The sequence below is a fragment of the Mus caroli genome, unplaced genomic scaffold, assembly GCF_978045245.1.
Source record: "Mus caroli unplaced genomic scaffold, Mus_caroli_1 scaffold_3, whole genome shotgun sequence".
NCBI lineage: Eukaryota > Metazoa > Chordata > Mammalia > Rodentia > Muridae > Mus > Mus caroli.
Genome location: NW_028227258.1, coordinates 59,438,298 through 59,577,402, shown reverse-complemented (window position 1 = coordinate 59,577,402; position 139,105 = coordinate 59,438,298). Strand labels below are relative to the sequence as shown.

The 139,105-nt window shown below is 46.2% G+C and overlaps 1 protein-coding gene across 1 annotated transcript; it reads right to left on the bottom strand.

The window, feature by feature from the left end:
• Positions 1-23,568: 23,568 nt before the first annotated feature.
• On the bottom strand, positions 23,569-91,797 carry Ptgfrn (prostaglandin F2 receptor inhibitor). The gene is made up of 9 exons (XM_021158115.3): positions 91,572-91,797; positions 62,106-62,474; positions 59,036-59,449; positions 54,797-55,177; positions 42,519-42,944; positions 38,125-38,544; positions 31,477-31,584; positions 26,798-27,103; positions 23,569-24,534 (listed from the first exon to the last, which is right to left on the bottom strand). Exons 1-9 carry the CDS (start codon positions 91,618-91,620, stop codon positions 24,368-24,370), a joined length of 2,640 nt encoding a protein of 879 aa, XP_021013774.1. The 5' UTR covers positions 91,621-91,797; the 3' UTR covers positions 23,569-24,367.
• Between the last annotated feature and the right edge of the window lie 47,308 nt (positions 91,798-139,105).

The following is a 139,105-nucleotide window of genomic DNA, read 5'->3' as shown; positions in this document are numbered from 1 at the left end:
GACCACATTGTATCATTTAGCTGATGCATAAAGGTTAAAATCATCTTTAAAAATAGGTCAGGGAGTGGTTATCATGGGAGTCAGGAGGTGATTTGTGGGGAGGGATTATGTCCCGATGATGCTCAGGCAGGATGGGTGGGCACTTCTAGCGACCTGATCATGTTGTTTCTTGAATGTTGTAGTGATGACACAGGTTTTAGCTTCCGGCTTACTCATCAAACTGCATACTTGTTTTATTAGCCTTTTCTTACATACTATATTTCACCATGAGATTCTTTTTTTTTTTTTTTTTTTTTAGAACTGAGATGTTGCAGTCAGCAAAGTGCCTGTTGAGCAAGCATAAGGACCTGAGCTTGATCCCCAGTATCCGGATAAAAGCTGGGTATACCCGGTATCCAGGTGCTGAGGAGGCCTAGCAGGAGGAATCCTGGGGCTTGCAGGCAGGCTCATCTATCTGAAGTAGTGAGTGAGGTGAGTCCAAGGTAAAAGTGATAGATCCTATTTCTAAATATAAGGTGGCACACCCAGCTATGACCAATGTGGCAAAGTATTATTGGCCCTCATATCTTGGCGGTAACCAACAGCTATCTAATTAGACTTAAGGTCCACCCAACAGGAAAGAAATCATGCTTAGTACTAGAAACCTAGCCAACTGCCCAGGGCTAGCGAGGTCATGGATCTTCGAGAAGAATCTACTACTAACAGTTTACTAAGCCAGCATAATCCCTAACTACACACTAAGTATTTATCCTTACACCCACAGGTAAGTGTGACTCTTACGACTCAGCCAGTAAACCTTTCTTTGCAACAAAGGAGAACATTACAGAAAGGACACAGTCAGTCAACATGCAGAGAACAAGTCACCACAGGAAGCCCAGCCCCACCTGATACATTTACAGTACAACTCCTGCAGCGAAGGCTCAGGGAACATCACAGAAGAGGGGGCAGAAAGACTGTCAATGCAAGGGGACCAGGAAACCCGCTGTGGGAATGTGTCTTCTAGAAATGACAAGGAAGCTTCACCCATACCCCAACAACATGAGTGCAGAAAAAAATACCTGGGAAAGTACCACACTCGTAGACATGCTCACATGGAAGAAGGAACTCTCACTGGGCTCCTCTCACTGACCAAGAACGGGCAATGAAGCATTGTTGAGAGCAGGAGAAATATTCATCCCCATGGTTGATACCCTAATTGTTTACCCAACACCAAGTGGTCAGCCATAAAAATCATATACGTGCAAGTAACACCAAATGGACTGAGCAGGTTGCACTTATATATTTATGCAGATGTACATACATGTATACATACATGTTAACAATAACAAAGAAAAGATGCCATGAGTTTGAGAAGAGGTCAGGGATAGAGGTTGGAAGGACAAAAGAAAAGGAGGAAATAACATAATTATATATATAATTTCATAACATAATAACATAAATATATATTTCAACTTATAACCCACTTTCTATATATGTATATATATAAACAATATATATATGTATATATAAAACTATATATATATGTATATATAAAACTATATATATATATATATATATATATATATATATAATGGGTTTTTTTTCGAGACAGAGTTTCTCTGTATAGCACTGGCTGTCCTGGAACTCACTTTGTAGACCAGGCTGGCCTTGAACTCAGGAATCCGCCTGCCTCTGCCTCCCAAGTGCTGGGATTAAAGGCGTGCACCACCATGCCTGGCACATAATTATATTTTAATTTCCAAAAAACTTACAAGAAAAGAGAAAGGAAGAAAGGAAGAAAGGAAGAGAGAGAGAAGAGAGAGAGAGAGAGAGAGAGATTGAGAGAGAGAGAGGAAGGAAGGAAGGAAGGAAGGAAGGAAGGAAGAAAGAAAGAAAGAAAGAAAGAAAGAAAGAAAGAAAGAAAGAAAGAAAGAAAGAGAGAAAGAAAGAAAGAAAAAAAGACAGACAGACAGACAGACAGAGAGAAAGAGAGAAACAAAGAAAGAAGGGGTAAGTGTGAGGTTGAGAAAGGTACCTGATACTGGTCTTCACACACACACACACACACGGACACAGACACGGACACACATGGACACAGACACGGACACACACACACACACACACACACACACACACACACACACGGACATACACATATACAAATAAACTTTTTTTTAAAGTATAGTTTGGAGGCACCATTCATCTTTTCCTTCCAGGGCACGCTATATTGTTATTTGTAGTGTGGACAGCTTGGCCATGCATCCTCAACACTTTTCATCACTTCCCAGTGAAATAAGTGCTCATTAGAAAGTTTCTATTGTGGAAACTAGCACTTCATTCTTCCCTGCTTTATTTGCCAAGTCAATAAATATTTATTCAGCCACTTACAGTCTTTCTGGTACTTGAGAGATTAAGACATAAAGATGAGTTTAGAATCATCTCTGTCCTTGAGCCTTATTAAGCTCGACAGTTAGAATGGCAATCATCTCTATGAGAAAGATATAACTGAAAGCCCCTGAAGGAATCTGGAGAGATCAGAGAGCTCATAGCTTGTGGGTACAAACAGGTGAGACTTGTAAAAGGGATGCTATCTCAGTTTTCTTATATTTCCATGTCCAATATCAACTTGGGGAGAAAGGGACATGCTTAATTCAACTTACAACCCACTGTCCATCATTGAGGGAAGCCAGGGTGGGCTCTAAAGGTAGGAATCAGAAAAGAGGAGCTGAAGCAGAGACTGTGGAGAAATGCAGCTTAATGGCTTTGTCCCAGGCTCATCTGCTGCCTTTTTACGTAGCCCAGGTCTACCTGTGTAGAGATGGTACTGCCCATAGTGGGCTGGCCTTTTACATCAATTAGCAATGATGTCCCAACAGATATCCCTACAGGACAATCTGATGGGGGCATCTCCTGAGTTGTGAGTCCCTCTTCCCAGGTATGTCCAGGTTTGTGTCAAGGTGACAAAAACCAACTAGCACAAATGGCACTAGGATTGGACTTTAGGGCATCGGGAAGATTACAGGCCAAGTGGAGACAGCCTTTTAGATGAAAGAAACTTTATGACAAGATGATCTGAGTGAAAATGAAAAGAGCTGTGCAGAAACAGGAAGCAGTTACCTGGTGGGAAAGAGGTTCAAGATGGATGGGTGCCTGAAACTGGCTAGGAGCATCAAGGACGTGACTCTCACGGCTGTCAGCTCGGAGTTAATTGGGCACTAGGGAATCCACTCAGAGTGCCGGAAAGATCTTAGGAAAAGCAACTGATGGCTATTTGAAGAATGGTGGAAGTTGGAAAGAGACATCAGGTAACTTCTAGCTCAGGACAGAGTTGATGAAAGGGCAGGAGTAGAAAGAAAAGGGCTGTAACTCAGGAGCTGTTGTGGAGATGGTATCTGCAGAGGTTAGTGCTCTGCACACTTCAGTGCAGCAGGGATGATCCAGGACAAGAGGTTGGAGGAAAGCAGATACCCAGCAGGAAAAATAGCCGTACTTAGCAGGAAAGGGCGTATCAGTGAGAGTTGTTACCACTGTATATTCAAGGGTGGGCAAGAAGATAACGCATTTAACTTTAGAGATGGAATTTGAGTGCTTTGGAATAAACAGGAAAGACATCCAAAAGCAAAACAAACAAACTCAAAAAACAAAACAACAAAAACCATTTGGGAGATATTTAAATATGCATGCATCACCTTAAAAACCCTTAAAGACTTCAAAAACATTTGTAACTTAACCCTTTCAAAAATTCTGTTATTTCTGTGTTTGGTAATGTCAAAATTCACAGTGATTCAGTCAGACCTGAACCTAGGCCTTCGGGTACCAGGTTGTTCTACAGCTTTGCCCGATGTTTTCTCACTTCCTGGCAAGTCTCCGAGCCTGGGCTGTAGGTGTAGACTAGGTTCATTACACGTAAGTACTCAGCAGTGTTATGGAGTCTAAAGATGGCCAATGAGAACCTCTGTTATATGGGCGGGGATGGAACCTAGTGAAAACCCTGGGAAGTCGGGAGGGCAACCACTCCATAGTAGCTTGGGAACCAAAGGAAGTAGAATGTTTCAAGGGAGAAGGGCTTGGTCAGCACTGCCGAGGGCTGCTGTGGGGTTGGGGGCAGGGACCAGGAGAGGGCTTTGAGTCAGCTGAGTTGACTGCTGTGCAGAGCTTTGGAAGACATTCCAGTCGAGCAGAAACAGCAGTGGGTTTGAGCTAAGAGACTGCAGAACATGTAAACCACTTCATGTAGGGGACAGAACAAGGATGGTACCTAGAAAGGGTAGCAAGTGATGCGTGGTGAGCTGTGGGAGGAAGAAGGGTACCTTTGCAGAGTCAGCAGCGAATGAAGAGAGAGACATGGAGCCAGAGAGGGCTCATGGAGGAAGAGGTTGGACCACAAGAAAGCAAGCCACTGTGCACAAAGCCCAATTGTCATCCACTAAGAGAGAAAGCAGTGGCCAGTCTACTGCAGGATCATCCTCTCTAGGAGGAAGTGAGAAGCCCCTGCACAGCCCATAGAGATGGCCATGACAGACATGCCATTATGTGATCCCTGCGAATTGGCTTCTGGATGTCATTTCTTTCCATCTCAAAGATACTGGTCTGGAGGTGGCTCAGTGGGAGAGCGCTTGCCTAGTACACACTAGACCCTGGATTTATCCCCAGAATTGCAAAAATAAATAGGTAAATAAATATCCTGTAAACAGCAATACTTTTCCTTTCACTTCTGAAAAGATCTATGTCTTAGCCTGTTGATAGCAATAAAGACAAAAAAAATGGTAAATGGTGTCGTGTCATAGAAACACAGGCCTGGAGACTAGGCATTGCAAGATTAAGGCACTAGTAGATTTGGTGTCCAGCTGTGTCCTCACACATGGAAGAGACTAGCTGGGACTTTCCAATCTCTTGTAAGAGCACTAACCCATTATGCCAACGAGCTTTCAAAGGCTCTATATCCTAATGCCATCACCTGCAGGTTTAAGTTCTTTTTTTTTTTAATTTTTAATATTTTTATTACATATTTTCCTCAATTACATTTCCAATGTTATCCCAAAAGTCCCCCATAGCGCCCCCCACTTCCCTACCCACCCATTCCCATTCTTTTGGCCCTGGCATTCCCCTATATTGGGGCATATAAAGTTTGCAAGTCCAATGGGCCTCTCTTTCCATTGGTGGCCGACTAGGCCATCTTTCGATACATATGCAGCTAGAGACAAGAGCTCCGGGGTTCTGGTTAGTACATCATGTTGTTCCAACTATAGGGTTGCAGATCCCTTTAGCTCCTTGGGTACTTTCTCTAGCTTCTCCATTGGGAGCCCTGTGATACATCCAATAGCTGACTGTGAACATCCACTCCTGTGTTTGCTAGGCCCCGGCATCGTCTCACAAGAGACAGCTATATTTGGGTCCTTTCAGCAAAATCTTGCTAGTGTATGCAATGGTGTCAGCGTTTAGAAGCTGCTTATGGGATGGATCCCTGGATACGGCAGTCTCTAAATGGTCCATCCTTTCATCACAGCTACGAACTTTGTCTCTGTAACTCCTTCCCTGGGTGTTTTGTTCCCAATTCTAAGAAGGGGCACAGTGTCCACACTTTGGTCTTCATTCTTCTTGAGTTTCATGCGTTTAGCAAATTGTATCTCATATCTTGGGTATCCTAAGTTTTGGGCTAATATCCACTTATCAGTGAATACATATTGTGTGAGTTCTTTTGTGATTGTGTTACTTCACTCAAGATGATGCCCTCCAGGTCCATCCATTTGGCTAGGAATTTCATAAATTCATTCTTTTTAATAGCTGAGTAGTACTCCATTGTGTAAATGTACCATAATTTCTGTATCCATTCCTCTGTTGAGGGACATCTGGGTTCTTTCCAGCTTCTGGCTATTATAAATAGGGCTGCTATGAACATAGTGGAGCATGTGTCCTTTTTACCGGTTGGGACATCTTCTGGATATATGCCCAGGAGAGGTATTGCTGGATCCTCCGGTAGTACTATGTCCAATTTTCTGAGGAACCGCCAAACTGATTTCCAGAGTGGTTGTACAAGCTTGCAATCCCACCAACAATGGAGGAGTGTTCCTCTTTCTCCACATCCTCGCCAGCATCTGCTGTCACCTGAATTTTTGATCTTAGCCATTCTGACTGGTGTGAGGTGGAATCTCAGGGTTGTTTTGATTTGCATTTCCCTGATGATTAAGGATGTTGAACATTTTTTCAGGTGCTTCTCTGCCATTCGGTATTCCTCAGGTGAGAATTCTTTGTTCAGTTCTGAGCCCCATTTTTTAATGGGGTTATTTGACTTTCTGGAGTCCACCTTCTTGAGTTCTTTATATATATTGGATATTAGTCCCTTATCTGATTTAGGATAGGTGAAGATCCTTTCCCAATCTGTTGGTGGTTTTTTTGTCTTATTGATGGTGTCTTTAGCCTTGCAGAAGCTTTGCAGTTTCATGAGGTTCCACTTGTCAATTCTCGATCTTACAGCACAAGCCATTACTGTTCTATTCAGGAATTTTTCCCCTGTGCCCATATCTTCAAGGCTTTTCCCCACTTTCTCCTCTATAAGTTTCAGTGTCTCTGGTTTTATGTGTAGTTCCTTGATCCACTTAGACTTGACCTTAGTACAAGGAGATAGGAATGGATCGATTCGCATTCTTCTACATGTTAACAACCAGTTGTGCCAGCACCATTTGTTGCAAATGCTGTCTTTCTTCCACTGGATGTTTTTAGCTCCCTTGTCGAAGATCAAGTGACCGTAGGTGTGTGGGTTCATTTCTGGGTCTTCAATTCTATTCCATTGGTCTATTTGTCTGTCACTATACCAGTACCACGCAGTTTTTATCACAATTGCTCTGTAGTAAAGCTTTAGGTCCGGCATGGTGATTCCACCAGAGGTTCTTTTATCCTTGAGAAGAGTTTTTGCTATCCTAGGTTTTTTGTTATTCCAGATGAATTTGCAGATTGCACTTTCTAATTCATTGAAGAATTGATTTGGAATTTTGATGGGGATTGCATTGAATCTGTAGATTGCTTTTGGCAAGATAGCCATTTTTACAATGTTGATCCTGCCAATCCATGAGCATGGGAGATCTTTCCATCTTCTGAGATCTTCTATAATTTCTTTCTTCAGAGACTTGAAGTTTTTATTATACAGATCTTTCACTTCCTTAGTTAGAGTCACGCCAAGATATTTTATATTGTTTGTGACTATTGAAAAGGGTGTTGTTTCCCTAATTTCTTTCTCAGCCTGTTTATTCTTTGTGTAGAGAAAGGCCATTGATTTGTTTGAGTTAATTTTATATCCAGCTACTTCACCGAAGCTGTTTATCAGGCTTAGGAGTTCTCTGGTGGAATTTTTAGGGTCACTTATATATACTATCATATCATCTGCAAAAAGTGGTATTTTGACTTCATCTTTTCCAATTTGTATCCCTTTGATCTCCTTTTGTTGTCGAATTGCTCTGGCTAGGACTTCAAGTACAATGTTGAATAGGTATGGAGAAAGTAGACAGCCTTGTCTAGTCCCTGATTTTAGAGGGATTGCTTCAAGCTTCTCATCATTTACTTTGATGTTGGCTACTGGTTTGCTGTAGATTGCTTTTATCATGTTTAGGTATGGGCCTTGATTTCCTGATCTTTCCAAGACTTTTATCATGAATGGGTGTTGGATCTTGTCAAATGCTTTTTCCGCATCTAACGAGATGACCATGTGGTTTTTGTCTTTGAGTTTGTTTATATACTGGATTACGTTGATGGATTTCCGTATATTGAACCATCCCTGCATCCCTGGGATGAAACCTACTTGGTCAGGATGGATGATTGTTTTGATGTGTTCTTGGATTCGGTTAGCAAGAACTTTATTGAGGATCAGGTTTAAGTTCTAACAGGTAAAATCCAAGAAGACACAAACATTCAGGCTACAACATCGCAAAAGAATTTGAAGTAATTCCACCTTATGCAAAACGTACCTAGGGAACATTCAACACACCAAACTATTGCTTGCTGTACACATTAGAAGCAATGTGGGCTCTCTCTCTCTCTCTCTCTCTGTGGTGGGGGCGGGGCTGGGGGGGGTGGAGGTTGAGACATCATACATCCAGAGCGAAGTGGAATACTTTTCTGTTTTTCCATGGATACAATCTCAGTAACACAAAAATAGCCCCTCTCCAAAGACCTCTTGTGTTAATAGCCCCTTAATTATTTGGCAGTTGGTCAGGGTGAGAGGTGATATAAGCAGGCTAAGTCCACAAGAGCATTTACCTATGGCATTAGCTTCTAAGAGTCACATTCTAATTGGTTACTTAGTGTTCCTGTTTAATAGGGAAAATAAAAATAAAACAGGCCTGGTAAGATGGCTAATCGGGTAAAGGCATGTATTAAGCAAATCCTGATGATCTGTGTTCAATTGTGAGAGCCCACAAAAAGGTAGAAAAAAAAAAAGTATGGAATCCAAAGGGCCGTCCTCTGACACCACGAACAACACAGAACACACACAATAGTAAGTAATCTAAAGAAATAATAGATTGAGGCATTGAGTGTGGCTCAGTGGTAGAGTGTTTGGTGAGGGAGCAGGAGCTGGGTCCTGGAGACTTAGTCCCTGCATTCCAAAACAACACTACCAAGTTGGGACAAAGAATAGATTTGCCAAACAATGTGATTGATCTCTTTATCATCATTAATTTCCTGCATTTCCTCTCTATAATTAAAATGAAATGCAGCAGGCTTCAAGTTACTTCCTGATTTATGCATGTCTCATGTAAGACCTGAGATTCCATGCAAAACTGGAACTTAATGTGGGTCAAAGACTAGAAGGAACAAATACAGAATCCAAGTCAGGCAACCATGGAAGTGGGTGGGGAAAAGCGACCATCTTCTCCTTTTTGAATTTTTGACTGTTATGATGCTTCCTCTAGACCTTTGAACCTGCTTATCAAAAACAAATGGACAACTGAAAACTAGTAATATAATAATAATAATAATTGGAACAAGAATGTGTAACTTTCTGTATCCTTATGCAATATAAATGCAGTTCACTCCCATACAAAGCAAATGCACAGTGCCCACATATGATGCATGGACACTCAGTCAGATGACTCAGCAGGATCACAGACACAGCAATCCATGCAGGGCTCCACCAAGGTGCTGTCCATCAATGCTTGACCTGGCAGGGTGCTGGCAGGTGCCAGTCACTGGCATGTGGTCCTAATACATCCCCCCTGCAGGCTTCCTGTCTTCTTCTCAGGTCCCAGGTCTGATCCTTACCCATAAGCTCACTGAGATGTGATCCTGGTTCAACTCCCCCAGAGCTTGCTGGTCTACCTTAGTATCGGATGGTACGTGCCCTTCATTTTTCTTATAAAGCTACAGCCTTAGCCACACCGATTGTAGCTCAGTCCAGTTCCTCCCTCAGCCCAGCTACCACAGTCTCTTCACAAACTCCACCCAGTCTCTGGGAACCAAGACTTTTAAACTTGAACCAACCTACAGTTAGGATTCAAGGGTCCTTAAAACAGGGTGAAAAAGCCCTTTAATCTTTATTCTCATTAATCTCCAATGGAAATGTCCTATTTCCCTTCAGTGATGGATGCAGACGTGTAACCATAGCTACTTGCATATTATATGGCAATTTTTGTAGACATATTAGAATATTCTCTTCATACCCACCACTTCTCTGAGCTTGGTGATTAAAAAATAGTCCTCCAGATCTTGTTGTATAGCACATAAACAAGAATGGAAATGAACACATTATGATTTATTTTTAAATATTGTTTATTCACTATAAAATTCAGGTAGGCCTCCTACTTTAGGCTTCTACTAGTGCTGTGATTACAGATGCCATCACATTGGTACTGAAAATATTTTGATAACTTTATTTCAATATGGCCAGTTTATACTACAGTCCTATGCATTTTATAATATGCATTTATAGGTTACACTGAGATGATCTTTGTATGTGGCACACAGCCTGCCTGTTAACTGCTCTACATGGTAAGGAACTATTTTGTTCCCTGCTAAATTCACCTGCTTCTTCCCTTTATCTCCAAGTTTTTCTTCTTCCATCCTCTTCAAATATGCAAAAGTATCCCTGGGCCAGATAAAGGCCCTATAGGGGCTGTAGTAGAGCCAAGTAATTGTTCTGATCCTTCTCTGTCTCTCTCTTTAGCTCTCAGAAAAAGTCTAGAACCTTCTTGTAGCTTGACCTAAACTTCATGGTACTCTTATTGCTTTTCCTTCTACCTAGTCACATCCACAAGGCACACACATCTAGTTACACCCTAACATCAGGCAAACCTTGAGGCCTCTTCGAGTGGCAGTGAAACCTCTTCATCTCCCACGGGATGGTCAGCCCAGGAAGGTAAAGTAAAGCCAGGGACATGCAAAGCTCAAAGACAAGCTTGAAATAAAATACAATAGGTACCCAGGATATAACAAAGTCTTCCATTGCCCCCTGTCACAAGGATGCATAAGGAAGCCTTAAAACTGTCATCAATAAGTAAAAGATTGGCACAAAGTCAGAAATCTATAACCTAGTCTTTCCTGTGAAGACCAACTTGGCCTGCTCCCTCACCCAGCAGCCACTGGATGGCAAGCCCCAGTGATGGTAGAAACATCAAAATTATAAGACTTACTTAGAGAGAGAAAGAGAGATGCCACATACAGGATGCATGCCATCTGGACCGGCACAGCTTTTTCGGGCAGCGTCACTGAACTTGCTCAGAGGCTGAGTGACAAAATTCAGTGCTGTCACAGCAAAGGTAAAGAGGAAGCGATGGTGTGGTTTTCAGCCCACTGAGAGAGAGACCTTTGCAGAAAGCAAAGGTGGCTGCATTTACAGTCACTTAGACTTGGGCATGAAGTAATGAGTTGTCTTCATGGTGAAGGAAACCCATGCAGACAGAGGAGAACCTGGGGCTCCTCCTGCCTAAACAGGAAGGAATTTCAGAAATCTGAGTGAATGAAAAAAATTGAGAAATGTTCTGCTCCCTTCTTGAGGGAGGAAGCATGAGAGGAGCCCCTGGAATCCATGAACTCAGGGGCCACATGAGGTATAAAAATGGGAGGTGCCAGAGGCAGGCTGTCTGAAGTTTGGGGTGGAGTCTGTTATCAGCTGTGTGCTACCACCACCCCCAAGATTGCAAAAAAAAATGTCAATGGTTTAAGCACTTAGAACAGTATTTGGTCCACAGTAGTGTTCAATGGCTATCACCTCCCATCATCACCATCAGCAGACTCTTGAGTTGATGTTTATCTTCCCAGGGTGGGTCTGGAGATCAAGGATAGCAGAAGTGTGCCTACATGCAGCTACTGGCACTGAACCCGGGGTAACTGAGTGGTCGAGACCTAGAAGACAAAATCACATCCCTGAGGACACTAGCCTCAGACTCTGAGATCTGGTACAGCACAGATCTAGGCAGATTAGTAATAATTTAGTCTGTTTCAGGGCACAGTAACAGGCAGATTCTTCCTTGTTCTGTCCACCCATCTATCCATCTACCATTCATCCATTCATCCATGCATTCATCCATTCACCCACCCACTCCATCCATTCAAATATCCTTCCATCCATTCACCCAGCCACCCCAGCCATCTATCCATCCATCCATCCGTCCATCCCATTCATACATACATACATACATACATACAGTCATTTTTTTTGTCTTCCCATGCTCTGGTGTTGTGGTACAACTTGCACATATACAAAGATATTCATAACCTTTCCTTTATCCTCAGGAAATGCCTTTTTAATCAGATGACCATCAATACAATGTGTTCACATACTATGGGACACATAAAGGCAGAGAAGGAAGTTGGTGCACAGGAGGGGAGGTCAGGATGGATTGTACTGGGCCAAAGAGACAACTAGAGGGAAAAAAAAAAGTGCATCAGGCACAGTTGGGAAATACTCTAGCCTAGTAGATAGGGGTGGCTGGCTGTCTCTTCCTGTTGATGACACTTGGGGCTGGTATGAAGAAAGAGAGTCTATAGCTTGTCTGGAACTGATCTTAGTGGGCTGTAAAAGCCAGCCTGGCTTTAATTTTGAAGAACAGAGGAACTATCAGGGGAGTTTTAGCAGAAACACAGCATGCCTCCCCCCCTTTGGAAACAAAGTTTCATATGATTAACTGGATTCATATTATTATTGGAAAGTGGGGGAGGTAGTCAAGGCTGTAAAGAAAAGGTCACAGGCTTTTGCAGCTGTTTGTTTCACCAATGATGAGTTCCTGAATTAGGCCATCTAAAAGAATGGCAGGACGGAGAGATGAAACATCAGGTCCTCGCAGGCACCTCTGCAAGACAAGATACCAAATGTCGGAGAGCCTCGTGGTAAAGTGCAGTCTCTCCTCTCTGCTCAAGACAGTGGGGCCTGATGGAAGTGAGCAGGCGAGAACATGACACACTGTCATGCTGGGAAAGCAGGGGAGGTCCCCTAGGAGATGGCCACAGTTGCAGGAGGTAGAGGACATGTCTTGTTTGGGAGAGTGAGTGGTTAAAGAAAACCTTCAGGACAAAGGTATTTTAAGGTAAACTTTATTTCCTTAGTGGGATGATCACGGATTGGGGGCACATCTGCAAAGGAGGAAATGGTATTTAATCCAACCATCTATTCTTTATCTATTTACACACCTACTCGCCTGAGCCATCCTGCCCTCTGGTTAAATTCACTAGCTGTTGTCTCTTAAAAATTCGCTCTCTGAAGCCAGTTAACTGCAAGTGCGTTTGCAAAACCTTCTGGACTTCCCTCTTCAAAGTTTTGTGTGCGATCTGGAGGGTAAAGGAAGGGCAAGGAAGCTCCACCCCTCGGGAGCCTGGAATCCACATTAGCAAACAACTGAAGCCACAGGAGGAAGCAGGTGGGGTGGGGTGTCCATTGCTTGGCAGGGCAAGAAAAACCCTAGGAATGAATGGACAGAGAGGCAGGGATGGCCACCAACATCATGGAGAAAACACTTGCTTTGGAGTAGATCCTTGCAGATCCAGTGTGACTTCAGTAGGTAAGACAGCATAAGAAGGGAGATTCCAGTAAGTAGTAAAATCCCAAAGACAGGCAGGGGCATGCTGGCTGTGTGGGAGAGCACTAATGGGCAGGCCACCTATGGCTTAGATTTCAAACTCATCCTCCAAGTCTGTAATTATAGTATTAGCACAAGTTAAAATGCAGAAATCTGTTCGCTATTTTGGCTAGAGCTGTCATAAGGCCACCTTCTGGTATTAATATTTTAGGCAAGTACACTGTATCATCTAGTTGCTACTGTGTAACAAACAGCCATAAGACTTGGTGACTTCAGTGACAAAATATTTTTTTTACCGATGGGTTATCTGGGTGGCTCCACTAATGTGTCAGGTGATGGGAAGACTAATGGCCTAGGATGACCTTGGGTTGGACAATTCAATGCTTTGCTACATGTCTTAGTATTTTCACATAAAGGGTCCCATAGACCTAGTAGAAATATTCCATCCTAGAGGGAGGCTCCTTAAGACTCTGGAAGTAAACCACTCCCAAGTCTCAGAAAGTCCCTAAAACTTGCCACATTCACAAGTCTTCTCCTCTTCCTCAAGATTATATAAGCAGCAAGGATGCTAAGGAGAGGAGAATCTCTGATCTGTTAAGCTTCCTGTAGGTTTTTCAGAGAACCCCAGGTTTCTAGTGCTCACGGGCTGTCACCATGTTGGGGTGTGTTTTCAGTGACACAGCTGCCTTTGAATCATCTCTGCACCTGAACATAACCCCTTACCTAAGAAGCCTCAGTAAACTCACTGGTTCACTGCATGGACTTTGGTGGTTTTTTGTTTGTTTGTTTTTTGTCCTTTTTTCGAGACAGGGTTTCTCTGTATAGCCCTGACTGTCCTGGAACTCACTTTGTAGACCAGGCTGGCCTCGAACTCAGAAATCCGCCTGCCTCTGCCTCCCGAGTGCTGGGACTAAATGCTTGTGCCATCACGCCTGGCGACTTTGGTGGTATTGTTGCTTTGGTCTGTCAATGGTTCCCTATCTGGGGCGAATGGATCATTGCTCCAGAAATTGGGTAAATCCAAACGTAAGCGATGAGTTAACAGGCTCTCTTTGTTGAAGGGAGCAGCAAAGTGACCCAGCAAAAGGGGAAGATTTAAAATTCAGTGTCAGTGCCTCTGTCAGGTGCAGTAAAGAGAGAATTGGCTTAGAAACAAGAAGCATGGACCATGCTGCCAATAGCACAGAGTTTCTGCAGCCCTGCAATATATCTGACCCAGTAAATGCTGCGCAACTTCATATTCCTGGCTCTTGCCAAAATATTTTTTTTTCTCTATCTATTTTAGTTGCCTCCACTTCTGCCAGAATTGAGCACTGATGGGGTGAAGTTGCTTCTTTTCTGGAGGGAGGGGGGAAGCTTTCTGTTGTCAAGGAAAAGAAAAAAAAAAGAAAAGAGAGAGAGAAGGAGACAAAAAGACAGCTATTCTGTTGCCTTGGGAATCATTGTATGGCAGCTGTTGAAAGAATGTAAGATGTAGTTTCTCCCAAAGCACGGAAGGGAGAGGACAGGGATGCTCAGAATGCACTAGAGGAAACACCTGTCTCCGTCCCTGCAAGGCAGATAAAAGAGCTCGATAGTTCCTCAGGCCGACACACCTCACTATTAGCTCCACAGAGGCACAGAAAGGGAGCATTATGGTCTCGGATCATACACACCTAGGGCCCAGAAACAAACGGGGACCTTTCCTTAACTTAAAGCAAGGCAGCTTCACAGACTAAAGTGGCAGTGAAGCAGGCATTGCTGGTCCCACTTTACAGCCAAGCGAATTGAGGCTCCAGTCCTTGGCTGATCTAGAGAAACCCACAAGGTTAGAAAGTGGCTGGTGTGTTAGAAGGTTATATCAACTGGACACATGCTAGAGTCATTCTGGAAGCAGGAGCCTTGACTGGGAAAATGCTTGTCTAGACAGGCCTGTGGTGCATTTTCCTAACTGATGATTGATGTGGGAAGGCCCCACCCTTTGTGGGGAAGAAGCAGATCAGTCAGCGGTACTCCTCCGTGGCCTCTGCATCAGTTCCGGCCTCTGGGTTCCTGTCCTGATTTCTCTCAGTAATGGAGTGTGACCTGAGAGTTGTAAGCTGATAGAAAGTTTTTCCTACCCAAATGGTTTCTGATCACGGTGTTTTATCACAGCAAAAGAAACCCTTAGACAAGTGTCTTCTCAGTTCCACACACTTACCTTTGTTGCTACAGAAGGCCAAGTGTAGAACAGTGAGTGGCTTTTAGAATCTAAAAAACAACCAGCCCAACAGGCTAGGAGTAAGCTGATAACCACTGTGGCCCCTTCTCCACTGGAAGGGGTCTTCCCCTAGGCCCTGACTCACTGATGTCAGGCAAACTGAGGCTACCTGTTCAGAACAGCAGTCACCCCACAAGAATGGACTACAGTGACCTCAGTGAACCCTTCCCTGACTCCAAGGAAGAGACCAAGGCTCGAGTGACCCCATTGCATCCTGGGCCTGTTGTAGGGGATGCCATCCGGTCTTGCTCCCAGCCACTTTGCCCTGCCTGACTGCTTGCTGCCCTGACCCCATCCGTAAGTTTACTAAGGCTAAAGAAGTTCTCAATGTGAGGAAAAGTATGAATTGAATTTCTGTGGGCAAAGCACAGGGCTTGGCACAGAAGAATGGGGACAGGGATGCAAGAAGAAAGGAAGGAGCCACAGCAGGGATTCCTGGGTCGTTTCTTGCTAAGTGAACATTTGCCAGGAAAGGGCGACTCCATAAACTTCCTGATTGACAAGCAACTTTGATGCACAGTTTAGAGAAGACTCAGAATAGGCCCTAAATAGGGAGGAAGGGATGGGGCCAGGAAGCTCCGGTACCCACCCTTAGGGAAAAACACCCATCTGTTGTGACTTAGTCTGCAAAGTTAAAGCGTCTTTTGTACTGACTGCATAGGCAGCTTTAGAGATTATTTTAATATAATTGTGTGTATGTGGGTGGGATGCACACGCGCTGCAGCACACGTGTAGCTGTTTGCTGCTTGCACTGTGGGTTCTGTGGACTGAATTTGGCAGTCAGGCTTGGCAGCAAGTGCTTTTAACCTCCTAAGCCACCTTGCCAACCCTAAGCACCCTGCTTTCCCCCCTAGTTCCAAGCTACACTGGGGGTGGCACAGCACAGGCCAGCCTTAAACTCACTATGTAGCACAGGCTTGACCTTGAACTAACCCATAGCAACACTTCTGCCTCAGCCTCCCAAGTTCCATGATTACAAGGGTATGTCCCCCAATCCAACTTGTCTAGAATCTACTGTCTTGTATAATAAAGGCCAGTAATGCCTTTTTTTTTTTTAAATGGAAGACACTGATAACATCTGTGGTGCCATGGGAACACTGAGCCCTTCCATGCTTTTACATCCACCTAACTCTTCTACAGTCGTCTGCCTGTCACTAAATTCTGGTGGCATGCACTGTGCTTACGCAGCCTCTACAGTGTAAGATACACAACTTCAGTTTTGGTTTAGCAGTAGTCAATCAGCTGAGCTTGAACCTTTTTACCCTGTGACTCTGGAATTCTTCGGTTTCTCTCTCCTGGCTCTTAGCCATCACCTTTCTACCTTTCGGGACCCTGCTTTCTGCTTTAGAGGCTCTGTAGGTATGACATCACTAAGTTTCATTCATGTTGCAGCATGCTCAAGGGTATCTATCTATGCTCAAGAATACCTATCACCTATTAGTCATCTATCACGTCTATCATCAATCTATCTCCTAATCGATCTATCATTTATCATCTATGTCTATCATCTATTGATCTATTACCTATCTGTCTGTCTGTCTATCTATCTATCTATCTATCATCTTCCTATCTTTGTATTTTAGTATATGTGTGGGGGAGGAGTCTTCATGTACCTGTCTTTGAATAAACATGAACATGGAAACAAGAGGCAGACATTAGGGCCTTCCTTGTTTACTTTCTGCCTTGTTTTTGTGAGGCAAAGTCTCTCACTTACATGGGGTCAGTTGCTTCAGCCCCAGTACTGGGATTACAACACAAGGGCGTTGGGGATCAGGACTTCATGCTTGCATGGTATACACTTCCCCCTACTAAGCCATCTCCCCAGCCTAGAATTTTCTTTGTAAAGGTTAAACAATTTTCCACTGTATGTACATATATTTTGTTTACACATCCATCTGCTGATGGAAATTTAACTTGCTATTGGCTATTGTGAATATATTGAGCATATGTGTCTCTTGGAGGTACTGCTTTAAGGACAGATTTTCTTTAGGACATATTCCCAGAAGTAGGATTGCCAACTCATCTGGCAGGTCTATTTTTAACCTCTTGAAGAACCTCCATACTATTTTGCATAATGGCTCTACATTATATCTACAGCAGCATGGCTTATTCCAATTTTTCTTGCATTTTTAAAATTTTCACGTGTGTGTGTGTGTGTGTGTGTGTGTGTGCGCACATGTGCCAAACACGTGTGCTCTTGGAGGTCAGAAAAGGGAGTTGGATCTCTTGAGCTCTAGATTCAGGTGGTTGTGAGCCATCCAATGTGGGTGTTGGAAACCGGGTCCTCTGCAAGAACAGCAAGTGCCCTTAACCCCTGACCCACTCCGTTAGCCTCTTGCCTGCATTCTTGCACATGGATAGCACCGGGCACAGCCTTCTCGAGTGAACATCCTAATGCATATCAGATGACATCTCCTGGTGGCTCTGACTCGTATTTCTCTTATGGGCCGCAGTGATACCAGGCATCTTTTTATTTGTATGTATCCTTTATATTTTTCTATGCAAGTCCTTTCCCTTTTTTTCTTTTTTGTTTTATAATCAAGTTTCTTACGGTCTGGATATTAGCCTGTATCACGTATATGATTTGTAAATATTTTCTCCCTTTCACTGTCACTTTGTTTGACACAAGAACATTTTAACGTTTGATATGGCTCTATTTGCCTATTCTCGATCTTGCTACTTAAGTTTTTGGTGTCACACTCAATAAATAATTACCAAATCCTAAGTTCTGAACATCCCCCACCCCCACACACACATTTTCTCCTTCCTTTCTTTTTAAAAATAGCTTTCATCTTACCTTTTTTGGGTTTTTACCTGTTTGGTACAATGTTTGTATATGATGTGAGGTCCAACTTTATTCTCTTGCATATGGATATCCAGTTTTATCAACATGCTTTGAAAACACTCAAGACTTCCACATTCCATTGCTTCACCAACCATCAAAGGACTCTAGGTAGCCATAGTAACCCATGCTTTTGGTCCAGTAGGTTGGAGAATGCACAGGACAGGGGGACTCAGATGAGCAGGTGGAGCAAGGCCTCCCCTGGCCCCACACTCCATGCAGTGAGTGTGTTCACAATGCTGTTTTCCTTTCAGATGATGTTTTAACATTTGAAGTCTTGCTAATTTCTCTGAGTTGACCAGAGAAGCAAAGAACACAGTATTGAGAGCATGTCACCAGCTCGGGGCTATCCCATTTCTAGTATTGTGCACTCAGGACCACCCTCCTCCTGCCCTATACCAAAGTTAGAGCCAGACATTTTGCACACTTTCTCCTCACTGATGTGGGTGTCATCCACATGGCCTCTAAGGCGATGCAAGTGTGTGTCGTCTGGATGCCATCTGTGAGTACAATCATCTTCCCAGGGCCAGCCACTGCTCTGTGGTGGCCCTGCCACATCGAGATCATTACACAGCTTTTACTCCAGAGTCAGATGAACGCTGGCCTGTAGTTACAGGAAGCAGAGTGTCTGCCATTCAGGACCCTGGCTGGAGCTCCTTGGGGGAATTCAAAGTCTCATTGAGAGCACACTGTTCCAGTGTAGGGACTATCCCTACAATTCAAAAGCGAGACTGCGTCAGGGGCCATGACAGTGAATGCCCCAATCCTTATGGCTCTATTAGACTTTCAGAACATTTGTCAGGCAGCCTCTTAGACCCAATCAATGGTCAATCCCTGGAACCCGGAGAAATCAGTCAACCGGTTAGCAAGACTTCTGCAGCATCCAGGGTGAGGAAAAGCCCAGGAGCAGGTCTGTAGCAGGTGGCCAGCCTCAGCAGTGCCTGAACACACCGAACGTGTGTGAAGACATTCGTTTTGCTTTGACATCAAGAAAGGAACCATTTCAGTAACAGTAGAGGGTCTCCCAAGCCAGGTGCTGCCTGCATCAGTGTTTGGACTGAAGGGAAGGGAATGGCAGGCCATTTTGACAGCCGAGCATTAAACCATAGGATGTAAGTGGCTGGGATACACACTCCATCTGGATAACTCACATGAGGCGGTTGTAAAATGGGACACAGAAATACAGGCAGAAAGCAAGGCTAAGAGGAGTGTCTGCCAGTCTTGGGGGGTGGGCTACAGGAGCCTGCTGAGCTGGAACAATGTGGGAGGAGCTGTTGGCACTTGCTCCCACCCAGGTCTGTAGTGTGGTTTTTATGTCGCTGGGGCTGGTGGCTTCCAGAGTTGGACTCTGAACTGCAGCATGAGTCAGAAAAACCACCTGTTCCGGTCCCAATCTGGTCACTGAGCTTGGGTGTGTGTTTCCTCCTCTGCAGAAAGGGATGGTTTCTAACTTCTCTTTCCAGAAAGGAGACCTCTACAGGTCATGGGAATTCAACAGGGGACCAAGAGGACCCTGAGCAACAGGATGCCAGCCCCTACCTTTCTGCTTGCTGGGAAACTCATCTCGGATATGCTGGTTGCTCTTGGTTGTCAACCTGACTGCACCTGGAACTAAGGAAAACTAAGCAGGTGGGTGCATCCATGAGGGCTGGGTGCATCCATGAGGGATGGCTGTCATAATTAAATCATTTGAGACGGGAATACCCACTTTTAACATGGGTCTTCTGAGTTGGGCTACAACTTCTGGTGGCAGCCTATACAAAGGACAAGGAGGAAAGAAGTCTGGTGTTGCTGCTAATTTCATTCCTTCCCTGGCATTAGAGCCTACTTCTTTGGGATTCCATCATATACTGTAGTAACAGCTGAGACATCCAGCCTTGTGCACTGAACAACTACCAGATCCTTAGATCTACTGTTTGTAGACAGCTGTTGTTGGAATAGCTGAACCGCAACCTGTAAGCCACTCTAATAAATTCCATATGTATGTATGTATGTATGTATATGTATGTATGTATGTATGTTTCATTCTGTAAGTTCTGTTCCTCTAGAGAACCCCAATGGACTTTACAAAATGCAGCTGTTTCATTGTAGGTCAAAAATCTATAATGTTGTCTGCGTGTGTATGCGTGTATGCATGTGTGTATGCGTGTGTGTGTAGGCAAGAACCAACTCTACTGTTGTCCACCTTTTTTTTTTTTTTTTTTTTTTGACAGTGTCTCTCAATGGACTGGATGGAAACCACCTGTTTGTCCCCACTACTTCCTTAGTACTGGAACTGTAAGTGTGTGCCACTATGCCCCACCCAGTCTCTATCTATCTACACACACATATATATGTATATATACATGCATACACATATACATGTATATACATATATGTATGTATACACACATGTATACTTAGTCAGGGTTTCTATTCCTGCACAAACATCACGTCCAAGAAGCAGTTGGGGAGGAAAGGGTTTATTCAGCTTACACTTCCACATTGCTGTTCATCACCAAAGGAAGTCAGGACTGGAACTCAAGCAGGTCAGGAAGCAGGAGCTGAAGTAGAAGCCATGGAGGGATGTTACTTACTGGCTTGCTTCCCCTGACTTGCTCAGCCTGCTCTACCAGCCCAGAGATGGTCCCACCCATAAGGGGCCTTTCCCCCTTGATCACTAATTGAGAAAATGCCCCACAGCTGGATCTCATGGAGGCACTTCCCCAACTGAAGCTCCTTTCTCTGTGATAACTCCAGCTGTGTCAAGTTGACACCCAAAACCAGCCAGTACATATACTGAATGATTTGCCTGCATGTCTGTATGTGTGCCACATGCATACCTCATGTCTAAACAGGTCTGAAGAAGGCATCAGCTCCCCGAGAACTGGAGTTACAGATGGTTATAAGCCACCATGGAGATACGAGGACTTGAACTAGGGTCCTCTGCAAGAGCAGCTAGAGCTTTTGTCCACTGAGTTGTTTCTCCAGCTCCCCTACCTTCCCTCATAAACACCCCATGGTTCAGACGATTGTGTTCAGGTTTCTGGACTTGCAAGGCAGGGACTTTACTGACTGGATCACTCTGTAGCCTGAGAGTGTTTTTACAGGATTCAAAGAGATCAGAAGGTACTGACATTGCAACTGGAATCAGCCACACTCCCTCCTCCTGGTGAGAGGAGGCCCACAGAAGCTGCTATCAACTTCCTCACACAAGTCTGATTTAAATTAAACTTCCTTTAATAAAATAAAGACAAAAACAAATGGTGCATTGCATAATATTTGTGGGCACAGTATAAAACAACACAATTAGTTTGTATAACCTTGGATAGGGACAAAAATACACAAGACCTTCTCTTTGTCTATGGGAAATTCTGCAGATCCTCGTGTTACACACTAGAAAAGAAACCCAACCTCCTTCTCCTAGTGATCTGCACAATTGTGTGTCACCGAGAATCTGGTCACACAGTGGAAGAGAACTTACCTAAACCTCAATTCCTTTCTTCCTCTGTTGTCATGAGTGAAGTTAAAAAAAAAATTCCCCCCCAAAGTAGCAAGTTGTGTAGTATTGCTTACAGTTCCTGCTCCGAAGCGCAGTCTTTGGCTCATGGATGCCGTAACAAAATCATGGCTGCAGGCGGTCTGCAAAGCAGGAGGCAAAAGCCACCAGAGAAACAGACAGAGGTCTGGGCAGGAGGGAGCCATGTGGCTGGGAGGGGGAAGACACACATATCCACATCTCGGGACATTTCTAAATGAGGATTAATCCAGCTGGTGAGTCAGGGGCCAGCGTATCCCATGCATGAAAAAAATCTGAAAAGTTGTTAAAAAGCCAGAGTTTGCAGTTTTCTTATTTTTCTAAAAAAGTGAGCCGTGTGTGTAAACATCGTAAAGTAAACAATTTAAAGTAATTTTCGAGGCTTCGATCTGAATGTAGCTTAGGTTCTTTCAGTGGGAGATTTTTGTGATTAGGAAAAATACCCAACCTTCTATAAAGTTTTCTCTTTAGGAAGTGCAATTTCATGTGCCAAGGCCTGGTTCGGCCTCTCCCTCCCCCAGAGCAGTGTTGCAGGGTGGGGGCCTCAGGAAGAGCGCTTCATGGGGAACACTATTTGGTACATCAAGAGTGTTTGACCACACTTAAGACACACACCCCAGCATGGTAAGATTCCCAAAAGGAACTAGGTCCTGAGGTTTCTGGCCCCCCTCCCAGCCCTAAGCAACATGGGGGGGTTGGGCATGGCCTCCACAACTCAGGTTCAAATCTCAACATCAGACGAAAGGGAAAGGTAGGTCCGATCACTCATCTCATCATCCAGTACCCGCGTGGACCACTGTGGCTTTATGTACATCTAGGGCTCGTCTCATCCCAGGCTAAGTCTCTCTCATCCTCCTAAGGAGGGCTATACTGCCAAGACCCTGAATCTTCTTCAGTAATGGCACAGGCTCAAAGGCTGCTCCTAACACCTGGTTCTCTCCCCTAATTCCTGTTTGTACAGTTACCTGTGCCTCACGTCTGAGCTAGCAATAAGAAAGCGACATGTAGACTCACCATGTCTGCCAAAGCCTCCCCTCTTTCTCTGGCCTCTCTTGCTTGTGTGGGGTGCATCTGCTACTGACTCTAAACCTGGACCCTACCTGGGCTAGAGCTACCTTCTCAAAATCTCATCACACGAGCAGCCCCCAAGGTGGGCTCAAAACAAGCAGAGGAAATTGGGTGGAAAATACAAAAGCCACCATGGGCCACATGGAGAGAAGGCGGGGGTGGGGGGCTCAGTGCATCCTGGCCCGTGTTGACTAGAGCTGCACGTGAATGGCCATCTTTTCGTATTACTTTATTGCTTAAGAGAAAGGAATCTTCTCCCCCATCCCCCCTTGGAAGACAACAATGTTAAATCCTTCAGAGGCAGAAGGCAGGGCGAGGGTACCAGCTGGGTGCTGAGCCTCAGTACCCAGGGGAGGCTCGTGGAAGGCTATGCTGAGGTGAGAGACTCTGTGTGGCTGAGGCCCTGATGGAGCAGGCACTGGTGACCTGGAAGATGTCCCGTTCCTGCTGGGCCCAGCCAGGCAGAGGCAGCTACTCTCAACCCTATTTTACAGGCCATTCACATAACACTAAATTGCTGGGTTCCCTTCGAGTTTCTAATAGGAAAGCAAACGTCCACAAAGTATACCCCTCTTCACTACCCCCTGCGGGGAGCTTAGAAAGACTTCAAGGACTGAAAAGGTCATGGAGAACACACGCTTGCTCTAGGCAATTTCTGATTCCTTGAAGTCAGTCAGTCTTGCAGGCAGCAATCTGCCTTCCTGTGAAGGAGCTCAATGTGGCACTTTTGTGGCTCCCATGGCGGTCCCGTGGCACCAGGGTCAGTGCCTCTCATGAAGGGACAGGGCATCTGGCTCGGCGGCACGGCTGCCCTCTGCTCCCACTCACCCTGGGGTTCCTGGAGCACAGTGGCCTAAGAACTACCAGAGCGAGCACGTGGGTGGGCAAGCATCAGTTCCTTTCCTCCCCCCCCCCCCCAGTGTCCTCCTCCTCCTCCTCCTCACAGACCTTCTGCCCTGGACAGAGGTGGTGCTGGATTTTTTTCATACTCATTCTTAAGGCTAAGGTGGCAAGATAAGGTGCTTGGTGGAAAGCCAAATTCTAGACTCCAGGGCTGCCGTATCCTCACTCTCACAGAAACAAACCCGAAAAACGGAAGAGGGTAGAGAAGGAGGGGAAACACAAGGCTTACGGGTCAAGAAGTTATAGAGTTTAGGTTCCGATAGAGTTTAAACCCCTGACAATGGGGGATGGGCAGGGCAGTCAAAGCCACAGCTTGCCTTGGCACAGGTCTATATCAGCTCTGAGCCAGGGTGGAGGGCAGCAGGTAGCAGCTCTCCTGATGCTGGCTGCTCGTGGATGCTGGCTTTCAGGTGGGCAGGTACCCTCTTACCCACAATGACCAACTCTGAATGCCTTCGCCCTTCCTCACCGAGATCCCTAAATCAAAAGTGATCAACACACACAAATCAGAGGATTGATAAACCGCTAGGAGAAAACTAATTAGACAGGGGTGGGGGGTTAACCATTAAAAAGCTGCAGCTGGGGGAAACACACACTCGATTGTTACATATCAGAAAGTGCCGTGGGAAGAAGAGCTGTGTGCTGGTAAACATGTCCTCGCTCAGAACTTGACATGCAGAAAAGAGAGAGCGCCGAGTCCCACCTGAGATTAGAGAGGACTGGTTTTAGTGTAACACACTCGGTTGTAAAAATATCAGAATCCTCTTCTCACCCCCACCACTTCTACAATGTTCCTCTGTCCCTCCATCTCCAACCGCTTAATCCATCTCCATGGACATGAGCCTGCGGCGCTCCCGACGCGTCTCCCGCACCTCCTTCTTACAGCACCAATGGGAACTGCAGTACCCAATGAGGCAGGACAGGAGCCCGATGACTGTGGACAGGCCCACTCCGATCAGCAGCGGGTACTTGAAGGCGTTCAGCACTGGGCAGAAGACAGAAAGTGGAAGCATTAGTGTGGTACAGGGCTGGAGGGTAGAGAGCACCGGCTCACTCCTTAGTTCACCCCGCTTCCCCACCCCCAACTCCTGCAGCGGATCTCTGAGAGATCCCAGCTCATAAACCCCATACCCTGCACCTGGCATGTGATTCAGACAGGATCAGCTCAGCTTTGTTGAAGAAATGAACAAATGTCCCCCACTCAGTTCTGCGGAGCTGAGTACGGTGGCGGGTAGGGGGGTGGCACGCAATAAAGAGATTTTACTTGATGCCTTTGAATGTCAACTTCTTTTTAGGGTTTTGGCAGGAGATTGATTTTTAAAAGTCAGTATAAGGGCACCGCACATTGAACGGCAGATGCATCCTTTAGAGAAAAAAAAAAAGACTGAATAAATCAATTTCTATGCATCAAATAACTGAAGTGTACTAAAGGCGCTATTTTAAGAAACACTATAGTAAATTATCGAGCAAAGTGAATAATCACTCCCCGACTTGTTTGGTGAATCTGGGTTTTCATATGGAGTTACTTCAAGCAGAGTTTAAGATGCAAATGGGGCAGAGATGACAGAACTTTAGATCCCACCCCGGGAGGGCCACCTTCCCTCTCCCAGTGCTCTGGGTAGGTGCCTGCCTCTGCCAGGTCCTTAATGTTTGGAAAGATCTAAGTTTCCTAACAGCGGGATGGGAGACTACTGTCACGTTTTTGTTTTTGTTTTTGTTTTTTTCTTCCAGGAGGTGGACCAGAAAGTATGTGGAGCTCTGTCCTCCAAGCAGGGCATGGCTGTCACCATCTCTGGCCAGACTGGCTGTACTTCCATGCACAAGACCCCTTTCAAGAGCAGATGTACTAATGTTTCCATTTGGGGAGGGTAGAGAAGTGGCTCACGAGGCCTCTTCCCTCCACTGGGATATATATGTGGTTAGTAATTACTGGTGAGTATGGCGGAGTGGGGTGGGGGCTGGGGAGTCTTCTCGATGCCTGGATTCTACCCATACACCTGTCATGCTATACACTCACTGGATTCTACCCATACGCCTGTCATGCTATACACTCACTGTATTCTACCCATACGCCTGTCATGCTATACACTCACTGGATTCTACCCATACGCCTGTCATGCTATACACTCACTGTATTCTACCCATACGCCTGTCATGCTATACACTCACTGGATTCTACCCATACGCCTGTCATGCTATACACTCACTGGATTCTACCCATACGCCTGTCATGCTATACACTCACTGTATTCTACCCATACGCCTATCATGCTATACACTCACTGTATTCTACCCATACACCTGTCATGCTATACACTCACTGTATTCTACCCATACGCCTATCATGCTATACACTCACGGGCTCACCAAGCTGGACTTGGGTGGAACTGTTTTTCTGGTCAGTCACAGTCCTCCTCATCCGGGGCAACTATAAGTAGACGCCTCAGAAAAAGTCACCCAACAGAAAAGAGAAGTGAGGAGGAGCTGGAGTTCAAAGGTCCTTCTCCTCAGACTGAATGGCCACTAGGGAAACACTCTCCGTCAATGCTTCTCACCCTTAAGCATCTGGAGTTCATTCTCTCCACACAGTCGTTCTGAGTCGCCGAGCACTCGGAAGCTTTCACGGGGCAGACTCACTTCTTAGGGACAAATGCCCAGCTCAGGGAGGCGGTGGTGGGGGTAGGGGACAGAGGTCTGACTAGTTAGGCTGGTCTGGGAGGGGTGAGTTTGGTATGGGTCAGTAGAGACACTCTACTACACTACTGTAGGGTTCCAAGAGGTCTCCACTCTGCTAGAGGCTCCGGGAAGCCTTCCTTTTCCAAGAAATAAAACAATAGGTGATTGGAGGTAGAGGTGAGAATATCAGGAGTTCAAGGGTAGCCTTGGGCTAGACAGTGGATTTGAGGCAAGCCTGGGACTTATGAGACCACATCTCAGAAACAGCAGGTAAGCAAGAACTGTCAGTCTTTAATCCATAGCCTCACCTGGAGACCTCTCTGCCCCCACATCGCAGAAGCCATGCCCACCTTAGGATATGGGGAAGTGGGTTTCCACTGAATCACAGAGGAGCCAAGGCTCCTAAAAGTCCTTCCCCAGTGGTGTTACCAGGCCAGGACTGCAAAGGCAGCAACTTGCAAAACCGCTTTGGCCTGAGCCAGGCCCTAGAGGAAACACAAGGTGGACCAAACTATAGAAGCCTGAATGTATGTGCTGCGGTACTTAGATACCCAGAGCGGGAGGGAGCTCACCGTCCATCTTCACAGTTATAAAGATGGGCCTGGAGTGGATCTCGGCTTCCCTCTGCCAGGAACCTGTCGGTGACCTCACCCAGGGAGTCACAGAACAGTAGTAGTTGCCAAAGTCCTGGTCCTCAGAGCCATGCACTTGCAGCAAGAATTCGAGCACGCTCACTCGCTCCAGGCTGACAGTACTCTTCCAGTCCCTCTGGCCTGTCGTCACGACTCCCTTCCGGTCCAAGGAGGAGAGGAGGATGGGAGCCTTGTCCAAGCCAAAAGAGTGTACCGCAAACCAGGATACATCGAAGGCCATGTCATCTGTGGATTACGGAGCCAAATGCTGAAGTCAGAGTGTGAGCAGAAACGATGTACACATTCCTGTGTGTGCAACCCTTACACGCTCCTGTGTGTGCAAGCCTTACTCCTGGCCAGGTCTGTCCTGTATGAACCTCCAGGCAGCCTGTGATGATATCACAGCCTCTCCTGTGCCAAGGTCACACAGCCACAGATGGTACAGGATTAATTTACACAATGTGGAAACTGAGGCCACATAGTAGCTTGACCACTCCCACCCTAAGGAACCACAGGAAGAAGATCTGGGGCCACAGACAGCCCTGTGTGTGAAGGCTGGGCACGGCATGCAGGGTCCCCGGGCACTTCATGCAGAAGAACCAAAGACCGCACATAAAATAAATTGTACCAGATTTGAAGTTGTAGACAGTTTGGATTTTATTGTTCACTGTGGTTTGTGCTGTTTTATTTTTTTCTTCCCCCTTGCAGAAGTATTTAAGTTCAAAACAAGAGGGGGAAAAAAATCAAGCTGAGAAAATTGAACACAGTTAATAGTCCCAGAGAGTAAAGCTAGTGAATCATGAAGTACTCTGTAAAACTGAGGTTCTAACAGCCTCAAATAAATTACAACGGGCAGAAGAGAAAGAGGATGGTATAGGATTAATTTACACAATGTGGAAACTGAGGCCACATGCTAAACCCAGACCCTCATCCCCACCCTGACTGGACAACCCAAGCCAGCTGTTGAGCTTCAGAATTCATCCAGAAGGCATGTGGGGATTGTGGACCAGAAACACAGTCGCATCTTAAACCTGCTTGGCAAAATTCCTTTTTCTAAAAAAATACTAAGGACTGAACCCAGCGCTGTGCTGGGCAAGTGTTCTATTGGAGCTACAACCCTGGCCCGGGACCTTTTATATGTCAGCTTTTGCTGGACAACAAAAAAACAATAGCTATTCATTCAGGGAAAGTACATTAATAACTTCAAAAACACATTCTAAGGCAAACAGATGTCATCCAGACCAGGTAAGACAGAAGGGAGCTCAACTCAAAGTGGGCATTTCCAAACAGGTCCCAGTGATAACTCCACTGCTAAGGCAGCTCCTCTCTCTCCTCCACCCGCCCCAGGGGCACCTCAGCATAAACAATTCTCAGCAGGCAAGTCTCTGAGACCAGCGTGGTGGGGATGCATTAAGTGCTGCGGACTGCCTAAGTCCCCCTCAGCGCCAGGGCAGAGTGGGCTCTGCTACCCAGGGAAACTCTGCGAGTCTAGAGTGGCTACCAATGATAAAGCATAGAGGTGTTCCCATTACGTCATTCTCTTGTGCATCATAGGATGCTAAGGTGGCTAGCCTGGGCCAGAACTCCAGTACCTTCTGGCCACATGACCTGAACAAGCCATATTAGTTTATTGCACAATGCAAATTAGCAGGGCTCTGGAGAGACAGCTCAGTGGTTAAGAGCATTCACTGCTCTTGCAGGGAACCTGGGTTCAGTTCTCAGCACTCATGTCAGGTAGCTCACAACTGCTTACAGCTCCAATTCCAAGGGATCTCTTATCCTGTTCTGGCCTCCACAGTCAGACAGACAGATAGACAGTGTACAGACACACATAGACAAACACACATACACTTTAAAAACTTAAAAAAAAAATCCAATTAACAGCGTGGGCAAACACTGACTGGCAAGAACCACTCCCAGCCCACGTGTTTCTGTGTGTGGCCCCTGGAAGCCCGGCCCGGGGGACAGGCAGGCAGGTTTTGTTCTGTGTGAAGGGGCAGTGCTAGTAACCAGAGACCCTGCAGGCCTCACCAGCATCTGGGCACAAAGTACTGGGTAGCCATTACATTGGGGTGGGTGCCTGGCTCCTTTAGGACTTCCGTTCAAAGGTTCATGTGGCTACAAGCTCAGCATGGACGTGTTTCCCAGAGAAGGACCCAGCGGGAACTAGTGATAATAAAAGTGACAGTGATAAAGGGACACACCCTCACCTCCACATGTGGCTGACAGGTAGATGCCACTAGAAGGAAGTGCATGAGGTACTTGTCAAGGATGTGGGCCCCTCCTGTGGGCATCTGCTGTACTGAGCCACCCATCTCACCACATACCCTGGCTAAGTACTAGACGCTGATGTGCTCCGACTGGACCATTTCCAGAACATGGAAGTCACCTCACCTGGGTGAAATGCCTCACAGAGGCTACAGAACACCCTTAACACTCAGCCACTCAGCCTCTGAGCAATGGCTGAGCAGCAAGGACAGGAAAGTCCAGCTCCTTAGCTGCCCTCAGCACCAAGTACTATGAGCATAGTGACTGGGCCCCATTCCCTTGCACCCCCACAGCACACTCTGGAGACCCCCCACCCCCCCCATGACTCACACTGCCTCTGCTCTGCTTCAGACCGTGGTGCCACCCACGCTTGGCCGCTCCCACCCTGCTGTGACACAACAGTGCCTTGGCTCTCAGCCCACTTATGCAACTTTCCCACTGAGAATTCCTTCTCAGAGCCATGGGATGAATGAAAAGAGAGAAAAAAAAAAGAAAGAAAAAAGAAAAAGAAAGAAATTACGATTTGTGTTTAATTATTCAGAATCTTCCACCCACACAGAGCAAGAGTGCAAAGTTCTGGAAAATTGTGATTTGCAAGATACCAGCTACCTATAGCTTTTGCAATTACATCGGAGAAAAGAGGTTTACATGAAAGGCACAACTGGCGACCTATTAATTTGCTGAGAAAGAGCATTTGGGGGGTTTAATGTCTGTATATCACAAATGAACTTTCAAACAGCATTGCGCTATGCAAACTTTTAAGGAGTTTTTGCTTGCCTTTCCCTGGCAGTCTTTCCTACCTTTTCCTTCATTTCCATGTTCAAAGATACCTTTGTGCCTCTGCGCCTCGCAGCTTTGGTACAGCAGCAGTTGCTCTCTTCAGAGCTCGACTTCTCATGCTTGACATGATGTCTCATGCCTCACATGCTGTACAGAAGCCCTAAAGGAACCAGGGAGCCACTCCCATCATAATGGCTACCCCGTAGCTTACTCCCAGATGCTGGTGAGGCCTGCAGGGTCCCCCATCTTTGGTTATTAGCACTGTCCCTTCATACAGAACAAAACCTGCTGCCTGCTTCTGGGGCCATGCTTCCAGAGGTCTACACACAGAAACACATGAGAACTCACAGAATTTGGCTAGCTTTGTGCATGACTTTGCTAGGAATGGGGTGGGGTTGGGCAGTGTCAGGGTCACAGTGGGTGGTGGAAGGGAGAAGGGCAGGCCTCAGCAAGCTAGGCTCTTCACAGAATCTTTGGGGAAAGGCAAAGGTGGGTATAGTCCTGCTCAGCAACAGGGACAACACCCTAAGGCCTTTAAGACCAGAGGAGCCAATAAGAGAGGGATGTCATCTGGTTGCTTAAGGCACCAAGTAGAAAATGCATGAGGGATGGGCCCAGGATTCTGAGGCATCTGTTGGCAAGGTTAATCTTTTCTGTAAAGAGAAGATTCACAGAACTGGGGACATGGCTTGGGACAGACCGGGTGTGCACAAGGTTCCCTCTTCAGTAGAATGGGAAAAGCTTTACAAAGATATCCTAAAAGTTATAAATGACATCACTTCTCCTCTATTCTGTATTCTGCCTCGGGTGCAAGCTCTCGGGGGTAGATCTTGAGCATGTTCATAGCTCTACCCCCAACATCTTTAGCTGCTCTGTGTACTGAAGGGATGAATGACATGGAGCAGGAAGAGGAATCTGTGAGTGGGTTTCTAACCAGGCCACAACAAGCCAGGAAGAGATCTACTGACTGTCCTGAAAAGTGTTTCAAATCTCCCAAAAGATACACAGCCTCACAGAGCCAAGCCAGCAATGAGTCAGGGAAAGTGATGGGCTGGTTAGTCTTTTGTCAACTGGACACAAGCTACAGTTATCTGAAAGGAGGGCACCTCAATTGAGAACATGTCTCCAGAAGATCAGGCTGTAAGGCATATCCTTAAATTAGTGACTGATGGGAGAGGGCCCAGCCCATTGCGGCTGTTGCCATTCCTGTTTATAGAACCCAGGATGGGTTCTACAAGAAAGCAGGCTGAGCAAGCCATAGGGAACAAGCCAGTAAGCAGGGACCCTCCAAGACCTTTGTCTCAGCTCTGCATCCAGGTTCCTGCCCTGTTTTGAGTTCCTGTCCTGACTTCCTTCAATGATGAGCTACAATGTAGATATGAAGCCAAATAAACCCTTTCCTCCCCAATATGCTTTTGGGTCATGGTACTTCATTGAAGCAACAGAAACCTTGACTAAGACAAGTGAAGATCAACAGACAGTTCAAACTCCAAGTGACAGTGACAGGCGACAGGAGAAACATTTACAGAAGGCAACGGGGGTGGGGGAGGAAGAAGGATGGAGGGAGGTACCTGGGTCCAGCACAGCTCCTTCCACAGTGACGATACAGAACAATTTGATGAGATCTCCCCGGGTGACGGATGGTGTGTCTGAATGCACAGAGGCATTAAATATGGGACCTGGAAGACAGTAATGTGTAAGATGCATAATCTTCTTTCACACAAGTTCAAAATTCATTCCTAAAGCTCCAAGAGCATCTAAATGTGGTTCTCTTTTCTGGGAATTGGTCTAGAAAAAAACAAAAAACCATGAAATAGGCCTTCTAAGATCTCCTTTCTGTATGCAGAGACAGTCGAATCAGGGACATCTACCTGAATTCACTCTTGACTAACTCTGAATGGAACGTTCTCTGCTTGACAACCACAGCTTTGCTTGAAGAATATGCTTACTTCGCGCCCCCCTCCCCACCCCCAAGCTGGTAAGCTTGGGCTGCTGTCACATTCAGTGTAGTTCAAACTAGCCAGGGTGGTGTAGAGATCAGAGGGTCAGGAGCTGACTGCATGTGCTTTGGGCAAGTGGCCTCTGTATGTTCTGCAATACTGATGGGGACAGAACCCTGAGACCCCAGTGTTAAAGGGCTGCAATCCAGTTAGGAGAAAGACCCACCAATACTGGACATGTTTAGATAAAGTATGGTGGGGAGCTGAGAAAATGGCAGGATTTCAGGGGAAACTGAGGCAGCTTGGAGCATCCTTTAAAAGACCACCCAGGGTGGGGAAGGCAGGGTGCATATGGGAGTGCTCTATACTTCTGAGTCAATTTTGCTAAAATTGAAGCTAAAGCCTTGATATATAGATATACATATCATACACACCATGTACATGTATATGCATGTGTGTGTATATATGTATGTACACATCTAGTATAAATTAGCATCAAACAAAACAGAACAACATCCTCCACTGAGACAGGCTTTGCCTTGCATCCCCCTGAGAATATCAGTGACTTAACAATCACTTTAAACCCACCTCTGATGCCTCGTAGAAAAGGGCATTTCATAGCTCAAGACAAACTGATCCCAATAGCTCAATGCCTAACTTTATATCTCAACGTCTAAAATCCAAGAACAGGAAAATGGGAAAGAGAGTTCTAGGACATCAGTGCTATGAGATTCTACTTGGATTTTCAGGAAAGCATAGATAGGTGGCCAGCTCTATAAAGAGAATGCTACCAGATTCATCACCAGCTCTACTAATCTAGCTCATAGAAGCTGAGCAAAAGCTTACTTGAGGAATAGGGACATCACTGCTTTCTTGTTCAGATTACCAGAAAGGGAAAGTACCCCAAAGTGTGTTTAAAAGCATCCATAAAAAGCTACTCACTCCATCAGGAGTGTGTGTGATAGGTCACACCGTCATAAGGCAATGGGCTGAAATGACTTTGTCTCTGTTCTCACTTCAATCTGATGACTAATAATAAGTCATTAAATGGCTTTCCTAGCACTAAGGATATGAATAACTTGAATGGTGAAGAAAGGCTGGTTATGGAGGTAGGGGCGTTACAAGACCTGGGGACTTAACTCCAGGGGCTGCGAACACGACAGGATGGCAGTCCCAGGAACAGGGGATGAACGAGGCACAGACAAACACACCATCTCCTTCAGATGCCTTAGCTCTGGCCCTAGCTCCCTTAGTATCTCATACTCTGGGCCTGCTCTGCCCAAAACTGTTCTGGAGAGTCAGGGCCAGCCTTACGGCTCTGAGCCAGTTCTGTGAAAATGGCTGCCAAGGCTATTTCTGTCGGCTCAGGGTGGCAGTGGCCATGTTCAACAGTGGATTAAGATTTTCCCTTAGATTAGAGACTCTGTAATAAACACATCTGCTCGGGACTTTCTTTGAAAGTTTGAAAGCATTCAGGTTCCTTCTGAGAGAACCCAAGTGACCAAATACTGACATGATTTATGTATTTTTCTTATTTAAAACAATGAAGAAAGACTTACATATCTGAACAAATGTCACTTTTCTTTATATTTCCAAAGAAAACCCTTCTGGGTCACAAGTCATAACTCCCAGTTCCCTACTGGTGGCTGCCGTGGGAACCAAGGCAGGGCTTGTGAGAGGGTCTGTGCTCTGTCTCACTATGCAGACAGGGCTGGAGAAGAAGGCCTTCATTGTAGCAAACAATTCACAGTAGTGGATTTCCTTCTAATGAAATCAATAGCTCGATGTTAAGATGGTCATTATTATAGAAGAATGGAATATTTAGAAATATTTTCATTATGGTCTATTTCTGTGGCAATTCTGTTTTGTGAAGGGATTTGTCTGGTTCACTTTGCAGACCACAGAGTATGACTTGGAATATTCAGAGAGCAGTCAGAGTCACTAGGGATCCCCGGGTTCCTAGTCTGCAGAAAGCATAGGGACCACTTGACTTGTAAGTACAAACATTGACACAACCGTATTCCAAACCCCATCCCCACCCTAGGAAAAGGCTTCTAAGAGCAGCGCTTTCCTGTAAGCAAACTCTGCATCCCATCTGCATCTCCAGCCAAGGGTCACGGCTAAGTGATGCTGCTCTATGCAGTCACTGGGCTGGTGTCTACCTAGCATTTATTGTAACAGGAGAAGCGATTATCTCACACTATGCGGGGAGGAAGTGGGTCATAAAAGCACATGTATAGCCAAGATGTCAAAGTCATGAAGATAACACTGAAGGAAAAGTTCTAGAAAGATGAGCATCTTAAATTAGTCTTTCATAGGGCAAGGAGGGGGGTGTGGTGTGATTGCTCTACTTTCTACTACTTGGCTCTATTTCAATTTTTTTATTAATTATTTTTTATATTAAGTGTGTGTCCATTTTGCCTGCATGCATGTCTGAGCACTACATGTGTCCCATGGAGGCCAGAAAGGGCGTCAAACCCCATGAGATTGGAGTTATAAACAGCATGAGCTGTGGTGTGGGTACTAGGAATCGATGGCAGGTCCTCTGGAAGAGTGCCCAGTGCTCTTAACCTCTGAGCCCTTTCACTCTATTCACACATTTTTATATTAAAAAGAAAAAAGGCTATTCTTTTTAAAGGCTGAATCTTACATCATCGGGTTTAAATTTCATGCTAGCCCTGATACCTGGGTCAGTGAAAGCCATGATCTAGTGGATCCCCTGGGAAACTTAGACCTCACTAACAAGAGGCCTAGGCTCGAGATTAGATGATAGCATGGTAGACCTGGGGAGGACTTCTTTGTCTTGGATCTTAAAGAGGACTACTGATGTACAGGAGGCAAAGACTCTTGGGGTTCAAACCAGTTTTTTACTGGGGGACAATCTGGGGCTCTAGTGTTGGGCTGGTCAATCAGGTGGCAGTTTCTAATTAAGGAGGGAAGAGATTACGACAATTCCACAGAGGGTACAGGTTTTAGGCAATTCATTCAACCCAGAAGTAAAGAGCTGCCATCGTGGGATTCAAAGAATTAAGAAATAGACCCAATATCTACCCCTAACCCAGAAATGCAAAGGATTTTATATTTTCCCTCTTCCACAAAACTGAAAGAATGATCGAATACTATGTAAATGTAAAATAAGGTGGAATTGACCATAGATACATAAGAAAAAGGACAAAATCCTGTGATCATCTCAATAAACACAGATGCAAGGGGAAAGAAATCATTTGGTAAGTCAAGAAGTCCCCACATGTGTCCATGACAGAAACACCCAACAAGGGCCAAGTGTGGTGGCACAGGCCTCTAATCCCAGCACTCCGGAGACAGAGGCAGTGGTTTCTGATTTACGTACAAACAGCTGTGACTGGTTTAAGGATTCCTTCATTTATAATTATGTGCCTGGCTGTGTGCACATGATGGTAACTGCCCAGAAAACCGATTCCCCGGGGACTGGAGTTAGAGTGGGCGCTGGGTGCTGAGAGCCACTCTTGGCTTCTCTGCAACCCCGGGGACTGGAGTTAGAGTGGGCACTGGGTGCTGAGAGCCACTCTTGGCTTCTCTGCAACCCCGGGGACTGGAGTTAGAGTGGGCACTGGGTGCTGAGAGCCACTCTTGGCTTCTCTGCAACCCCGGGGACTGGAGTTAGAGTGGGTGTTGGGTGCTGAGAACCACTCTTGGGTTCTTTGCAAAAGCAGCAAGTGCTTCTAACCACTGAGCCATCGCTCTACCCCAGAATGTGAATAATCTAATTAATGCACCTTGGTTTTGCTATATTAATTCAATCAATGACAGGATTTTTATAGATAAGTATAAATGTATGCATTCAAATCCCTAACTGGCATGCAGGACAGACTACTTAGGACTGTTGGTTGAATATTCACAGATGAAAATTCTTCATATGGACTGTCTGAATGAAATTGGAGATTTGAAGCTCTGAAAGCATCTTTCCACTGAAACACACAGACATGTATGTCAGAGCCTAGTGACACACACAGATGGGTGTGCCAGAGCCTAGGAACACACACAGATGGGTGTGCCAGAGCCTAGGGACACACACAGATGGGTGTGCCAGAGCCTAGGAACACACACAGATGGGTGTGCCAGAGCCTAGGAACACACACAGATGGGTGTGCCAGAGCCTAGAGACACACACAGATGGGTGTGCCAGAGCCTAGGGACACACATAGGTGGGTGTGCCAGAGCCTAGGGACACACACAGGTGGGTGTGCCAGAGCCTAGTGACACACACAGGTGGGTGTGCCAGAGCCTAGTGACACACACAGGTGGGTGTGCCAGAGCCTAGTGACATGCACAGATGGGTGTGCCAGAGCCTAGGAACACACACAGATGGGTGTGCCAGAGCCTAGGGACACACACAGGTGGGTGTGCCAGAGCCTAGGGACACACACAGGTGGGTGTGCCAGAGCCTAGGGACACACACAGGTGGGTGTGCCAGAGCCTAGGGACACACACAGGTGGGTGTGCCAGAGCCTAGTGACACACACAGATGGGTGTGCCAGAGCCTAGGGAGAAACACAGATGGGTGTGTCAGAGCCTAGTGACACACACAGATGGATGTGCCAGAGCCTAGGGACATACACAGATGGGTGTCAGAGCCTAGTGACATACAAACAGATGAGTGTCAGAGCCTAGTGACACATACACAGGCAGGTGTGTTAGATCCTAGTGACACACACAGGCATGTGTGTCTAGGTATCAAAACCTAGTGACATACACACAGACAGATGTGTAAGAGCCCAGTGACACACATACATAGACTGGTGTGTTAGAGCCTAGGGACACACACTGACAGGTATACCCTGATGTGTCAGAGCTTAGTAGCATACAGAAAGACAGGTGTGTCCAGGTGCATCAGAGCCTAGTGAGGCATCCCTAAAAGCAAAATATTTCACTTGAGAATATATACCTTATAGCTATGCTGTCTATAATGTGGGCTTTTCTGCCTTATAGCATGGTAATATTCCAGTTGCTAAAGATAAATTAATTTCTTAGTGAACATAGTAAACACCAAAGATAAATATTATGAATAATGATTCTTAAGAAACCAAACTGACAAGTGCATCAATACCCCAGCTCTGCAGCAACTCTGGTGATGCCCAATTATTTATGCAATCCAACACTGAGGAGCAGAGCAAGGCTGAGAGCCATCCCGTGTGGAGATGCTCCTGAGTAGGACCAAAGCTACAGTCACACCTGCATCCTGGAGTAGAAAGCCAGACCTGGCCTGGGCTCCAGCTCCAAACCATCCAAGCTATGTTTGTTTCTCTCCATGAAGTTCCTTGAAGTCTGAACTATGAGTTCCAGTCATTTTTTTACTTTTTAAATCCATTTACAAATAAACCAACCAAACAAACCCCAAAACCCAACCAAACAAAAACATTTGTAAGAGTGCTCATGACAGAATCAAAACAGTGGGGAAGTGGACACGCCCTGTCATCCGTCAGCTGATGAAATGATAACGTGTGACCTAAGCATGTCACAGGATAGGACTCAGTCATAAAAATGAATGGGAAGCATAGGGCAACATGGGTGATGTTAAGTCAGCCAGACACCAAGGTGACATACGCATGATGTATGTGTGTGACATATACAGGGAGGGAAAGCCCACGTACAGAAAGCAGCATGGGGCTGGACACTGCTGGTTAAGGGGTCGTTTCACTTTGATGCTACAGAATTGTTCTAAAATTGACATTGGGGATTGATGGTGGCACAATTCTGCGAATATATGAAAAGCCACAGAATTGTGGACCTTAAATGATAAACTACATGGTATATGAATTCTACTTCACAAACTCTTTGAAACAGTAAGGACAGGAGTTTGGGAGACAGCATGGTATGTAAGAGTGACTGCTGCCTAATAATGAATACCTGGGTTCAAATCCCTAGCACCCACATAAAAAGCTGGGTGGGGCCACATATGCCTATGACCCAGATCTGTGTGGGGAGACAGACAGAAGGATCCCTGGACTTTCTGGCCCTCAGCCTAGCTCCAGGCTCAGTGGGAAACTTTCTCAAGGGAATAAGGCAGTGACAGAGCAAGACACCTGACATCACCTTCTGGCAAAAGCACACAATGTGCACATAAGCCAGACTCATATACCACATACATACACCACTCAAATACACACACACACACACACACACACACACACACACACACACACACACACACACAAAATGAACAAATTATAAGGACCCTTGATTAAAATGTCAAGCTTATCTCCCGGGCCAATCTATGACTTCACAGAGCTCTCTGCTCACCTGAGGTTTGAAAGTCGATCTCAATAGGATTGGAGAGACTGGTCGCTGCTTCTCGCCACAAGCTGCCCCCAATAGGAGACCAGGCTGTCACCATGCAGCGGTACAGGCCCGCGTCGGAGACCTGAGTCTGGTACATTCTGTATCGGAACTCATCTTCCTGAACCTTCTCCAACACGACGCCGTCCACCCGAGACGCATCGGTCCAATTCTCCAGCTTCACCACGGAGTCCTGGTCCAGGGAGATAATGTACTTGGTCTCGTTGGGACTGGAGAGGTCCCCAACGGGCTTCTCAGCTGTGATGAGAACTGAGTATCGTGGCGACTTAATATTCTTGGAAGACACTTTGCAAGTCATCTCAAATGTATTCCCTGCAGCAAAGAAAGGCTTTGGCTGCCGTGCCTTCACCACGAGCACAGAATCTGGAATAAAGAATCAGAAGTGGGCCATTTTCAACAGTTAGAATGGATATGCATCTAAAAATCTAAGCATCCAGGAAATAGGGATTTACTTGCAATCTGCCACATGATAACACTAAGGAAATGTGGCAACTCTAAAAGAAACCAACATGTCTGTGAACAGGCTGAAAACTGCCCCAGGGGAAACAGCTTCGGTCAGAAGGAATCTGACGGGGCGATGGGCGGTTAAAGTGTGAACTGGAGGGATTTCAAACCCTCCTATGTGTCACTGAGGGAACTCAGAGAGCTAAGATGGTGCCTCTCAAGTCCAGAGAGCCAGAGAAGGAAGACAAGCTAGGCTAGCCACACCACAGCCTTCTCTACTTACTGCCGGCATAGTAGTCCTCCTTGGGCTAGCCTGTGTGGAAGTTTGGCTCTTCTCTGCCTAACCCTGTATCAATTATAATAGATATGATATATCATATAATAAATACAATTGCATTTGCAGACATGGCCACTTCCAAGTAGTTTACAGGTTTAGCCACAGAGATGTGGTTTTCAGAATGTTGAGTTGGTGTCTGTAAGGACACTACCAGTGGGTTTGCATGTCCTTTTAGTTTCTCTGTCAAATACCAATCCCTAAGCGTGTACATATTAGGTTTCATCAATCACAATGGCACAAAGTCATATGGAAGGAACTCAAATAGCTATTAAAAGATAAAATGAATTATGCCTACTCCTTAAAAAGAACTTTTAATACAGTAATTAACCCCCAAATCTATTCAGTTATAAATTTTATGCTGGGATTTGGGGAGCAATTTGTCCTGTCAAACCCAGCAGCACAACATGTGTGATACAGCATCTTTAGAGAGAGGACGACTTCTGAGGTTCTACCGAGCCAGACACATTCGTTCCCAATTCTCCTGTGAGTTTGGTCATACACTCATGACTTAAACATAATTACTAACAGCCTTCTTATCATAGACACTGGGAATAAAACAGTAGAGGTCCAGGACCTTCATTTTTATATACTAGTAGAGGAAGACAAGTAGATAAAACACATAGTGTGTTTAGGTGGTAAAAATGTAAGAACAACCACAGAAGAACAACAGACAAAAAAAGAGAAAGTGTGAGACCGCATGAGAGAAAGGGCGCAGCGTTATAGACAGAGTGGCCCAGGATGGTCCCACCAGAATGCTAACATTTGACTCAGCACCTGAGGGAGGTGGGAAAGCTGTCTAGGCAGAGGAGACAGCAAATGGTGAGCTACAGAGCTTGTCAGGTAGTGAGGGGAGCTATGGGAAGGGCAGAGGCGCTCAGTAGAGTAGGCAGCAGGGAGAGCTGTGGGGGAGGGTGATCAGTCTTCAGGACACTCAAGGACACTGAGAGGACTCTGGGTTTTGCTCCGAGATAGAGAATCTATAAAGGTATGGGGGTAAGCATGTCACCATCTGATTAGATGTTAAGGGCGTGGTTAAGGGTGGAGGCAAGGAGACCAGACAGGAGGCTGGTGATGTAAATATAGATGAGAGATTAACACTGGCTCATAAGTCTGAAGCATGAGAGGCCATTAGACTCTAAACCGGTCTCAAGAAGTTAGAATTGGGCATGGTGGTGTCTGCAGTTCCAGAACTTGGGAGGTAGCGGCAGGAGGGTCGGAGCTCAAAGTCATCTTTGACAACACAGTGAATCTGAAGATGCCTGGGCTACAGGAGACCTTGCCTCTCAAAACAAGACAGGCCTCCAATAAATCAAACAACAACCAAAAAGGGAAGTTAGGGGTCAGGATGCGGCTGGCTTGCATAACACTTGTAAGGTTCTGCTTCAATCCCTAGCAGGTTAAACAAAGCAAAACAAAGCAAAGCAAAACAAAACAAAAGTGAGGAGTCAGAGGTAAAGGTTTAGGTCAACAACTAAAGGTGGAAGAAGATGGGTGGCAGAGGCTAGAGGCTCCATTTTGGACAGCAACTTAAGAGCTGCTTGCTAGGCAGGAAGGCACCATATCAGTGAAGGTGAAGTTCTGGGGCATTCGGGCACACACAGGCACAGTTGGGAATCAGCCACTGCTATGTGTCCTGTGAAGCTAATGCTGAGCAAGTTAAGCAGGAATGCAGGGACTGTGTCCTGATGTGTCCTGAGTGGGAACTGAGTAGGAAGCAGTAGGGAGGGAGGCTGAGGTGCAGCAGCCAGTGAGGAGGGAAACAGGGCCGGGAAAGGCTTTCCACAAACCGTGGGAAAAGCCAGAGCATTCCTGCAAGGGAGAAACTGTCCCAGCCCAGGAAGGAAACCGACAAACAGAGTTCTGTAGTGTGTTGATCTTTGGCAATATCAATATGTGACTAAGGGGTTGGGGAGCAGGTACCACAGAGAACTGGAGGAGAAACGAGAGATATTAAATATAGATAAATCGAATCCACCGCTATAAAAGGGCAGAGTAGTGGGCAAGGTTGTAAGAAACAGAAATGGACCAAAAGTGGTTTCTCTAAAGCAGTGTTAGCAGGCTGATGGGAAAGGACCAGAGGAGAGAGAATATTGAAGATATAAGTGGGAGGGGGGGTGCGTATGTCTAAGCTGTGAGAGGGGCTAACCTTTGCTAAGACATAAGGGCAAGTGACAGGCTCAATGCTGAACATGGCAGATACAAGTTCTCCTTTGATGATCTTTTTATAGGGAATGGAGCCGACAGAGGCTGGGGGAGGAGGTTTTCAGAGAGCAGGTGGTGTGCAATTATCACTTAGGAGAGTGGGGAAGTAAACACACAAAGGAAACCAGAATGACTCTCAATGTTGAGAGCCCACGTGACAGAAGGGATTGGAGATCTGAAGTGAGACCTTCACTGTTGGAAAGCTATTTCCTTCAACTGCATCTAACTCTGCATATGCAGCCAAAGCGACAGCAAAGTTGGCGTTGAATCAGGTTGTGTTTTAAGCAGAATCTAAGGTAGACCAAGCCAGGGAAAGAGAGTTAAGAAAAAGAAGGGACATGATTGGTTGGGAACTTAGGCTGGATATCCGTAGATGATCAACCAACTCTCCTTACCCCCAGGCCTGGACGTGTATCAGGAAGGGCTCCAGGTCCATGTTGGGCTTTCTGGTAAGAGAGAAGTAAAGGCCCAGGAAGAAGGAAGGACAATGGTAGAAAACAGAACCACTAGGGCTGAAGCACTAAAGGGAATGATCTGGGGAGCCTGTGATCTTAGAGAACCAGACAGTGACACTGAGCTATCTATGGAGGGCTGGATTTCAGAAGTGAACGGGTCAGATGAAAAGAACTGGGAGTGAAAGACCAAAAGGGACAGAGGACGTGATACTTAGGAGACAAAGGCAGGGGCCTGAGAATGAAAACGTTGTCTACACAAGGGTCCTCTACAGTGGCCCCTCTAGAGGATTCAATTCCAGTGTCCAGACCGCACACACCTCAGACCAATTTAAATACAATTTCTACTGGGATCCTTTCTTTTTTGAAAGCTCCCAGGAAGATTTCAACACAGCTAGCCAGATAGGAGTAGTAACAAAAGTGGCCATGAAACCAAGGTGAGCAGCTCCAGCAGATGAGCAGAAGAACAAGGAGTCAATCAGGATGAGTGACAGGTGGAAGAGGTGTGGCCCTGGGCAGAGAGGGGTCTTTCAGGACTGGTTGGGAATGGTAGAAACTGTAGAGGAACAAGGGGGTGCCTGACTCCTCTATTCCCAGCTATTCAAGGAATGTAGGAAGAAAACACAGCCACTGAAGTGGATTCTGGGACAACTGTCCTCAGAGAGGAGGCTGGCATCCAAAAGAAAGAAAAAGGAAACTGACTGGGGTTCAGGAAATGCAAGGCTTTGCTAAGGACAGTGAGTGGCAGAGGCCCATGTCCCCAAAGGGCCATGTGGTTCCAGTTCCCTAGTGTATGAGCACATATTTCTAGTGTGAACGGAGAGTGAGGGTGCCTACACAAACATGGACAGATGACTTAAGAAACTAAACCAAACTGAGCAGTGACAGGATGATGTCCCCACCTTCTGAGGCCCAGAATATGTTGACAGGCTTGGAGAAGACATCTTTGCTCTTCACCCAGCTGTTGTTCCTCTGCCTGGTCCAGGCAGACACAACACAGTAATAATTGCCCCTGTCTTCCTCCGTAGTCCTTTGGATCCGGAAATTGAATGTGTCTGTGTGCTCCTTAGAAAAAATAAACTCTCCGTCCTGGGCCCGCTGCTTGCTCCTCTCTCCATATCTCAAAGTCCAGTCCCCATCCATGACTGCGAGAAGCTCACTGGCCACCATGTCGTCATTGCGACGGGTCATTCTATAGTACCACGACACGGTAAGTCGGACACCGGCCTCCAGACGCTTTGTGTCTATCACCCGGCACTGCAGTTCTGTGGGGTCGTCAGAAAACCCGGGGACCTTAGAAGCGTTCAGGTAGACCTGGTATTCTGGTTCTGAAGGGGGGAAGAGAAAACACAGCGACATAAGAATTGTCCAAGGAACAAGTCAAGGACCACTTGCGTTCCAACAAACCGTCCATCCTGCTAGCTTCTGAAATAAAAATCAAGTCTTGGCGTTGAGCAGAAAGGACCCTGTAAGAGTATTTCTCAAAGCGTGTAAACCACGTCTTCAAGTATCTGCCTGAAGAAAACTGCCAAGGTGTCTCAGAACTTAAGAGCCCTGCCTGCTTACCGAGGACCTAGGTTCAATTCCCAAAACCCACATGGCGATCACAACCATCTCTCCGTCCAGTTCCAGGGGATCCAATGCCCTCTTATAGCCTCTGAGGACACTGCACGCCTGTGGTGCAGACATACATGCAGGTAAGAGATCCCTACACATTAAAACATAAGATGAAATTAAGGAAGGAAGGAAGGGAGGGAGGGAGGGAGGAGGAGGAAAGGAGGGTGGGAGGGAGGAAGGGAGGAAAGGAGGGAGGGAGGGAAGGGAGGAGGAAGGAAGCTGCCAAGGCCAGATGCCACACATCCTGGGTCAGAACCCTTACTTTTACACAGGACAAGGGGACCATAACAGGTGATCCAGGAGGTTGGCGTCTTTGAGAAAGATCTCAGCGTTCCCCTTCTATCAGGATTGTCTCTGGGATACCAAGCAAGCTTCAGACCTTCAAAGCTCCCACTGAGTCAGTAACGCAAAGTTCTAACCTAAAGAACGATGTACAATCTAAGGCCCACCAGTCCCACCAGGACTCGGGTTCCTGCCACCCCTGGCTATGCCCCAAATGCAAGGCCCCTAGGACTCATTCTCAGATATTTTAAAGCCTCATTTGCTATTTTCCACTGAATCTGTATCCAGTCAGCCAACACCCCCTCGCTTAAAACTCTGCAAAAGGATGTTCTTTCCAAAGCCACAAATAACTCACCCTGTATCTCTGCCAACCACGGAACCGTCACATAGTGAACCTGGCCCTGGTAAGTCTGCTCAGTACCACCACCCACCTCCCTACTGTATTTCCACATTTGTGTCTTCACTGGCTGCAGGCCTCTTCTACACTTGCCTCCTTAAGGAACCTGTACTAGAAGAACCTGTACTAGAACCCCTTGGTAGCCTTCCTTCCTCTCCCCTCCCCCCCCCCCGTCACCTCTATTCCTGAGGCTCTTCACCCACCATATAGGCTGGCGCCATTGTTACAGCAGTGCTTGGGATGCTCTGAAAGCCTCCCGTGGCTGGGGATGGTGCTCTTTCTCTGAGCTCTCCTATGTCTTTCCTACACCAGTTGTCCTCTCCAGATATCCTCTCTGAAACTATTTTTTGCTTAAGAGTTTCAACCTCAAAATTCTGGGACCCAGTAGGTACTCGACACCTGCTCTGTATTAATGGTAAGGTCACTAGAAAAGTCTCCAGTTTTTGTTCCAAGCACTTTGCTTGGATGAGAAGTCAGTCTACTTGAACGGAGGCCTCCACTTTCCAGTGTTCTCTTTCTCTCCATCACCACTAGCAGTTTTGTTTGATTTCTCGCTGCTTTTATTTATGACTCACACAGATTATAAACTGCTGAGGTCAAGGAACTGCTCTTTTGTGATTTACACTTCTAATGAAATTTATACCATCGTGACTTCTCCAAGAATGATTCACAGGGCTAGGAAATGGAAAGGACTCTAACCTTCACTCTCTCCAATGTTGCTCTTCATGAGGATTTAACTGAGGGCAACACTGTAGCTGCACCACAGAGGTCAACTTCATGGGCGGGCCCTTGACAAATGGTCACTGTGAAATGGGCAACTGGCATATTAGAGAACATAAGGGGAGCTTGGAAGTAAAGTGTCACCACTTGGGACTCGGAAGCTTCAGAGCGTCCCAAATATCAGGGCACCATGGTGGCAGGAGAGTATGTGGTGACCGGAGAACCTCAGGTAATGTGGAATGGGCAGACAGAGGAAGGAAAGCTGGCAAGGGCTTCTTAATATGGGTTTCTTGGCAAGTGTGGAGGAGGCTTGGAGCCAATGAAAGAGAAATATGATGCACAGCTACCCTGGACCCTGCACTTAACCTTTGACCTAATGATGGCCACCATTAACAGACCTCTGTGTACCTTGAGTTTGTTATGGGTAACACTCCCTGGTGCTACAGCCTCAACCTGCACACTACTTCATGAGGCCATGAAGAGCAATGAAGAAGATGTACAGTGCTGACATGCCAGGGCTCATCAAGCAGACCATGTACTAGTCCTGCTTCTGCCACTGACCTGCAGGCAATCTTTAACACATGGCTTAAGCTCTCTGGTGCCTCATTTGTAATGATGCAAGCAATGACCACAACCACACGTTCCTACCCTCACTGCAAGGACTGAGAATTAGAATCAACATAGAGGGGGCTCAATGACCTGAGTTCAATCTCTAGAGCCCATGTGAAAAGCCTAGTGTGGTCACTTATAATTCCAGCACTTATAAGCCAAGCTGGGAGGCAGAGACAGGAGAATTACCTGGAAGCTCACAGGCCTACTAGCCTGGAGTACACAACTTGGCAGAAACAGCAGAGAGCCTGCCTCAACAAGGCGGGAACAGAAAACTCCACAGCTGCTCTCTAACCTCCACACGAATATTGGTGCACAACTGTGCTTGCACCCTCCCTCAACACACGCAATACAGTAACAAAGGTGCTTAATCTGGTGTCAGGAGCACACTGGGGGAGGTGGACGGATACACACACCAACATGTGTAAGAACATGCATACACTACTTATCACGATTCCCACTTCATGCCCAGAAGTAAGACCTTTAAAAGGTAAGTAACTCCCACACTTGGCTCACGGGTGGGAGGTCTGGTCCCAGGGCTGAAAGGGTTCCTACCTTTCAAGACAAGCATCTCTCTGGAGCCACACCCATTCTCCAAACTGTACAGTTTCTCAGCTCTGCTGTTCAATGGGACGATTTTCAGGACACTGAAGATGTGGTTGTGCTGGCAGTGACACTGCCAATTACTGCCACAGGGGCTGTGACCAGAGGACAGCTTCCTGTGGGCCTGAAGCTGAGCTCACCTGATCCATGAAACTGGGATGCCTAGACTCTATTCCCGGGTCTTGTGTTCTGTAACAGACCATGTCCTTTCTAATAACAAACCCTTCTGTCTTTCATGGTTTACTTCCACCCACAGGCACTTTCTTCCAAAGTGACACCTTGTAAAGGCTGTTAAAATGACGATGAGTGACAGGCAGGACATGCTCATCCCTGCACTGCTCACAGGAGCCGAGCAGGAGGGAGTCAACCTAAGCGTCTGTCAACAGATGAATGGGGAAAGACAACATAGGACACACACGTACATGCATGTATGCACGCATGCACGCACACATGCTCGCATGCACGAGCCTGAAAGACACTGTACAAATCAAAACAAGACAGACAGAAAGACAAAAGCCTCGTAGAACTTAAAACAGTCAAACTCAGGTAAAATGATAGCTCTCAGAGCCTGGGGCAGGGGTCAAAGGATGTCAAAGGATGTCAGATTTCTGCTGAGCAATTGGTAAGACCAGAAAGTCCATTTACAACGTGGTGACTGCTCTTATAGGTGCTTGAGTACTGCTGAGAGAGAGAATTTTAAATGTTCTTACTACGAAAGGAATAAGCCTACTCATTGGTAACAGATATGTTCATTAGCTTAATTTAGCCATTCCACTCTCCACACAGATCAAGCACCATGATGTATACCATGCCCGCACAATAGTAAGCCAGATGTGGTGTGTATACCTTTAATCCCAGAACTCCAGAAGCAAAGGTGAATGAATCCCTCTGAGTTCAAGGTCAGCCAAGTCTACATAGCGAGTTCTAGGCCAGACAGAGTTAAATGGTGAGTCTCTGTTTCAAAAAATAATGACAAAGCCAAAACCACATACACACCGAGACATATATATATACATATACATACATACATACATATATATATATATGTAATATATATATATAACAGATACACATGTATAATATATGTGTACAGTTTTAATTGGTCAACTGGTTAAATAAAACACAATGATAAAGAAGTGACAACATGACTGACCTTTTTAGTGGCCAGAGAAAAGCTCCCCTGGGGGCCTCTGCCCTACCGTCCTCTCCTCCCTCTCTCTACCTGCTATGACCCAAAACTCACTCACTCAGCGTCTTAGACCACTATTGGTGCCCTGCTCTGCCCTAATTCTTTCTCAGATCTCACAGGCCACGTCAGGTGTAGAGCCGTGTCAGCATATGGCCTAGGGCTCCACATCATTTTAAGTGTAGCCAGGTCACAAGATAACTCACCTCAGCTCCACCTTCCCTGACCAGCAGGCACACAGAGGAAAACACAGCTGGCACCACTCCAAAGTAACACAGCCAACACTCCCAACTCTCCACTGACTTCCCAGGATGGCATTCCTGGCTACCCCAGCATGAGATGTACCCCCCCCCATCTTGCCCTCATACCCCGAGAGTAAGCCACATGCCTTCTGTGTCCTTGGTGTCCCTGAAGTCACTCTTCCATTCCCAGCCTGATGCAGGCAGTTAAGATGAAATCTCGGGGAACGCCATTCTCACTGTGGCCCTCGCTGCTTCCAGCAACACTAGCATGGCTTCCCCGTGCCCTCTAAACTGGCTTGGCAAGTCACAGTCTGTTCACCTCCAGGCCCTCATCCCCACATGTTCAGTTCAGAGCACACACTCCAGCCTTCAACACTTGAACCCAACCCAAACCCAATACTACCACCTCTCCATGCTCTCAGCTCCCGTTTCTGCCATTACCCCTGTCACATCCTCTACCTCATCACCTAGGCACACACTCAGCACGCTGTTGAGGAAAAGAGCTGAAGAGACTCTCTCCCACTCTACTCCACTCTCTACCCTAAAAGTGCTCTGTCTCCCTCCTGTGAATCCAGGAGATGGGGAGGGAACAACACACAGTAGGGCTGCAGAACATTCACATCTAAGATGCTCCCATTGGCACTATAGGAAAATGATTCTGCGGACTTCTTGTGGCTGCTCTCCTGCTCGTGGCTGCCCCCTGCTCCTGTTACAGCTAGCCTTAGCTTCACCTCCACCACAAACAGCCCCAGACCAAATGCACAGGCAGTGGGTTCTTGGCTTGTGAAAGGTCAGAGTGCGGGTTCCTTTGAGTAGTCAGCCACACCTCTGCGAGTCAATTTCAGATAAACACTCCCAGAGAAGACAGGGCGCTGCTTATGACATCAGAGGGAAGGGAGTCAGGACTCGGAGCTCTGTTTTGTTTTGTGCATGGGCAGAGATGACTTTTTATGTTGCTTTATAATTTTAAGCGTGGTTTGTAGAGGGTGTGTCTTTCTCTAGGCTTCTGGTACACACCCTTTTCTTTGTCACCTTACCTTGGCAACACAGATTGCCTCCTCTGAACTCCCTGGGCACACTGTCAAATATCCTCACTTCTCAATCACAAAGTGTTCAGCAGAGATCCTTCCACCTGCCAGGCCCCTCAATCTCTGGAGATTTTACGAGAGCACTGCCTTGAACTTCTGTTATTTGTATGTACAGCTCATGGAATCTTCTAGGACTTTTTTCAAGGCTACTCAGAGCATCTCTCTGCACACGCTATGCATAAAGCACCTTCTATATCAAAGATATTAGCATACTGGCTGAATTGGACTAAATTTAATATTTTGCATAAAAATGCTCATTTCGGGCGTAGTATTTCAGCACTGATTACTGCTACATTCTGCCTGGTCTCATCAAGAAATCAGCTAAGGACGCAAGGAGGGTTATGTCTGAAAATGCTCATCAGTTAAGATGCATCCTCAAGTACTCAGTGGTAAGTGGTATCTGGAGGCTGCGTGAGGTACGACCTGCCTGCAGTTCCAGCATGTGAGAGGCAGAGGCCAGAGGGTGCTGAGTTCAAGGCCAGCTGGGCTACAGAGGGAAAGAGCTCCTGTCTCGCAGAAGAAAAGACATGGCCTCTCGAGCATGCTTTATGCTCGTGCAGATTAAAAAGTGTACGTGAGGCATGTGAGCGAGCGAGCGAGCGAGCGAGAGAGAGAGAGAGAGAGAGAGAGAGAGAGAAAGAGAGAGAGAGTTGAAATCAGATAAGTAAGATACTTGCAGTTAAAGCTGGTGATTATTTCTTCTACTGCAAATGTTTGTAAATTTGTTTTGAGAAGCTGAAAACAAACACCCACCCATGCTATCTATCAGCTCTCTCGGAACACAGAGCTGCTGTGTCAAGCCAAGCGCCAGGAACATGTGAGAACTCGGGCCTGCTTTCTAATCTGGGTACCAGGTCCACACCTGCTCCGACACTCTCTCTCCAAAGCTATAGACTCGCAGGTGACCCTCCTCCGAAGAGAGGCTCCACTACAAACAGGGATCACTAAATGCCTTTCTCCAAGTTTCCAAACAATGAAAACCTTGAGAATGACTGGCTACGTTACAGACCACAGTATTTCCTGCCTACTGTTTCCAGAGGCGCCTGCTTTTCCTCGTGTGTAGGCAAGGTATGCGGATGCCCTTCACTTACTCTGACAAGTCTATAAGGAAGGTATATAGCTTATCCCATTCTGCAGTAACAAGAGTGACAACCAGCATTTTCAGAGGGCTTTCTAGATGCCAGGCAGCAGGCCATAATACTTTCTTGGAATTTGGCTTAACTCTCCTATGTTATAGGATTAGTATTATCTTTGTGTATGTTTCAAATGACAAACAGAAATGAAGCTCGGGGAGCTAAGTTAGAGAATTTCTGCATAGAGTGTGAGTAGAATTGCATGGGAGACCTTTTTATCTAGGTGATCTGGCTCCCAACGCAGACTACCTGGACAGGCTCATCCCACCCCTGGGGTACCAAGGCTTTCTTGGCCTGCTCCCTCCCAGAAGTTCAGAGTGATGCTATCCGAGAAGCTCTGACCCTGCTCCCCAGGCACACATGCTGCATTCCAGGAGGGAATGTTTTAACCCCCTCTCTCCAACCATAACCTTGTATAGATAATGTGGGAAGGGCAGGGTTAGAAAGACCAGAAGGAGCACTCCACTTTCCAGGCTCTTGAAGTGGACAGGTACTCCAAGAGTTAGCACAGTCATCTGGATAATAAAGACTCTCTAATATTTAAACAGAGATGGCTACAAATTAAGTCCTGTGATGGGGGGATGGGTGGGATAGCTCTGCAGAGTCCAAGAGGAACAATTATCATGACAGAAGTCAGCATTAGCCATCTCAGAGCAATACGCAGTTCAGATGGACTGCCTCCGCTCCCTTCATCCTCATTCACTCCTCTCAGAGAGGGCCAGGAATATCCAGAGCACAGGAGGAAGGGCTGGCTCTAACCCCTGCACCTCTTGGGAATTCAACATCCCTTTTCCTACACACATTTTCCTGATTCCTCCATGCTAGTTTGGTACCTGAATGCATGAGTACTCCTACGTCCTAGCTGGCTAACAACTTGGTGAGGGAGACCCTTAAGCACTAATACATCACCATCAACACCAAGGATTGTACCAGGGATGTAACTGGGAGGTGCTGGACCAGGTTTATGTACTGTCCCATTAAACCAAGAGTGCCAAAACTGACAAAGCAGACTCCACTACTCCACTGGTTTTCGGGAATAATCCCAGACAGATACAGGCAATAGCCATGCTAAAAAAAACCCACCATATATCTAACTGGGATGTCCTAGAGACGGCCCAGAACACCGGAGTGTCTACCAAGTACTTAGCAGATTAACAGCTCCTTTTAAAGAAGAAAGTAATTACCTTCCTTGCTGGCACACTGCTGAAGAGGTGCCAGCTCTCCAGTGGTGAAGAATGCAAATCCACTCTCAGGACTGACCAGCAGAGCTCAGCCCTGCCCCCTCCTGCTCTTGCACCTCCTCCTGCATCCTGAGCCTTAGGAACCCTCTCTAATTAACACAAGTCTGGTACTTCGGGCAGAGAGCTCAACCATAAACTGATTAGTATCCAACTCCTGCCAAGGGCTCGTTTAAGACATTTGATAGCACAGAGAGATGGCTTAAAATGTGCAGATTAACTGGCCATTCCGCTTGGCTCTCTGTTTCAGCCATACACTAAATTGGATCAACACAAAGCAACATTTGTTTCCTGAAGCAATTCAAGTTCTTTCGAGAGAGAAAACTCCTTTCCACACTTACAATTCACACCCTCATCTCTTAGAGAGCATGGGTATAAGAAACATACATTTGAACAATCACTGAAGGCCTTTGGTAAAAGAACAGTTGTGGGCACTAGCCATTAAATCATCCACTGCCCCCACCCCCACCCCAAAATGAAAAACCATGGGATAAATTCAGTGCCAAGAAAAAGTTTGCCTCTCCAAAAGTTTATGTTTTCTTTCTCAGACAACTGGATAAGAACATCTCTTTTTGTCTCGACTTCAAAACTCTACAAATTTGGTGCTCAAATGCAACAAATTCATGCCAACCACTCAACGAACTCATCCCAAGCAATAACTGCTCTTGGATTCTCTTTGCCTCTTTTGATCTTGATTATTTCTTTATGTCTGTTGCTTTGTTCTTCATTTTGCAAACCAACTAGAGCTTTTCCTTCTTCAAAGAGGAATACAAATCTTAGCAAAAGGCCTTTCTCTCACCTTCTTACAAAAAAAAATCACCAGATCCCCCCCACCCTGCTGCAAAGGATCGTTCATTTCTCAGACCATCTGTAGTAGGCCCACATAACACAACGGACTAAGGCGACCCCACCAGTTCCCACCCCGTCATCAACTGGGACAGCAGCTCTGAAGATGAGAACAGGTAGCAGGAACAGCCCATCTTTAGGACTTGGGACTGGTTGTCTCAGGAGGTAGAGCTGACTTCCAAGGCCAAAGACATTCCCCACACACGGAGACAATGCCTAGGACAGATTCAACCAAGGCCACAATTCTAAGCCATCCCAGACAAGAAGCAAGAATTAGCCAATGGGGGAGAGTCTCCTTTCCAAAGGTGATCATAAGCACTTCCCACCTGACCATTTAATACATACAAAGTTCTCAGTCAGGGCCTGGAAAAGGTGTTCAATAAATGCTAATTAGAATTCTCAATGTGTCACGTGCAAAACCAAGTGCTGCATCGTATCAGCACTGGGATCCCACTCTCTAAGAGACAACAGTCCACATCACCTAACCTAGGATGATCTATATACTTAGCAGGTGAGCTGTGTTCCTGGCTTTGTGTGTGTGTGTCTGTGAGAGTGTGTGTGTCACATCTTCATTATCTTATATAGGCCCGAGTTGTATTTGATGGAATGCGCAAATTATATTTCTAGAGAAAACATGTAGGGTCAGCCAGTTGCCTCAGTTTCTGGGCAGAGAATGCAGTCTGCAGACTGTGACTAAAGGCCTGTGGCTGTACTCAGGCCCGACTCGTCTCCTGACAAGCGTCCAAGCAGCTGCAAACCATGAGTCACAGAGAACGGGGTGAAGGCTTAAGAGGAAGACAGCGAAGAACACAGTTGTTTTTATAATATTTACACTCCTGGTGAGCTCACAATTATGCAAGGGCCTCTGAATACTCTAAGCCACGGCCATGCCTGCATACAGTTCTGGGTTTTGGATGCATGGGTTTTATGCTATCTGTATGTTGGGGCAGGCCTAGTCTGTGTAAAGCACACAGAAGCTCTGGGGCTCCACGCATGCACTGGAGATGCGCACTCGTGTCTTTCACAATGGCACCGGCACTCCGCAGGAAAACGAGTGGCAGGACCCTTAGGATAATCAGGGAGTCTTTCCCACAGTTTAGCCTCTTTATTTCCCCTCAGTCTCTGGAGAACACGTCACCAACAAATCCCTTCAGTTACAAAGCCCATTCCCTCCCAGAGCTTGCCCCTGATGTCTGACAGTGCCTGTACTTCCCCCAGGGTATGTGCGATCAATACACCAGGACTTCAAAGCAGCCCTCAGAATTGGAGCGCAGGCAGAATTTTCACACACACACACACACACAAAAAAAAAAAAAAAAAAAAAAAAATCCCAGAGCTAGGATTCAGAAGTTGGAGGGGAAAGGGGGGCGGGGGAGGGGAGAAAGCCAGAGTGGGGATTTGACAGCACCACACAATGCACTAGGATCAGAGCTGTGAGACAGATTCAACTCCAGAGATGAAAACTCTTCTCTTGGTGCTGACAACATCTGTTTTATTTTGAAGGTTGCTAAGGAGAGTCCTGGCTGGGCCAACATTGTTCCAGCCCAGGACTTCACAGAGCGCCTCGAGCGCAGGCTCCTGACTGCAGGAATGAAAGCAGATAAGCCTGCTCCTTTCGCTCTTTAGATATCAAAGCCCCACTTTGCTCACAGGGCTACCACCTCCACACCCCGCTCACCCCCGTCTCAGTCCCAACTAGCCTTTCCCTACCGCTTACTCTCTAAGGACACTTTCCCTTGCACCACACTACCACTCGCAAGTTCCCATCCATTTCTTAGGGACAGACAGACAGACAGGGAGTGCACCTTGAGCCAGCATAGGACCTCTATATAAGACAGAGAAGAATTCCATAGGAGCTGGAGACATGCACATGTAAGAGAAGGATTAGCATCAGACAGACGATGAAGTCTTTTACCGCCCTTTAAAGATCAGTGTTGCCTCCTTAATCAAAGAAAAATCAAGTGTCTTTGTCAGGGCCCAAAGCCCTGTGAGGGCAGTGAAGAGCTGACCATAGGCTGACCACTGTGGAAATGAAGCAGGTGGGGAGCCAGCCACACCCCGCCAGCCCCTCCCACCTAAGCTGAATTGAATGATCAAGGCCATTACCACCCTTGAACAAAAGGAGCTACTACACATTCCTCCCCGTGGTCAGATGCATAGGAAAAAAGACAAGGGGCACTACAGGAAAGAGATCAGGTCAAAGCCAGCAATCTCATGTAAGACATGGTAGGATCACATAGATGACAAAGCAGGGATACCAAAGAGCAAGAAGGGTAAAGTTGGGCACAGCAGGGAGAACACAAATGACAAAGTGAACACAGCAGGAAGGACACAGATGACAAAGTGAGGACACCAGGGAGCACATATGACAAAAAGAAGACTTACCAGGGAGCACACATGAAAATGTGAGGCATATACCAGGGAGCACATACATAACGAAGGAGGGCTTACCTGGCAGCACACAGCACATACATTACAAAATGAGCACTCTCCAGGGAGCACACATGATAATGAGATGACAATCTATCAGTGGACATAGGACAAGTAGAACACAGCCACAATCACATATATGATAAGGAAGGGCGCTCCAGGGATCACATACATGACAAGCGGGATGACACAGTGAGGACACCAGCCATGTTCCCATGTTACAAGCTGCTATAAAACATGGGGTGAGGTGACACCTCCACCCCTCCACCTGGGGCAGCTCCAGGACTGGGAGCCTGAAGAGAGACAGGGAGGAAGATGGCCCCTACTGTAAATGATATTTGCAGTTAAAACTACCAGGGGCTACCAGCGCATCAAGGGTAGAAAACATTCGCCATTAGCTGGAGGAGTGGCTGCTCTTTCTCAATGAGCTTCAGGGAGCCCTAGCCCAGGGCAGAAATACCCAGGAGTCTAAGTAAAGAGAAGAGAGTGGATGTCTCTGTAACAAAGCCACTGCAAAGAGCCATTCACCTCAGCTCTCTCAGGCAGACACTCTCAACAACAAAGAAGCCACTTCCTCCAGCAGGGGCATGGAGGCAAACGCCACCCATGCTTGCCCTTGCTGGCCACACTGCTACAACCCATCCGGCTTCCTTGTAACTGGGAGCTCAAGGACACTTGTCTGAGCTACACATCTACATGGGGCAGAATGCCCAGCACACCACACACTTCCTGAGTGCAGGAAGGATTAAGCAGAGAGGCTAAAAGGCATTCCTCAAGCTACTTACTCACCTAGCCAGGTCACGCTTACACCAGACGGGGCAGACATGGCCTCTGCCACCTTATGCCAGCTCCTGTTGTGTCCAGGAGCCCAGAGGGCCACAAGGCAAAGATAGTAGCCCGAGTTTTCTTTGCTAACATCTCGCACCAGTAGATGGTAAGAACGGGTATCCACGTGGCTGAGAGCAACGTGTGGTGAGCTGTGGAGCAGGGAATCACGGTCCAGCCGCGCCAGCATGTGGGAGGCAAGCAAAGAGGTATCGGGTGTCTTTTTGAAGTACCATGTCACCTCAGGCCGGACATCATCCACACGGTCTGTTGTGATATTGCAAGAAAGATCCAGGTCCTTTCCTTCAGTCACAGACACTGTCCTGGGCACGGCCAGTTGCAGAGCTGGAAGAGGTAAAACAAGCCCATCGAGTGATTGCGTGACGTGTGTCCCCTCTCCTCCCTTCTCCTTACCTCCCTCATGATCGCCCCTTTAGGTTGATTTATGGTGTTAAAATTAGAAGGCTTTGTGCAGTTGAAAGTGCTTGAGGAATAGTTAATGAATAAATTCATGACACACACTAAATTGGTGTTGGAAAAGAGCAACAAAGAACACCAGTAAAACACGCCTATGGCTTTACTTATTGTACTTATTGTAAGTAGATTCTGAGAATAACAACAGGGGTGGGTACTATTATGGTCATTTACTGAAGCGGAGGCGGAAGCACACAGTAGCTCCAGGTAGAGCCCTCCCTAGCATCACTGGCTCCAGCATCCTGGGGGCGGGGTGAAAACTCCTACGCAGATGAGCCAGGAAAGTGAAACCAGACAATTTTCCTAGTGATTCAGCCCTTCACAATGTGATGTATGTAGACTACGGTTCCTTCACAGTGCGACTTATATAGACTATCGTTTTCTTAGACACACCTGGCTAAACCTCAAGCAGGAGACACACACTGAACCCCAAACCCAATGAGTTCTGGATTCTCCATGCTACTGTTCTCTCATGACTGGGGACAATTAAAGTAAGCTATATTTAGGTAAATCCTTGAAGTATTTAGTGTCCCTGACTCAAGAGAGGTCTTGTTCAGCATTCCATTGCCAAAGCTTTTAAATGGAAACATTTTACTCTATTCAGGGACTTTTTTTTTTTTTTTTTTTTTTTTTTTTTTTTTTTAAAGATGTGAAACATCTGTAATCAGAGTGGAAAATTTCAAGTTACAATGATGCTCTGGGAACTGTCACTAAATGACAGACAGCTAACTTCTCCCTGTGGAGGCAAATGAGGCACAGTCCCCGTCTTCCAGCAAAACCAATTCAGCAGCCACAGCTCTTCCCAGGAAGCTCAGGGACAAAGACTGGTGCCCAGTTCAGAAAACACCCATCCTAAGAGCCTATGGCCTCTGGAAGATATTGCTTCCATATGAATATTTACAAATCTTGACATATATTTCAAATAATTATTTTAAGCCAAGTCCAACATCCATCCCAACACATGACAGAAAATGAGGTGGGCATAGTATTAGGAAAAAGGGGTTGAAAGTTGTTTGTTCTTCTGTCTCTTTACAGATCAAATGCATTCCTAGGGCCCAGAAACACTGGCAGCAAGGTCTTTGCAGCTGTGTAGTCTACTTTGCCATTTTCTCAGTGAACATGGCTAAATATCTGTCCTATCACTAACCATGGGTTTTACATATATGGAGAATAACAATATATTTTAGATTCGTGGGTCTGACATTGGAAGATGATATAGAGCAAGCTGCGGGGAGGAGTTCTAAGGATTCGGAATGCAAGAGGAGATGTGGGCAAAGCCTGTGGCAATCCAGGCTTTCTCCAGGAGAATATGGCTAAATCTTCTTAAGTATGAGTAGTATCGCCACAGGAGGACTTACCACAGAGGTGACACAGCTTTTCTATAAATGGCTCTGTGTCACTTACAATGCCACGGTGGTCAGTGAGCATGACCAGTCACCTGTGACCAGTACAGAGATTGATTAAAAGCAAAAGACCACCCCACAGTTGGGTATGGTGGGACATGTCCTAGCATTTGGAAGGCAGAGGCAGGCAGATCTCTGTGAGTTCAAGATAAGCCTGTGAGTTTTAGGCCAGTAAAACTGTCTAAAAACATAAATAAAGATATAGAGAGGTTACAAGGACAGAGGGAGAGGAATGAGGAGGGAGAGAGGGCGCACACAAGTGAGCTCATATCCCTTGAGCAATGATTCTTAACTTACGATCCACAGAGAATTTAGGGAGCCTGTGCACGTGGATGGGACATTTGTTCCTATTTCTATTTTCATTAACCTGCACTGAGCTGAGACATCGCATCTCCTGCCTTGGTGAAAATAAGTAACAAGGTGGTATAGTATGGCCTATACCCAGGGCTTGGTCACCGACAGAAATAAGAGGTCTTCTTCATACATGACTTTATAGTAGTAGACATCTGAACATCATCTTAATTCACTGCTCCCTAGAAATTCAGATGGTTGTGAGGCCTGCAATATGGCTTATTATTCACGTGTTAATAATGAAGCAAAGTACTAGTATAAAACAAATTTGTCTTAGAGATATTTTCCTAACTACTTCAGTTATAATTCTTCCTCTGTCACCTTGTGTATTATGTTTCATGAATTTAGAAGGTTACAGGCTTCAAAAGACAGCCAAAGAGGCCCATCACACACAAAAAGATCACAAGGCCAAGTGTGTTGGTACAAGCCTGTAGTCCCAGCTATTCTGGAAGCTAAGGCTGGAAGAATAGAAGTTCAAGGCCAACTGAAGCAACTCAGCAAGGTCCTACCCCCAAATAAAAAGGGCAACATACCTAACCAATAGGTGCTTGTCAAGCAAATGGGAGGCGCTGGGCTCAACACCAGAAGGGATGGAAAGGCTGCTACCTCAGGTTGGAGCTAGCTGCTACAATCTGCCTGACTGAGAGAGCACCAGTCATGTAACCAGATGCTGTAGGGTTTGAGGGACCATGTTTACAACTGAAATTCCTTCATCCAACGGTGAACCTGCTGCAAAGCTAAGCTCTTGACCCTGCCCTGCCACATTAGACTAGTTGTTTGATGTACACTGAATAGCTACAGGCTTCCCGTGGAAGGAGACCTTAGTCCATGGGGAAAGTCATTTCGGCAGCCAATGGAGCAAAGGCCCACAGTGATGGCCATGCCTTAGCTGCCACAAGCCACTCATGGAGATGTTCACCCCCTCTTTCAGATCCCAGAAATGCTGCCCAAAACCATGGACGTTGCAAAAAACGATCCCTGGTTATAACTTCCTGCTTTCCTTTCCAGCAAACACAACTGGCCACACACTCACATTCCTGAGCAGGGAATCAGTCAGCCAAGGTCTCCCAGGAGGCAGGAGCCTCCAATATCAAAAGATATTAGACTCCTAGACAACCAAGCACACCCAGGCTATCCCTAGCAGTGACATTAGCCTGCAATGGCTTCTCTGTGCTGTCCTTGTGGAAGCTGCAGGCTCCAGTGACCTGGGTTTGAGCCTGCAGTACCTCTGAGCCCAAGGCCCAGCGCAGTACTGAGCACAGTATCAATGCTTCCTATCAATGCTTGCTGAACAGTAAAGTCAATAATGGTTTCTTCTCTTGTTTCTCTTCTGTTTTTGTAGACTTCCTAATGTGCCTTTTCTGTCTGTCTTATTTCTGCAGTTGGGATTTTTTTTTTAAAGGTATTTTTGCAAAGTATAGGACAAAAATTAATTTATGTGGGCCTCTGGCTGGACTCTCTGGAATATGTAGACATAGAAAACCTGAAGAGGCCTGGACCTTGGGGAGTCTGTCACCTGGCAGGGGACGGTGCATCTTGGGGTGGAAAGGCAGGTCCAGAGGTGGCCTTAAGCAAGTTTGGCATCAGCCACATATACAACTCAATAGCTATCAGGGAAGGCAGACCCAAGGTCTCAAGGACTCAACAGGTAAACAAACAAACAAACAAACTAAAGCCATAGGTGTGACCAGATCCACCCACAGCTCCAAGGAATACCAGGTGGCCTCTAACAGGCCATCATTCTTAACCTCTGAGTCAGACAGGAACCTTCCTATGCAAGATGAGCAGTAGCCCAGGTTCCCAAAGCAGAGAGCAGGAAGGCAAACCTCAGCTCAAAGCAGAAGCACTCTTCAAGCTACCAACATCACTCTGGTCCCTTCCCCCAGAAGGGGAGGCTGGGGTAGCCCTTTTATGGTCTAGTCCCACATACAGTCATTAGTCTCAATCAGGGGTGACACCATTTTCAAAAGCTCACCTGTCGGCTGGATCACCACAGTGGCCACTTCCACGGCTTTTTCTTGGATTTCTTGCCAGCTGCCCTGCTCTGTGATCCACTCACTGACCACACATCTGTAAGAACCCTGGTCCGCAGAGAGCGCCCGGGCTACGGAGAGGCGGTAGGCGTCACTGCCTACTGTGTCCAGGCGTACGTCCCCACTGTGGTAGCGCTGCTCATAGCCAGGGCCTGGGTGAAACCTGCCCTCGTGGCTTAGGGCTAGGATGCTTCGGTGCACTGGGCCACGGTGCAGTTCCCACCGAAGTGCCAGGTGTGTGTGCAACGGTGACGTGGTAGATGCGATACATCGCAGCTCAAAGGGCTCCCCCTCACGCAGGCTCAGGCCTGGAGGAGGCCGGGAGCTGGGGCCCACCACCAGGGCATCTGCCAGCACTGTGGGGGGCAGAGAGAAGATGTCAGTCAATAGTCACCAAAGGTCCTTCCCCATAAGGAAAGAACAGGCTACCTTCCATGACTTTGGCCTTCAGCCATGGAAGCTATCCAAGTTCCACACTAAAGTGATCCACCCACAATCTCAACTGACTTTCTGACTTGAAAACAAAACAAAACAAAACAAAAACCAGTAAGAAAAATGAGACAATAAACCGACTCCTGCTAGAATGGGTTTGTGGGTGCTTCTGTCATCACCATGATGAGCGTAATGTGCCCTCTGTGCCTCAGTTTCCTAGAAAGGGGGATAATGACTGTACCCACTTCATAGAGTCAACAGGGGAGCCCAGCAGGTGCCAGGTCAGTGCTTGGCATCAGGACAAAATAGCCCAGTATGACTGCCAAACAATCCTCTGGTTAGAACACGGAGCTGGAGGAGGGAGCCTTCAATTTAGAGACACGGGAGCTGCCAAGAGTCAAGATCCCCAGGGAGAGATGATGGATGGCAGGAGGTGCCTGTGGCTCATGAGACGATGGATGGCAAGAGGTGCCTGTGGCTCACGTCCTGGGTAGTGCATAGCCACAGCACAGGAAGGGGACAAGAATTACTGGGGTTTCTGCTTCTAACTCTTAGCACCTACTGGAAAAAGCCACCACTTCAATAGTCTAGGAAAGGGGTGAGCTCAGAAGGGACAGTGACAGATGCTGGTGATCTGGTAGTCAGGCTGTCTACCAAAAGCTGGGAAAACCTGCCAAGCTTATCAGGAGCTACATACGTGGATCTTCAAGCAACACAATCCATCATCTTCCTTGGTGGTTCCCTTGATCACACACTCAGAAAGGGGTTACTCCAGATAACAGAAACCGGTTCTCCTCTAGAAGAACACCTCCCATGGGCCCATCTCTTCTACAAAATGAATATAGTGGCCCTTCTAGGACACACCTCAGTCTGTGAGGACAGCTAGCATGGCTTCATTCTCAAGGCCAGCTCCTCACTGAGGAGAAAAGGATGGACAGATTTAAGAGCCATGAAGGTGAAGGCCAGACAGATGCTGGACCACCTCTAGCTCCTGCCAGAGACTCCACCTGGGCAGCCAGCCAGCCTCTCTCATGCACCCTGCTCTCCTGAGCCAAGAAAAGCTTCCCTGCTTCTCTTGCCTTCAAAGACTAGTCAAGAAGCAGAGAGATGGGGGGAGGGCTGGGGACTCTTGTGTCATCCTTTGCCTTCTCACAGTAAATCACTAGAGTGTATTTGACCTGAAAGGGGGGGGGGGTGTCTGTTGTACTGTTTAACTTAGTGCAAAAGTGTCTTATGGGAAATCTTTTCAAAAGTCAGGATTTCTTCGTCCCCAGCTCTACAAGTCAACTAGGACTATGCATATAGAGGTGATCACTCTACCCCCCATGCCCCAGTCTCCCAACCCCAGATAGAGTGGCACTATGTAGCTCAGGCTGGCTTTGAACTCCCTCTACAGTTCAGCCTAGGTTAGCCTCAAGCTTTGAATCCTCTTGCCTCAGCTTCCTGAGCACTGGGGATCACCGGTGTGTACCACCTTAGCCAGCTACATTCTAAACCTTTAATCAGAAGATGGGGGAGGTAGGTTTGATGGCTGGTGCTTTGGTACCTACTTTATGGCATGGCTGATATTTCACCCCCTCAGGGTTTGGTAAAGGATCAGCGATAGTGAGCCACAGCAGTTTCTTCCAGCCACAACAAAGAGTGGATTTGCCTCTCCTTTCCTATTATCATTTTCTACTTTCCACATAATTGTAAACACTCCTGCCCTGATACAAATATTTCCAGAAACAAGCCAGGGCACAAATAAATGGACAATTAATAATAATGATGATGTTTCTGTTTTGTTAACCTCAAATTAAAATGGCTCCTTCTAGCTCATTTACTAATGAGCTATGTCATTTTAAGCAAGTAATTAACCTATGCTCTTCCATCTCATGTGTAAAGTAGGGAAATAGCCTATTCCTATATTCTTCATGGGATGCAGATAATTGAATGTGTGAGCAAATCCAACAGCACTTGGAAGGCAGGGAAAACTCAAACTCAGGATATTCCAGATGCTATGATGTCAGCTTTGCACAGCTGGGTTCGTGAAAGAGCAGTAACCACATGGTTTTCCGTCTATAAACAGCAAGTACAACTTCTGTTGCAGACAGGTATTACCTCATAAAGATCACGGAGAAAAAGACATGAACTTGGAAGTATCTATTCCTACCATAAAGCTAAACCTCATAATGAGTGTCTACCAGCGAGTCTCTAAGCTGAATATTTGCTATGACATGGCTGGAGAGGCCTGGCTTGGGTTAACTCTCCTGTGGCAGGCTGTGTTGTACAGAGGAAGCTGAGGCACAGACTGAGCCAGGAGCCACTTAGCAGACAAATGGCAGAGCCCGAAGCCAACTGCATAGGCAAGCTGTCTGTAGAGCTGTAATCTCACAGGTGGCCACACCGGACTGCCTTCAACTCACTGGCCATAAGATGCATCAGGATTACACTGGGAAAGGAGACGGGGCTCTCAGCGGTCACCTGGCCCACCCTCTGCCCATCATCAGGTAAGACACCAACACTGCAACAGACAGGGGACTGAGCCTCTTTGCAGCAGCAGAATGGCAGAGGAAGGTTGGCCCCTTGTAAGGACTGTACCTTTAACCTGCACTGTGTCCTCATAGTTGCCCTGGACAGTAGCGTCCGTGCTCGGGGTGGAGCACTTATAGTGGCCTTGGTCTGAGGGCTGGACATTCTTTATGTGCAGTTCCACAGCATCGTTGGCAGTTCTCCTCAACAGGATATCGCCCCGCTGCAGCCGCTCCCGGTACAGCTGCGCCGGGAAGCCCACCTCCCAGGTGCTAGCAAGCTCCACGAAACTGCTCCCTGAAGACGAGAAGCTCCAGTCGAAGTTCTGCTCGCTGGGGCCATCATAGTCGCTGACATTGCAGGGGATCACCAGCTCAGTGCCCACCACGCGAACCAGGGTGCCCGCAGGGACTCTCACCACGCGCCCGCGGCAGACAGCTGCAATGACAGGGAACGAAAGAAAGTGACACCTGAAGGATGCTTCTGCTCTGGGACCTACACGCATCAGAATCTCGAAGAAAATGGACCCTGCAGAAGGGGATTAAGCCATTGCTGAAATTATGGGTTGGAAGTAGCACCTTAAAATGAATGCCTTCCACACAACCAGTTTCCCTGGGCTGACAGGCAGACTAAATATGAAAAGTGGGCCAACCATGGCCTCGCATAGTTTTGTCTCTTCTCTTAGGATTTAACAGATCGTTATATGCAACGAGATATGGAGAGGTTCTGTATTTAAGAAAAAGGACATGGCTAAGCATTTATTTATATTTCTGCCCACCCCACATTAACCTTCATCCCTAGAGACCATTCCCCAGACCTGATTTATAATGATCGATGCCAATTTTCAAATCCTAGAACAGCCTGCTGATAAAATGATTTAACTCCTATTATCTGACATTGGTTATAAATTATTTTTAAAATATGACAATTCCACCAAGTATTAATTTTCTATTTTCTGGCTCATTTCCTTCTCTCTACTCTTCACCCTGATCTAAACTCAGAAGGCGATGGGGAAGCTCCGAGGGAGGAGGCTGGCTGGTGCTGTTAGGAATACAGCGGCTTGTGGTGGAAGAGAAGCGCAGTGGACAGGGGCCAGTCGACTGGCACTGCCTGCCAGGAGAGCCTTGATCCACAGACCCTTAGGGATAGGTATTTGCAAGTCCCTTTAGAAGGTCTCACTGCAATGAACTTCATTCAGCACAATTCTGGGGTGTTTATGATGTGAATTTGCATTTCCATTTTTTTTTTGATTTTTAATATTTTTATTACATATTTTCCTCAATTACATTTCTAATGCTATCCCAAAAGTCCCCCATAGCGCCCCCCACTTCCCTACCCACCCATTCCCATTCTTTTGGCCCTGGCATTCCCCTATACAAAAAAAATGATGCATTTCCATTTATAACAGCTAACTGTACCTTTCTTGATATTCTACAAATAGGTACAGCAGTGAGTCATACAGGAGATATCATGGGCTCTGTATCAAGGAACTAGGAGTTAAACCTCTCCTAGCTTGCCTTCCTTGATAATAAAGTGAGATAAGATGGTATCAGTGAATTACTAACAATGTTCAGCTGAGAGCCCTCTATGTAATATGGGTTCAATATGACGGCTTCCTACTGTCACTATTGTATTTCTGTGTGACTCACGCAAAATTCTTATGCTGAATTCTGAAACCCATATGTCAGAACACAGCCTTAATTGGGAATGTGGTCGCAGAAGATGTCGTCAGGCAAACTATGATGTGGTCCTATGGCATAGGGTAGGCCTCTGAGCCAGTATGACTGGCAACCTTAAAAGGGAGCGAATTTGAACGCACCAGGAGAATACTGTACATAGATGAAGGGAGAGATCAAGGTGATGCATCTAAGAACTGAGAACACCAAAGACTGGCAGCCAGCCAGCACAAGCTCGGGAGAGACAGGTCCGACCCTCCCTCCCAGCCTTAGAAGGCACAGACTCTGTGGCCACCTTGCTTTGACCTCTAGCTTGTAGAGAAAAAGCTGTGGTTAAAGCCACCTGGTCTGCAGCATCACTCCTAAGAACGAACTCAACAGGACTGCTTGTTTATTGCTGGTGTGATTCATGGTTTTCAAACCCTGTGGCCGCCTATTAGTGGATTCCAAAATGAATTTATAGTGGTTGTGTGTGCTTTTAAAGATGGAATTTTAAATGAACAGAAGCGATTAGAGTGCAAAGCTCTTGGTAAGGGATAAATATTGCCATTTGCAGCACTGTGTTAGGTAAACAAAGGTGTGTGTGTGTGAATCAGATCACGATGCAAACCTAACATAAATTTGGGTCAGGGTTGAAAAAAAAGAAGTTGAGGGACATTTTTTAAAAACTATATCTTGTTTCCTCTAACCTCAAACACATTATCAATTATCACCTCCTTTGGGAAAGGAGAAAGGAAGCAATCATACTAGAGAAATATTGACAGAGACAGTGTGAGACACTGTTCAAGGAAGGGGACCGACTGTCTTCCTGTCCTAGCTGTGCTGGGGTCAGACCCAAAACAACTTCCTGTCCTAAGAAAGGGGGTCAAACTCCAAATCACACCACTGTCCTTAAAAATCAAATAATGTAGGGCTGGGGATGGCACACAGAGTACCTGCCTCGTATGTGTGAGGCCCAGGGAAAATAAAGCATTGAAAATAAAGATGATAGATAGATAGATAGATAGATAGATAGATAGATAGATAGATAGATAGAAAGAAATAGATGATAGATATATGATGCATATACACATAGACTGATTGATGAATTAAATGAAATATTATATGCTTATAACCAACCCCGGCTACTCAAGAAGTCGAAGACCACTTGAGTCTAAGAGTTGGCAGCTCCTTCACATAACAAGACCCTATCTCAAAAAGCGGAACCTGGAGGAACAAGAAGTGGGGAGTAGGGGGCACACGCATGCTCTAACTACATCTGTATACACATATGAGATTACTGAAGAACGTTTTTCTTAAGAATTATTTATTATATGTGAGTACACTGTAGCTATCTTCAGACACACCAGAATAGGACATTGGATCCCTTTAACAGATGGTCAGAAGCCACCATGTGGTTGCTGGGAATTGAACTCAGGACCTCTTGAAGAGCAGTCAGTGCTCTTAACCTCTGAGCCATCTCTCCAGCCCCAATGAAGAACTTTTTAAAGATCAGGAGGAAAAATGTAAAAGTTATTAAAGTCAGAAGTATGGGGTGGTTGCATATTCTAGCATACAGCATGGGAGAATAATGCCAGGCTCTGCTGACCGGTGCTATAAAACAGACTGTCTTCTTCCCACAGCAACTCAGTGCCTACAGACACTGCCCATGGCCTCAGTCAGTACTTGGAGCAGACTCCGGCTGACCCTGAATCTCAGATCCTAGGAATGGGGACCTGGACAAAGGTCAGGGAGATCATAATTTCCTCTGGATATTTTCAGCTTCTCCCAAAGATACCTTTGCTCCTGGTAGACCCAGGTCCTATACAGAGGACTCACTGTACAGTTGCCACTGGGCAGCAGTCCTGCCCATATAAGGAACAAGGTCTGGGTGAACACTCAGACCACAGAGGCAAAGATCAGCCTGTGACTCAAGCCTTCCATGCCATTCCCTGCACGCTCCACCATGTACACCCATGTACACACATGCCTTTCTTCTGCTGGACGTGGCAGTTTTCTTGCAGTTGGCCCTCATGTTTTTAAAGCTAATTTCCATCTCTGGTAACTCAAGAGTTTTGACATAAAATATTTATCTACCCACAGTGACCAACTTTCAACAGCCGTGATCACCACTGCTCAGAAAGGAAACAAGCGATCAATTCTTTGCTTAGTTTTAGAGATGAGCAGACAATTCGGGATCTCCTATGCCAACTTTCATACGGTGGCAGCACAGCAGTGACCTTCAAAGGACAACCACTGAGCCCTCTGCCCAAGTTTCCATCTCTATAAAGTGGGAGCCAGGGCACTCAGGAAGATGGCTCAGTCAATGAAGTACTTGTCACTCAAGCACAGGGACCTGAATTCAGGTACCCAGTGCCCACATAAAACGTCTTGAATGGTGTTGTACAAGTGTAACCTAGTGTGGTGGGATGGGGCAGACAGACAGAGGTGGATTCCAGAGGTTTGCTGGTCAGCTTCAGTCTAGCTAGTTAAAGGTGGAAAGCCATTGAGGAGGACACTCAATGTATACCTATAGCCTCCAAGCTTACACACACACACACACATGCAGGCACACCTGAACACATGCAAACTCCTACACATGAACATGTATACATATATACACCGCATACACAGAGAGAAAAGAGAAAAGAAAAAAAATGTGACCATGATCACCGCTCCATCCCACCCCTTACCCCTGGGCTGTGGTAAGGCTCAGATGAACCAGTGCATAGTACTTACAAAAGTGCCTGGCGTGTGGTGAGGGTCTCAGAGAATGTTTGAGGTGGAAAACTCTAGAAGAAACTTGACCATAACCACTCACCTTGCAAGGCTCACAAGAGAATTTCCAAATGTGTAAATATTTCGTATTTCTACCCCTTGGCAAAATGTCTCCCAGGGCCTCCAGGTCTGAGTCTACTTTCCTTCCAAGGTTTCTGTCTTTATTTCTGGCGACTGGAGTTTTGGAAATAAATCCAGCTTATTATCTCAATTCTCCCAGCTTTTTCCCACATGGCTACCAGAATCCTCTCTTTTCCTTTTTAGTTTTTTTTTTTTTTAAAACACACAAATTCTGTCATCCCATGGATCAGACTTTTTAAAAGATTTATTTAATTTTTATTTTTGTGTGTTAGCATTTATCTATCTACAAATATATCTATATGCTATGTGCATGCCTGGTGCCTTTAGAGGCCAAAAGTGGGTGCTGGACCCCCTGGAACTGGAGTTACACAGTTGTAAAATGACACGCAGTTGCTGGGAATCAACCCCAGGTCCTCCAGTAGAACAGCCACTGCTCGTAACCCCCGAGCAATCTCCCCAGTCCTATGGATCAGAATTCTTCAGTGGATGCTTATCATAGATAGCAAGCACTTCTCTCAGTAAGCTCCCTCATACTGCAGCCACCCTGGTCCAAGCTCCCATTTCTTACCGCCATTACTGCAATAACTCCCTCACTGGTTTCTTGGCTTTCTATCCACTACAATGCATCCTTTCAAAACCACACAGTAGATTATACTTCCCTCCACCCCAAACTCTCCAGTCACTTCACCTCCAAATCCTTACTTAGTTTTCTAGACTCTATATTCTAATCCTCTCCCTCCGTGATACTCAGACACACTTAACTCTTAAGATTTCCTTAGACAGGCAAGAGCCAGTCTAACTTTAGGGAATTATGCATGTATATGTATGAGTACACATGTGTGTGTGTGCATGTATGTGCATGTGCACATGAATGCAGGTACCCATGGAGGATAGACACTTCAAATGCCCTTGGATGTGACCTAACATGGTTGCTGAGACCTGAACACCTCCAGAGACTTTGCAAGAGCAATATATGTTGAACACTTAACCACTGAGCTGTCTCTCCAGCTCAATCCTCAGGTCATTTGCATATCGCTTCAGGCCTGAACACTGGAGGTCATTCACCCTACTGGTTCTTCAACCAACCTTTCCTGGTCCCCTAAAATGGTCCCATTTTTATTGACCTCAAAACTTCCTCTTACCACTGGTCATTATACTGTAGCTTATATGCACTCATAGGATATTATTATTATTATTAATCATCTATCCCTTCCCATTAAGAGCAGTGACCATTATGTGTCTATAGCAGTACCCGGTTCACAAGCTATCCAATAAGTATCTGCCAAATGGAAGACATGCAAGGTTCTCCACCACCTGGCCCATGGATACCACTCTGGCTTCATTTCCTAACATCCTTCCCCACTAATGCTTATACTTCAACAAAAAACAACCTACCTTCCTTTCTGGAAGTGCCACCATGCCTGAGTTGCCTAGGGCCTCTGCTTCATTGTCTCCTTTAGCCAGCATCCCTTCCCAGCAAGCCTCCTGCTCATTCACTGTCTCCTTTGGCCAGCATCCCTTCCCAGCCACCCTCCTGCTCAGAGGAGGCTTCAGCACCATCTCCCCTCCGTGAAGCATCTCTTTCCCCCAGATCACTCAAGTACTCCTTCCTCAAATTCTACTGCAACCTGTGCAAGTACCTGGATGGAAGCTAAGTTACAGTGTCACTGGGGAACCAAGCCGGTGGAAGCAGATGCTTGAAAGAGCAAATTCTAATCTGAAAGCCCACGAGCCTAAGCAATGTCTTGCACCCAAGAACCTGGGTTGTCCTCTCATCCGAGTAAATGGAGATTTAAGATTTGGGTAGCAGAGTTTCAACTTGCCAGCAGCAATCTGGTATTTAGTACAGATTCCCCTTAATATTGTTAAATAGCGGCAAACGATACTTAAAAATAAATATAACATGTAACAGGGAGAGCATATGGCAACTCTCAAATCAAGAAGAGTGTCTGCAGAGCCACACTTGCCAATTTTTGTCACAACCTTTGGTAACAGCTGATGACTGAGGGAAAGAAGGGGAAGACAAACTCCCTCTGAGTTTCCAAGCGCTACCAGTGCTTCAAATTAAGAGTCCTAATCGTTTCTGAGCCTAGACAATGTTACCATAGCTCTGCACAAAAATGTTTTTTATAAGGAACAACTCATGGCCAGTGAGGTGACTCAGTGGGTAAGGGGTGCTCGCTGTGCCAGCCCGGCCACCCCAGCTCCATCTCCAAAAGGCATGTAAAGGTGGAAAGGGAAGTCGCTCTACGAGTTGTCCTCTGACCTCCACCCACATGCTGAGGCATGCATGCCCTTACACAGGCAGGAAGACACACTGGAGTAATAAATAAAATGGTTAAAAAAAAAAAAACTTTTTTAAAAATGAAGGTTTTATTTGTTCCCAGGGGGCCAATAAAAGAAACCTTTATATGAAAGCCCTTTAGTTTAAAGTTTTGTTTCGTCTGTTTTATAGTCCAGGCTGGCCTCAAACTCAATGTCTTGAACGCTGGGAATATGTGCTTGTGTTACCGGGCCTGCTGGAAACCATTCCTCCGCTAACTTTAAAGTACTACTGGGAGTCAGCTGGGAGAGCACTTGCTTAAGGTGCATGAAGTACTGGGCTCACCCGTCCGTCCGCACTGCATAAAATGAGCCTGGAGGCAGGGGGATGGGTGAGAAGCCCAAGAACCTCTGCAGCTACACAGCCAAGGTAGCCTCGTTTACACAGGAGCCTGCCTCAAATAAATAAATAAATAAATAAATAAATAAATAAATAAATAACTTACTATTGAGGACATTATCATGTTGCATTACAAAAATCCACCTGAAAAAAGCTACTATTTAAAAAAAAAAAAAAGACCAACACTGTGGAACAAGTGTACTATCCTACTCCAGAAAACACAACCTACACAGAACACTTTAAATCTTCAAGACAGAAGAAGGGCACACAGGAGGGGATGAAGAAGGCTTCTACACCAAATACGCTAGTGCCCACTGCTAAGCATCACCATTGCTAAGAGTCCTGCACTTGCTGTGACAGCCCGCTCGGCTTGGGTCCCTTTAGAGACACCCCAAAACCATCCAGCCTCGGCACCCATTGACTTGGATTCTTGGTGGAACACAGCCCAAGGACGGAGTCATGGGAGGGGAAATCTGAGTGCTTGTGAGAAAACTCCAAGAAAACATGTCTCGGGACCTCAGTTTCTTCAAACCACAGGGTTGCTCTTGGAATGCGTCTCTGTGCTCGTCCCAGCTATCAGAAGGAGTGGGTTTGTTTCAGATTACTTGGTGTTGCTTGCCGCTATGAATCATAGGCCTACAGGAAAACATGTTTTTGTCACATGCAGCCTGCCCTGTGCATTTTACCAGGAAATGGTGATTGTACATTTTACTCACGTGACTCTTCTTAACCCTCAGAGTATAAATTGTCTGATGCTCTAAATAAAGTTAGCAATTGCACGAGACTTTAGTCCGCCTCATTTTTTTAGGATCCATTCTACCAGGTCCCCAATTAGAGCAGTAAACAGATTCTCATTTAATTTTCTTCTTAAGTCCACAGGGGGGTAAAAATATTTAGTACAACTGCAGCTAACTTCATCTATCATTATTCCAACCTGTAAGTCCTCCCCTCCTCTCAAAATATAAAATTCAGATTTCTTTTTGTACCCTGGCTTGAAGGAGCATCAGTATTAAATATGACATTCAACTATGAAAATCATGTAGCATACATTGCAAATGTTATCTTCTTCCTTTTCTACTTTCCATGCTGCCTTGTGAGTTTAGCCTTTTATCTTATTTTAAGGTTCTCTTTGCGCTTGTATGTGTATTTCATTGTAAGTTCTCTCGAACATCTGGGGGAGGAGGTAAATAAGTCAGAGATCTAAACAGTGGGTAACTCAGATCCCCCTTGTGGGGACTGATTCTCGTATGATAAACTGGTGTGGATCAGACAGCTACCTTTGAGAATCAGCACGTGGTCAGGTTGAAACAGCCTAGATCAATGCCTCCCTGAGGGGTAAGTCACAGTCATGTGAACCCAATGGTGTCCCATGTCTCTGCTCTAGAGAAATCTATCAGTTCTCAAGTGGTTTAAGTCCAAACACAGAGCTTCGAACACCTCACAGGGCCAAGAAATAACTCTCAAGTTCAGCAACACAATGAGGGCTAATCTGTAGAGAAAAAAAAAAAAATCAACTTTTGGGAGGTGGGGAGTCCAGCTGAGAAGTGACCCTGGCAAGTGATGCTGGGCTTTTTTTCACACAATGGTTCTCTCAAAGAGACATTGGAGGGCAGGGCAAATTGCTGGGATGCTAAGCACAAAAGAAAAACCAACAGGTTAACCCATGAGTATATCCCAGCACTTAGGAGGCTCAAGTAGGAGGATCCCAGAGAGTGTGAGGCCAGCGCTGTGAATCGCAGGTCGGCCTGGGCGACAGAGTAAGATCCTGCTTCACACAGCAAATCCCTTAACAAGTGCCTGGCATTTTAAAAACATCCTCGCAGGAGGGGACACCAAAACTGGAACTCTGAATTCACAAAGCAAGGCAGGTAAAGCTTTTGACTTCTCAGCTACAAGCCTGGAAGGGCCATGCTCCTGGATCAAAAGCAAAGCTGGAAACGGAACTAGAGCCAGCAAGACGGAGCGACCGAGTTACTCATCCGAGAGGGTGAAGTCTCTTGACTCCAGGTGCACAGGTGCACCAGGAAAAAGCCTATCTTCTTGGTCAGAAGATGAGGTCATCCAGGGAGAGAACAGCTCCTCCATGGTCAACTACTTCTTATGGGACAGTCACAATACTAGACCTTGGGCCAGAGAGACTGCTCCATGGAAGACCTGGTAAGTGCAAGGCCCCTGGGATCAATTCCTACTACCACAAAGATTGAGTTAAAACAATGAGCTGGAGAGATGGCTTGGTGGTCAGGAGTGTGCACTGGTCTTGGGAAGGAGTTTAGTTCCCAGCATCCACTTTGGGAAGCTCATAATCTCCTGTGACTCCAGCTCTGGGGGATCTGACACCTTCTTCTGGCCCTGGAGGGCACTTGTACATACATGTGTATACACATGAACACACATATGCATGGATGGAGGTAGTAAAAAAAATGTTAAAAAATGAGATGCTAGAACCAAATCGCTAAATTAAAAAGGAGAAAGCACACACCAGAGACAGAGCCAAAGGGATGGAGATACTGATATTCCCAGAAATGGATATTAAAACAACCATGACTTATTAAAGAACTAGCAAACAGGATTTTAACCTACTAAACTGGAATCTATTAAAATGGAAATTTAAACTCTAGAAATAAAAAATACAATAACTAATATTAAGGAGTCACTAAGTGGTTGTGTTAGCAGATTAGCCGTAGCATAAAAGCATCCAGTAAGTGGATCAAAAACACACAAAGAAGGAGGAGAAATATGAGGGGCACAATAAAAAGGTTACAAATGTGTGTGATAGAGTCCCAGAAGGTGTGAGAGAGAAACGAAATTCTTAAAGAGATAATGGCTGAGATTTTTCTTAAACCGAACGATACTATGTTGCAAAAACAAGCTACATTATATATCACAACCAGGATAAATCTGGGAGTGCAGCTCAGTAAAATTGCTGAGAGGCAGAGAAGGGAGCCATTGCACAACCGATAACTGACATTCAACAGAAACAATGCTCATAAAACCACGGAATGGCAGGCTTAAAGTGATTTTTCAAAAAGTAACTGCCAGCCTAGGGAAGGGGGATGGGGTACTTTTAAGTGGAAAGCAAAATAAATATGCTTTCAACCAATTCACCACAAGGAAAAGATAATTAATTGGCATCAAGAAGAAACACTAAGTGGAGTTCTTCAGACACAGAGCTGGTTCATCTTGAAAGCATGAAAACACAAGCAGGTGAAAAGGTAACAGAAATGGCTATGTGGGTAGCACTACAGAAACTGACCAAATAATAGCAGGGACATCTTTTGGGTTCAAAAAAAAATATATATATGCGTATATATGCATTCTATATACATAGTGGAAACATATGAATAGCAGGAAGAGTGCACTCAGTGGGCAAAGACACTTGCCACCGATTCTGACAGCCTGGGTCAGCAGGGGAACTGACTTCTATAAGATGTCCTCTGACTCTGTGTGCTCACATACACAACACCATGCAAAATAAATGAAAATGCGATCTTTTTTTTAAAACTCAGTAGTAGACACTGAGACGTCAACAATGGACAGGGTCTGTTGTTTTCAGCAACTTTAATTAAACTTAAATAATTAAATAAAGGGTACATTTAATTAAATAGCTTATAAAAATTCAAGCAAAATTAAAAACTTAGGCAAATTTCAACTTTTCTCCATTAATTCAGCTAAAAGTAAATTTGGCTGCAACAGTTACTGGTTAAATGTGTAACAAGGTGTGTCTTAATCTCTAGGGTAACCACAAAGATGAAAGGGCGGGGGTACATCTGAAATCACAGCACTTAAGAGGTAAAGGCAGGAAGATTAGAAGCCAGCCTGGTCTGCATGAGATTCTATTGCAAACAACCACCAAACAAAATAACGGAGCTGGGAAGGGAGAGAATAACACGTTGGGGAAGACATAGAAACACATCTTCTACCTAAAGTCACCAGAGTACCTCCCAGGGATTTAGTTTGTAATACATTCTGTCTGCTTTATTCATAGTGTACCATGTGTCTCTGACAGCCATGCTCTGAGCTGGGCACTATTCAGAGGACTAACACACCAGCAGGTAGGAGTCCCTAGCTTACCTCAAATTAAGAGGAAGCCCAACAGACAGCCTGAAGAGGGTCAGGCCAGCTTAAGTGAAAGACTGAGTCCCCAGCCTGGTGCCTTATGTGTTGAGCTATCATAGAACCCCAAGCTAGATCCGTTCTGCCTCTGTGGATTCTGTCTGCTCTGAGAGAAGGAAAAAAACAAATGGAAATTTCTTCTGAAATATTTCATATTCCCCAATGGCAATACAAAGAGTAGGCAAGAAAGCAATAGAAAAAGGAGTCACGAAGAAACAGAGTTCTAATAAGTAGACAGGTAAGAGATGGTAAAAAGAGGCTTGTTAAAATAATTTCATAGGGGTCAGAGACTCGGCTCACTGGTTATCTACTGTTCATTCAGGATTGGAGTTTGGTTCCCAATACTCACAGTAGCTCACAAGCACCTGTAACTCTAGCTCCAGAGCATCTGACTCCCTCTTCTGGATTCCAAGGGCACCCACATAAACACACACACACACACACACACACACACACACACACACACACACACTCACACACACATACACACACACACACTCACACACACACACACACACACACACACACACACACACGCGCGCGCGCACGCACGCACCCACGCACGCACCCACAAACACGAAAAGTAATGTTATCGATGTTATTGGCAGATGGTTAACAATGGAGAGCTGACTCCAGATTACCATCTCCCCTCTTTAGAATATGCAAGAATGTAATTAGATGCCTTCAGGATCCCTGCCTCTATCTGGAGCAGCTGAGGAAAGGCAGGGAAAGCCAGGCAGGCAAGGCTTTCAAGGTAAACGACTCCACAAGCAATGTGCTCCACAGTAAGTTCTACCGGCAACCGCTAGAATCATTAAGAGAAACGAGACAATAAAGACCAAACTTTATTTATTGATCCTTTTCCACCTCCCCCTGATAGCCACGGGAAATAATTTTATTTCTCAGGTTATCATGAACATTATTCTAAATCAAGACCTGCAGAGTGTGGCCTAGCTACAAAGCATTCTTGCAATCTGTTCCTATTATTGCCCAAATTTTTATCATCTAGCTTTCAGATTGGAGCCATTTGTAAGATATGTATCGGCTGCTATGTTGACAGCGGTATAGGCAAAGCTGAGCCCTGAAATAAAGACTTGGTGATGCTTCGGTTATCAAAGACACTGAAACGGCCAGGCCCGTACAGGAGACCAGGTGCCTGCGGAGTCCTAGAAAGATCCCCCTGTCCTCATGTGAGCTGGAGACGACCACACACACAAGCAAACTCGCAAATCTTAATAGTGAATGCCTCTACTGGAGTTCCTGCCTCAACAAATGAAAACCCTTTGTCTGCCTAAGTCTGCCTCTGAGAGATTTGGCATCAGGGGAGCATGCCAATGTTCACCCAGACAGTCCCTTGGTGATGGGAATGCTGTGTGTACACATTAAACAAGTTACAGCCAACAGAGAATATGAAATAAAGTCACACATGGCAGTACTTCAAAAATGCCATCCCAAAGCAAATATGGTTCTACTAGAATTGGGCTTTAAAAAAAAAAAAAAAAAAAAGTTCAGTGAAGTGCCACCGAGTGGTGGCAGCGGTAGCGACTGTGCACACCTAAAATCTCAGCACTCGGAAGGCAGAGGCAGGCAGATCTGTGAGTTTGAGGCCACAATAGCCAGGGTTACACAGAGGAAACCCTGTCTCAAAAATTCCTAAAAAGCAGTTCAGTCAAGAGCTCACTACTGTGCTTAGAACATACAATGTCTCCTATAAGCTCATGTGTTTAAACACCTAAGTCTCCATGGTTTTGGAATCTTTTAAGAGGTTAGGGTCTAGCTGGAAGTATACTCTGGCTTCACCTCCTGGTTGCTCTCTATTTCCTGTTCTACCAAGAAGTGAGATGGAGAAGAACACCAGATACACACTCTTGCCAACATGGAACAACCTGCCTGCCACCCTCTCTATCAAGGACCAAGCAGACCGAATCCACAAGCGCAAATAATCCCATCCTCTCTTTCAATTGCTTCTTGTTGGGCATCTGCTCATGACAAGAAAATGGCCAGTGTATTAAGATACGCTGGACAAATATGAATTATTAATTCAATAAACAACTGCAGTGTAAGAAACACCAAGCTAGGCCACAGGCACATGAGGGGTGTGTCAGGCATCCTGAGGGATAACAGTATTACACTATGCTAACAAGAGCTGTGAGCCTACAAGAAGCAAGCACTCCCTTCCATGGGGTGAAGGAGGCTTCATGCAGGGTCACTATGCCAACTGCATCTTTGAGAAATGGTGAGGTAACGGGGCGGCTGAACACAGACACAGAAGGTGAGTGGCTTCAACAATGATCTCCACGCAGAGTGGGTACCCAGAGCACATGTGAAAGCCATGGGATACCCTGGGGTCCTCTCCTCTACTGAACAACAGGGAAGGGAAATGAGAGTCAAAGCTGGAGGTGGCAGCTGCGCTGAAGGGTTTGGGAAGCTAATAGCCAGTGAAAACCATTTTCCAAAGGAAACAGTAGGGCAGTAGTCTCCAACCTTCTTTACGCTGCAACCCTTTAATACAGTGCTTCACGTTGTGGTGACCCCAACCATAAAATTATTTTGTTGGCATTTCATAACCATAATTTTGCTACTGTTCTGATCATAATTTAAATATCTGATATGTGGGATATTTGATACAAAACCCCCAAAGGGATCGAGACCCATAGGTTAAGAACAGCCAGTGAGGTCCAGACAGGTTGAAATGTCCAGCTGAAGGGATGGCGTAACTAACAGGTCACAGGGTGAAGAAGGGTGGTCCAGAGAGTGAAACCTGATTGATTCTCTCAATAGATAGTTCTTGTGTGATAGTTCCCAGGCCTGCAGTCCTCTGTAGCCATTTATATCCAGAAATCCCTTAGCCTTCACACGATGTTCCTTGGGTCACAAGGGAGAAAGGAGGCTTGAATCTACCTGAATGAGAACTAACGGGTTCTTTCCAGCCAATGCTTCCTCTGCCTCCACTAACCATTACCTCCTGCATCACAGACAGTGATGGCACGGAAGACTGTCAGAGACAGAGAGCCTCTACAGCCAAGGAACAGACTCAGGTCACAACGAACACACACACTAGACCGTTAGTTAACTGAACTCAACCTGACAGTGTGCTTCCAGTTCTGGGGCCTCTGAGAGACTGTGGCAGGCTGAAGCCATAAATCTTTAATGCTGCATTATGAAACTGTGGGGCTTAGAGTGTGTCAACTTAGCTAAGCACAAACTACTCTCCCAAGTCATCCTCTCCCTGTGACTCTGGGCAGGTCTTGGACAGGACAGAGCTTCACCTAAGACTTGGGAGGGAGGAGGGCAGCCAAGGGCCTTCTGCTCTGGTGGTCCTCAAGTTTAAGGCAGGGGGGAGACAGAGCAGAAGTGCCCTTGAGCCCAGCTTGTCTTTGCTCTTTGTCTGCTGTCTCTTGCCAGATGTTGCTCTTATAGACTCCATGGCACCACCCCCACCCTCCCACCCTCAACCCCTCCACCCCCCCTCCCACCAAGACCACTGGGTACTTGGATGCCAGCACAGAAGTAAGCAATAAGGTAGATATCCTTCAGATCCCCAAAACAGTCTCTGGAGACTCCAACTGCTTGGTTCCTGGTTTCTCCAGTCTTCATCTTGCCCACCCACCCAAGCACAGGAGGGCCAATCAGTGACTGGCTCCTGACCAACTGACTCCCCTTTCAACCTCACTTCTTCGACTCTTATGGTAGTTGTGTGAAATTCCTATCCCATAATATTCATAGTAGCTCCACCTCCCTACTGGAACTTAACCAAATGCTGAATCTATGCCCTTAAGGACTTGGTACCAAACCAGAACCACTGGATGGTTACAGCACTGCTCTCTACAGTCTGTAAACTATGCTCACATGATTCAATACTCACCCAGGAGAGGATTAAATAAGGAAACTGAGGTCCAAAAATGACATATGACCAAATGATAATTTTCTTTTTTAAAGGAGATGCAAAAAAAAAAAAAAAAAAAAAAAAAAACCACCTTGAGGCAAGCTGTACCGTTGACTAGACAGAATAACCCAATAAACACAAGATGATTTAAAATGTCTCTCTGACCATGGACCACAGACAAGGCTGAAGCACCAGCTATTCATCCACAAGGATTACTTCAGCACATTCTATAAAATTAACAGCTGCTGGAGACCCAGGCACTGCCTAGCATCCCTTGCCACTCAGCCATGCTCAATCCTCTCCACCTACAAACTGGCCAGCACTGCCTGCCAAGTTCTGTGTGAACACCTGGTCCTCTCTGAGCTACACATCTAAAGAGAAAAGAGGATAGCATCAGGCTTAAACTTGCAAAGGGACAAAGATGCCTGAGCCGAACGCGGGGTAACACTCCCTGACTCCCTACTTGGTTAGATTCTGTATTACTGTTTCTTAAACCAGTCTTTCGTCTTGTCTTCCTCTGACTCATGCATCCCTCCTCCAGCAGGACCTAGAACCTGTTCTGGAAGTTCAAAGGTACTGGGGGTGGAGTGCAGTCTATCCCAGCCTCCCTGATAAGGCTCAGTAAAGAGGGGAGTGTGAGCCTTTGTCATGCAAGGAGTCAGATGGGAAGATTCTGAGTTTGTGTGCCTTTTAAAGAAAAGATGGCCACTAGTAAGACAGGAATGAAACTGCCTTGCATTCAGAAACTCTTTGTGTAGACTCACTGTGTGTAGAGTCATGGGAATTGATAGGCTCCCTATTGGCCTATGAACAAGCATTTCAGGAAAGTCTCAGCCTGAAAAACAGACAAAAATAATTGTGGTCAACTCTATCACAAGACATGAGAGACTTAATCAGATGACATTTTCCCAAGACTCAGCCTTTTCCATGTAAAGACTCTACATATAGCCCACCTTTTTATAGAGAATGACCTCAATCAAGTCCAATCTGGGAAGCATGTGATCAAGTTACTTAAAACAAAGAAACAAAACAAATAGTATGCTTTAAGTTTATGGCTTTGTGTTGGACAACGTGTATGGCATGTGTGTGGCTCTTCTCGAAGGCTTGCAACACACCCTCTCCCTTACAGTCATCCTGTACTCCAGCTGCGAGCTTTCTTTATTCATTCAAAGTCAACTTCTGGGGGGGGGGGGGGGGGCACACACCTGTAATCCCAGCACTTGGAATAAAAAAAAAAAAAGGATCTTAAATGTGAGGCCAGATTAGGATTTATCATGTGCTTTCAATACCAGCCTGGCCTCCATAGGGAGACCTTGTCTCAAGAAAAAAAACAAAACAAACAGAAAATAAAACAAACAGCCAACAAGCTCTTATAAACCAGTGTATTTCTTTGCCTGCATTCTTCCATCTGCTTGGAAAACCCACCCCCTCTCAGCCAGACAAAACCTACTGAATCTCGGGACCTAATGAGCTTAAATGAGTCCACACTGCTGAAACCTCCCTGCCCACCCAGACAGTGTTCCGACGGTGCCTACATAGGGCCAGCCCACCCATGAGCATTCCCGGCTGTCAGTCTCCCTCGCTGGATGTGAGACTAGAGGGACAGATGGCTTCCTGCACACCAAATCCCCAGCCCAGCTTGATGGTGTGGTACCTGTGGTCACTTCTCACTCCCCGAGGTCCTGGACTCTCAAAGGCATCACAAACCTTTGCTCCTCACCCTGGTGGGTGACCAGGTATTTAATCCCATTAACTTTAGAAACAGTCCCTCACTGAGACATTTTCAACCAAGCTCTTGGCCGAGCTCCTCGCAGAAAGTGAAGGGCACCTGACTGCAGCAAGTGTGGCACCTGGCAAAGTCAATGAGATGAGCTGCAAGCAGCACAGCAAGTGACACCCTGCCAGTCTCCATATTCTTAACCCCAGCTCCCAAGATGTCCCAGTACTCCACTTTGCGGTAGTAACAACCAGGTACCCAGGTGCTTCAGAGCCTTAACGAAAGGCTCTCTCTTAGACATGCCACTAAAGCCTTTAGAAAGGCATGCACAGAGCCAGGGGTGACCCTGGCAGTGGCACCAAAGAGTAAAGCCACACACCTGCCTTTTTAGCCTTTCTGCCAAAGCTCCTCTGTCTGAAGGAGCAGAAATGCTCTCCAACTTCCTTAAACTCTCCTCAACTTTCAGCCTTTAACAATCACTGGGCATGTCTCCAATGCCAGCTCTCTCTCCACTGATGTCAAACCTGTCAGCTATGGAATCAAGGGACCGTGTCTATGTCCTTATGTGCCCCAGGTTCTAGAATAATGACTGGCACAGGGTAGATAATAAAGGCTTGAGTGAGGCAGACAGTGAGACGTGGCATGGGTTTCAGGCAGCAGCTTCACTGTCCTACCCTGAGACGTGGCTCAGAGCTGGCTGCCTGCTACAACAGTGATGACAAGCAGACGGTCTGTGGTTGGGACCAACCCAGCCACAAGGTGCTGGAAACAAGCACTGGTGTGAAGGAAGTCTGGTCTCTTCACTGTGAACACTAGGAGGAGTCTTGGAAGTGGAGTGGGGGGAGCAGATGCTATGGTACGATGGGAAAGGCTATGCCAACCCCACAAAGAGAGGAAGGGGTGGGGACAGTAAAGGGACAATACATACTGAAAATCTATGAGTGGTGTGTCTTACATACAAGCTGCCAAGAGATAAACAGAGGCATTCCACAGGAAGGATGGAGACTTTCTTACCATCTGTATATGCATGTGTGTGCATATGTGTGGTATGTGTGCATGTGTATGCATATGTGTGGTATGTGTGCATGTGTGTACATATGTGTGGTATGTGTGCATGTGTGTATGAATGTGTGTGCATATGTGTGGTGTGTGTGCATGTGTGTGTGAATGTGTGTGCATATGTGTGGTATGTGTGCATGTGTGTGCATATGTATGGAATGTATGCATGTGTGTGTGCATGTGTGTGGTATGTGCGCATTGTGTGGTGTGTGCACATTGTGTGGTGTGTGTGCATGTGTGTGTGAATGTGTGTGCATTGTGTGATGTGTGTGCATGTGTGTGAACATATGTGTGTGCATTGTGTGGAATGTGTATGTGTGTGCGTGTGTGTGGTATGTATGCATGTGTGGTGTGTGCATGTGTGGTGTATGTGCATGTATGTGTTGTATGTACATCTGTATATGTGTGTATGTATACCATATAAACACTATATAATACGCACATATCCCACAGATGCTTTCTAAGCATGTACGTAAATCCAACCATACAAAGACTCATGCTGCTGCACACCGAGATGAACAAAAACCCTCCCTGCCTCTGTGACCCTCCAGGGGTGCCCGAAGAGAAGCACTTCCCCATTACTGATGTACCAAGTACTTTCTGGGACTCATACTGATATTTCAGATAAACCTGTTTGTGGGAATAAATGGTTATTAAAGTGGGACTCCAATGAATAAGCTACATGACTATATAAACCTTGTTTCCGCAGAAAGCCTGCTAACATCCCATCCTTCCTCTAAAACTTATCTGTGCCTCTTCTCCGGGTGATAGTCCTTTGAAGAAACACTGTGTTAAACGACCTAAGGGGAACATCAGTAATTGTTTGGTGAGCTGTTTTCCTTGTAAGAAACAACCAAAAATAGGCGTATGGCCTGACTTATCACCTTCATTTAACAGCCTTGCTTCCTGGAAGTCCCAGAAGGCTTCATGTGCCATGTGTGCATGTGGCTAGGGCTGCTCTGTGGGCACTGGAGCTGCTGCCAACACCTTTCAGGGTGACTTTGCAACAGTCTTCCTCTCCACCCACTCCGCTGCCCAGAATTTAATATCCACAGCCCCTGAGGAGTCTTACCTTCCCAGCTTAAGTCAGCTAATCCCTAAATGGGATGCCGGGCTGGCCATGTTCATCTCCTCCCGTGGTCATTTTCCTACCTGAACACTGTGGCACTCGCTGGCCCACCTGCTCTGTGAACATTTCCCATGATAACAGCTCCTGGTCCAAGATATATCCCTTTAATTCTGACAGCCCCATATGCACAGCCATCTAATAACTCATTCACGCCGATCCTTAAAAGCATGAAGGATCCACCCCTCTGTTCAGTTACAACTGGCTCCATTTCTTCTTGGGACTGCCTTTCTTAATTCCTTTGTCATGTGTCACAGTGTTGGGAACATGGTAAACATTCCCCGATGCTGCAGAGGGAAAGCAGGAATGCCTTGTACTGCAAAGGAGACTAGCAGTCAGGCACAAATCATGTGTTCCTTCTAAAGCCACGGTCGTGCCCACGGACTAATATGACAAAGTACCCGCCATGTATCCAGCCCTCGGTCAGGCATCGTTGTCTTAACTTGGATTTACTGTATGGATTTCTCAATCAAGGATGACAGACTGTAATGTCTCCTAATAAATAAAAAAAACATTTGGATGTTCCAGCTTTCAGAAAATGGAAAAACGAATAGCTGTGCCAAGTGCTTTTTTTTTTAAAAAAAGAAATTCTTCACTGCAATATAAGCTAAGAGGCAACACCCTGGATCCACACCAAGTCTGATGCTGTTCCTGGTCATCCAGGGAAACTGTGTATTTAGAAAGCATGGCCCACCCTGTCAGCTCTAGAATAGTGGACACAATGTATTTAGAAAGCATGGTCCACTCCATTAGCTCTGGAATAGAGCAAAGTAACAAGTTACTTAGCTAACAGAATTCACCCCTAAAGGGGTCTCTCTTGGTCAATATCAGCATACAGACAAGTAGGATAGCACTGCTGAACTTAACTGCACCTCAAAGCATCCAGGGAGGACAGGGCAACAGGCAGTCCTTCAAGCCATAGTCCAGAAGCACAGGTTCCTACCAGTATCTCACAAGCTTTCTGGGTTGCATCCCTCAGTGGGATGGTATCCAGCAATATGCCAAATTTCAGCCAAGAGAGAAGAAAATGCCCGGGGAAACAGCAGGGTACACTTAGCTTACTAGGTCATGTGGGAGGAAGATGTCAGAATTTAAACTCTGCTACCCCTTTAAGAAGGGTGTCAATGTTTAGACACATCTAAATATCCAAATCCCTTCCTGCTGCACATGGTGGTGATATAGGCTTGCAATCCTAGAACTTGGGAGGCTGAAGCAGGAAGACCATGAATTTGAAGTCAGTGTGGGTGGGTGGGAGGGAGGAGAGAAGCTGAGAGCAGTAAAGGAGAGAGGGAGAGGGAGATAAACAGGGAGAGGGCACCGGCTGGGAACATGTACAAGTGCAAACACACTCCTGGAGGGCAGAGCCATCAATCAGGCTCCGTAGGAGACCCGAAGGATAAAGGTAGAAAACAATACCAGTTACATTTCTGAAGGCTGAGACTTAATCACACAGTTCCAACCTACTAACATCACATATCCTCAATCTAAACTTCCACCAACTACAAATAGAAGACAGTAATACAATTAAGCATGGGCCACTTTGAAATGCTATATGGATTTTATCCTTTGGGTTTTTTTTTTTTTTTTAACCTAACAATCAGTTTGGAAGCCCAGATGGCCTGGCGATAACTACCCCAGAACTCTAGAGAACCTAGAAAGAGACACCATCTCACAGCATAGGAAATGGGCTGGGATGAGGAGTAGTTGCTGATACACGGTGAGACGAGCAGACAATATCCAGTCTTGGTGGCACCAACCATTGGCCAGCCCCAGGCCAGTGAGAAACACCACCAAGGCATGGGCTGCAGACCTGAGCAGTGCTGGGGAAGATGGCAATGGGCCAGCAAAGCCAGGGCCAACCAAGAGACCCATATGGCCCACGGCAGGAGTCGGCATGCTCAAAGGAGTCTGGAGATAGAAGGGGAGCCTTTCAGAACCAGCTAAACTAATCCTTATTACAGGGGCTAAGAGCTACTCAGCAATTTGTTCAAGGTCAAGAAACCAGTGAGGAGATAGAACAAAGCCAGAATCCAAGCCTCTGGTCTTAAAAGACAGTGAGAGGATTGTTAGCACATATTAGCTGCTTGTATCAACTCCTTCCTAAGTGCAGAGATCCATCCAAATGATGTGTGAGCTTTAGTTCCTGCAGTTCTGTCACTTACAATATGACCCTGAGCAATTTACCTCACAGGTGCCTCAGTCTCTTCATCTAATGGTCGGGATAAGAACACTACCAACCTGGTGTGGTTACAAAGCCTACTCAACAAGTCAATACGTGGAAAGTGCAATGCCTGCTACGAGCCAACCACCACAGAGAAGGTGGCAAGGCTAGGGTATCATAATCAGCAGTTGTCACCATTTCCTTCCATACCCAGGACGGAGGCTTCTAGGAAGTCACACGGCTCTTGCCTAAGCATCCGAGGGCAACCCTAGTCTGGTATTAGCACTAAACTGACCAAAGCAGCAGAAAGGCTCTAGTTAAATGCTTCCTTGATGAGCGGCTGTCCCATCTATCATCCCACAGATTCTCTGTTGGAGACTCTAGACTGTGGACCCTCAAAGCCTTCTGCAGAGCCATCAAGCCTTGAAGTCTCATTCACCTGTCTGTCCTACTTGACCTCCTTGGCCACCTTCCCTGTGATGTTCTCCGAGGCTCTGAGTCCTTGGTCCCCCATCCTTCTAACCTCATTCCATGGAAAGGCATGATGTCATTCCTCCTACGTGCCAAATTTGGTGGATTAAACACAAAAGCAGGCTGGCAACTTCCGCCGTATGCCCACACTACCCCGTCCTTCAGTGCTAATTCATGCCTCCCACGTCCAGCAAGCCCAGCACTAACCCACCGTGCTCACTGCCTCTGACCATGACCTTTACCTCAGCACTCACTGGGAAAGCCATGCAGCCGTCTATTCTGTGTGCTAAGCCTCCTTGAAGACTAGAATACCCCACTCATTAGAGCATCCAGGCCTCCTAGGAATCCTGCTCAAACGCCGATTCAGACTCAGCACACTAGACTCGATTGGGAGAGTCCAGGCGCAGCTGTGCTCCCAGGCCACACTTGAAATGTATATGCACCGACTGGAACATCTGCATTTTAAACATAATGTTTACACTGATGACAATCCTACAAGAGAGGAATTCTGCCCATTTTCCAGAAATGGAAAGTGAGGTTCAAAGTAGCAGAGAAACTTGTCTAAGGCCCACAGTGCAGGAGGCAGACTTCAAAGGAGGGTTGGTTGGTTCCAAAGCCTAAACCCAGTCTTTGTTCTCCATGGAGGTCATTTTCAACCCAGAGTTGGGGTGGGATGGGAAGGGTACTAGGTATAGAAATGTAATGGATGTCTGTAACAAATCACTGAAGGCTCCTTAGGTACTATAAACAGAAAAGAGATGGGCAGAGCCTGGTGCTCAGAGGTGGAGCACTTGCCTAGCGTGCACCAAGCCTTGGGTGGGATGTCCACCACCACTTTTCTTTCCTTTACTCTTTTCTTTTTCGTTTTTAAATTTTTTATTATTTTTTTATAATTTTTCAAAGAGTCACCCAAGGGAGCTAATGAGCTGGCTCAGTAAACGAAGTGCTTGCTATGCAACCAAGAAGACCTGAGTCTGATTCCTAGCGCTCATGTAAAAAGCCAGGCGTGATGCACATTTGTAACCCCAGGACCAGAGTGGTAAAGATAGATGGAAACCTGGGGCTTACAGGCCAGCGAGTCACACACATAAACACACACACACACAGAGAGACAAACACACAGAGACACGCACACACCATAGACACACATGCATGCATACACACTCAGAACACATAAAAACAGCCATCTGGGAGAAAGTTAACTCTACTGATCCAGACATTAGATAACACCCAGAAACTTTAAACATGCAGAGAAGAAATGAGACATACAGAAAACTTCTCCCTACAATGTCTGGGGACGATGGTGACATTCTAGAGTGGCACCAGCTAAGAGGATGCAGGGACCGTGCTCCACACTACACCACTCCTCCAAAACCCTGCCTGCACCTCCTCATCTCTGTTTGGACCATGCAGAGCCAGGGACTCTCCCTGAGTTCCAACCTCACTGCCCCTGTGCTGTGGAGTCCAGCCCGTTCCCCAGGCGGCTCTTCCACATGCTGGTGTCTCCCGGATCCTACTGAACAGGTACCACCTCGCACTGTTCTTCTACTTGGCACCCCCTTGGGGAGGCCGGTGACAGCCTCTGAGTCAAGAGCCTCCTTACCTGTTCACCCCTGAGCTCTTGTTCTCAACCCCACCTTTACTACACAGTCAAACTTTAGTGTCCCGAGCCCAAGGGCAACCTCGTGAGGGCTATGCTTACCACGAACCTCCACACCAGGCCCACACTTTTCTCTCCATCCTTCTGGTTTGCAGCAGCACTTTCCGCCTCCACTCCCTGTTTAGCAAGCCAGCTCCCACGCGGCTCTGCTTCGTTCCCAATAGGATACTCTGCTGGCTCTTTGCCCAATCCTAGGATGATGACTTCTAGAACTTTCCCTGCTCACCTGCTGCCAACCCAACTCTTTCACCCACTTTCTGTGAAGATCCTAATCCCACATCTAATACACCTTGTGCTGCCATGTAGGGTAGAGCTGAATCTGCCCTGCTCTGCTCACTTCAGACGCCTCAGCACTCAAGATGCCCGATCTACGTAAACGACACTGGCTCAGGGTCACAGATGAGCTGCACACCATGCATGTATCACTAGCTACTTGCCTTCTTCCTTCCTTCCTTCCTTCTTTGTTTTCTTTTCTTTTTCCCCCTAAAGTCTTGCTAGACAGCCTAAGCTAGCCTTGAACTCTCAATCTTCCTGCTTCTGCCTCCCCAAACTGAGATTACTAGTAGACACTAGCAAATCTGACTCCATTTCCACTTTCAAACGGCTCATGCCGAGGAAGGGATGGGAGAGCCGAGGTTCCCTAGGTGAACGTGGTATCTGCTCGCCTTTACCACTGCACACGCAGGCTCAAGGGCCTGGAGGTGGCCTCTGATGGTGAGCTCCCAGGGTCCACACACCAGAAATCCTGATGCACCTGCAACCCTCATGAAACTGACAGGGATTCCTTACCCTGGCCCACAGGCTGCAATGTGCTGGCCTAGTCCAGCTTTAAACAAGAACAAGGAAGAGCCGTTTCCAACATATTCTTGGCTCATGATCGCCTTTAAAGTCTGAGAAGTAACCTATCCGGCTGCAAAGTGCTTCTATGTCATTTAGATTCCATGGCAGCACGCCTTCTGCAATGGACCTTGAACCTGTGAGCACGACTCCGCTCTTTAATGTTCTCAGCCAGATTCACCCAAGACAGAACAGCATCCGAAACGTGGTCCCTCGGTCCCCTGAAACATTCCAAGTGATGCTGGCGCTTCCACGTTCCAGCTGCTCGTGAAGGTGTAAAACAGGCTGCAGGTAGAGCCTTGGAATGCTTAAACTTAAATCATGCCACATAGCAACTCCATCACCCAGCACAAACATTCAGGGAACACTGAGTGAAATAAACATTCAAAGAGCATAAACACACATTTCCATTGTCTTGTCTCCTGGGAATCACACTGCTAGTATGTGATGCATTTGCCACTGGGTCTGAGTCTGCTCCTTCCCCAATACTACAGTTTCTGTGTGTGTGTGTGTGTGTGTGTGTGTGTGTGTGTGTGTGTTGGGGGACAAAGGGGGTAACCATCACCAACTCTGCCAACTCTAGCATTTCGCCTTTTCCAGAAGATAAATTATTTAGAATTTTTTTGCCAGTTCGAGTGATTTTCCCATAGCAGAGTCAAATGGCCCAGCAGCCCTGCCTTAAAGAAACCAATGCAATTAAAGCAAACAGCTATGAACTGGTCCTGACAGCTTCTACCAACTTCATTTGATAAAGTGAGACACAGACACACTCCGACAGACAAGCCCACACTTTATTCCCTGCCAGACGCAGCGCCAATCCATACATATAGAATCATCTATAGGAGAAAAATCAGCTCAGCAGCTCATCGCTAAAACCAAATAGCCATATAAAAGCCGCCTAGCCCGACTGCCTTGTAAGGAATATCACTGACAACTACCGCTCCTATCCAGCAGGCTAATAAGAATAATTATAGCCAGGGCAGGCATTAATCAGCTTGGCAGATACAGGAATTCTGTTAACAAGACTGAAATAAGTGCCAAGAAATCTCTGAAGACCACAGCACTTCAAAGGCTGTTTAAGCTAGAGGGATTCACGCGTGTTTCTCCTGCGAGCCTTCCTCCTTACGCAGTGCCCTGTGGAGCAGCAGCAGCAGGCTTCGTCTGAGCCCCATTCCTCTGAGCAGGCAATGAGGACCTGCAAGGTTGCAGGTTGTCACACCTGAGAGGTGCATGCTGACACCATTACTCCCTTCTGCATTGCACCTGGGCCCCACACACCCCTGATCCTATTTTTAATTCCAGCTTTGTATTCTGACCACGATCATCTTTTCTTCATCTAAATCTCAAACAATGGGCAGCACACGGGCACAGTGAACAACGGCCAGCTGATCCTTAGCACCCACGGGATAGAGTCCTGCTATGACTGAACATGTTGTTTCACCACTCTGGGTACCTAGTTCCTCATCATTTATAAGGAGAATATAACTGAGTCTTTCCCAAGATCTGAATGACTGACAGATCCTAACTTTCAAGTGACAGCTACCGGTGCCCTGTGCCTGCCAGGTGCACAGAGGCCTTACAGAAGCCACTAGAGAAGAATAAGGCTGAGGGTGAGGCTCAGTAGTAAAGTGTACAAGCTTCCAGTTCATTCCTTAGCACCACCAAAAAAAAAAAAAAAAAAAAAGACGAAGTTTATCTTGTGTCATGCATCCTCCATGAGACTTCTTGGTGTCTCCAAACCCCAAATCCATCCTTCTGTTTTCCACGGTAGCTGGCAGATGGCTGCCAGGTTTCGCTGTGTTCTCTAGCTTCCCTTGCAGCTAGTGTGACATGGAACTAAATTGTCTCCAATGGAATACACACAGAAATGATGTCACTTCCAGGCTTTGCCCATGAAGTACCCATTATAATATCCAAGCTGTCTCCCTCCTTTGTGGGGCTGGAAAAGTAAGGATGACAGATAAAGTGATCCTGAAAACCAGGATGGTCACCAACCTGGGACCAGAGGGCTGTGTGAAACAAGGGCCTACCCAAACTCTCCCTCAGAAGCACTCCACAGTTGGGGGTGGGGGGAATGTTTGAACCACTGCGCCAGAATTGTGCAATTAAGGCAGAACAGCCTACCTAATTAGCATAATACCCTTTTACAGCAATTGAATTTGAAAATATAGGTGTGATACCTTTGTCATTTAAAAGCTATCTTAGCAGATTTGCATTTTTAAAAAAGATGTAGAGAATCTATTAATGACTCTCATGGCTACCCACAAATAATAAAATAAGAAAAGGAGATACCCATCTATATGTGCTCAGTTAGTCAAACACATCCTATGTATGAGAGTTGTACAGCCTAATATTAAGAGAATAGAGAGAGAGCAAGACCAATGGGGTCCTGCCTCTGGAGGATAATCAGGTGGGGATGTAAGACTTGGGAACGGGAGCCATGGACATAAGACAAAGGCTGCCTGGCCACCTACAAGGCGCCAAAATTTCACAATTCAGACCGCTCCACACCTCCCCTAACACCCCCTACCTCACCAGTCATCTTTCTCTCTCCCTCCTCCCAACTCATGGAACAACTCGGGTGCCATTTCTGAAGGAGCAGTGCACTTCACTCACCCACACTTTATGCTTTTCCCCAAGCCCTGGGATGCTCTTCTATCCTTTCTTCCAAAATCCTAATTATTCTCGAGGCTCAGCTCATATGTCACCTCTTAGGTAAAAGCAACTCCAAACACCAAGTCAAAATGAACCCCTTCCTTCCCGCCCTCCACCCCCCCCCCCAAGTGCTGAGCTGGGGTCAATAAACTGTTTTTACCACTGTCTACAACAGCCCAGTCAAGCACCCAGTGCGGTGCTATACCTTGGTCACTGCCGGCTGGGGCTGAGTGAGTCTGGCCCACTGGTCGGGGCTTAGTGAGAAAGCTTCAAGAAGTGAGCTTCAGAGGCAGAGGGTCTTAGACAGGGAAGAGAGGTGGCAGGCAGGCTAGAAGGTGCAACAGATTCCGTGAAGAGTAGCAAACAGGTGCTTAGAATGAAATCTCTAAAGCAGAAAGAGGAGAAAGCAAGCACAAGGGACCTCTATCTCCTTCAAGAAAAGTCACAAGAGCTCAATGCACACTGGTGCGAACCCCAAAATCATCCGTTAGGAAAATGGTGACCTTAGAGGAGAGCTGGAGAAAACCTGTCAGTCGAGGAGTCAGAAGTTGTCTTCGTAAGGAGCCCCCAAGGCCTTGGCTACAACAGGGGAATCAGAAGGATGGACACAGTCTGAACTTGTGCTTGGGCTGGGGTTCAGGCGAAGCCCACAGAGGGGTTACCATACAAGTAGCAGCAACTTCACGATTCCGTTCCGGCAGCAAGACCCAAGGGAAGACCATCTTGCCTATGAACACACTCCACTTCCAGGCTCAATGGATGTGGAAAATGATGCTACACTGGGAAGCTGCCTCAGAGGTCAGGCTGAAGCTGCACCTAGTGAGGTATCCAGGGGCAGAGTTTGTAGATGGCACATCAATGGTTCAGAAATTGTTAGGTGAATCTGCACAGGGCAGTCACAGTCACATCCAAAAGTCTTTAAGTCTCATCAAGGCTGGATGCACAGGTATACCACCATGATTCATTCCCCCAAGCTGTGCGTTCCCGACCCTGGGCTGTTGGTTATGGTTTATTTATTCACTTGGTCTGAGGAATGGAATCCAAAACTTGGCAAAGATAAACAAGCACAGAGCTACAACCCCAGGCCCCCAAGGGCATCCTTTTTAAACTTCTACCTCATGCTACCCTCTCAACTGGTTCACCCACAGACTATACACTGACCACTCTAGGGAGAGTCAGTCACACAAACCACAAAGTGAGTAGCAGATGGGAGTGGTGCCCAAGCAATCTGTGCAATCACAGGCCACGGTCCTGCTTGACCCAGCCATATAAGCCAATTAAATGGTGGCGACTGTCCCTAGCAATATGCAACAAATACACAACTTACAAAGACTGATGCCTAGCAGATCAGAAACCACAGAAGACCACTGGATGTTTTCTGTACATGGGTTGTGGCTGGAGAATTATGTCTAGGGGAGTTCTTGGAGGGAGTCATTTCCAGAAAACCCCTCTGAGGTGAAGTATCACAGTAGCAGCCAGAAAGGCTAGTTCGCAGGCAGCCAGGACTCATGGGGGGCTGGGACAGTAAAGTCCTAATGCCAGCAGAAGGGGAGTGGTGGAGGGAGGTCCCCACGGGGATCCTCACACCATCAGAAGTGCAGTCATTTAGCCCCAGTGCAGCTGAGGCCTGGCTGGGATAGACAACACACACCACGTGCTCTGGGAAAGCTTGAGATACATCTTCTGCAGGGGCTTGGAAGGGAACCCAGGGCTGGGTCTGGAATTCTGCTTGTCCTAGATGACACTGGTCACAGGGAACCACGCATATAACCACACTTGGGGATCTCTGCCTTCCTGAACCAAGGCAGGCATTAAATAAATACATCAAGTGGCTGTTTAAGATCACCCTGTGTATCTACGTGAAGATGGTGTCTGTGTAAGGAGTGAATGGAAAATGGAGGGGGGGGAGCCCAGGAAAGATTCCATGGGTGGGTGAGGGGATACTGGGCCAAACCACTGAGAGGCACCAAGGGTTTCCAGAGGGTAAAGGAGAAAGGGGCAGTAACGAGGGAAGTAACAGGTAGAAAAGTTGGAAAAGCTGGGCTCTCGGGTCTTTGTGTATAAATCCGAGCCTAGCTAGCTTCAAGAGACGCTGGAAGGCAACACTGAGGCAGATTTGGCTAGATGGCAGGGATGGTACAAGACTGTCACAGTAACGCTGGGCTACCCAGTGACCTTCGTGGGAGGAAGTTGGATTCTCTTGCTTCCCTGGAAAAGCAACTCAGCATGGGCTAGCGAGTGAAGAGAGATCCCGACCGGCCTCGGCTATGGCGGGACACAGCAAAGGCTCACATTTCCGCCCAGCCGGGTACGCGGGCCGGGGCCGCCCGCACCTTCCGGGGCCGGGAGTTCAAGGTGAGCCCGGCTCCCGGTGGCCAACAGGTAGAGAGCGCTGTGGGAGAACCGGCCACGAGCCACTCCCCCGGCACACGTGAGGACCCGGCTCGGTCAGGCCGGGCGGCTCCGGATACCCGGAGCGCGGGCCCAGGAGGATGTGCACCGGGCTCCGATCGGCCCCACATCGCTCCCCGCCCGGCCGGCGGCCCGGCGCTTCCGATCCCGGTCTCCCGGGAGCCGCCCCGGGCGCCCCGGGTGCCCCAGGCCCCGAGCGGCAGCCGCGCCCCCCCGGGACCCAGCGCCCCACCGCGCCCCGCCGCGCCCCACGCGCACTCACCCAGCGACAGGAGCGCCAGCAGCAGCGGCCTCGGCGCCGGGCGCCCCATGCTCGGCCGGCCGGAGCGACTCTCCGCCTCCTCCTCCTTCCCCGCCGCCGCTCCTCCTCCTCCTCCTCCAGCTCCGGCTGCTCCAGAGTCGGCTGCTCCGCCGGGCCGCGCGCCTGCTCCGCTCTCCCCGCCGGCCGAGCGAGCCCAGCGCCGGCGCGGACGTGCGCACCTGGCTCGTCGCGGCCCTCCTCCTCCTCCTCCTCTCCCGCCCTCCGCCAGCCGCCGGGCCCCGGAGCCGGCCTCGCCGATCCCAGGGCGCAGCAGCCCGGACCGCCTCCCGAAAGCAAAAGGGAAGAGCCGTGGCGTCCGCCCGCCCGCGCCTCCCACCCGGCGCTTTGCCAGCAACAAACACAAACTTTCCCAAGCCCCTCCCCGCTCCAGGTAACGGAGGAGGCGCTGGGGCCACCCGCTTAAAGGGGAGGAGACGCCCGAGCCCACTCAGCCTTCCCCTCGGGCCCCCAACCCTCGAAAAACTTTCCTCCGACCTTTAAAAGTTGGCCTGGAAGACTTGTCTGGAAACCTCATCTTTTGGGCCCTATCCGGGGACGCCCGGCATTCCTTCGCGGTGGAATCCCCACGAGTGTCTCGCAGCCAGCAACCCACACGTACACCCTCTGGTCTCCAGCTAAGCATGCCACCAGCCACCTGCTTAGCCCTTGCTAAAAATAATTACACAGATAGGAATGAAAGAGCTTCAAAGGCAGTGAATTCCCACCCCCTCATGGTCCAGAGGCCTGATGTGCTTGGGAGAGTTGGCCAGGGACTCTCAGCCAAGCATCAAATTCAACAAGGCTCTAACCCACCACCCTGTAGCTGGGTGGGCCTGCCTCCTTCCTGGCCCACGTCCCTCCTCTCCAGGGTCCCTGTGGTACTAATTAGAACAACTTCCAACGAAGGTACCCATAAAAGAAAAGAAAACCCACACCATCTATTATTAGCCATAGTGCTTCAAATGGTATGTCTGCCGCCTGAGACTATATTCATTGCTTTAAGTGGACACAACTGGGTTTCCATTAAAGACTCTTTTTCCTCCCACAATAGAGTTTTGTGCTTTGGATTTGAATACAAAAGACTCCACAGCCCTGGGGGGGGGGGGGGAGCGGTGATCAGCGTTCCTTGTTTAAAACTTCCCAAGGATGAATCAGACATTCAGAAAGGCTCACTGGTATCCAGTGACCCCCTCCGTCGCCCGGGCCTTTCATTAATATTTGTAAAACAAATCACAGATGTTCCTGGGGAAGCTGCAGAACATTAGGCTTGCTCTGATTTCCACAAGCGTTTCTCGTTTCTCGTTTCTGCCAACGTCTGACATGAGACTGACTGGCCAGGTGTGAACCCTTCCGAAAGAGACTCTTAAAAATTTATTCCCAGCCAGGCATGGTGACCTCCACTGCACTCTGTAGGTAGAGGCAGGATGGGCTCAAGGTCATCTGTCCCTGGCTTCAAACAGAGATAAAGGCGGGCTTGGGCTACGTGAGACCCTGTTTCAAAAGACCAAAATAAACAAATTCCTGGTGGTTCAACAATGGAGGTTCACTTACTGTCACAAAGTGGTAACAATTAAACAGAGATAAAATGGTATGGTAACTTTGGTGTTGAGTATATTTCCGCCTCAATCTTTTTTTTTTTTCTTTTAATTTCTGTCTTGCCACCAAGCCTTTCCCAGAGTTTCCCCCACCCCCATCCATGCTCCTGTTGTTCTTTTTCCCAGAATTTTTGTAGGAAGGTCAATTTTCTTTTGTTTCTTTCCATTCTATCAAGCCTGAATATGAGCCTCATGTTAAGTTTTGAAATATGCTGGAACTACGGGAAAACGCAAGGCTTGGCTCTTCCAGCAGCTCAGACTTCAGCTCATCAATCTTTCCGGTTTCTTACCACCCAGGATGCTTAGCGTCTGGCCTGCACATTTTATCACTTGATCACAGTCAGCTCAGCACACTATGTATACTGCTTCCACCTCTGCCTAATAACTGGAGGATCTAAGAGGCTGATGCATTGTCAACTTGCATCCCCTCCTCGCTGGAGAGGAGTTCTGTGCCCTTTGTTTAACAGACAAAAATCTGGACCTTGGAAAGCCTTCCACATGCCGTCAGAGAAGAGACTCTGAGCTAGACCCTGGAACTGCAGCCCTGGTGAGTCAGTTGCTGCCAGTGCCCATAGCCTACAGGGTAATTTAGTGGGTGTGGCAGCAGGTGCAAAATCCAGTCACGACCCACCCAGGAACCGGTCAGTACTGGAGACATTTTTTCACTGACTTCCCCAAAGCTTAACTGTATAGTAAGTCAGGCAGTCCAGGAACTCGCTAGATGGGACCTACATGGAGGGCCTTACAGTAATTGTACACATAACATGATGGGAGGGGGAGGGGAATCAGTCTCTCCTCCCATCCCAGCACCCAAGTATTATTAAACTAATGGAACATTTTATAATCATGGTAATAACTGTGGTGAGCAACTGAACTGGTAGGAATAAACGAGACTATCCAGGCAAGGCAAGTGCAAAGAAGACTTAAGTGGATCCAGGCTGTCAGCTGACTGATTGGCAACCAGTCAGCTGTTATCATGAGAATCCACAATGAGCCACTGATGTAGCAGAAAATAAGCACAAATTAACGACAGCAGGCACTTGGTCCTATTACCATCCCTTGCGCTTACTACCAATAGATACAATGTTTCCGACTAGGAAGCCCCGCACCTGCCACAGAGGCCCACAGCAGCTCCTTTCATCTTCCTGGGACAGGCATTTATTTGCCAGTGAGTAACTTTCTACACAAGTAAGCCCCTTGCCCCAACCTGTGGTTCTGTTTGGTTCCTGTACAGGTTTGCCAGAGGCAACAAGACTCACTTTCTAGTAATCCTAATTAACCCTCCCCCACCCTCAAGGTGGATGAATCCCAGCTTGGGTTTCACTCAGCAGCCATCAAGGGCACCAGTCCCAACCACCCTTTATTAGTACCTGATAATAAACAGCTGTTTGCAGCCATGCCCTTTGAATAGCCTACAAAGGTCCTCACATTCCCTCATCTGAAACAGGTTTTCCTAGTGAAATTCAGCAAAACAAAACAAAAACACTGTGTGGTTTCACTTTGAGAATGCAAGTCTTAAAAGGTTCCCAAATAAATGAGTTTACCAATTTTTCTTAAGACTCATCCAGATGTGGTAGGTTTACCCTGTTACTGCCAACAGCCTATACGTAGCCTCCAAATGACTCTGACCTCCATGGTAGTAGGTATTTGGGAAAATGGGGTATTCTATCAAAACATTTTATCCCAGTAATTGCTTTCATTCAAAACTTTCTTCTGTGCCTGGAGGTAGCATTTCCATGGAAATTAAGGGATTACTAACCTAAGAGAAATGTAAAGATTGGGGACATTGCTTAGAGGTAAGATACTTGCCTACGGGCTCATTCTTCAGCAACAGAAAGATGGTGGGGGGTGGGGGGGAGGAGAGAAAGAGAAAGGGGGGAAGCATAAATGGTAGAATTAGAAAATGGAATTAGAGTTTTTAAAACAGAGCGAATGATGGAGAAGGGAAGCCCACGCCTTGAAGAGTGAGAGTTGGTGATTCTGTAAGCTCTGGTAAGCTGCGGCTGCCCTTCTGACAGAAAAAGGAAGGGGGTGAAGCAGTTGGCTCGAGGCCTGCTCATGCTTTGTGACCCCCCTCTGCTCCCCTACACTACCAATTCTTATCCTTTCTGCTGCCCTAAAAGATCAAGGTGGGAAATGTTAAAGATGGTGTTCCTAGGGACTCAAGCTGCCCCAAGGCCGCCTCCATGGAACCAAAAGTATCCCAAAAGTACTGACTGCCCACATGGCGTCCACATCTACAGGGTGAAGTGAGAATGGAGGAGGAAGTCCTGCCATAAAAGCAATCTGAAAATGTTAGCCCTGGTGTGAAGTCCCTGGGACCCTGGCCCTGGAGGGGCTCCTCTTGCAGCAATGGAGAAGAGAGAAAAGAAAGGAGGGAGGGAGAGAGGGAGGGGGGAAAGAGGGAGAAAAGGAGGGTGGAGGAAGGAAAGGAAGGAAAGACAGCAGAAAGATGGAGGGAGAGAGGAAGGGATAGCTAGTTTGTACCCAAGGCTATCCCCTTCTGGCCCTCCTCTTGCCCTCATATCTAGCCAAAGCCAGGCAGAGGGCTATCTCATCTCTTAGGACAGCCTTTGTGCACATAAATGTAAGAGGCATGTGGAGGCACAGGAAGGGTGGGGTGTGCTCTTTCTTCTCTTTCCTTCATCTGTTCCTACTAACTCTCGGGATCCGTCATCAGGAGTGGATGTGGCGCCTCAGTCCCAAGCACAAAGGTTTTCCAGTGATACTTATAAACCAGACCACAATGACTGTAGAGTCACAGGCTAAAAGACAGGGTCTCTGCTAAAATCTGATTTTCAAGTAATCAAACCAAACCTTTTTAATAATATGCCCTAAACATTATATGACGCACACTTATATTGAAAAGCCATTCTTCATTTGTCTGAAACTCCTATTCAGCTCAGCAGCCCATGGTTTGATTTGCTTGAGCCTGTGGGCCCTCTTCCAGAGAAGCGCTCCCTTATATGGAAACAGGCCCACGGAAGGATTGGGGAAGACAATATGGAACTCAGAGAAAGCTATCTTTAGATGGTTTTTGACGTTTTGTGCTTTAAGGAAGGAATCATATTGGTTTGCAATGGTCCAAGGAGTCACTGTTTTTTAAAAAAAAAAATGCCAAGAGAACCTGCCTACTTTGTAATGGCCAGCACTAGCTCAGAGCTCTACGGAGCTACTCTTCATGGTAGCATCCTCTCATCTCTAAAACACATTCATCCTAAAGTTTAGCGCCTTCCTGAGACGGGATCTGTTAAGAAGTTTGCCGCATTTGGCGGGGCAGCTAACTGGGAGGATGCCCTTTCCCTAAGACAGGCAGTTCTTCCAAATGCAGCTTACTCTTGCAAAGCTTGGCCTTTGTCTAACTGTTCACTCTTTCACCCAACAAAAGCCAGGAAGGGCTGGGCTGCACGTCTCCTGCAGACCAGAGAAGCTCATCTGCAGATGCCACTGTTTACTAGGAAAATGTCAGCCTGCTTTCCTTCCACCTACCTGCTGTCTACCAAAGAGAACCCATCACTTGCGTTCTAAACCCAAAACACACTTCCAGTACACTTCTCCGAAAAGAAAAATAATTATTTTTTTTTGTAAAAAATTGTATGTATGGAGTCGCTGGGTACATGTATGTGGCAGTTGTGTATGGAGTTGCTGGGTACATGTATGTGACAGTTGTGTATGGAGTCACAGGTGTATGACCCTGTGAGCGTACGTGCCCATGGAGACTAGAGGTGTTGAATCTTCCTGAGCTGGAGTTACAGAGAGTTGTGAACTGCCAACCAAACTCAGGTCCTATGGGAGAGCAGTACTCACACTCTTAAGCTCTGAACCATCTCTCTAGTTCTCTTTTTAAAAGTATAATTTATTAGTAACATGTGTATGTGCAATGCAGTACATATGGAAGCCAGAGGACAACCTGTTAGAGGGGTCTGGTCCTCTACTTCATACGGGGGATCGGGTGGTACTCTGCTTGTCAGTTTTGAGGTCAAGAGCCTTTGCCCACTGAGTCATCTCCACATGTCCACATTTTTCCACTTCTTCCTAACTCAGGATCCCCTTTAGCTCAGCTAGCCAGTTACTTGCAGGGTACATTGTGCTACGTTGTCTGTCTTGGAGTGACTGTTTTGCTGTCAATGATTTCATGGGGACTTAGGGACTGCTTCTCATTCCAACAGTGGCTAGAGCCCCACCTTATTACACAGAGCTCGTGAAGTCTGAGGCAGGATGCACAATGACTTTCTAGGGTACCCTGCCCATTGGAATACTTGAGGTCTACTTCTGAGTCACAGGCGGCTGCCCTTCACCAGGTGATGTCAAGTCTTCCCTGGCTGGCATGATTAATCTGCAGAACAAATGACTTTATGCTTAACCCCACCCCTGAGAACAGCCAACATCCAGAAAGTAATTTCAAACTTACTGTCTCACAATATGTTTTTAAAGCTCAGCGGGGGAAGGGGGGACAAAAAACAATATTTATGGAAGACTACTTGAAGAAAATGTAGCCTGTACGTTCTAGAATCCCTAAGATCTTCCCCTGAGTTATGAATGAAAGAGCCTGTCAGCCAGCTTACCGCTTGGATACATCACATCGACACCCCCATAAAGTTCCTTTTACTGATTGCTCTTTGTCATGATGCCATCAGCCCTTATTGAGGGATGTCCTACGAAAGAGCCCTGAGCACTTTGTCATTGTGCTGTGCACAGGACCGGTTTACAGATGCTCTCTGTCATGCCTGGCAGCAGCCTCTCTGCCTACAACGATGCAGAAATTGTATTCGGGTCTCAGCTTCTCAGATGCTCTTTGTTAGAGTCTGCCTTCTGTTCACCTCTCGGTCTCTGTAAATACTGTAACTGTTGGTGTTTTCCCTTCCACGGAACACAGTGGTTAGAACACTTACAGTGGTAGCTGTGACTCCCCACTAGCTCACAGACAGGACCCCCACAGGTCCTCCCTCCCAGCTCCTCCTCACCTCCCCACCCTCGGTTCCCCTCCCCCTCGCTTTACTCCTGTTTCCTTGAGTAGGCATTGGCTGTTTTGCTTCGCTCCTTATTGTAAAATCCAGTCGGCAGCTCCTGCCCTTCAAAAGACATTTTAAATCCCAACTCCTCATTTGCAGATGACACGCAATGAGGTAATCATCTCGCTGAGCTCTGCTTGCCTGGGAAGGGCTGCAGTGAGTCGGGGCCTGTGTGGTGAGGGGACGACGGGGACCCTCAGAAGGCCACCAAGCTCTAGACAAAGAGCCACAGTGCTGTGCCTCTCCTCACCTAGGAGCGGACCAGCCATCCATCTGCAAGGGGTGAGTAAATATTAGGAGTGGTTTGCTTTCTCTAAGCACACAGTGATTGAGGAACTGGACTGGCTTGAGTGTCCAGCCCAGTGGGTGCCAAGCTAGTCCAATCCCACACTCCTAACTGCGCAGAATCCAGTCGGTCAGGTCAGTGTGGCGCTGCCAGAACTCCCTTCAACGCCATGCCTACTCTCTTTGTCCTCTGCCTCAGCAGTGCCATTCACCCTCTTCACATGGCCATGTAAAGTTCCAGACCCAAATGTGGTTGAGTCCTTCCCTTAGGAAATGAACTCAGAAATCAGCAGTGACGTAACATGGAAAGCAGGACAGGGAACCCGAGAGCCAGTGAGGTGTGCCGCCGTGGTCCCACCATGTAAACGGCCACAGAGATGTTCTTTGCAGGCTTTGACTCCCCGGTCCCCACTCTTTGCTCCAGAGGTTAGCTCACAGTGACAGGAATTCTCCTTCTCTCTCTCCGCTCCCCATCCCCTGACCGCGGCCCCCTCCACCCCCACCCCCGGCCCTTCCTCAGTATCCTCCTGAACCCAGCATCCACAAGTTATCTGACCTCCTCCACTATGATGGTAGAAGAGGCTATGTCCTAGGCCCCTGACACCATGCCCAACATACACAACAGGGCAATAGCTGCTTCGGGTCCAGCTATGAGTTCTGCTTTTATCATTTTTTATAGACCAGAGTGTTGTTACGTGGATGTTCATTTGGGAGAAAAAAAAATCATCTGAAACCACGAATGTTGCTCAAGCCCCTCGTTTTAGAGATGAGGCATTTGAGGCTCAGAAAATCGAAGCAACTTATCCGAGATTACACAGCACTTTACAGTAATTGTGGAATAGTTAAACAAGTCCACGAAGTAAGCCAAAGACGGACCAGGGAGCCGGCGGCAGCGGCAGTGAGAATTATTAACACTTCAGATGGAAAGTTTGACCAACTCTATGCTAGATTTTCAAGAGGAAACTGCTTGAAATAATGAACGTGGAAGGTTTCTGAGCTCTGATTAAGGAAGTGGGCAATATGAGAGAGGTTTGCCCTCCTATGGGAAGAGAGTCACCTCTCATAAATATGGTGGTTTGAATGGAAATGGACCCCATAAGCTCTCATATTTGAATGTTTAGCCACTAGGGAGCAACACTACTTGAGAAGGATTAGGAGGTGTGGTCTTGTTGGAGTAGGTGTGGCTTGGAGTAGACATGGCCTCCTTGGAGGAAGCATGTCACTGGGGGTGGGCCTTCAGGTTTCAAAGGCCTAAGCCTGTCCCAGTGACTGACTTTCTCCCTCTCCTTCTCCCCCTCCCTCTCTCCCCCTCCCCCTCCCCCTCCCTGCCTGCAGATCCTGTAAATGTGTACCACCTCTGCCTGGGTGCTGCCATGCTTCCTCTATGATGATAGTAAGACAAACTTCTTTTCTAAGAGTTGCCTTGGTCATGGTGTGCCCTCACAGCAATGCAACAGTGACCAAGACAGTAGCATGGATTTTGAATGAGTGCAAACTCTCTGAGCATTCTCTTCCTCCAACCTGTTTAGCCAACAATGGCAGCATAGAGACAGTGGTGAATTTGTTTGCAGTAAACCATAGGTTCTAGAATGTTCTACTATGTTAATAAAGTATAAGAGCCCTCTAGAATCTCCCACCTGCTCAGCTTCCTGGCCCATTCCTTCCTCTGCACACCCTTCCACTGTGTCTTCAACACATGTATAAGACACATAATGCCAGGAACTTTCTATCCTTACTGTGAAAACCAAAAACTTAGAAGGTTAGAGGGCTATGTGCAACGCATACCCAAAATTCCACTGTAGGGGTGACAGAGACAGGTGGACCTGTGAAGCTAGATGGCTAGCTGGCCTGGCCAAATTCGTGAGCTCCAGGTTCAGTGAAGGCCCTGTTTCAGAAACTAAGGTAGGTGCTGGAGAGATGACTTAGGAGTTTAGAGTGCATGCTATGCTTCATTGTAGAGGCCCCATGCTTGGTTCCCAGAACCCACATTAGGAAGCTCATACCTGCCTGTAACTCCAACTGTAGGGACCCTGGTGCCCTCTTCTGGACTCTGAGGGTACCTACACTCACACATGCACATACTCACACATAGATGCACACATGTACATAATTAAAAATAAAATAATATATGTTATTTTAGAAGTATAACTGTAGAAAACATAATGTCAATTTCTGGCATCTATATGCATGCTCATACACCTACTCACATTCAGAAACACATATATACATGCACACACATCAAGATAAAATGCTTACCACTTCTCCCTGCACACTAGCATTAAAAGCCCAGGGAAATACACAGTGATGGTATCCTGGGAACTAGTTGTTCCTGCCAAATGAGAGAGGTAGGATTTATTTGAACAGACACACTCACACTAAGTTTGTTTTATTTGCACAGACAAGGCTCAACATTACTCTAGACAAGAGTGACTGGTGCAGTCTATAATACCATGATGCAAAAGCACTCAGGGTGGGAGGCGGATGCCTGGCTTCATCTGTGTGGCCCATCCCCCAGAGGTTCTCTTCTGACATTGAACTGAATGGAACCATGATGCCAAGTGATGAGGAGAAATGATAACGCTCTACCCCATGCCCAATACCACACAAAAGCGGCTAAGAGAACAAAATGTTGAGTCTCGGGGCCTTGGAGACCATCCTCCAGCTCCACTAGCTGGATAAGCCATCCAACCTCGGATACCTTGCTTAGCTGCTCTGGGCCTCTGGCAACACACATGTAAAGTAGGCACACAGTAATATATGAGGCAAAGATTTAGGGGGACAACTGAGGAAGGATAATGTGTATAATAGGAGCTTTTGCTTTCCGAGCCCTTGGGACATTAAGCATGTACAGTCCCCCCTGGGGCCAGCTTTCCTGCCAGGAACATAGTTCCCATCCACTAGTAGTGGCTGGATGCAGTTCTTGGCACAGAGTTCAGCAGAAGTTGTACTCTAAGATAGTCAAACTAAGAAACAGTTCTTTGGCTTTGTCACACTCTTTCCCCTTGTCTACTAGGTAGAACCAGAGGCCCAAGATGACACCTCCTCAGAGCCCCCCACCCCCAAGAGTCCACATAGAAAAAAGATGGCCCTGGTCAAAAATGCTGGGACTGTCACATGGGGGCTCAAAAGTCTTGACAGTGGTGTCTTAGTCAGGGTTTCCTGTATACATCATGACCAAGAAGCAAGTTGGGGAGGAAAGAGTTTATTCAGCTTGTACTTCCACATTTCTGTTCATCACCAAAGGAAGTCAGGACAGGAACTCAGGGTAGGAAGCTGGAGGCAGGAGTGGATACAGAAGCCATGAAGGGGTGCTGCTTACTGGCTTGCTTTCCCTGGCTTGCTCAGCTTGCTTTCTTATAGAACCAAGACTACTAGCCCAGGGATGGCACCACCCACAATGGGCCCACCCCCTTGGTCACTAATTGAGAAAATGCCTTACAGTTGGATCTCATGGAGGCATTTCCTCAAGGGAGGCTCCTTTCTCTGTGATATCTCCAGTTTGTGTCAAGTTGACACAAAACCAGCCAGCACAGGTGATAAGCAAGTAACGCACAGGCTCACTCGTCGCAACCACGACAGTCACCCTGAGTAACAAGCCGCCCTCAGTTTTCTGAACAGGTTTACTCGTCTCTATTCAAGGGACACTGGCTCCATTCCCAGCCCAGGATATGAGCTCGAACTTTTATATACCTAAGCACTCTCAATGTAGATTTTAATCCTCTTTTTTTTTTGCCAGTGGTTGGCTTAAGCATGAACATTGGAGAGAATGCTGGGCACTGAGATTTGAGATGTATCCATGGAAGAATTCGTAGGAAGGTCTTTTGCTTTCTGTTGTGTGGCTCTTTGGTTTTCCTATGTCCGCTGGAGTTTTGTTTTGTTTTGTTTTCATTTGTTTTTTTGTTGTTTTTTAACGAGGGGAGGCTCTTCTTTTCCGTTGTTAAGTATGATACAGAACAAAATAGATCTGTGTAAATGTACAGTCTGATGAGTTTTGACAAATGTAGTCTTACCACCACTGCTAAAAGGAAGAGTTCCCCATCTCTCCCTGAAGTCTCCTGTGCCTGCTTATTAGTCAATATCCTCTCTCCACACCAGTCCCTGAGAGCTTGCTTTCTATCACCATGGATTTTTGCCTTTTATAACATGTCATATAAATTGACTTATGTAGATATACTTATTTTTATTCGAGTCAGGGTCTCATGTAGTCTCCCAGGCTACCTTGAACTTACTACATAGCTCACACTGACCTAGAACCTGGTGATCTTCCCCATACACCTCTGGAGGTTCACAAACTTTGTTCTGTGTACAGCAGGCTATTCCTTATTAGTGCTGGGAATTATTCCAGCCTGCAGCCATAACACACAGGGGTTCATCCATTCACTGGCTGATGTAGATTTAGAACCCTTCTACTTTCAGCTTATTATGAACCAGGATATTATGAACACTTATGAGCAAGTTTGTGTGGGAACACATTCTCCACATTCTCTCTCTCTCTCTCTCTCTCTCTCTCTCGAAAAATCCTTTAGAATGGAATTATAGGACCATATAGTAGGTTTGCATTTAAATGTATAAGACACTTCCCCAAGCTAGCAGCTTGGAATACATTGTTTAGCATTGTCAGTGGAAATATATGAACATTTTAGCTCTTCTGCCCTTGTCAACACTTGGTATTGTCAGGTAGGTTTAAAGGACTCTGTGGCAGAGGGTGGTATCTCACTGTGGCTTTGATTTGCATCCCCCTGTGACTAATTATATGTAGCAACTTTTGCTATCTAGATATTTTCCTTGGGGAAATGTCTGTTAAAATATTTCCCACTTTTAATTGGTCTATTATTAATAAGTTATGAGTTCATTATATATTTTGAATATAAACCATTTGTCAGGGAGTTGGAGTGTAGCCCAGTGATAGAGTGTGTACCTAGCACATGTTCAATCCTTTGTACTGGAAAGAAAAAAGATCAGATACACTGTGCAGGTGCTTTCTAGACTCGTGCTTGTGTGGACATCTTGTTTTCTTTACCTTTGCTTACCTGTGACTTTACATTTAAAGCGAGAGTTGAAGGCTGCCAAGATGGTTCAGCAGGTAAAGGAGCTTGCTGCCAAGCCTGGCAACCTAAGTTCAATCCCCAGGTCCACATGATGGAGCAAGATGGCTGATTCCTGGGAGTTGACTTTCACATGCTTAGCATTCACATCTACATGTCAAGGGCATGTAGGCAAATGCACACACGCAAATGCACACACACACACACACACACACACACACACACACACACACACGGGGCTGAGTATTGGTCAGGGTACGAACACAAATAGATACAGAAATGCAAGGCTAGTAGATAGATACTCTGCAGTTGGGTTTGCTTTCTGTTGTAACTGGAGTACTTAAAGCACGCGCCTTGAACGTAGTTGGCGTGGATGTTTACATTTCTGGTTCTAGGACTGTTTCCTTTTACCCCGTCTGTGCCTCTGCTGCCCCTCCTCGGATGCAAATTTGCCCTGTCTCCTAGTTCAATGAGTTGTCACTGGCTTTTTAACTACCCTCTCTATTCTAACCTATTTTCTATGTTTCGGAGCAGCAGCCTCTTATCCTACAGTCTCCTCCCCCTCAGGTCACACCTCTGCCTTGTGTCCGGGCCCCTCCTGTGCTGCTTCATTTCAATTTTCTACATAGATCTCAGACTATATGAATGGTATTTTTGTTTTGACTAGTCCAAAAAAGAAAAAAATCAGAAACCTTAACACAAAAGAGGTCTTTTGTAATCATTAAAATGTTTTCATTTCCAGAGCTGTTTCTCTGTGTAATCCCCAAATTCCATCTGCTCGCTCTCCTTCTGGTTGGAGAATTTCCTTCAGCTTCTGTCTGCCTGACGATGTCTTTGTCTTCCTTTTTAATCTATTTCCCCTGAACGTAGAATTATAGTTTGCAGGATTTTATACACACATATATGTGAACACATATGTAGATGGCTTCTTCCCTTTCAGCTTTTTGAGGGCATGTTTTCTAGCTTTGGGGACATATGACAAAACAGCTTGTTATCATTCTTCTCTCTGTCCTGTCTCCTTGCTCTTTGGAGAATTCTCCCATGGGTCACTTTAAGTCTGCTGAAGATCAGGATCCTTTGAGAACACTCACCATCTTCGTTAAGTCAATTGGGCTGCTTTCAAGAGTCCTTCAAGAGCCATCCTGTTGGTTGCTGATATTCCCTCATAGACTATCTTGTTTGACTTCAACGGAACCCTTTCCAAAACTCCAGCCTTTCATCTCAGGCATGTGTAATGCAATTCTGTCCTAATTCCAGGTGACTCAGAGTCTCAGGAGGTGATAAGAGTACACAGACTAGGGAAGAGAGAGTGTGTGAGTACATGTGTGTGTCTGTGTGTACACACACACACATGCATGCACACACAGGGAAAGCCATCACTCACACTGGGTGATGACTTCCCTTGTATTACTTAGGGGTCACCCATGCTCCTACTCCAGCAGGCAACCCCTCACCCACGCCCTGTAAGTAAACCCAATAAACCCATTGATTTTCCAGAGTGGCCGTTAGTGGAGAGTTATATTGTTTTGACATTGGGAATGTATGAGGAGGAGTAAACAGTGTTTACATCTCCCTAGGGAAGGAATTCTCAAGACGAAGTCTGTTTCTAGTGCTGACTCCTCTAGTATGGGTCGCATCTCCCTGCTACTTGGCATACGTGACTGCCTCTTGGTTGCTAAGCATTACAACTGTTACTGCAGAGTATCTGAACTTTGCTGTCTGCCTTTAGAGGGTCAGGGCTGTTGAGTGGATGGCTGAGTGGCCTGCAGGTCAGCTTCCAGATCCTCTCTAGGACTGTGCGCTGAGTGTTGTTGAGAATGTTAGGCTTCTCTGTAGGGTTAACTGCCGCTTTCTCTGAAGGTGTGACCCTTCCGGGCCCTTAGAGAAGGCTCGGCTTTCCTTTTTACCTGCGTGAAATACAAATAATTCTCTTTCCTTCATGAACAGAGAGATGGTTCCGGCACTGTTCTCCATGAGACATTCTGATTTCCTATCCTGTGTGGTTTCAGCTGGAGTTGGTACAACTTCCTATTCAGACAAACACTCCAGCTTTCCCTTTATGCATAGTCCTTGGATTTCTCTTTCTGGGAAACATTTTTCCATCTCCCTTCTCCATAGCAGAACAGGCGAAAACACATTGCAAACCGAGAAAGAAGGGGCTTACCCTCCCCCTACAACCCTAGCAATCTGCAAACGACAGAATTGGGTATAAAACCTCTCAGAACTCAGCTACAGTGCTCCCCTGGGGACTTTGCACCTCTCTGTAGACCAGGATATGCCTTTATGAAGAAAACCAGGTGATAGAAGGCGCACTAGTATGTTGCCCTTCAGTTGGGGTTGCTCTGTGAGCCCTTGCCCAGTGGGTTGCCTGCTCTGTCTGATTTCCCAGTTGCTTTGTCAGGAGGGCATGTGTGACCCTGGCAATTCTTCATGCTCAAAGATGGACGAGTGTCCTTTTCTTAAAGAGGTGCTTACACACATAGCCTTTCCTTCCTTGAAAAATCACTGTGCCTGGTTGTGAGCCAAGGTACAGACATGACAGGAGCTGCTCAATACTCAAAGTGAGTGCAGGACTGGCTGGAAGCAGAGGTGGAAATTGCTGGTGTTTGTGTGTTTGTTTTTGAGATAGGATATTACTACAAAGTCCAGACTAACCTTGAGCTCACCACAAGCCTCTTGCCCTAGTCTCCAAGGATCAGGATGGATAAAGGCACATATGGCCACGCCTGATATTTCCTGTATTCTTAAAAATATTGTGGTGGTTCAAAATGTAAATGGCCCCTCTAGGCCCATAGGAAGTGGAATTATTAAGAGGTGTGGTCTTGTTGAGGTAGGTGTGGTCTTGTTGGAGAAAGTACATCGATGGAGACGGGCTTTGAGGTTTCAGATTGTCAAGCCAGGCCAAGTGTCATTCTCTCTTCCTGCTGTCTGCTGATCCAGATGTAGAACTCTCAACTCCTTCTCCAGCATGGTGTCTATCTGCATGACACCATGATTTCCACCATGATGATAATGGACTAAACCTCTGAACCACGAGCCAGCTCCAATGAAATGTTTTCCTTTATATAAGAGTTGCTGTGGTTATGGCATTGGCTCCCAGCAACAAAACCCTCACTAAGACAGACATCAACCATACACTGAGCTCACCAACTCAGGAGCCAACCCACCATGGAAAATCATGGCTGTGTAAGAAAAAAAAAAAAAAAAAAAAAACAACATTTTTTTTTAAAGTTTTCAGCCAATTGAGCTGGGTTTTATTTGCAATCAAACATGCTCCACTTAGTATCAATGAGTGTATTAACACAGTAGCAACAGTTGTACTCAATAATTGTTAGCAAGTAATTCCAAATGTTATCACAGAACAGGACATAGATAATATACTGAGTGCCTCAGACCTTCCCTTACCCAGTACACAGCAAGCCTGGTGCATAGGCAGCCATCTTAACCCCAGCGTGCAGAGGTCTGATTCAAGGCACATTTTCAAGCTTACAGCGTTTAATCGGAGGCACAGTCAGGCTCCCACCACAGATGGGCTGTAACTCTTACTGACTCTCAGAACCATAGTTCTGTTCACATCAAAGAAAACTTGATCAAGAAAAAGCAACATTACAAATGAGTGCTCTCCCACTCATAACTCTATGAAGTTATCACAGCTACATAGAGAAAGGTCTAGCCTGGGCCACCCCTCCTAACTTAACCCTGCCTGCCCATTTCTGATGAAAGAGATTGGCAAACTTTCTAGCCTATTCAGAAAGAACATCTGAAACGGAAAATAGAGCCAAGCAACGAGGAGCTAGGATTAGATCCCCAACCTTTAAAAAGAAAGAGAAGGAAAGAAGCTCCAGGGATGACTTACTAGGATGTCATGATTGTGGAGAGTTGGAATGTTATAAATCCAGAGCCAAATTACTTTTAGTGTCTTTAGTGGCCATTCATTGGCCACCTCTGGATCAGACTTAAAATCCTTTGTCTATTGGGTAAAACCTTTAGACAGGTTTTAGCAACTCACTATCTTCTACCAACCCCAGACCTAAGAGTATCAACAAATAGCACCCAAAACCTATGGGAAACCCTGCACAGCCCACCTCCTCGGTGGGTCACTAATGCATTTGAAAACTACCTTGATTATGACTTTGTTTTGTTCAGTAGGTATAAAAACTTCGTGAAAATTTGTCAGCATTGGAATGTATCGATCCGGCAATACGAATCTGTGTTCCTGGACCTCTCTGTCTCTCTCTGTCTCTGTCTCTGTCTCTGTCTCTGTCTCTGTCTCTCTCTCTCATTTTCCTTAAGAGTAAACTATCTCCTATTTTCTTTGAGATGAGAGCTGTGTTTTCCTGGGTTGACAGTCCCTACCCACTACCCCCAACAAGTGATCTAGATGCATGGAGGATAAAATAAAGTAACCAGGGAATACGGATGCTACTGACCTGAAGAAAGCTCTAGGTCAGAAGGCAAAGGCTACCGGGGGATGCCTCCGGCCCTGGGTGCTAACTCTGCTCTGCATAAGCCCTGAAGGATGCTAGCGTGGAGGTGCTAGAAAGAGCCTTGGTCCCTAAATCTTTCCTGGTCTCTGCTCGGAATGCCGCCAAAGTCACAGTTTTAGGACTTTGAGAGATGTGTGAAAAATGGACTATGTTATAGCAGTGTACAAACACCATAATTCTTCTTGCAAAGGCTCAGCCACTCAGTGCAAGTGAGGGTTCTCAGAGCCACTATCAGCAGAGAGGGAAAGAGGGAGAAAACCTCCCTGGATGTGACTTACCGATCACAGAGGCAGACAGTTGTCTTTTTCAAACCCACAGTTTATCGTTCACACATTAGGGAAAGAGAAAAGATGCACAGCAAATGAGTCTATCAACCTTACAATCCAGGTCTAAGTGACGCTGTCACTGATATCCAGAGACAGAGTTCACTCAGGGACGGGGCGGAGGTGGCACAAGGGGTCTCAAGTCCAGTTGCCCAGTGCCACATCCACAGCCAGTGATGGGAAGGACAGTAAATGGATGTTACCTCTGCAGCACATGTTGCTTGCAAAGACTCAGTTGTACTCAGCCAGGCCAACCACAGTGCTGAAGCCAGAGTCAAGCCAAGGCGGGAGATCCTGGAAGGGTCCCCTCCTGCTATGGTAAGTGGCTCCTGTGTGCTGAGGAATGTTGGAAACCAGTGTGGTGAAAGGCCTGGAGCCTGGGTTTTAGGGCCAGGCAGAGATTTATCTCATCTTTGCAGATTTTTTGGTTCCTGCTTCTGATTTGCAGAGGATTTGCTGGAAACACCTACTACTCACTTCTGTGATCAGCCTGTTTAAATGTCAGGAGTGCCTCCATCTTTGTTTTCCTTATGTTCTTTCCTAAGTATTCACTCAAAAAAACCAGGACCAGACAAAGACAGGGTTCTGCTGAGACAGTGGGGAATGGTTGGCACTGAGATGCTGGGAATCCTCACTATGATCGCTCTCTCTCTCTCTCTCTCTCTCTCTCTCTCTCACTGGGCCTTTCCTCTATTGCTCTTTACCATATTAAAAAGTTTTAAATTACATTTATTTAATGTGTGTGGATGGATGCATGCATGCTATGGTAGAGGCCAGAGGTCAGCTTGTGGGAGCTAGTTTGCTCCTTTCAACATGAGGGATCCAGGGATGGAAGTCAAGGTCATCTGGCTTGGCCAGCACACTTCAGGGATCTGCCTGTCTCTACTCCCACAGGGCTAGGGTTACAGAACTCTCACCTTAGCCAACTTTTTCCAGTTGGTGTCAGGGGTCTGAACTCAGATCCTCCTGGTTTTGAGGCAGGCACTCCGCATCTTCTCCCTAAGCCCTCATGGCTTTCGTAGAGATCAGTCTAAGCAGACTGAACACCAGAGCAGGCCTGAAGCTCCATAGTCACACTTCCTTCCTGCCTGCTGGGTTTCCCACAGAAATTGTACAGAAGCAGCGGAGTTACTGGAAACACATCAGCAACTAAGGCTCTTACCTTCTACCCTTCAATCCCAGAAAGCCAGAGTTAGAGATCATTTAAACAAAACCAGCTTCAGACCTAAGGGGAAGACAGGAATGCAGCTTGTAGAAGACCTAGGACTGGACGGGTGGACTCAAGTCCATCTTCACCTATGCTGCCGAGTTTGAGGCAGGGTACATGAAACCTTGTCAAAAAAAAAAAAATTAAAAAGAAAGAAAATGAAAGAGAAAGGAAAAGGAGAAAAAGAAAAGAAAAAAGAAACACATACACACACACCTATGGTTGAGAACACAAAATGAAACAGTTATTTTCTGGGGGCAGAAGGTGGTATCCTGGATGCCTTTTTTTTTAAACGTCTGTTATTTCGATAAACACCTTTTAAAAGAATGGCATCCTGTGTATCAAATTCTGAATTTTATCAGGATATCCCTCAGTCCCCCGTCCCCCCCCCCGCCCCCCCCCCTGCCAATTTGTTCCTGGAATCTCTCTCACTCCCTGCCCTACAGGCTGGTAGCACTTTAAACTTCTCCTGAGAACAAAGATGAGAGCCCTCGCCACATTTTAACGGTCTCCAGCTGTGGATCAGCCCTTCCGGCCAGGGCCAGCAGGAGCCTCAGCCACGCCCTCCCTCCCCGAACTTCTGGGCAGCTGTGTGCCTGGATCTTGGCTGCCGGTTAGTACTATGCCTTGGTCCCTGGAAAATGTTACCGCCCAGTGCGACTACTTACAGAAACCATCCCGGGAACCTTTGGCACCAAGATCCAGGCTGGCTCTGTTGTCCAGGTGTTCTGTGAGAGAAATGCAACCTGTACTTACCCCGGGGTTGGGGAGCTCAGGACCAGGCTCCTACCCCTACTCCTGGCCGGTAAAGCTCATAGGCTTAAACCCTGTGACCCACAACTTCACCAACCCCCACCCCACCCTCCCCCTCACCAGTGTCTCCTTTATATCTCCAGGAAAGTGCAAAAGAGGGAAGGGACTGTCTGACAAAGCAGCACATTGGAAGGGCTCTCGCTGTGTGCCCAGCAAGGAGAATCGACTGAAATTCCCAACTCACAGACTATGCAGATACAGATATTTTTAAAATTTAAAATTGAGAGCCAGGAATGGTGGCTCACATCTGTCATTCCAGCACTGGAGTGGCTGAGCCAGAAGAATTGTGGGTTCCAGGCCAGTCTGGACTACAGAATGAAACCTGGTCTAAAACCCACAAAATTAAGAGGCAGGTCGTACAGACCATGTTTATAATCCTAACACTCCAGAGGGAGAGACAGGAGGGTTGCCCTCGGTGGACTATGTACGGAGACCCTGTCTCAAAACATCACCAAACCAAAACTGAAGTAATGAGGAAGTTCCTCAAAACTAGAGTCTAGTACCCTCTCCCAGGACTGCAGTGAAACGGTATGAAAGCAGGGACTCAGCATCCCTCACAATAGGTCAAAAGTGCAAGCGACTGAATCATGCCTCAGCCTCAGCAGATAAATGGCAAACTAGCAGTACCACAACGTGCATACAGTGGAGGAGTACTCAGCCTGAAAGAGAATGGAAAAGTATCTTAAGACAGGGTCTGGTTATGTGGGCCTGGATGACCTTGAACCCACTGTGTAACCCAAGCTGGCGTCTGACCCACCCAAGTACCACAGTTACCAGCATGACCTCTGTCATGCTGGTATGGATGGACCTTGAAGACAAGCTAACTGAACAGTGTCAGTGATGAAAGGGCGGATAGTGTATAATCCGGCTTGTCTGATGATTAGAAGAGCCAGATTCATAGAGACACAAATGGAATGCTGATCACCAGGGGTAGGGCAGCAGGGAACAGGATGTTATTGTTTGACAGGAATAATGTCAGTTGGGGACAATGAAAAAAAATCCTGGAGACAAATACAGTAATGGCTAGATGTATTTACCGCCACTGAATTATCCATTTGAAGATGGAAAATCTATGCTGTGTTTGTTCTACTGCAGAGAAGAGGAAGACGAAAGGAGAGAAGAAGAAGAAGAAGAAGAAGAAGAAGAAGAAGAAGAAGAAGAAGAAGAAGAAGAAGAAGAAGAAGAAGAAGAGGAGGAGGAGGAGGAGGAGCAGGAGGAGGAGCAGGAGGAGGAGCAGGAGGAGGAGGAGGAGGAGATAATGGAATGTCATAATTGGTTGGTTCATTTTGTCAGCAAGCTCCAGCTCCTGTGGAGACCTTAAATGCCAACACTGAACTAGGCAGAGAAGGAAAAGGTAAGCAAAGGGCACTTGTGTGTCCCAGGGAGCTGCTACATACTGTAGTGTGGATCTTCAATGTCGCCAAAGACCCAAATGTAGACCCAAAGTCTTGACCTCTGGAGTGGCAGTTTTGGGAAGCAGGAGAACCTTCAAGAGGTGGCACTTTATAAGGGGCATATAGGTCACTGAGATCATGCCCTTGAAGGGGGTTGTGGGGCTCTGAATCTTCCTCACTGTCAAGTAATTTCTTCTTGTTGTTGTTTTGAGGCAGGGTCTTATGTGGCCCAAGCTGTAGTCAAAGATGACTGACTCTGCACTTAGGTCCTCTTGCTTCTACCTCCGCAGTGCTGGGTTTATAGGCGTGCACCACCACACTTGGCAATGGAGGAAGGGTTAATTGTGGCCCATTGTTAGAAAGAACCATCTATCACAATGGAAAGGACATGGTGAGGCAGAGGCTCCACTGCTGTATGAACATGAGGCTGCTGGCTCACATCTGGACAGATCCAGATCAAGAAACAGAGCCAGGCTCTAAACCGCAAGGCCTGCTACCATCCGCCCATCTGGGCTCCGCATGCCCAAGGCCCCTCACCCTCCCAAAATAGTGCCACCAGCCAGGGACCAAGAACTTAAACATATGAGTTTGTGGGGCACATTCCACATTCAAATCACAGCATCTAACTACCCTCATCTTCTTCCTTGTCAAGAGAAGCCAAAAAAGCCCAAATGGAAACTGATTTTGAGACCTTTTTCTTTCAATGCTGGAATCGAACATGCCAACCAGCAGCTTGTACTTGTGCTACCACCGCTGAGCTATGTCTCCTGACCCTGTTTAGTTGTTGTTTGGGTTTTTTTTTTTTTTTTTTTTTTGGTTTTCTCGTGTGACAGAGTCTCACTCTGTAACTCAGGCTGACCTCAAATTCTCAATCTTCATACCTCTGTCTTCTCAGTACTGGGATCACAGGTGTGTATCATCATGCCTGGCTCTCTCTCTCTCTCTCTCTCTCTCTCTCTCTCTCTCTCTCCTATACTCAGTCCCTTTCATCTATTTATTGTGTCCCCTATGAACACATAGAAACGGTACCTTATTGTATATTTATCACATCTTATAAATGCTGGCCTTCCGGATCCCTCCTCTCTAGTCCTAGCATGGTAGACTCTGCTCCTCCTTCTGATGAATGACAGACACACACAACGCTTGGAGACCCCATGTGTTCACATGGACACTCACTAGCAATGCAGACTCTCGGTCTCACTCTAGCCCTACTTCATTGAGTAGCCAACCAATCAGCACCCACACACCAACATGTTAAGGCCTGGATTCGACTCTTTAGGTGGCTGGTGGGTATGTGGGTGCCAGTGTTTGCTCTCTTATGTTTGATGGAATCTGGCCACCCCAAGAGGAGGCCTGAAGCAGCACCTTCGAAACATCCTCTGTTCCTTCTTCACTCTGGCTGTCACTCCAGCTTTCTACCAGAAAGGTGGCTGAGCTGGGCTTACCATAAGTAAGAAATGAGGAAAGCTGACTGGCATAAGGTGAGGATTTCAACCTGCCTGGGTGGGGCCGTGGGTCAGTGGCTGCTTCTTTTGATCAGATCTTATTACCATAGCCACACCATCATGGAAAATCTCTCATGCAGGAGATTCCTGGATTCCAGCTGACATCTTCTTTCTGGAGGAAATCCAGGGGTTCCTGAGATTCTAAACATTAACAAACACCAACTAAGCCTCTGTCTTCAGTCCTTTTGTCTTCTAATAGCAAATGATGGGCTGGGTGAGTCTGGGGGCAGAGGCTCTGATTCACCCCTTGTCCAAGGCTACATCAAACAAACCGGAAAGGTTTTGTTGTTTGTCTGTTTGTTTGTTTTTGGCTTTTTGAGACAGGGTTCCTCTGTAGCCCTGGCTGTCCTGGAACTCACTTTGTAGACCAGGCTGGCCTTGAACTCAGAAATCTGCCTGCCTCTGCCTCTCAAGTGCTGGGTATTTGTTTGTTTTAAAGACAGTCTCACCTATGCAGCCCTGGCTGGCTAGAACTTGTTATGTAGAATAGGCTGGCCTTGAACTCACAGAGATGCACCCACCTCTGCCTCCTGAGTGCTAGGATCCAAGGTGTGTGGCACCATGCCCAACCTGATCTTATTTATTTATTTGAAATATTTGTTCATCATTTATCTTGTGACTCCAAGAATAAATTGCTTTCCTACTAATAAAACCTCTCTCTAGGAGAGTTTCCTATTGAATTATTCCCACCGGCCCAAACTGAGTCCAGGTACTTATAACACTCAGCAAGATTCAACCCTCTTTTTAAATGTTGCTCTCAATGCAGCTTCCATCATTTCCCAAGCAAGACACTTTCACAATGTGACTATAAAAGGGCTCAAATGCACAGAAGAAGACTGGGTTTATCTAGTTCCAGTGAGCGCTGCACCACCGCCCTGATTCTGGTTCCCAGTATACCTAGTGAGGTACGGCTTCAGTACTGTTGCATCAAGCTGTTTTCACATGCAGTAGCGCAACCGCCACAGAGGTAGAGGAATGTGGCGTAGCGTAGTGTGTTACTTGTCAAGGGTGCTATGCACTACTATTCGCACAACCGAGAGGAGACCTGAATCAAGTGGCTGTTGTTTCTGGTTCACACTGGTGTTGTCCTGGTACCCTGGGTACTCTAAGCTTCTTCTTCCAGCTCTGATTGAAATCCAGATGGAGGTGGCCACCAGCAGGCTTTTGACAAGAGGGTGGAGGAAAGATCTGGAAGGAGAGACTGTTGGATGAGTCAGGCACACAGGTTTGTGGTACCTCCTATTCTCTACTAGCATGTCTATGTGCCCTAGAGCAGTAGGAAAGGCTTGAAGACACTTCCTGGTACCCTCCCTTCTCCTGTTCCCATGGGGAGCAGCTGACCCAGCAGTGACTTTCCCATCTTCCTGGCTGTAGGAATCATCAATGGGTATCAGTGACTAGGGACCAGAGGAAAAATCAAAACAGCATATGTCACATGGCCACTGACGGCTCTGGTTCACACGTATGCATTGGTCTCCCTGGGATCTTAAAAATAAGGAGAGACAGGGCGACTGGAAACCCAACCACAGCACCATTGGGATAATTCGATAGCTCAAATTGAATAAATTACAGAACCTGTGCTCTTGCTTCATTGAGAGGCCACTGGCCAGTTAGTGATCTCTCTCACCCTGGTCTCTTTCACTTGTAAAACAGGATAATGTTGGGACTGGGCAGATGGCTCAGAGGTTAAGAGTCTCTACTGTTCTTGCAGAGAACCTGATTTCCTGCACCAACTTGTAATCTCATCCATTCCCAGGACCCACACTGGGCAGCTCACACGTGTCTGGAACTACAGCTCTAGAGAATCTGACACCCTTTTCTGACCTCTGTTGGGTACTGGGCTCAAATGTACACACACACATACACACACACCTAAAAAATAAAATATAAAGTTAAAACCCAGGGTAATATTAGGGGCTCACTTTTTAGGAGACTGCTGGGGTGAATGTTTATAAAATGTATGAAAGCATGTTGTTAGCTACAAGAGAAAGTCAGGCCCCACTGTTTTAACAGCAGAAATGTCAGTTCCCACGTTCTGATCCTTGAAGAAGCGAGTGTAGGCTAAGATGAGAGGCAGCCAGGAATTTTGAGACTTTACATTTGTGCCAGGAGAACTGAACAACAATGGGAAATACCCAAACCCAGGTCACTGGAGAGACAGCCAGTGTGAAGCCTGACCCTGTGCTGTAAAACAGCTGCTCTGGTCCTTTGGAACATCCGGTATCTCTCCCTATTGTATTGGAACTTGACTTTGCGTTTGAATCATCTGCAAGAGACTGTGCTGGGTGCATCTGTCAGTGGAGGCACACACTGTTAGAAAAGGAAGGAAGGAGGGCTTTAGAACTGATAGATGGCATTGTAAGTGGACACACCTGCCTCCACAGTACCCATGGGCAGACGCAGACAAAACGTAACCTAAGCGTTCCCTGACAGGCATGTGCTGGCCTGTCTAGAAGAGGACTTTCCCAGTCTGTGAGGAAACCCGCTGTTCATGGTCATTGCCTCTATGTCAGCGTCTTGGGATTTTGATAATTGAACAAGCAGCGGACTGGAATGCACAGGTCCTGACCTGCAGCGCTCCAGTGGGTTCTGGCCACACAGATCCAGGCAGAGCCTTCTGTGGGGTGTGAGCAAATGCTGTTTGCTTTGCCCTGGTGGATCTCTCACGGTGGAGACTCAGGGTACTCTCACAGATGAAGTGCCACGTGCTTTCCTTGGAGAGAAATGTCACAGAATGCTGTGCTAAACACGTTTCAGGAAAAACACTACAGACAGTCCCCTTGTTCCACACAGAGAACCTTAGCATCAAACCAGAAAACACAGGCTTGGCAGAGCTGGCTGGGTTCCTGGAAAGCCACTCAGTGCAGACACCTGGGGTCAGATCACTGGCGTAGAGGGAAGTGTTCCTTGTCCATCTGGGCCAGGGTCCGCTTTGGGGTCCACCCTCCAGGGTTTTAATGGTTCTGTTTTCAATCAATATTCAGAGCCAGTGGTCAAGGTTCATTTCAGCTTCAAACCTTTAGGTATCAGACATCAAATATTCACAGGACAAGTAAGAGTTCCAGACATGAAGCTGGGTACCACCCAGCCAACATGGTCTTCTCCCATCCCTGTGTTCCCTTATCTCATGGTGAGAAACCAAGAGAACAGTATTGTCCTTCACCTCCCTTTTTCTGCTGAAGCACTCCAGGTGAAGGACTTCTCCAAGACAGCCAAAGCTCATGCTACCATGTGCCAAGACTGTAGTTGCTTCTGTTTGGATGCAAATCGTTTAACAACATGTTACCTGCCACCCTAAAAGGGATGGTGGTAAATTATGCAGGATACAAAAATCAATAATAATGACAATAATTGTAATAATAATAACAATAACTTAGTGGCTTTTTATAGTAATATTCTACTCTCTGAGAAAGAAGTTAAAAAAAATATTCCATTCAGAATAATTCCTCCTAAATTAAGTAAACAATAATATATATAACTTAAGAAAGACTTCTATAACAAAAAGTCAAGATATTGAAGAAGAAGATCCCAGAAGATACATGCTCCTGGATAGGCACAATTAATATTGTAAAAATGTCTAAACTACCAAAATTAATTTACAGAATTAATGCAATGCTTATCAAAATTCCCATGTCATATTTCATGGGGTTAGAAAATGTAATACAAGAATTCATATGTATCCACAAAGGATCGCAATAGTGAAAGAAATCCCAAGGAGGCATTACAGTACCTGAGCTCAGATTACATCATAGAGCTATAGTGACAAAGACAGACAAAGACAAAGACAGGCTGGTCATGGCCAGCATTATGGTACCTGAGCTCAGATTACATCATAGAGTATAGTGACAAAGACAGGCTGGTCATGGCATTGAAATAGGCAGATAGACCAATGGCATAGAATAGAGAAACCATACATAAAATGGCACAGCTATGTTCACTTAATTTTTGACAGAGGAAGCAAAAACTACTTTGGGAAAAAGATAGCTTATTCAACAAATGTTGCTAACAAAATTGGATTTCCGCCTGTAGAAGAGTGAAATTAGATTCTTATATTTCATTGTGTACAATTGAAATCCTGAAACACTGAAGCCCCTTAGAAGAAAACACAGGAGATGTCAAGATATCAGGGTAGACATGTGCTTGTTAAATAGAAGATCAACAGCATAGTAACTAACGCCAGTATCAACAGATGACACGACATGAAAACAAAAACGTTCTGTTCAGCAAAGGAAAACAGTCAGCAGAGTTAACAGACAGTGCAGAGGATGGGAGAAGACCCATACCAGCTACACTTCAGACAAGGGGCTAAGATCCAGAATTCACAAAGAACACCTGAAATGAACTACCAAGGGAATAAAGTTGCCAGGGGACAAACGGACAAATGAACCTAATAGACAGTTTTCAAACAAAGAAATACAAATGGCCAATAACTATTTTTAAAAGCGTTCAACCCCAAGCCGGGCGTGGTGGTGCATGCCTTTAATCCCAGCACTCGGGAGGCAGAGGCAGGTGAATTTCTGAGTTCGAGGCCAGCCTGGTCTACAGAGTGAGTTCCAGGACAGCCAAGGCTATACAGAGAAACCCTGTCTCGAAAACAAACAAACAAACAAACAAACAAACAAACAAAGTGTTCAACCCCCCAAGCCATCAGGAAAATGCAAATTAGAACAACTTTGATATAATCCTCACCCCACACAGAATGACTCATTCACAAATGCTGAAGAAGGGCAGGGTGGGTGGAGAAAGGAATCTTTATTCACTATTGGTGAGATTGGTGAGGTTACAAAGTAATGTAGCCATTGTGGAAATCAGTTTGGGGATTTCTCAAAATAAACAAACAAACAAACAAAACCCGACCATGGTGATGATAATGGAATTGTTTGTTTTCTTTAAACATAGTACAATTGTTCATTTAGCCAAGCGTTTGTTGAGTGGCTACTATTGCCTGTACATTCCTAAGTACTAGGAAAGCAATGCCAAAGACAATCTGTACACCCTGTCTTCCACGTGTGCCCAGAAATTGGGGACAGTGATGACATGAGCTACAGCTTCTCTATGGTGAACTGTTGCTACTGTAGGAGAGACTGAGACAACACTGTGGTTCGGATAGGAAGGGTCTCCCTGAGACTCATGCACTTGAATACATGGCCTGCCAGCTGAACGCTGTTTGGGGGAGGCTATGGAACCGAAGAAGTGGAGTCTGGCTGGAAGAAGTGAGTCGCTGGGGGTGGGGGTGGGGTGGGGCTGGTCTTAATAGTGTGGCCCCACTTCCAACTTGCTCCTTGCTCCCAGAATACAGAGGCAGGGTGGCCACCTACTCCACACTCCGATATCATGCCCATCAGTCCCCCACCCCCACCCCACATGGCCTGTATCCTGTGAGCCAAAATAAATCCTTCCCCACTTAAGTTTCTTCTCAGAGCAAAGCCTGAGTAAAGTAACTAACGGACTCTTCATTTACTCCTGAGGTTTGGAGAGGCTTCCAAAGCGGTGTGTGGGCCAAAGGACCAGTGAGAATCAGCAGAAAGTAGACCATCAGGGATGGAAGGGAACCTTCCAATAGGAGAGAACCGCAAAGCAAATACTTAGGCAAAATAGAGTTTGGAGGGAAATGCAGAGGAGATTAGAATGGGTTTAGGGTGGGCAAGGTCCTCTGGTGGTTTGTAGAAGGTGACTAACGGGGAAGTCTCAAGTGCCACTTGAGACTAGAGACACTGACTGAACAGGACATGAGCAGTCTTCTATGCCATTGCCTACACACTGGATAATCATGCTCTTTTCCATTTATACACTGTGAATTTCAACTAAACAACGAACAAATATGAACTGGTCCCCTCCCAAATGTCAAGTGGTGATAACAGTTGCTAAAAGCGTGTAGCTACTATACGCTAGACATTATCCTTCAGGTTTGCATGGATTAACTGTTCAGCCCTCAGGAGATAGAGATCAATATTACCCCCCAGTTCATGGAGAGGAATCTGACAGTCTGCTAACGCAGATGGTGGACCCACACAACTTCTCTGGCGCAGTCAGCACTAGATGCTGCATGCAGACAATGAGTATTGGGGGAGGCCTTTGTAGAAGTTATGGCATTTTATAGCCAGCCTCAGAAGTCACATCATCATCTCTGGCAAACATTGTCTGTCGATGGAAGATCTCACAAAGATCCTCAAGCTGAAAAGAGAGGTGGCATGTGAACTCAACATTCCACAAGAAGAGTGTCAGTGTCACACTGTCAGAGACCTTAAAGGAGAAGACTATTGAGGCTTCCATCTTTGGAAAAACTTGTTCCCAGGTTCCTCGAGGGAAACAGTACTAAGGGGAGGAATTAATCTGTTCTCTGCCTGAAACCATTACGCAATGTAAGACCTGCAGACCAAAGGACACCTCCATCCCAAGCAATTTTGATTTGCAACTGATAGTAAGTTGCAGATGCAGAGACTGTTTTCTGGATTCCCCCATACCATACCAGCTAGAACCATTCTTTCTTGGCATAGCCAAAGTCCTAGCAGCGATGTTGATGAGTGGTAGTGGTGGCACATAATTAGTGTTAACTTAATGATTTTGGTTGGTTCTAGTCAATCAGAAGTGGCGCAGCTGCCAATGGAAGAGGCAGGAGTTGTTAACCTTTATGTATGCAATTTCTTACACCTGGGCCGCCTGAGCAGACAGTAGTAAGCAGTGGTTCATTGAACATCAATGGTAGTTATCCCTGGGCAGCTCATCAATGAAGGAGTGTCCTATAACAGGAGTGGTACTCCTATAAGTGAAGCGGATGGGAGCTCTCTAGATCTGTCCGTGTGACCTCATCTGTTGATGTTGCGTTGGCCAAGAGTTAGAACAAGGGTTGGAGAGTAGCTTAGCAATCTAAGAAGACTTGCAGAAGACCCGGGTTGACTCACAGCACCCATGTGGTGACTCACAACCATCCATAACTCTTTTGTTCCAGGGAGTCTGACGCCCTCTTCTGACTCTGCAAGCACACACACAGCACACATATATACACACAGGCAAACATTCATACATATTACAAAAAAGGATAGATAAATCTTAAAGAGAAAGAACAAGAAAATGGTTTGTTGTTGTTGCAGAAGATAGGCATAGAACAGATCCCTTTACCGCACTAGGTGGTCCAAGCACTAAGTAGCCGGGTAACCCATCCAGAGAGGTGTTTGAATGGGTAAAACCCAGATGATTTTGAACACCAGGCTAAGAGTTTTCATCTTCTTACTAGATGAGTGACTTCCAAACATTTTTAATCCTGAAATTCATTAGCATGAAGTTTTTGGAGTACCCATTGTCAAAATGAAGTCTCATTTCTCCTGTATGAATAAAACATCCCAGTGTAAAATGTATTCAAAATTAGGAATCAAGGTAGATGAGTTAAAGAAAATCCTAATGTCTTCCGCACCCCCAGAGGACTCAGGAGCACATGTAGGAGCTACTGGCTAAGACAACGGGGAGATTAGGCTCTTCCCTAAAGTAGCCACACTCTGTGAAGTCTGAGGAACCTAGGCTAAGGGAAGCTAAGCCTGGGCCAGCCCTAGCTTTCTCTGTGCTCATATTAGCAGGATATCTATTATTCAAACATGAGTCCACCGACTCCCTTCTTGGTTTTCACAGGTCTCCTTTCTCAGCTGTTGAGGGTTGAATAACTGCTTGCATTGGCCTAAGCACTGAACTTCAGGTCTGTGGAGGTCAGGTCTCTGGACCTGAAGTACTTCAGACAAAGGAGAGTCAAGCCTTGCTCTGTCAGAGCTTTTTCTTGCTCCAGTCTGAGAGGCTGTCTGGCCTGCTTTTTCCCTTCTACCATGTGTTCTGGTTTCTCTCCTCAACCGAGTCTGGATGGCTCTCTTTTCCTGGCAGCTTGTGTCAGATCCTGGTGAATCACCCAACAGGCCAATACTGCCACTCTGCGTAGGAGGACATCTGATAATATTGTGCAATACGCACTCAGCGGTGTGAATACGCACAGCTGCTCAATGTTAATTCCCTCGGTGGGATTAAGAGCACAAGAGCCAGCCCATACTGAACTCATGATTTGGGCTGCTCGGTCCTTTTGTCAATAGACCTGGGCTGCCACTTGAAGTCCACGGGCTTTCATTTCCCTGCTGGTTATGAGAAGGAGGTCAGCTGAGTCCTATGTCTTACTGCTGTAGACATGGCCACTATTTGTTTGTTTGTTTATAACCTGCTGATGTCAGGAAGCCAGGTTTAATGAGCTATTCAGAACCCAACACAGCAGGGACTTGGTAAAGGCAACAATGCCCAAGCCAGAGCCTTGCTGTGACTTTAGGGCTAGGCCAGGCCAGGGCTGTGGCAAGTGAGGTGCCTATGGCATAGAGTTTAAGTGTCTTTCGCACTTAGGGCCATACAGATGTAGGGTCAATACCTGCAAAGGAGACATTTAACTATTGAACACTGTTGGACTGGAGAGATGGCTCAGAGGTTAAGAGCACCTGCTGCTCTTGCATAGGATTCAATATTTAGCACCCACATGGTGGCTAACAACTGTAACTCTAGTCCCAGAGTACCCTTCTCCTTCATCTGGTCTCTATCGGCACTGTATGCACCTGGTACACAGACATACATGCAGTAAAATATTCATACGACATAAAACAAAAATAAAAGCAAGCAAATTAAAAGTAAGATTGGAGCACTGATCACACATGTACATACCTCATTTTGACTCAGTTTGATCCACTTTGCCTGGCTAGACTGACTTACTGCCCAGAACTAAGTCTGAGAACGGGGAAGATGGGCTGTTTTCACCAAGGTCCCATCTGATCCAGACATATACGAGATCTTGATGTTTCCCATAGAACTGAACCCAGTTGGGACTAGGACCCCGTTCATGGCCCTACAGTTTGAAGGGCCCCAATCCAAGGCTAGAAAAGTACTGTAGAAAGAGAAGTCCCCACTGACCACCCGAAGTGCCACCCTCCCCGTCATATTGTCCACTCACTTCCCATCCCTGGCATCGTCCCTTGCTGAAGCAGCCCTTGGCAAGTGGACAGCACCAGTCCCTCTGGTTACAGAGAACATTTGGATCATATACCTGCATCCTGCATAAGGATCCCTGGCCTTGTGAGCTCAGGCCACCTATTGCCACATTCAGTGTGGCCTCTGCAGGGTAGATGCTCCACCTGGGACTGGTGTGTCTGCCATTTCTAGCATATTGGCGGTGGTGCTGTGAGTATCATTCCATTCATGCCTTTGTTCCTTCCCAGTCCTTCAGCAATGAGCAGTCCCTAGTGAGATCCCTCCAGCTCCTGTTCTAACCTCCCAGGTGACCTTGACTGTAGGCCAAAGGTTATCAAAGTCACAGGTTGAATGACCCTCCCCAGTTCGTAAAGAATCCATAAAAATGAATAAAAAGAGGTTGCTTTTTACATGGTGACAAGCCAGAAATCATCCGAGAGCCCGAAATAAGAGTCTTGGCTGAGTCAGTTTCAGTACCATGAACTCGAAGGAACAAATGCGGTACAGCAATTAAAAAATAACCTTGTGAAATTGTGCTTAAAGCACCCTGTTATAAAACCAGTGGAAAACAGAGTAGAGAATTTTATTTCACTGTGTGAAACATGATCGCACAGGCAAGTCAGGCAAGCGGGGTGGGTCAGTGGGTGCTTCGGGATGGTTGGTTCAACAGTGCCTTCTTTTTCTCATTTAGACACTAACGTTTAATGATGTTATTTACATAATGATTGTATGATGATTTTTCTTTTTTTGGTCTTCTAAGATTCCTCCGCACTTCAGGGGTGGGGTGGGGTGGGGTGTGAAGATGATCTGAAGACTGGAGATTTATTGCCAGTGGGTGGACAGCTCTCTCTTGCTGTCTCCCTTCCCCACCCACTTTCTTAAACCACATGCATGCTCTGGGTTCAAAATGTCTCAGATGAAACCTTAGTCTTCCTTTTACCTTACCTGTTAAACACAGATAAGAATGCTATCTGCTTCCCTCTTTGTAAGTCACCTTTGGACACATGCAGAGAAACTCCTGGCCCAGAGTGAGTGCCCAGCAAATATTAGTTCTCATTATTTTATTGCAAGTAAACACTGCGATCTAAGCCACATCCGCCTGGGTAAAGCCAGAGGTCACTGGACTCTCCATGGCCTGACAGGGACCTGTTCTTCTGGATCTTTCATGATTTTCCTTTCCTACAAGGCTTTCACAGGTATTTGGCAAGCAAGGGCCTCTTGCTGCCTCAGCAGGCTGGCAAGAAGGGAGGCCCCCATTGGCCCCAGTGGGGAAGCTGGTTATCCATCCAAGGATGTGGAGGTGCCTGCTGCTGCAGCTGTAAGGCTGGCAGCTGAGGTGGACGTGACTGCAGATGCCACAGCTGGCTCTGCCCAGAGCTCAGAGTCACATGGCGGCTGCCCTGTGCCAACCACTCCATCCTGCATGAGATCACATCTTTTGACTTTTCCTGTGCACACAGCTGGCTGGGCTCGTTCCACCAGGACAGAGGACAAGACCTAGCCGCTCTTCTTGCCGTGGCTCCTCTCAGCTCTGAAACATGGCAGCTTGTGTGCTGTGTGTGACTAATTTTCCCCTCTACCCCCAGGAGACCCCATAGGCTTCCTGCACTACCTTCTGCTTGTCCAGGGGACAAGTCCAGACCTGACTGAACACTGTGTGAGGGCAAGTTTGCTCCCGAGAGAACTCCTATAAGATGAAGCCAGACCTATAGCCAACTTGTAGAAGAGACTGGAATGCAGGGATCAGGACCAGGGGACCACAGAGACAAGGGCAGGGTTGTTCAGAGTAGAGGGTGCTGGAGGGGGTGGGGTGGGGGGCTGTGCTGAGCTGCTGCTGGCTAGATGCTGAGGAAGGTGATGGAGAAAGGGAGAAGGAGTTAAGGCACTTCCTGGAGACCTAAGGAAAGGACCCCAGCAGGTGCTTCCTTGCAATTCTTTTGCCTAAATCAGCTTCTACTTCCCAGGGTATCTGCCCTGTGTGCTCCCTTATACTTAATATAAATGCAAAGTGTTTAAGGTTGGAGGTGGCAGGGGGCTTCCTAATTGTGATGGACTCACCTCCTCTAGACACAGATGTATTTTCTCAAATGATGTTTCCTCTTCCCTCACCCAAGTGTCACAGGAAATGGGGACAGCGTTCATTAATAACCGAAGGAGGGTCTGAGGAAAACGAGATGCTGTATAAAGAGAAGAAGCTGCAAACTAAGAAGCCCTGGTGGAAATGAAGTGCTCAACCCGTCCTGCATCCATTAAAGTAATAACATCATCGAATGGTGGGTTTATCACTCCCTTGCAGCCCCTCAGCCTGGAAGCTGCAGCTCTTTTTAAAAATGAGAGAGGAGTTGCATGCCGCTCCTCCAGTGTGGAAGGGCAGGTCTCCCTGTGCCTCCTCCCAAGCGCTTCCCTCCCCAGCCTTGGACTTCTCCCAGCCTCTAGGACCATCGCTAAAATTCATTTCACTCTTTAATTAGATTTCATGGAGTAAGGGATTGGGAGGGTGCTGGGAAAGGCGTGCATATGCCCTCTTTTCGTCGAGAAGGGTAATGCTGCTGATAGGGGAGGTGGGACAATGGTTGCTATGGAGACATATTCCCAGACATACAGACACACTCATTTTAATGCCTTTTTTTTTCCAAGCAGGGGAAGGATCCAGTGCCCTATTTTTAGTGTCAGATTTCAGCAAAACAATTCACTTTCGTTTCATCACACACACACACACACACACACACACACACACTCTGCTGGCTTTTTAAGTAGGTCACCCCTTCTGACTGTATCAAGAGCTCAGATCTGTCTTGCTTGAGGAATGCAAGGTTCCATGGAAGATTTTTCTGATAGAGGGGAGGATCTCAGACTTGCCTGGGTACAGCTTTCTTTCATCTCAGTTTGACAGGCATTAGGACAGGCGGGATGAATAGCTGTAGGTAAATTTACATTTTAAAGATGGGCGCAAGATGTCGAGGTTCTGATAATAAAGAGGGGAGGTATAGAAACTACAAATGACAAATGTGTCTGCTCCTCCATCATCAGCTTATCACTGGTGATTACAAAAGATACTCCTTGGTTGTTAATACTACACAGACCATTGGGAAAGAAAGAAGTCCTGGCTGGGAACTGTCCAATTTGAATTTTTGATCTTTGTCCCAGATCAACCGGGTATGACAGAATATGTGAATCAGAATTGGGCTTTTTATTTCTGTCCCATCCTGAATTGCAATTCTTGACTGTTTCCGTCTGAGATTTTTTTTCCCCCTTTGTGATCTTTGCCAAATCTCACAATCCCTCTGTGATGAGAATACCCCCATTGACTGTAATAAGCACTAGCTGTTCCCTTAGCAGAAGTAGCCCAAGGCGAGGCTGTGAATTGGGCAAGTGTCTGTTCTTAGGAGTCCCAGGCTCACACTCACCCTCATCTCCTATTTCCACAAGGGCCGGTTTCTCTCTCCAAGATGGCGACAGTCTAGACTAATTAGGGCTCTCTTCACTGGGAGCCCCATGTGTATTCACTGGAGCCTTTGGGTAGTTCTTTCCACAGTCAGAGACTTCTGGTTTCTCTTTCATAACATAGAGTAAGGAACTCCCAATGGATATAACCAAAAGGATATCCCGTGGTTCTCAGCTTTAAAAAATAATAGACTTGAAGCTAAGAAAGATGGAAATGAAACCACAACGCTGTAATAGTGCTTTGTAAAGCACTATTTTATACAAATAGTGTAAAAGTGTAATAGAAATAAAATCCATAGGATTTTATTTTTCCATAACATTTATGGTTTCCAAACATTGTCCTATTAATTAGAAAATACAAGATTAAAAACAAGAATGGACCCCAAAATGGATATTATGCTTGCTATTTTATAGGTGAGAAAAAGATAACAAGAGGAGAATCTTCTCAGAGCCTTAAAATAGTGTGTGTGTGTGTGTGTGTATGTGTGTGTGGTGTGTTGGGGGAGGCAGCAATGAGAATCCATCACATGACTGTAAAGATTCAAACTCCAGTTATACAATCTTAATCTTGTGCTCCTCAGATGGTTAAGAATCATTAATTAAACATTTATGAAATATTAAGCAGTATGTGCATATTTGAGGTATACTATATCAAATTTGCATAGAGAGTAGGTCTCTTAAATAGCATTCCACATTTAAGAATGAAAGTTCATAAGCATTAATTAATTTGCCCAAAGACATAGCTAGTACATAATAGGGTGAATAATGGAATGCAGATCTGATCAAACCTTACAGATGGTGCTAGTGGTTCAGGTTAGGAGACAGAGAGAAGTATTAAGTGAGTTTTTTAAATACAGACACCCCATTGTCAATACATGAAACCATTTACTGACGACCTAGTGAAATTTTCCTGCTGTGTAGATCAAAGATCTAGATTTCTTAACAGTCATACATCTGACAGGAGAACTTCCTCTGACTGTCCATTCTAATGGGTGATTTGCTTGTGGCAGCCAGAGTTGCTGAATCTCTGGAGTACCTATCCTGGACAGCTACATTAAAGAGAAATACTTTTATTTTGTAGAAGAGTAATTCAACTCTTACATCTATTATGCAAGCAATTTACTCTAATACATAAATTAGTACCAGGAGTGGGGTGGGAAAGTATCATTACAAATTCCTAAAATAAATGGAGAAATATCATTATTAAATCATAAAATCTGTGAGCAGCAGGAAAGCAAGAAACAAAAGCTAAACCTACTAGTTTTTATATTAGGAAAGTGACACAGGTTATGCTCTCTGTCTGGTCTGTCACCTAAATTGACTAGCAAGTCAGTGATCTGAAAACTTCAAAGTAAAAAAGACAAATGTGCTGACCCTGAACAATATATTCCTAGGTAGTAGCTCCAAAGCTAAATTCTATCCAAGTGGCATGAAAAGCAATCTGTGAGGTGCTGAGAGACAGCTTTATGGCATCTACCCAATTAAAACTGTTGCTTTCCTTGCAAACCTTATTGTAAAAGATAGTCTCAACTTCCTGCTATCAGATTTGGGAGAAAGTGATTAGAGAACACAAAACTATATGTAAAAGACTTGAGTCTTTAAGTTTAAAAATTATTTTTAGCAAGATCTTTAGCTGTTGTTAATTATGCATGGAAATAATGAGAGGCAAATGGCAGAGGTGTTGCATTTTGGGAGAACTGAATGAACCCAAATCTATAAGTCCAACCTGCTGAAGCCCGAGCAGATTCAGCACCTCAGGCAGCCCAGTGCCTGGAAACTCTATCAGCATGAAGTAGGCTCTGAAAGCTATGATGTCCCAAGACAGCAAGCTTTCTACTTCCTGCTTCAGACATGGCAGTAGAGGATATTAGACCCCAAACACCTCCCCTAGGATGGTCAGCCATCTCTTCTGTTAGAAGGACCCCCTTTGTTCTTTATCAACAGAATCTGATCATTGTTATAAAATTCCCTAGAAATCTGATCCTTCTGGGGTTTTGCATTTTCTGAAGAATGATTTTTAACTATGGTTTTCCTGTCTTATTTCATCATAGTTAAGGAATGGGTGAGAGGGCAAATAAATAGACTTTTGGTTCATGATTTGGGCTATGATTTATATGTTTTTCTCTCCAAAGTCTATGTAGAACATAATTCTCAATTCAACAGTATTAGAAGTGAAGCCTTTCAGATGTGTATAACATGCAGTCCTGGAGCCATATGTGTCTAAGATATGGCCTTACACAAATTTGTAATCTTACTTAAACATTATAAGCTTTTTTGGGGAGTGATTCTTTCCTTTGGCTGCATGTTGCAGTGTCAAAAGGTTGAGCGTATCTGTGAGAGTTTAACCTTTGTGAATAGGAACACTCTTCCTATAGAAGGCATAAGGAAGACTGTTTGGCTACTTTTCAACGATCTATTGCTATACCATAGCTATCTTGTCATAGAATGACAAGATAAAAGTTTATAATCTTACAATCCCATGGGTTGAGTTGGATTAGCTGAACAGTTCTTCCTTAGGAATTTCTAAGTAGTTAGGGAGCAAATGGCAGCTAGGACTGGAATCATCTGAAGAGCATGGTTGTTCCCGGATGCGTGATATTGACTAAAGGCTTTGAAGAAGCAAGATCTCATCAAACTCCAAATATCCTCCCATTTTCATCTTGGATTTGTTAGTCTTCAGAACTATGAGAAATAAATTTCTAGTATTTATAAAAAGTCATTAATCTAAAGCATTCTATTATAGTAGATTGAAAATACTAAGCTGTAAGTGGTGGTATGTGCCTTTAATCCTAGCACTAGGGAGGCAGAGTAAAGTGGATCTCTGAGTTTGAGGCCAGCCTGGTCTACAAAGTGAATTCCAGGACAGTGAAACTATGCCTTGAAACAAGAAGAAGAAGGAGGAGAAGAAGAGGAGGAGGAAAAGGAAGAGGAAGAAGAGGAGGAGGGATGAGGGGAGGGTGAAGGAAAAGGGGAGGAGAGAGGAAGGAGGAGGGGGAGAGGAGGAGGGAGGAGGGGGAAGAGATGAAAAGGAGAAAGGAAGGAAGGAAGGAAAGAAGGAAGGAAGGAAGGAAGGAAGGAAGGAAGGAAGGAAGGAAGGAAGGACGAGACAAGACAGAAACAGATAGTATAACATTGTGTCTGGACTCAGAGGGAAGCCACACATGATAATGATCAGCAGCAGCAGCAGCAGCAGCATATCTCTTGATAAGACTGTGTTTTTTTCTCTTGGGGGTGGGATGGGTATGTCCTGTGAGGGAGAACAGAGATGCACATACATTTTTGAGATGACAAAGGGGTAAAAGTGTAGCAGAGACGGTTTGATCTGCACACTCCACCCCCAGTTTTTCTCAAGTTTTTAAGAGAGGTTCTTATAAGGGGTAGGCTGTCCCTAAAACTTGCTACATGGTTGAGACTGGCCTTGAGCTCTTGATCTTCCTATCTCCATCTCCCAAACAAATAGTTATTCCACTTTCCTCAATTCTATATTATGAGAATCTTTCATGCTTTGCTTGGTACATGATACTACAAAGACCCCACTTCTTGGGCTTCTTCCTGACAGTCAGGTAAGGTGATGTAATGGAGGCATGGCCACTGGGGTGCTTGTAGCAGTAGTAATGTCATATTTCTGCTGAATGAAATGAGGGCATGAGAATTGGGGCTGACACAGTCCTGCTGGGCCATACGATGATTAGAAAATGTAATGCAGATAAGATTTTTAAAAAGTAAGAAAAAAGTCTGTTTCACAGACACTGGAGACAACACCACAATCTCTAAGCTCCAGGCTTGGGTGGGAGAGAAGAGTCTGTAAATTGTTTACTACACTGGTTCATTTATTTGCTTTTTGGGGGGGTGGGTGGGTCGGGGAATGGATTGGGTGATGGACCTATGGAGTTAGAGGCAGAAAGAATTCTACCTCATACACAAAAGCCTAATTTTAATACAGGGGAAGTTGTTCCTTTTGGATTGCCGCAGTTTCCCCCAAATGAGCCTATTTGGGCCCTAAGAACAAAGACTGAAGTAAACATAATAGCACCGTATCCTAGGTGCATTGGATAGAGGAGGGCTCATACCCCATCACTGGTGAGAACCTAGCTCATTCTGTATGAAGACTATGAGGCTTGAGACCTTCAGACCCACATTCTCTGAGTTTTAGCCAGAAGCTTGTCTGCAAAGCCTCTCATTAGATCTCCACGTGCCAGCGTGGCTTAGGAAGAATAGTCCAGCTGGCAGAAACCCTCCAAAGCTCTGGAAAAATGACTGAATCCTTCCAAACAGTTTTAAAAGTTAGTCCATTTTAAACATTCCATCAAGTTCAAAGTTTGTTCTACCTGGCTGCATGTAAGTCTATTTTTGCTGTCTAGCTCCTTTCATCTCCCACTAATTTGGGGTGTGTGTGTGTGTGTGTGCGCGCGCACGTGCGTGCATATTGTTTAATTTTAACATCTTCTTTTCTCCAAATTATATTTTATTAATTTGGTGCAGTTGGTAGCCTGCCTCTGACTCCACATAATTGCTTAATCACGTCAGCATATTGAATCAAGCATTTTGTTATTCGTTACCTAAACATTACTAGTTCCTTTCCGTTTCCTCCCTCGTACAATGAAAACACTTGTTTATAAAACCGATTTGAATTTATCAAGGGAAAAGAGCAACATCAAGATGAAGTGCTCTGTTGTTCTTCCCCTGGAGTTATGCCTTGGCTCCATTTTCAACGTGGGGCATAAATTGTAAGCGATTCTGCCAAGAACACTCCAGTTCTGATCGGCCATATGAGATGAATTTCTCCAAGCCAGCTTGTTGTGCAACTTGATGGAGATGAGAAATAGATCCAGGCAAGAAGGGAGCGTATGCAGGGCTACCATGCTACCACTGACTCATAAACCCCTCTCTGGTCCTGGTCCTCCTCCCACTCCTGCCCTTATTTCTCTGTCTTCAGTTTTTCAGACTCCTCCCTTCTTTGCACGTCCCTTCCTTCTTGCCTTCCACATATGCTCACTGAGTGTTTTGTGCCAATTCTTAGGCATAGCTCCTCCAATGGACTTGGCCTTGTTACATGCAGGTACTGCAGACAATGGCCCCATGAAGCCCCATTTTGGTCAACAGCTGACATCCTGTGATAGCCATATGTTTCAGGTGACTTCAGTCACGGCTGTGATTTGACTCCAATTACATAGTATCCTTAAGGTAGAACTTCCCAGTTGATCTTTCTCAACCCAAGGGCTCATGAGATTATGGTCATCTATGGTCTCAAGCATAGCTGGCCTTTGCTAATTTGTGTGTTCTTCTTTTTCCCACCCTTTATCCCCCAGGTTTCACTCTATCATTAGATACGAGAGAAAAGATAAAGGAGAGGAGCAAGTGAGAGAACCCTGAATCTGACTTCTTTCCTTTTGTTTCTTCTTTGACTGTGGTTACTCACAAATCAAAACCAACTTCCCTAAAGATCTACCAACCACCAACCCCGCTCTTGGGGCTCTAGCATTTGTACACTCTCTGAGAAGTTCCCAGAAGTCCAAATGTCACACAGTCACAGAAACTATCTGCAGTTGGCAAAACCATGCCTCTGCTAGAGCATGGGGCAAATCATAGCCACTGCTGCAGACAGTCCGAAGAAGTCCCATATCCCACACCTGGGATTAAAATGAAAGCACATTCTTAAAATATTTCTGTGTTCTTTAAAGAAAGCAAAGTCCCAGAGTTCTCACTACACTTAAGTTAGGATGTTATAGGATAGTTTATAATGTAGCAGTAGACAGCTGAAATGAGTGCTTACCATGAGCTAGGCAATGTTCTAGAACCTAGAGAATAAGCAAATGTGCCTATGAGCCCCCATGCTAGAAAGAAAGACAATCAATCATGTACACACACACACACACACACACACACACACTGCAGTAAAAGAAAATAGACAGCAAAAGTTGCGCATAAAGTGTGAGTCTCTCTGGTAGGGCTCCCTGAGGAGATGGTTTTATTTTCATGTGTGTTTTGTTTGCATGCATATCTGTGCACCACATGTATGCCAGGTGCCCTCAGTGGTCAAAAGAGGGCATTGGATCCCCAGGAACTAGAGTTACAGATAGTTGCAAGCTGCCATGTGGGTGCTGGGAATCGAATAAAGGTCCTCTGCAAGAATACCAAGTGTTTGTAACTTTGGAGCCATATCTCTATCCCTTGAGAACATGATTTTTGAGTGAAGGACAAAGAGAGGTTGGAAGCTAGTTGTGTGGCTATCTAGGGGAAGATGGTCTTTGGGAGCACACACACGGAGCACATAGACTCTCAGGTGACAGTTTCTTTTGTGTAGTCAAGGGACAGTGTTGTGTATTGGTTGCTTTTCTCACTGCTGGGACCAAATGCCTGGGAAGCATCTGCTAAAGGAAGAAAGCACTCTGGCTCACAGTTTGAGGGCACTGGTCAGGACATGGCTGAGGTTCCTAACAGCTGGTCTTATAGGGTCAGGAAGGAGAGAGAGAGAGAGAGAGAGAGAGAGAGAGAGAGAGAGAGAGAGAGAGAGAGAAGAAATGCTGGTCCTAAGCAAACTTTCTCCTGTTTATTTAGCCCAGGACCCCAGACCATTGAAAGGGGTGACTGCTGTTCAAGGTGGGTCTTCCTTCTTCAGTCAGACTTTTCTGGGAATATCCTTATAAAGACACACCCAGAAGTGTGTTCTAAATCCAGATAGTTTGACAAAGAAGAAAGGCCGTCACAACCCCACCCACCGTCGACTTGACACCCAGACACAGCACTTTAAATCTTACATTCCATCCTCAGCCCCAAAGGACTCCGTTTCAGCTCATAATGCACAAAGCAGTTCCTTTCTAAGAGTTCAGTCTTTAATGGTTTCGATTACTGTTCAAAAGTACAGCCTCTTCCGAGACTCAAAGCAACCTCTTAACTATAAGCTCCTACAAAAAAAAAAAAAAAAAAAAAAAAACTTAGCTTACATACTTTTGGTATACAATGGCACAGAATAAACATTCTTATTCAAAAAGGGAGGAATGTGGGCACATCAAGAAAATATTGACTCATGGAGCAGTGGTGATACACACCTTTAATCCCAGCACTCAGGAGGCAGAAACAGGCAAATCTTTGTGAGTTCGAGGCCAGCCTGGTCTACAGAGCATGTTCCAGGACAATCAGGGATACACAAAGAGACCCCATCTCAAAAAACAAACAAACAAAACAAAAACAAACCAAAAAAAAAAAAAAAGCAAAAAACAAAAAACAAAAAACCCACAAAAAACCCAAAAACAAAAAACTCCAAGCCAGGCCTCAAAGCCAGATCCTTATCAAGCAACGTACACATCATACTGGGTAGCTCTATATCTGTACTTGTGATAGAATCATCTGGACTCCAACGGCTTGGACATATCTGGCCCTCCAGTTCTTCCTTCTCACACATGAGCAGACTCTCTTGGGCTAGCTGTACTTCCTGGCTGTCTTTTTTTCCATGACAAACATCCCAGATTCCCAGGCATCCCCAACATCCCAGAACCTTTGTTGAAACTTAGGTCTCACCTTCGCAGGTTCATGCAATGGTCTATTGGGTACTCCATTCAGAAACTTTGACTCTGACTCAGGGCCTTTCTGGAATCTTGGTGCAAGCTCCCATCCCCCCACCCCCCAACTATTGTATCTCTCATGCCTGCAAAAATCAGTAAGCACAATGTGGGTGATGCTGCCAAGTTCTGCTGCTAGATGAGCTACCGCCTGGCTTTGTGGTGACCTCTGCATGCCTCTGAGGCTGACCCTGGGGAAACGCTTCCATGCAGGTGTTTTGAGCATAGACCCTCCCACCCCCATGGTGGCATTCTCAGTATAGATTTTCTTCCTTTCAAATTGTTCTCTATTTTCCCAGGTTGGACACTTCCATGGGTGGGGTTGTATCCTTAGACCAGCACTGCTATTTTTCCCAGCACGGAACATAGGCTTCTCTTTAGCGATGCTAGCATCCTTACCAGGGATAGCTGTGTTGCACCCTTATCTGCAGCTTAAACTGGCTTTCACTTCTTTCCTCTGCAAGCTGCACATTTCCACATCTTTCTTCTCCACTTAGTGTTTTTTTTTTCCACCACCCTCATCTGGGAAGGGGTGACCCAGTCGAGAAAATGACTGCATCAGATGTGGACTTTTCTTGCTAGGGGAGGACCCAGGCTACTGTGGATGATGCCACTCCTGGGCTGCTGACTCTGGGGTGTATAAGAAAGAACTGAACAAGCTACAGAGACTGAGCCAGTGAGCAGCGCCCCTCTGTGGCCTCTGCTTTAGCTCATGCCTCCAGATTTGTGACTTGAGTTCCACCACTGGTTTCCCTTGATGGTGGACTGTAAAGTGGAAGGTGAAATAAACTCCTTCCTCCCAAGCTGCTGTGGGTCATGGTGTTTATCCCAGCCATGAGAAACCAAGCTAGGGAAGTTCCTCATACTTGTGTGGTGTCTTAGTTAGGGTTAGTATTGCTGTGATGCAACACAACGTATATGGATGTTATATGGAACTGTGGGTTCATCATCAAAAGCAGTGAGGGCAGGAACTGAAGCAGGGCAGGAACCTAATGCAAAGGCCATGGAGTAATGCTGCTTACTGGCATACGTGACCTGCTTTCTTATAGAATCTAGGATCACCAGCCTAGGGATGGTACCACCCACACTGGTCTGGACCCTCCCCTATCTACCACTAATTAAGAAAATACCCTACAACCGAATCTTATGGAGGCTGAGTTTCTCTCCTTTCAGATTTCCTTTCCTTGTGTCAAGTTGACATAAATCCAGCCAGCACACACTGCAAGCACTTTACCACCCAAGCTTGCTCTAGCCCGCTTCCTTAAGTCTTTTTCCATACGTGTATCTGACTGGAAGAATACAGAAACTTGCTTGAGCAAGTTAGTCCCTTGCAATGTTCCAGAGAAGACCAAGAGAGACACGTGTCCTCGTTGATGGAGACCCACTCAAAGTGTGCCCTTCCTTCTCTTCCTTTCCCTTCTTGGGAAAGCCCTTTCTACCCTGTCCCCAAAGATAGCCAAGATAGAACTTTAAAGAGATTATCTTCTCAATATTACTGTCCCTTTAATAATCCCAATTCCTTTAGTCAGCTCTCAACTCCTAAATACTGGCTTCTGAGTAGTTGGCCACCATAATCTTCATTCCATTCACAACTTGAAATTAGTTTTTTAGTTGAAAGTTTACATGATTCAACAACTCTGAAAGGATAGATTTAACAAGGAGTTTTCTAAATTTATGAAAATGTAACAGTTCATACCAAGTGTCAATGTGAAATAACTACCCTGTATAAAGGAAGTAAGATCGTGACATACGAACACAGGTTTAATTTATCCTGAATGACATCTCCTATTGTGGAAGAAGTTATGTATAATCATCATAGTCACAGAATAAAAGAAGGACTGGAGTCAACACGTTCATCAGTTACACTGGTGAGAATCCCAGCTGGCCTACAGTTACAGCAAGGCAGACACTGTGTTTTTTCTATAGGAGTCAGATGTTACCTCGCTCCATTCTTACTTCTAGGTCTGGTGGAGTCTAGAGGTCTAGCAGACTTAGTGACATGCTCCAGGAATTCTATCTAGTGCTCAGGAAGATGTGAGGCCAGAAATAGAGGTTGGTAGCAATAGATAAGAGAGCCCAAGACAACTTTAGCTCTTGATTGACAACATTCCATCTCTCCACAGTCTTGTTTAACTCAGCCAGGGTGTTGTACAAGACTCTCTCTCCTCTAAGCAAATTGCTACTGTCTCCAGGAGTCTGCTGGGTCTCTCATAGAAGGAGGGCTCAGGGAAGGTCGTGGAATTATCACCTGAGAATCCAGCCATCCTTCCCAACCAGTTGTATGAAATTCTCTGTTGGGGAGGGGCTAGAGAATATAAGTGGGGAAAGAAGAAGGAAGGGAGTCCCAACTATATAGCCTTAGGGAAGCCATCTTGGCTGAAGGGTGTAGACCTTCCAGTGTGTCTACCTTAAGCTTACCTGTGCTCATTCCCAAGGCCCCCCTCACCCATTGCTCTGTAAGTAAGCCCAGTAAATTTATTGGTACCTCAGTTTGCCATTGGGATCTGAGGAGGAGGGGTAGATAGATGTTGTTTCTATCTCTCTCCTGGAAGGAATGTCAGCAACACAAGATAAATCAGCCTGCAAGGTCTTCTGTGGAGATAGGGCTTCTGCAGAGAATTCCAGTTCACAGGAGCCAACTAGCCAGCTCCCAAATGCCACAGCTTTACAGTTTCCTAGCCATCTGCTTTGTCAGCACACAGCCCTTTCCCTGATCTTAGGCTGGCCCAGCATGGTACATTCACACCTAGTGCCAAACTCTGTTGTCCAGTTGAGACCTCTGACGATGATGATGATGATGACGATGATGATGATGACAATGACGAAGATGACGAGTTAATGAGGATCTACTCACCAGACAGTGACCCTAGCCTCAGTATGAGTCACACCTTGTGCTCCTAACTTTGAACTCAGGGAGCAGGACCCTGAACTTTAATCCCTTGCCTCCTGGGGTCACCAGGATCTTAAGGAAATAGGTCTCCACTTTCAGGATGTAGGTCTGTGTAGGCAAGAAAAAGACTTGAGCAGAAATAGATTGAGAGGAGGGGAAAAAAAAGCGCTGCCAAAATGTCTCCCTGGACACAGCTCGTACTTGACCTACATGTATGTAACTACCAGTCCGTGAGTGCACTGCTACCGAGCAAAGACGATCTGCGCCAAAATGATGTAGTCTTCCACAGACAATGGGTCCAATCTCACATCAGAAACCACGGGAAGCCACTTACAGGAGTCTTTACAGCACAAAGAAAACACACCGAATGTGGGTTTTTGTCTTGTGAGTTCTCCACCATTAGAGACACAGTTCTGCCTTCCATTTTAGATGTTAGACAGCGCCTTCCTTAAAACTGGCTGCAAAGTGAGAAAATAAGCAAGAAGGGAACCCACCCTTCAGTTCTTTCTCTTCAAAACTGCCAGGATGCCCTTCCAAAAAGCAAAGCAAAATGTGACCTAAATCTCCCTCCTCCTTTCCTTACTCCTTCCATCTCCCTTCCACGTCATTTGCTTTCCTTTCTTTTCTTTCTGCTCTCTTCATACCTTTCTCTCTGCTCCTCTTTAAAAGATATTTACTGGTTCCTTGCTTTTTCCCCCCAGTAATTTATTATTTATTTTTTTAATGACTATAGAGATAGATATAGAGATGTAATTTTGAACCCCTCTGGATCCACATCTTCCTATTCCTACTTCTATGTCTTTTGTTGTTGTTGTTTTATAAATAACTCACTGAGTCCAGTTAAAGTCAATGGCATGTGCATAGGTGTGAATTTTTTCTTTCTTTGTTTAACCAGCTCATGGGTAATTTCCAGTGGCTATGCCTCTGAAGGAAAATGACTCCCCCTCTTCTGGAAGCTATTAACTAACAGTAAACTCTTCATATAGGGGTGTGGCCTCATGTGTCCCTCCTGCACCCACGCTGGACCATTGACAGGCTTGTGCATGTATCCACAGTTGCAATGAGTTCAAGTGTGTCACCTTATGTCACGTCTAGATGTGAGTTTACATGTGTTACCTTGTGTCATGTCTAGAAGGGAGTTCATATGTGCTACCTTGTGTCACATCTAGAAGATGACATGTCGTAGTGTTCTTCACCATCTGCCAGCTCTTACATCTCCCTCTGCCCCCTTCCAGGATGTTTCCTGAGTCTTGGGGAAGGGGGTGGTGGTAATATGCTCCATTAGGACTGAGCACTCAATAGTTGCTTATAGGCATTTGTTTGCAACATTTCAACCACTAAGAAGTTTCTCTAATCAAGGCTGAGGGTATCACTAACATAGTATGTTATAACATAGTATAAACATTAATATTGAGAAGGGAGAAGGCAGCTAACAACATGCCCATTTGGAAAAGCAACACTAGGGCCTCCAACCTCCTAGCCATGGACTTTTGACCAGGTTAAGGTATTAGGCATGAATTCTCCCCTGTGATGCAGTCCTCGCATCTACCCAGAACGTGGTTGGTTACCTTCAGAACAGCTGTGCCGCTACGTTGACAGTAGGTCCATTTTGTCTAGCAGGTCAGTATTATAGCATGCTTGGTCCTCCCCTGGGGTAAGCCCACTGATGTCTTTGCTTCCTCAGTGGCCTGCATGGCACCTTCTGGTTCTTTGAAAGCTAGCTAAAAGGGAGGTTAATTTTCCAGGTCAGCCATGGTAAGAGGGACTTACCATCTGGTTGCCAAGCACAAACAATAGCGGTAGCCTCTATTGTTTTGGAGCCTCTGGGATCTTTCTGACCAATAACTCATAGGGAGATATCCATTCCTAGCACCGTGCTCTTTGTCTAATGAACCACGTCTTGTGGGAGTAGCGTTATGTACTTATGCAGGCTACCACATACTTAAAAAAAAAGTTATATTTCTAAAATTAGCTTACAAAGTAAGTGGGTTTCCATAAGGCTTTCCATATATCCTTAGTTTTGATCAATTTCCCCACACCCTCTTCTTTTCCCCATCTCCCTGACAACATCCCCACTTAGTCTTTCCCATTCCCAGAATCCTTGGCTCTTTCTTCATGGAAAAAAAGAAAAAAAAAAACAAACCTGAAGGAAGTAGATAGCCAGTTCAGAGGATGCTGCCCCAAGGAGGGCTGGAAGCATCCCCAGTGGTGCTGGAGACTTGCTACATACAAAGAGATTCACACCACTGGAGAGGGTAGGCACAAAAGTAGAGAGGGAAAAGCTAGTTGGAGGACACCTGCTACTGAATTAAAGTTGGAGCTACTAGTGTGAATAATGAGATAGACAAACAGACTACCCCTTCATTATACTCTAAGCCCAAGTTAAAAAAAAATTGCAGTCAAATGCTGTAAAGAACTTTCCTCAGAATGTTGATTACAATATCAGAAGGGTCTGAAGAGACTTCTCCTGGAAGAATCTGAAATAATCAGAAGGTCAAAATAACAGTAAAGATCCATTGATAAAATATAGATCTATGCATCCACACAGATACAACGCTATAAATGAGCAAAAGCATGCAAAGATTATTTCTCACACCACAAAGTTTACTAACAAATATAGGACAGATAACAGTAGGAGAAAACTACTCCACAAGAGACATCAGTGCAGTACCTTAGGCAAGGATTATTGGTAGAAGATAGAGACTATGGGGTCATGTGGTTGAGGCCATGTGGGAGGGCATGGGACCCCAATCCCCTCACTCTATCTCCATCTTTCAGAACTGTACCTTTGTCATCTGTACAGATGACCTGGTCCACAGTCCTGCCTGTCTCCCAGGCTGATTCTGTCACTCATGAGCCCTGTTATTTCGACCTTGAATTTTACAGGTTTCTTCAACTGCTCCCTAAAGGTAAGCCCAACACTACAGCATCTTCTGATGGAACGTGGATATCAT

Coding starts and splice junctions, on each gene's coding strand:
- Ptgfrn (XM_021158115.3), bottom strand. CDS start 91,620: ATGGGGCGCCCGGCGCCGAGGCCGCTGCTGCTGGCGCTCCTGTCGCTG. Junction 55,178..59,035: donor TGTGGTGATCCAGCCGACAG/GTGAGCTTTTGA, acceptor TACCTCTTCCAG/CTCTGCAACTGGCCGTGCCC. Junction 24,535..26,797: donor TATAACTGTGAAGATGGACG/GTGAGCTCCCTC, acceptor TCTTCTGCCCAG/TGCTGAACGCCTTCAAGTAC.